We start from the raw sequence: 113,779 nt of genomic DNA on the forward strand, positions 1-113,779 counted from the left end.
CCTAAAAATAGGAGGTAATTTCCCTGAGTGCCGTGGTGTCTGGAGCAGTGCAACACAGTGTCTCTATTTCTCTCTGTTTCTATGTCTATTTTTCAAGGCTTCGCACTCTCTAAAGGGAAAAACAATAAGTCCTCAAAGGATATTGTTCTTTAATAAGGCTTATGATTATGGATTTTTTTCTTCCTCAGCCGGCAGAGAATCACCATTAATACACTCAAATAGAATGAGTCTCTTCTCTTTAATAGGTCATTTTAATCATATATTTAAAGTTTCACTTAGAGATAGAGGGGGAGAGGGGACACAGGAAGAAAAGGAACTTATTTGATCTGTTTGATGCTTTTCAATTAATCCTCCCTGTGTCTCCACCCGTGGTGTCCATGCCAAGTGGAGCAGTGGTTGTGCAGCTGGTTTCGATCCTTGCCAGGAGCTGTCCCCTCACCTCCTGGGATACCTGGGGTGTGGACTGTGTGGGACCTTGAAGCAGTCCCACGTCCAACAGGAACATCTTGGAAAACAATGCTGCATTCTGTCTCTGCTTCAAATCCTCCTTTCTTCCTCCACCAGCTGCACGTTGGGCTGAGTCTTCAGCCCCGTCCCCAAAATTACAGGACCCAGCCCTGCAGGCTTGTCCCTGCTCCCAGAAATCCCACTGGAGCTGGCATCTCTGCGGCTGGGCTCCCACTCCCCCAGCAGCCTCACATTTTTGATTGTATTTATGGCCACTTAATCTGTGCTAGCAGCCAGGATCAAATACATCTCCAGGTATTGATCAGCTTTAGGCTGATAGAAGTTCAAGCTCACAAGGTCTTGGTCTTTGACCCTCAAATAGGATATGAATCTCAATCCAATAGACTGATATTCACACGCAGTTGCTGCCCAGGGTTGCAGGCTGCAAGGGAAAAATCAATGAAGAGTGCTAATGATTCACAATTTATAGAGCAGCTGCCATTTTAATATTAGAATAAATGTTATATTGCAAAGGGATGGGAACATAGGTGGTGGCATGGAAGATATTTCTTTGGAGCCTTTTCTGTGAGGAAATGATGTGCACAGGATTTTATGAAGTGTAATTTATTGGCCTCATTTAGACTTATAATTTAAAACTCCTTATGAAAAAGGTATTTAACTAGAGTGGATTGGGTAAGGAAACAGCAAGGGCAGTGCTGGCTGGCTTCGAGTGCTCCAAGCATGTGCTGGTGGAGAAAAGGAACCAATATCCTAATACATGAGATTGGATGGAAGAATTCCCCTTCTGCCTAAGCATCCCCGCAGCATCTGGCAGCAAAGAGGCCTTGTTCTCTGTCCTGGCTTTTGAGAGCACACTTGTAAATGAAAATACACGTATTGAACATGCTGATGTATGGAACACATTAAATAATGGATCATGTCGGAGTGGAAGGGCAGGGCAGAAATTCTGCTGAATGAGGGTGTGAGGGCTGGAGAGTTACTGGGGGCAAAGAGAAGGGGCAGGTTGGAAGACAGATTTCAAACCATGGGAACACAGGAGTGCCCTGTCCAGATCACACAGGGTTTGTTGTATTCTCAAATAATTTGGGGGGTTTTGCAATGAATTATGGTTTCCTTTGAGATTTCTTTACAGTAGCTCATGGGGGTGGGTAATTGCCAGACTGGCAAGAAGGCAGGAATTAAAGGAATGCCAGAAAAAATGGAAGGTACTGTGCCCTCTTGCCTTTTCCTGGAGACAGGAGCTGGGAGAGAGCAAGCAGGAGGGAATGAAATGTCCTTGGGTACTTCAGTTCCCAGGGTGACCCAAGAGCTGTAAGTGCAGTAAGTCTTCACCTGTAAGTCCAGTTCACAGGACACTATTTCAGTGTAAAATAATGTCTTTCACTGCACAGATGCAAATGGTAAAAGGATTTTCAGCACAAAGAACCCAGGCTTTTTAGACCAGACAAGGAAAGATGGAAATCCTACATCAAACCCACAATTTATGGCATCTGTTTTGGCCATCTCTGTATTTATTTTTTTATAGAAGTGAAAAGAACTTAAATAATTCATCTGCCTGAGAGCTCATAACTCTCTGGGCTATGTAGAATATCTTTCATATATCTCCGAAGCTGGAGCCTATTGACAAACTGTATGAAAAATAACAGTCCTTTCACTTGCAAAAGCAAAATCCAATTTATTGATTGTGATAGTCTAAATAATGGAATTTCTATGGACCAAAAGGTATTGCCCAAACAGGTTAGAGTTTACTTAACTCAGGGCATGAGATGTCCCACGCATACCACCATAAACCCAGAATCTACTCGAGGCTTTTCCTCCCTTGGTTGTACAGCCACCGTGAGCAAACTACTGAACTTTTAATGAAATTAAACACAAGATCTCTGGGGGTGGGGGTGAGGGGAGGAACAGACCCAGGGTATGAACACATTTTTATAGTTTGACAAGATACAGCAAAGGCTTATCCACACAGCTGCTGGAGTAACCATTAGGGCTTCTGGATTGACCCACAGGGGGTTCCCAGCTCTCCTGCAGACAGACACAAGTCTTCAAGTTTGCACCCAGGTCTGATCCTAGAACTATCTGCAGTTCGGGGTGGATTTGTTCCAAGGTCCTAAATTTGCATTAAGTTTTGCTTTCTCCCCATCTTGACAGATTTCTGCTTTTCTTTGTGGGTGGTTTTTTTCCCCTCATTTTCTGTCAGATTCCCTCTAATTAGGCAGCAAAGAGTTTGTTACAGCCTCATAAAATACTGAGAACCCTTCCCCATCAATTCTGCCTGTTGGAAGATGTTGTTCTCCAATTCCAGTCTTGCATACATTCTGTTATTTAATTCATAAATGTTGAAATAGGGGCCTAAGAGATCCCAACTGTGTCTTTTTACATAATGAAATTACAAGGAGTAATACGTTACTACCATCCATAAACTTACTGTGCACTTTACATAAAATTCAGATGGCGTGGCTCTGCATGTATGCAGATTTGATATTTTCAACTTTATTAAAGAAATGACTGGAGTGCTGGAAAGGTTGCTGTGCTGTATGGTCAATTCAGATCCTGGGGGTCATAAATCTGAGGGGCTGTGATTTGTTGTTCTTTGCTCACAATAAATTAAGGCTTTCTTGATGGAAAGGTTGGCTCCATTTGTTGCAGTTTAGGTCACAGTGTTTGGACAAAGATGTGCCGGGAAGGGAGTGTGTGCTGGCTCCAGTGAGGCAGAGAGAATATCTTTATTTTATCCAGCTACTGGAGCTGGAACCCAGCACTGATTCTGCAGCACAGGTTTTCAAGTCAGGATAACCAAGTGAGATGATATTTGGCTGAGAGCTGATTGTATTTTAAAGGCTTTTGATGTGTTCCCTGGAGATTTTTTTCCTGAGTGAAGCAGTGGTTTAACCAACAGGGTGAAATCCAGGGCTGGCTGCAGGTGGGATTTGGGTGGCCCATCCAGCAGATGTGTCCTCACTTCCTGGTTGGAAAGAGGAGCAGTTCTCAGGAAAACAGAAAAAAGCAGGGCAGCACCATGTCCTGGGTAAAACCAGCCGTGGGTAGTGCACGTGACCTGATATGGCAGAGACATGTGGGCATTATACAACTAAAATAATGTAATTTTATCTCCACCTCTAGTAATAAATGTCCCAAATTGCTACTTAGTGGTGTCTCCGCTGGGTAAGAAATAGGATGATACACAGGGTCTGGAGAAGCAAAGAGTATTACTGCTTCAACCATGAAATCATAATATCATTTAAAAATCAATCATTTCAAAGTGCTTAAGTCTGTCATTTCTAGCATGAAGGATGATTTAGCTGATAGTTATAATTTTTCATTAAGAAAAAATAATCGCTATTCCTAGGTTTTCTTTTCCTCATTGAGATTTAAACCTTCTTTTAGCCAGGAAGGGAAAGGGTTCTTGCCATTGAACAAGACAAAGGGCTGCTGGTTAGAAACAATCTCAAAGCAATGCTGAAATAACTGGGTACTCTGGAAATACCCCAGAGTAATGACCCTTCCCTGTGACAAGTTGGCTCATTGTATGTTCTTTTCCTAGCACCACATTTTTTAATTAATAAGGGAGATGAGCTGCAAAAATGCAAAGGGGATGGTGCAATTACCAAAGTGGAAGGTTTTGCTTTTAAAGGAAAAAAATAATCCAAGGAGTAACTTCTCTTTTTCTCCAGCTGGGAGAAGATTAACACTGGGAAAGGTGGCACTGGGATAAATACAATATTCCCATCTTATTGTCTCAAAACCAATCAAACATAAGAAAATCCAGAATAACCACTGATAAATCAGCACTTCACCTTTTTCCTGGAGATGCTTTTGTTGAAAACAGAATTATTCCATTATCTGTATACTTGTGTGGGAGCTTAGAGCTGTTTAGGAATCCTGTAAACAGCTCAGGGATATTGGCATTAATTTTACCACATTGAAACATAAGGAATTTCATATTTTTTGTCATATTATTGTAATACAAGATGGGTAGGTGTGGTATGTTCCAAATCTGCTCTGAATAAATATTGGGTGAGGAAAATAAATTTTGTTCCAGAGAGGAATGTATTTCCAGATTATTGTTAAAGTGGCAAGGTCAGCCTGGAATTCCCTTTCCCAGAGAGGGAGTGCTGGCAATTGGATGTTAATCTGTGTTAGATCCCACATCTGCTCCTTATCATCACCTAAACTTTAATTCAGGAGAAGTTTAGCCTTGACTCTTTGGGGCAGTGCCTGGCTGGTCTGGGCATCCTGGGCCTGCTCAAGGTGCCTGGTGCAGGGGAGTGATTCCTGCTGAGGCTTTCCTGGGGCCATCAGTGCCAAAAATTCCCTGACTCTGTGCGAAGCTGAGCAGTGCCCAGCTGTGGCTGTGATGTTGTCTGCGACAAACCTGCTCTCCATTTCTGTGCTGGATGAATGCTTTACCCATTAATTGCCAGGTAGTTATTGCAGGCAGGTGCTGGCTGAGGGAGCAAAATTTGCCATTAACACCCCAGCAAGAATAGGGGGATTAATACACAAAACCAGAGAAAAATGGGAAATCTGAGCTGGTACCTATGAAATGCATGTGAACTTGAGTCCCCAGCATGCAGGGAAAGCTGCTGTGACCTCTGCAGTCTGCACTTTCCTCCAATGCTGACACAAAGCACCTGACAGGCTCTCCCAAACACCAGCCTGAACTTGAGGGGAATTGCTTTTGCTGAATAGCAATTATAATTCCTGCTGTATATCCAGATTTTGACAAGTAAATCTCATATTTTAAACACAGGATTAAAAATTTTTATTACTACAGCAGGGATTAAGTAGTAAAGCCTCAGAATGTAAGTCTGCAAAGTAGGAAACAGGAAAACAAAGTGAAATCTATTTTTCAAAATAACTTGGGCTTAACCCTCTGTCCCCTGCTGCAGACCCAGATTGCCATGAGCACAGCCCTGTAATAATTATCCACGGGTCTCCTGTAACATTTCACAGGACAGGTAGGGGATATGGAATTTCTTCCTGTTGTTTTCCAAATCCCTCCGTTTCCAGACTTGGCTGCACCATCGTGCTCAGAAATAACAGTGGCATTGAATAGCATCCGAATGAGAAACTCAAACCAGCCAGGTTCATTTGCTGCTTTGACTTGGCTGATTACAAAGCAGCTCATTTCCGTTCCTCCTTGCTTGTTTTTAGAGGAAAGTCTCTTTATTAAGAGTTTCATTGTAAAAGTGCAGTAAATAAAACAACTTCTCATCTGACAAGCTTTCAAGTCTTTGGGTGAAACCCTGACCAAGGCAAGCCAGTAGAAGTCTGGCCCTTGTCCTCAGTGAACCTGGGATTTTACCCAAAATGCTTAATTTTGAACCTGCCCCAGAAGGATGATCTTGGAATAAAGCAGAAGATAGGGAGCTGGAAAATGTGGGTTCTGCTTCCTCAAAAAACCTCCTTTCTTAAAACAATGGATACAATATTTCTGTACCTGCCAGGTGGAAGTTTAATCCATCTGCGGCTAGTAGGGGATTTGAAATCCTTGGCTGAAAATTGTTACAGAAGTAGAAATAATAATTCTTCCAGGATGCAGAAATTTAGAGGCTGCCACCTCACGCCTCCAGCTTCAGAAAGTGAACTCACAAAAGGCACTGATGTCAGATTTTCCCCAAATATCCCCATCCAGAACAATCAAATACACTCTGAGAGAACAGTGATCTTTACTGCAGGGCAAACAGTAGCTGAAACCGGTACCAGTAGCAGCCATCTCATAGAAAAAACATTCCATTTTTGGATGAATAAAAACACTGTTGACATTTCCCTGTGTCTTTTTTTCTTGCTGAGTTCACACAGTTGATAAATTGCATTTTCCACAGCAGTGTTGGGGATCAGCAGCTGCTGGGTTTAAGATCGCTGGAGAATTTGGATTTGATGTTGTGGTGTATTTTGCAAAACTGTCAAACCAACAGCTTCTGCTGTGCCCAGGATTCAGCTATTTCTACCAATGTTGCTTTTCTGAACAAATAATGAACTCCTAGTATCCAATTAGCTGTTCCTCTGGATACAGCTTAGGAACAGAATAAAAATCACAGAAACAATCCAAATTCTTACGAATCTGAAACCTTTACTTTTGGTTCTTCCAGACAGGGAGAATTCTGATGATTTTTTAATGACTTTCCCCATGAGTATTTCCATGTCTTTAGAACCTATGAGCTTTGGACTTTTTTAGAATTAAAAGTGAAATGGTTGATAATCACAAGCTTTCAGATGTTCCCCCTGCTTTGCTAAGGGGGTAAATCTATCTAATCACGAGTTAATTACCAGCTATTTTCACACTACCAAAACATTCTTAAAAAACAAATCAATGTGTAATAAATGATTTATGTGTGTCCAATAATTAAAACACGAATGCTCAGCACTCACCAGCTTTTACCACACTGGAATTGTCAGAAGACACTATTTCATTCTAGCAGTATCAGGTTTTATTTTACCTCCTGATTCTTGCACAAGGAGATAAAATCATTGAATGTACAATTATTTAAACTCTTTCCGTGCTAGGAGTTTTAACTCTGCATTCATTTATTATGCCAGCCACTGTTATTTTGCTTCCTGGCCCTCTCAGCTACATTCCTGATTCTCCAGGCAAGAAGCACACGGAGGTTTGGCTAAACTGAATACAAAGGGAGCTGCAGGCAGGAGTGGAGGTCATTCTGGGGCCAGAGAAATTTCAAGTTTTTCTTTCCATGTAATTTTAGCTGCCTTTTGATATGGTTCTTAATTAACTAGTAAACCTGCCTTTTCATTTCCAATGAAACGTATTGACAGTGCATTCTGACTTGGCTTCTAATCTATTTTCCCTTTGCTGTAATCAGTATGAAGATGCCACAGAGCTACAGGTGACATTAAAAAGATCTTTTCTTCATTCCATGAGATTAACTTGCTTCTCTATCTCCTTTCCATTATATAAGCAGTGTAACAAAGTAGCCCAGAAAGCTGCCTTGTAGGTAAGGTGGACTGGGTTTTTTGGGTAGTACTGATCATCCTTGCTTGAAGCAGAGCTGCAAACAAGTCCTGGAGTTGGGAAAAACTCTGATTGCCCTCAAGGAAGAGCTGCCTTGCAGTGTCAGAGCCCATTAGTGTGTGCTGCAGTTCATGTGATTACTTTCAGAGCTTCCATTACTTGGAGGAGCTCTGCAGTTCCAGGGAGAGGGGTTCCACATGTCTGCACACATGGCTGTGGGAGTGCAGGATTTGCTCTGCTCGGTCAAACTCTTGATTCATCCTTTCTGGAATCCTGCATTTGTTTCAGAAACTGGAACTCATTATCAGTTTGTGCCAACTTCCTGGGAAAAGGCACGGGTGGGAGCAGGAAGAGAGGGTGTAAAGCCTAAAGTAATTCTTTAATATAAAGGATTTAACTTTGTTTGCAATTCATTTTACCAGACATAGCAATCATAACCTAGAAACTGAAATCCAGAGGTGGTTGTGGATGCTATTGCTGGAACTGAAGCTCGGGTTAGCTGGGATTTGAAAGCGATTGGAAAAACTTCCAATTCAGACATCTTCAGGGGATGCCTGGGTCGTGCTCGCTGTGGGGACACAGTCACACAGTTACACAGCCCTTCAGAGCGCAAGGTGGGGCTGAATCAAGCTGTTCAACAGGTTGACTCCATAGTGCTTCTCTTGTCAACTCTAAAGTTCTTTGTGATAAATAATAGATAAATACTGGAGGATAATGTTGCTCCACTGTCGTAAATTGCACAGAGCTTTTATCATATAATGCAGACTGTGTTGTGGGGCTGTTGGGTAAAAGCTGTGGGATTTGGCACGACAGAAGTAAAGGACAAAAGATGACAGGAAAGGCAAATGAAGGTTACAGTTTTTGTTAATTAACTTCCTCCCCAGCCTTTACTTTCACTCCTGCCAGCAATCCCATTCCTGCTTTGTCCATAAAGCCCCGTAGTCACAGGTGACTGATCCTGGGGGGAGTTTATGTTACATTTAAGATAAACATAATGCCGCAGGTAAAGCCAGAGGTAATGAGTTTGGAACCACTCCCAGAGCAGCTGGGTAAGGGAAGACTGAGAGAATTGGGGTTGTTCAGCCTGGAGAAGGCTTGGAGTGAGCTAATTGTGACTTTCCGGTACGTGAAGGGAGCCTACAAGAAAGATGGAGAGAGATTGTTTTGTTTTTGTCTGGAGTGATGGGACAAGGGGGAATGGCTTCAAACTGAGAGTAGGCTTAGAGTGGGTATTAGGAAGAAAAAATTCTCTGTGAGGGTGGTGAGGCCCTGGCACAGGTTTCCCAGAGAATTTGGGGCTGCCCCATCCCTGGAAATGTCCAATACCAGGCTGGAAGGTGTCCCTTCCAATGGCAGAGGATGGCACTGGATGAGCTTTTTTAAAGTCCTTCCAACCCGAACCATTCCGTGACTCTATGATCACCACTATCTCGTGTCCCCAGCTGCCACATCCATATTTTTTTAACATTTCGGACGGTGACTCCACAGGCGGGAGCAGCGAGTGGCGGGAAGGCACCGCCCCCCCCCCCGCTTCCCTCAGCCCTCAGGGCCCCGCGCCAACCGTCCCGCAGCCTCTGGCGCCCCCTGTCGGCCCACGCCGCGCTCCCCTCACGGATCGATCCCGCTCCATTACCCGGGGCCAAACCTCGGGGTTTTAGAGCAGGTTCACCAAATTGTCAATTAAGTGCAAATCAATCCCCGGCCATTTATCACTGTGTTAATCCGCCCGCGCGCTGCGAGGCGAGAAATCGATCTGCTCGTGTCACCGGGGAGCAATCGCGGCGCGCTGGCAGCCCGGCAGCTGCCGGATCAGGGCAACCGCGGAAATTTATAATCCCGGAGAAAAATTGCGGCTTGCCAAGAGGCACATTAGGAACTTGGGGAAGTTGAGTGTGTGCAGGGGGAAGGGGCTGTGACAAAGAGGCTGTGTAGGGAGACCCGGCTCCGGAGGGGTCCTGCCGGGAGACTTGGGCCCGAGGAGCCGCTGATTTACCAAGGACATAAATAAAGATTATTGTTAACTCGGATCAATGCCTTAATACATGCGGGGCTGGGGCTTCGGGGGAATGGCTCATTCACGCTGTATGGTGGGTGCAGATACCCTGCAGCATTTGGCTCTCCTCCTGGGAATCCCAAAGGGGAGCAACAAAATCTCTTCTCCCAAGTAACAAGACCAGAGGAAATGGCCTCAGGTTGTGCCAGGGGAGGTTTAGGATGGATAGTAGGAACACGTTCTCCATGGAAAGGGTTGTCAAGCATTGGCACAGGGTGCCCAGGGAAGTAGTGGAGTCACCATCCCTGGAAGGGGCACCAACTGGGCCTTGGACACTTCCAGGGATCCTGGGGCATCCACAGCTTCTCTGGGCAACCTGTGCCAGGGCCTTGCCACCCTCATAGGGAAGAATTCCTTCCTAATATCGCATCTAAACCTGCTCTTTCAGTTTGAAGCTGTTCTCCCTTGTCCTGTCACTACATGCTCTTGTAAAAAGTCCCTCTCTATATTCCTTGTAGGCTTGCTTTGTGTGCATTTGGACTTGATGATTTTAGGGGTCTTTTACAATCCTAACAATTCCATGATTCTATGTCTATCACAGCTATTTTTAAAAATGCTCCCAGAAAATACCTCAACTCCATATTTGACAGGAAATAAAACATCTCAGTTACTCTTATGTGGAGCTCACAGGACTACTGGAAAGGGCGTCAAAATGCCTTCCCTGGAGGTTTGCCAAAGGTCAGTGTGGGTAGAGCCTGTTCTGGAAGAGCCCATCAAGGGAAGTGACTACTGGGGAGCTCATTTCTTGAGCTTTCTTTAGGGTCTTACTGAATGAAAAGCTTGAAATCATAAGCACAAGCCAAGAGCTGGGGAATTAAAATGGTGAAGTGATTATTAGCTTAAAGAGGTGAACAGTTATTTCCTCTGGAAAAGAAGGGCTGTGCTAGACAACAGCCTTTATCTCTGGGGATGCAGCATCCTGGGCTAACTCTGCCATAGGATTTTGGGGCAACGATTTCTCATTTCATAACTGAGGTGGAAAAAACTTCCTCTGGCTGCTTCACTTCTCACTGGGACAGTGGAGCAACAAAACTGTGCTCTCATCAGCTGGGTTCCCTCGGTGCAATACTGGGAATAAAAGAGCAACTCAGCTCATAAAGGGAAATTGAAGCAGACAAGAAAAAGTGTAGTGAACCCTTGAGGTTTTCATTCCTTTAGTCTGAGTGAAAAATCTACCCTCTTATTTTCTTGATGGCTGTGTGAAGGTCAAGAAGTTTGGTTCAAGACTCAGATAAATAACTAAAAACCAAAACTCTGGTTTAAAATTTTGCATCAGTTTTCACAGCTGTGTTTCAGTATGAACCAAACTGAAAACTGCCGTTATGTGTCTCAGTTGTTCCTTGCTGGGATCATAATTGAGTAGGCACAGTTTTCTTGCAGAAAGGAAATCTATGTCAAATCAGGATTTGTGTTTTTTTGGCAATGCCAGCCATCTGGTTATAGATATTTTAAAAACTCTATTGATTATGTTATTGAACTGTTTAGAAACTCCTATATTTCAGCTAAAGAAAAAGATATTTGCTGGCTTCTTCTGACATTCAGGTGCTCTTTATCCATAATGCTGTGTAGTTATTTGGGTTAATGGGAGGAAGGCAGTCATGTGGATCTTCTCACCTCCAGCAATTTTCATTAGAATAAAAAGATAATATTGAAAAGGCATCAACCCCTGCTAGCGTGTGTTACATTTTTCTTGTAAAATCTGCTAAAATATCAGTCAGAATCAGGTTGGTTGGTCTTGGTTCCCAGATTAAGGAATTAAAGATCTACTAAACTCCTCTCAAGTATTTAAGAAATGAACCATCTGTATAAGAATCTAGGACAGATTACACTTAACCTTATTCTGAAGCAAGAGATTAAGATGAGAACAGCTACTGTAATTAAGATGCTGCAGATGCTGTTCACTAAATATGCAGCAAAGGAGATCCTGGATGCTTGTGCTGCAAGAGAGTGAAAAATAACACAGGGTCTTTTCCAAAAGAGCCTCAATTATTTTGTGAAAACTGTCCCACTCCAGTAATTCTTGACTGAACCTGTTAATTTTTCTCAGGCAGTGCTGGGCTGGCGATTCACTGCTGGGCTCACTTCCCATGAGCTGTGGGGATGTCCCAAACCAGGCCAGGTGTCTGTTGGAAGGCTGTTCTCTTGCCCTGCCACTGCAAAAGCTTCTGGAAAAGGGTTTTATTCCTTTTGTGGGAGGCCAAAGGAAAAGGGCAGGCTGTGCCATCCCAGATTTACAGTTTATTTTGGGATTCCCATCTACAACGGGTCCTTATCTCACCTTTTTCTGAGCAAAATTTATAATTTATAATAGGGACTGTGACTCAGGAGTAAGGAGGTCTTGGAACTAGGACGGGAAGAGGGTTGGGTTGAGTTTTTTGTTTCTTTTAGATTTTTTTCTTAGTTTTTGGTTTTTAAAGGTTATCCTGAAACCTTTCTTGAAAGTAAAGTAAATAATCAAGTGACAGTATGAAATACTGTGTGCCCTGTACAGAATCTGTTTACCTTCTATTTTCCTGGGCAAAAGGATTCCTTGCTGATGCCTGCAAGAAGTCCAGGCTCCTCCTAACTGCACAGACTGCGAGCACACGGATATTGCCAAATCAGGGATTTTTCATGGATATCCACACAAGCCATTTCCTATGTGACCTTTGTGTCTGGTGGCTAATGAAAGAATTTTGGCTACTCTGACTCTTGGACAGAGCTGAAATACCAGAGCATCAATCTAACTGGCCTTGAGAAAACCACCAGCAGGGACGTGGCTCCTGTCGGGAAGCCCAGGCCTGGAAGTGAGCAGATCATTCCCAAGTGCTCATCTGTAAATCGTGTTGTAGCTCATCAGTCTGGTGCTTAATGAAGTGTTTATTGTACAGCAAGCTTCCAAATTGTGCTAGTAAGAGACAACTAAGTCCTGAGCAGTCTTCCAGCAACTGGGACTCCCAAACGAGCCAGGAAGTAGAAATAAAACCAGGATGTTTTTTCTAAACTTATTTGCCAGCAGAGATCTAACTATTAGCAGTAAAAATTTCCATTCACTGTCCAAGTGGGAGATTTTTATTAAAAAAGAGAAATGACACCGAGGTGTTCCCTGAAGGAACTGAAGTTATTTGGCCATCCTGCCTGTGTTTTGTGGACCTTTGCTCCAAATGCCTCACCTGAAAGGAGGGGGAAACATCCTCAGAATATTATCTGCACTTAATAGAAAGCAACACATTTGAAACTGCTCCAGAAATGAGTTGTGCATTATTTAAAAAGGGAGGAGTATTGCTGCCTTCCTTGGGTCTCACTCTTCTCGCCTATCAGATTATTATTTTTTTTTCCCTGGGATGGCAGGGAGTTGCTTAAAATGAAAAATTGATCCCGATGAACAGCTGAAAACTGGTTTGCATAAGTTACAGTTATTATTCAGATATTACAATGCAAGGCAGTGAGAACCATGAATACTCCCATGGAAGCATTTAAATATAAAAGCTTAGTACTTCCAACCCCAAACAATCCCTGCAGCCTGCCAACAAACGAGAATCTTACTGGAATACACATAAATCATCTTGTTTCTGACAAATCCTGAAGAAGCAGGGGGAGGGGGAACAGAATCCCTTGCTAATTCCCCCAAGCTGCTGTTTATTGAAATTAGGCAGCAAGGATAAACTATAGCTGGATCAATAATTATCTGTCTAATATAATCAAGTGCCTCCTATGAGAGTCTGTCGTTAAGCACAACTTCCTGCCAAAGCCTTGGACAATGTTTCATGCAAAGAGCTATCGGGCAGCTCAAATGACGGGAATGCCAACTAGGATGTGTCCTGCTGGATTGCTGCGGTTCAGGAGAGGGGAGCTCCCCTCAGCTTTGTGCTGCAGCTTCTACAGCTACTGCTCCTTGTTTGCCCTGTGCCAGCACGGTGTAGGTGCAGTACAAACAGGTAAAGTCTGATGAACTCACAGGCTGCAAATCGCCTTGATCGTGCAGCAGGCTTCCAACTGGAGGGAGGCAGGAGTGGACAATCCCATCATGTAACACAAAATGCCCGTTTTCAAATGTGTTTTTTGTGTTACAACCATTCCTGCCCCAAGTCTGGATTCTCCTGCCACCACCTAACTTGCATGTTCTTGGAGGGGTAAATTTGAGGACCTGTTCCCATGAGTGACTGGGTGCTCTGATGGAGACCAGTTCCATCTGTAGAGGAACAGGGAGTGCAGCTTAAATCCTGGAGCACAGCACAGTTAACCAGCATTTCTATTGAAACAAATGAACTGGGAGATAGAAATAAGCAGGAGACATTTCCTACTGTGGGACAATGAAGGGCAGAACCCATGTTGCCATATTCTGTCCACAAAGCCCTGTCACTTGAAACTCTCTTTACTCTTCAGATAATGGTTGCTAAGACTGCAGAAATTCCTGTGATTAGATACCTGTACAGACAGAGCTAATTGCAACTCTGTGATGAGGAGGAAAGCAGAAAAGTATTCTGGTCGTTTTCTCCTTCTCTAAACTGCTTTTAACATTCATCAAGAGGTTCCTTGCATTTTTCTGATTTTTAGGCTTCCTACTTGAAGTTTCACATCTGAGCATTATTTTGACAGACAACCCACTTACACAGTGAGTTAGGCATTTACAAGTGACTTTCTTCTGTTTCCACAGTTCAGCTGCAGAATATTAAAGGCTTGTAGGTGTTACTGATAGTCATATATTGCAGCAATAATGTGTCCTACTGCGATGAACGTCGCTGCAGAATTCATCAGATCCATGAAAAATAGTTCCACGTGCACGAGTGTGGAAGTTCACTGCAGTGCTTGTGCCTGGCCTGTGTCGGCAATAGCCATAGATCACTCCATGACACTGCTGAATGCTTCCCCACATCCGTATGAAAATGTCTCTCTGGAATGGAACTCACAATTTTGGACCCTCCCCAACACCCCCACAGGTACATATGTTCCTGGAGCAACTTAATGTCTGTTCTTGTGATAGGCACAGCCTTATCTTTATATCTTCATTTAACAAAATCCTTTCTGCCTGTTCTCAGCTTGGATTGGAGTGTGGTGCAGGGTGGGAAATATCCAGAAGTTTGGGGTAATTATAGGGATTCTTATTTCCTTTGAAAATTTGTGGTTCTTATAAATGAAAAATAATTACATAAAATAAAAAGAAATACACAGGCAAGTGGTTGGTGTTATCTGCAGATGTAGCCACTCACTAGGTCCAGTGACAACTATGTAATTAAAAGCTCTTATGACTAGTAACAGCAGCTATGAAGGGTCTCTCCTGTTGGAAAGGCCACTTTTAATGCAGATGTGCTTTCCCCAGAGAGCTTGCAGCAGACATTTAGACTTCACTAAAAGCAATAAGCAAATACATCTCTGGAACATGTCCTCTTTGGTATTTGTGTTTCAGCTAGCAAAATAAAACCTGGTATTCAGAAAAGGACTCCCTAAAAATCTGTCAAGAGTAGAGACTTTAATACCTGAGCAGATAAAATCAGCTCCCAGCTTGTGAAATCTGCTTCCTCAGAAACTGCCCACCAAGTAAGCATGAGAAACATTTAATATTTTGAAGCCTCATGGCTACTTTCTGATCTAATTTTACACTTAGATGAGCAAGTTGAGCTGCTTTGAATTTAGCCAAGTAATTTAAATAATTTTTTGTAGCCCCTTCTCTTCTGTACAGCTGGTGTTGGACAAAAGCTGGAATCCAGATCTGTGAGGGACAGGACAGGCACAACTGTGGCCTGAATGAATCAGTAGGGGAGGTGTTGATGTCACCTGTGCTTTTCCACACTTTTCTTTATCATTTAGCTTTACTTAACAAAAGCTCTAGCAATAAAGGGCTAAACAACTTTTGATAGGCACCTATGATTAAAAATTAATTCAAGTGTTCATTATTCCAGAGGGAGAAAAATTAACTTAGATCTGAGGAAACAGGAGTTTGCCTGCAGAGAAACCATGGAAATAGCCTCAAAACCGTTTGTAGTACTTAGACCTGGTGATTTGTGGTTCTGTTGTTCTGAGAGCTCTTATGCTCCAAGTGCTTTATGAAGCCAGAGGTCAATCCTGGCTGACTTAGAAGACTGTAAGTCAGCAGCAATAATATGTAACCTGAGAAAGATTTGACCTCTGGACTGTATTTAGGGATCTTCGACCGTACCTCAAAGTAGGAACGTGCAAATAATAACATACATTAAATTTAAGCCTGCCAGTCTTTCACTACTGGACCTTTATCCTGGCTTATAGTGGAAAACCTTTGCAAACAGAACTCCTGTGTAGCAATAAAGTGGCTGGGCTCAGTAGGAATATGTGTAAAGTCAAAGATGCACATGTATATTTAGAAGGTTGAAGCCCTCCCCAAACATCCTGCTCGGTGAATAGTTGAAGCCATGAATAAAAGATCTCCATTTGACTCAGTGGTCTCTCCAGGCTGGGTTCATTTCCACTTACAGATTATTACTCACCAAATGTATAGTCTATGGAAATCTAACTAATTTGTTGTTGTTTTCTGGTAGCTGCATCCTGCTGAGTTATTGATTGTCTGGACTCAAGGTATGCGTGTTATTGTAATAGGCTCCTGAGCTGTTAGCACACCATTGATTCAATATTTCTCTGGAGCAAAAGCCTACTGCCAAGGAATTTCCAGGCACTGAGAGGCTGTAACTATTCCTATAAATTTTATTCTGAGCACTTTGAACTCGGACAAAACTCTTCTAGCTGTTGCCAAAACATTTCTTGTTATTAGCAGTAGGAGCGGGAAGCTAAATAAAAAATGGGAGCAAAAGAAACTCCTCTGCTGAAGGGAAGCTTCTAAATGTGCTTTACTGACTGCCCCCACGTTCTTTCTTACATTCCCCTAAATTAGGGAGGCAGGACATCCTGGTGAGGGGCAGACACAGTAAATAAGCTCATGGAATTCTCTCCCTGCCTGCCAGGTGCTCCCAAAAATGTGCCTCCCATTTCACAGGCTCACACGCAGAGGTTTTCTCACTGAGCAAGGACTGAGTAGGGAGGCTGAGCAAGCCTTGTGCAATCTATTCCTAATTGTTAGTGAGGTACACAGGCAATCTGGAGACATTTAGAAAAGGAGTGTGTCTGTCACATTTGGCTGCAGGACTCTGCAGGATCACGGACATATTCTCTAACTTATATCAGATACACTCATGCCTAGCTCTGCACTCGGCTTTTCTTTTTTTGGTAGGCAGAGTGCTGTTTGCAGGGGATGTAACATCTCCCGTGGAATAAGTGACACTGGGTGGGGTGAGGGCTTTATAACCATAAGTAAGGATCAGCTCGTATTTGTCCATGGCTAATCCCTCGCCTGTTTCATCACTGATTCTCCCAGCTGAGCAACAAAGCCTGCAAGGAACCAACTTAAAAAAAAAAAAAAAGCTGCATGAAACTAAAGGAAATCAAAAGCAAATTATTTTCCAGATTATAGCCCTCCAGAGCTGCTGAGATATTGCCCATTTTTCACAGCAGACAAAAACATTTTCCTGGGGATCAATTTAGCTTCCAGAAGTCGGCTCCTTTCAACCCATAATCCATCATATTTCCCCATTTGCAATCTCTCTGTGTCTGAGTGTTTTAAGTTTCCTATGAATTATTTTATAAAGAGTATAAAGAGGCCTTTTTTCCTGCTGAAATGAGGGAGTTGCCTTTCTGCCCTATCAGGTCAGATACCATTAGACTGTTGTACAAGGGGGCCCTGCCATCCATACCTCCATATTGGCAACTACCTTAGTAGGCTCATCTGTCAAAGAGATCCAGTAATCAATCACTGCAGTGATCAATATGCAGCTTATGCATTCATCATTCCTTTGAGGAGACTATTAGGATGAAGTTGTCAGTGAAACAGGAACAAAGGGAGAAATATACTGAGATGGCTGAGGGGTGGGAATGTGTGTTGGGGCAAGAAAGAGGAGCTTAAAAGAAGGAAATACAGCTCTACTGAAAGAGGGAGAGAATTTTGCACCTTGAGGGAAGGAGAAGTTTGTGACAGATTTATCTGGATGCCCAGGAACGTGGTGCAGAAGGTGACTCATCTTTCAAGAGGCGGAGTGGTGTAAAAATTTCCAGATCTCTTGATTGGTGTGTCACTATGATTTGTGGCCTGCTCTGCCAAGGTAAAACAGGTACCACGAGAAGCTGGGCACAAGCAAGGCAAGGAGGAAGAGGCAGGAAAGCTTGCGAATGAATCCATGAGAAGCACGTTGAGGCAGGGAGAGGACTATTTATTTATTGCTCAGAACTCATGCCTTTATTCCATTTAATCTGAGCCCAGGAATTATTGCAAACATTGATGATCACTTCTGCCTTGAAAAACACACCAGGGTCCCTCCAAGTCTCAGCAGCACAGACACTTGGAGGCATTTGTGATGAGCATAAGCTCCCTGCCTGGGGCACTCTGGCCACAGACCCCCCCAAAGCCCACACTAAATCTGCCTCAGAGACAGGACTATGCTTCCATGTCTCCTTTTCCAAAGGCAAAGGAGTCAGGCTGGTACCCAATTCTCACACCAGGTCCAGTGGAGTCAGAGGAAAGGGTTAATACAGTTGGACCTTGGGACTTTTTATGATTATTCCCTTATCTGATGCAGAGCCATTATTTAGTCACTGTAATAATTTACATTAATTGGATGTAACGCATAACAAATTTATGAGACTGGGGCTAGGCTCAGCTTTTGCATGAAACTCATCTTTGTGATGTGCTGACCAAGCACAATGGGCTGGGATCTGCCAGTCAGAGGAGAAGTGGTGCTGGCCCACACTGCCCAGGGACAGGAGGAAATGTGCTCAGCCCCAGCTGGACACTGCTGAAAACCCTTCAGCTGTGGTTGCTGTGGGGCTCTTACAACCATTACGTGTTATGGGTATGTCTGTCCAGCAAACAGTTCTCACCCTTTGGAGAGAGGGATACAGTTGTGTTTGCCACGGATTGTCTCCTGTCTCCAAGATTGTCTCCTGTCTGGTTCCAAGATGAACTGAGAGAGGAAGAAACTTGGATGTTTCTTCAGCTGAGTGCCTGAGCCAAGCCATGGGTCTGTCAGCCACACAACTGGAGGCAAGTGGTGACTGGGAGGCTCTGACCAGAGGTCAGACAGGACTTGGAAACAAAGAGGAAAGGGAAAAGCCTGTGATGTGATCCCTGGCGCTAATTAGCTTGACCCCAGTGATTGTGTCTTAAAGTAACACAGATGATCTCTGACCGTGAAGTTCTTCAACTGTGATCCACTAAAAGTTGTGGGAATGAATTTTGCTTTGCATGTGGCCCCAGGGTATTTGCCTCTTAACTGATTTGTGAGAAACCTTGGAAAACATAGAATCCTTCCCTTAACCTTCATATTCTTACTTTACAAGACTTTCCTTCCCAGACCTAATGACCAATCATAAAAACGTTGGTCACCTCTAAACGCTGAAGTCCAGCATGTGCCAAGGGCCAAATTCTGCTGGTTGGTTCCATTTTGGTGCTTTCCTTCCCTCGTAATTCCACTCTTTTCCTTTTTGGGGTGAAGGAATTGGTCACATTGGCTGGTGACCCCAGTCTTGAGTCACTGGGGCTGGCAGGAGCAGGACTGGCTCTGCAGTCAGCTCTTCCTGGAGGTGCTATAGCTGTCAGTGTCGTACTTGCATGCAGTTTACCTTCCCCAGGCTCCGTTCTGCTCCATGATGGTCCAACCAGTGCCCAAGAATCTAAAGTCCTTCTCTCTTGACAGTCTCTTCCAGGGTGCAATGTATCTTAGTCATTTGTCCTAATAATTTATTACAGAATTAAGTGTATTGCCTAGGAAGCATGCCAGTAATGCTCTGCCAGTATATGTACAACACTTTGTTAATTAAAAGTATTAGGCGATATAGACTCTATTGTTGTGAATTAATCCGTTTAATTATGAAGAGGATCAAGTATCATAGTTAAAATAATAGCTTTTGTCATGCACCAAGGTGAACGCCTTGCATTTGGCAAATATTTTTTCTGTCTAAGTAGTAAATCATTGCCCATGTTCATGTTTCCCTTCCTCGCCATGCTGTGTGGTCACCAAGCTGCTGCCAAGGTGGAGTGACAGGGAATGGAATTCACTTTTTTCCAGTCTTTAGCCCACCAGGTGGGACTCTTCCGGCGCTGGGAAGTGCAAGTGCCACAGGCAGCACGGAGCTCTCCCTCCTTCCCGCACCCTCTCCAGACCTGCAGGTATTCATGTGGAGGGCTGGGAGCCGGTGTGACAATCTCACAGGGCTGCCGGAGGTATCGAAATCTATTTCCCTTATTTATTTGGGGGATTACTCTTTTCTCTCGGGCAGGAGTGGAGCGCAGGGGGTTGAAGGAGGCTTAATCCCCGAGACAAGAGGAAACCTTGGAAAAGGTTAATTGCTGGGCTTTGCGTGTTGTGTCGTGGGGCTGCTCAGGTTACAGCAGCGATGCCATCTGCTCAGCACCCCGCCCTGCATAATTCACCAGCCTCGCATGTCGCTGTTGGGATGAGCGTTCGGATGAGCGCTCCTGGGCTATTCATGAGGAAGTTACCTTTAGGCAGAGCTCAGGTAACCGGTTACACGACACCCCAGACTGACTTCTGCTCTCTTGTCCTTTTGCCCTTATTGTTCCTGTCCCCAGGTTGTGGGAGTTTAGAGCCAGTGGAGAGGAGCTGTCTGGGTGGTCTGTCCCCAACCTCCTCCTCCGAAGGCACAGGGCCCTGTCCTGTCCCCAGCCACTCCTCCAAAGGCTGAGGCCACTGTGCTGTCCCCAGACTTCTCCAAAAGCACAGGGCCCTGTCACAGCCAGCGATGCTCCCCACCTTGCCCTGCTCAAGCACCACCTCTTTGTGAGTCACTCTTTCAGACTGGCACAGCAAGTTTGATGCTATTCCCTACTCAACCCATCTCCTTTCCCTGTGTGTTTGGGCATGGACAAATGCCATGCAAGGACACTTCATTTTCCTTTTCCCATTAAAAGCTCAACCTGTTCAGAAGCTCCTTCTGGTTTCTCTAATGGCCACAAGCTCGTGCAGGGCTTCACCTGCCACCAGAGCTGTGCTTTAGGGCTTCAGCCTGCCCCGTGTGCCACTTTATGGGTGATATTTCAGCAGCACAGTGTGATTGGGATGTTTTCCTACCTCTCCATACCCAGGCCTTATGTGAGCTAAGCCATTTCCACAGGGTTTATAAACTTGATATGGAGTCAGTCTCCTCTGCCAGAGCACCCTTCTCATCTCTGCTGTGTAACCTGAGTTCAATAGCTCCCTCCCCATGAATATTTAACTGAGGATCTTAGCAGATGAGCTCCAGCTAACATGTGGCAAACAGATTTCCAGTACAATAGGGCCTGCTAAAATGATGATGCATAAAAGAAACCCTGGAAGGAAAGAGAAGGTTCACGTTCTGGAAAGGGAAGCACAGCTGAGCACAGTGAACTCCAACCAGCTGCTCCACTGAGCTGAGGAAGAGGAGCAAGGAGGGCAAAGAGACAAAACCAGCTCAGGCAGATAAACTGGAGCTCTTCTGGTTTGCCTATAAACCCTTATCTATGTGAGCTTGGAGTAGTTTAACTGATATTGCAGCCTTCAGCAACCTGCTGATGAGAGACTCCTGGGTTGAGTCCATATAATGGGTTGATGGACATATAATGCATGAATTTGCATAGCCTGTTTTAGGTCTTTCATAGGGATAACTTATACAGGTCCTCCAGCAGTGAGTTCTATTGGCCTGTAATGCTCTGGGGAAAAAAACAATCAGCCTGATGATTTTACTGTGCTCCACTTAATTCTTTCACAGAAAGGAACTGAGCAAAACTATGTTTTATTCCTTTCCTTGGATATTATCTTGATTATTTGCAGGTAACTACTGTGTACAATTTCTCAATATACTCTATCCAGGTAAATCTGTGGTTCTGAGGTTCATTAACCACAAAATAGAGGATTAATTTCAGATCCAATGAGAGATTAATTTGGCAATTTCCATTCACCAATGAGGTGAAAACCAGCAGTACTGTCAATACCAAAAGGTCTTTCTGCTCTATTGAACAGCCTCAATATTAACAGTAATCTCTGCTGCTCTCTTCAGCCAAAAAGAGATACTCTGACCCCCACCCCCCAAGGATTCATTAATGATAAAGGGCCCAGATTACCAAATTAAACTGAATTACTTTGACCCAACTAAGGGCAACAGGTTAATTTTTGCATAAACCATGACCGTGTTCGTGCCTGAATTGCTCTCCAGGCCCGTGCCTGGGTGTGGGGCTTGGGTACACTGAGAGGTGAAGGTCTCTGGGAGTCTGTGCTGCTGAAATATTGGCAGTTGCACCAGGTTTCCCTCCTGAGAGGGATGAGCAGGATTTACAAGGCAGGGCTGATTTGAACTGAAGCAGCCATTTGCACAGAACAATTTCCTTTTCAAGTCTTAAATTCAGGCTTTATGGCTTCCCCTGCTCCTTTTGGTCTGCTGTGTGTCCTCCCTCTGATCCCACTTGTCGTTCACACAGCTCAAAGCAGAGGCTGCCCTGCCAGGGCCAAGGAGAGGTGACAGTAACCTGAAAATTGGGACACTTGTTCCAGTTCGTAATCCCTGGATGTGCTTGTACACCAGAAAAGCCAGGTAGTGAGAAAGGGGCTGCACTGGACCCAGCTGTGGGGCTGGAAACCTTTAACAAAGCTGAGGCCTAGGGCTGTGAATAGAGGTGCAGCTTCTTGGGAGAAAATTCCAGCCACCAACGAGATGGAAGTTTGGCCACGTCTTAGCAAGTCCAGCCAGGAATGCTGGCACAGAGCCTGGGTTCACTCCCGTGCTTCTGGGACTAACAAGACTCTCCTTCCTAATCCATGTTTAGAATTTAAAATTAATCTGCTGCGAGAAGGGGTGAAGAAATCCCTTGGGGAAATGTGAGGCTTTGGAAAAGGACCCTCAGCAGTCAGGGCTCCAAAACAAGGAGCAGGGTCTGCCCTTACCCACCTGCTCCTTCCCACCTCCTCTCCCAGGGCCTCCTTGCTCCTTCCCAGTTGTTTGGGATCCCCAGACAAGAGATCCTACAGGGATAACTGGGATTCCTCTGTGGTGCAGAGCCTGGGGTGCTGCTGGAGGTGGCTCAAGGCAAGTGGGGTTCAGGCTTCTCCATGAGCAATCTCTGGCTTTGTGCTAAGCTCAGAATTTACTGGTGTTAGTCAGGTTAATGTATTATTACTTTGCATATTAATAATCTCTTATTACATTTGTTCTTAAGAGTGGTATCATGTTGAGGCAATGAGGATTAATGGCACCTCGGTAATATTTACATATTTACATTATTAAAAAGTGATACATCTTTTAGACAGCCCTGGGCATGGTGTAGAATTGCAGATGCTGCTCTGAGCCCACCACAGCCTTCAACCCATGACACCTGTCCTGCTCAGAGTCACCTTCCCCAGGTGTTTAGCAGGTTTAGCCAGGGTGAGGAGACTTGGGCACCCTCTGGGCAGAGCCTATGGCTCCAGACACCCTCCTGCTATCCCACTCATCCTCCTGGCCAACCTGTCCTGCTCCATGGACCCAGTGACCTCAGCTCTCCCAAAGGGTGCTCAAACCACCCCTCCCTCAGTGGCTGGGAGATGCTGAGGGGCTGCAGCAGGATGTTGGTTCCCTCCCTGGTGTGTCTAAGGACAATGGACAAGGGACCAAAGGTTTCTCCCCCACCACGTTGCATCCCCAGGGAAAGGCTCTGCGACTCGGCTGGAGGCTCCCAATCACTTCTGCAGTCCTAAACTTAATTAAAGCTGCCAGCTTCTAATTAAACTACTTAATTAAGTGCCACATTGTCAGTAGGTAAAGATGGAACAGACTTAATTATTTAACACAATGACACAGAAGAAAAAACCCACTTTAAAAGCATGACATCTCCTAGGCGGGCAGGAGCCCACCCTGCCCTGCCGTGTGCCACCCTGCAGTGCCAACGGCCCAACTGCTGTTCCCACCAGCAGCCTGGTGTGAGAAAAGCCTTTTAGAGCTGTTTCGAGTTTCTCCAGAAAGGAGGTATCTAAAATTTCCAATGACACCACCAGCCCTGCCTGGGACACTCTGAGTAGGGTCAGCACCCCTCTTCTCACTGCCTCTCTGCTTTCCTGACTTGTCCCCAGATGTGGATCATTAACCCCAGATCACAGGGTGGTCATCCTGACCCCGCTGAATCAATGAGCAGAGCCCAGCAGCCTGCCCAAGGTCAGGTCTTTGCCTTCACATGTTGGCAGAGGCTGCTGGGTGGGTGCTCTCCCTGCCCCAGGACCCCACAGAGGAGCACTTGTCTTCACCCACCACCTACTTCATCTCATTTCCATCTTCCTTTTAAAACTCTGGCTAAAGGCTCCTGTCTGCAGGGTGATGTAACCTGAGTGACTCCCAGGCTGGCGTTCTGCGGGTAAGATTAATGGCACTGTCTTGTCAATAAATCCATAAAGACCCCAAACCCAGTGATGAACGTGCAGAAGGTAAAGGCAATGGTTAATATCTTCCAAATAGGCCCCAGAGCCTTTGAGTGCAGGGAAAGAGGAAAGCACTGGTGACCCTTGTTAATCTTTTCACTGGCTCCAGCAACTATTGGCACCTTTCGCTGGCCAGAAATTTGCAAGTCTTTGGGGAGCAATGATTTCACAGTCGGGGTCTCTTTGAGAGAGAAAAAAAAAATCCTTTTGCTCCTAAAATGGGACCATTCTTCCAAATGAAAATTGACATTTTGGTTTGAACTTCATGACCTCCAGTAATCACACTAATGGCCTTAGCTGGCTGGCTGGGAGGGAGCTGGCTGTGGCCAGGACTGATGGGACCTGTATGGATCGCTGGAAATGGGCCGGGGGATGAGGACAGCACAGGCTGCTAACACTGGGCTCTAACTGGCCAAGGCACTGCAAGGGGTTTCTGACCTGCTCTGGAGACTTTGAACTGCATCAAGTTTGATCTTGGGTATTGACAGAGTGGTCACTGAGTGCTCTGAGCCATCCATCCATCCACACCCCTGTCCATCCATCCATGCCAAGCTGTCAAAGCTAAGGAGCACCCATGGAGCTGGCAGAGGGCAGTTCATGTGCTCTCCACAGCTCCCAGCCTTTCTCAGACACTGCCCCTGTGACTCAAGGACCAGCAGCACTGGAGAGGGGCTCCCTGCCAGCTCCTCAGGCTCTGAGTCCAGCTGTGCACACTTGTCCAGGAATAGCACCAGGATCCTGGTTCCCACCATTGCAGGGGCAGCCCCAGGCAGGGCCGAGCTGGAGGCAGGTTTCCCTTTGCCCCCTCTGCAGACACACAGTGAGCAAAGGTCCTCCCTCTCCCTTCTCCTCCTCAGATGAAAATTCCCATTTCCCACTTGTAATCCACCTGCACCGTGGTAGCCGTGGTCAGGAATTGGCTGTAACTAAGAATGCAGGAGGGTACTTTTATTTTATTTTTTTAATACCTCATTTAGTAGGTTAATATTCCATGTTATTTTAGGCTGTTTGTTCTATACATCTGCCACCCAAGCCTGTACAGATGTTTTAGGATTCTTTAATCCTGACAAAGGACTTAGCGTTAAGGAAAAATGGGTTACATAAAGATCCTTATCTCCTTAAGAAATAAAGCATGTTTTGGGCATATTGTGTACAAAACAAGACTAAAATAGAGACAGAACATTCTGGGGCCACTTACCAGATGTCCAGGTTGGAAGATGTGGGTCTGGTTTGCCTGCAGTTTTCCTGCCTGGCTCCTGAACCAGAGCCACAGCCTGGGATGGGCTCTGCTGAGGGAAGAGGGAGATGTTTCTGTGAGAGGCAAAAGTGCCAGCTCTGGTGTAGAACAGGAATTATTGAGCTCATGGAACTTCCCACTAACAGCAGCCTCCTGGATTAGATGGCAGGAGTTTTGCTTGGGAGAGGACTTTTCCCAGGACACCAGCTCAGACTGATGCTCTGCCCATGGCAGGAAAGGTGATCCCAAACTAAACGCCTCTCCCAGCCTGGAGCTGCTGGAGTTTCCAGGCTAATGTACAGTACTTTATCCCACAAAATTGACACAGTTCTCACATTTTTGTGACTCTGGTGATTGATCCAGCCCGTGTAAATTACAAAAAGAAGTCACAATCCTCTAGAGTCTGAAGCAGAATATCAAAAGAGCATGGGCTTATGCTGCCTTAATTAAAACTTCGTTTAATTAAAAACCTTGAGAGCTTTATTAGACTCAGTAATTGATTTAATTTTCTTGTGGAATTCTATTACAAAACACTTCCAGCACGTTGGCTTTGGGATCCTGGCTCCAGCACCATCCTCCTCCCTGAGCAGCACCTCTGCCCTCTCCAAGAGACAAATCCCAAGGTTCTTGGCCTGGCAGATCCCAGAGCCTCACAGGACATTCCCGCTCGGTGTGGGGCTGAGCTCCTGGCTGGAACACGCAGCACCTGAAAGGTCTCCCTTGTCAGAGAAGTGTCTCCCTGTCCCTCAGCTGGAAGAGCAGCCAAACCGATCTCCTCCTTCCAGAAGAAGTTGAGGAGTAGCTGCATGGGAGATTTGTGCTCTCAAACATGCTCTGATCTCTCTGAGGTGACACAAAATCCTCTGACTTCTCCCTAGGGCTGAGCCTGCTTTGGCACTCTGGGATTCACCATGGTTTTTGCAAAGAGACCATGTGCAGGGGGAATGCAGGAAGACCTAATCCCCACCATGACAGGTTTTGCAGCAATTCCCAAAGGTGAGGGTGCCCCACGCCTCGCTGTGCTGCCCAGACAGGCTGGCACTTGGCCTTCCTGAATTCCCTTTTTGCTCCCAGCTCTGCTCTTCACTTGCTGCCTCAAACCAAAGCGGGTGGCTCCGTGCTAGGAATCAGCTGCCACATTTCCCCCAACCCAGGCTGCATCTCTGTGCCAGGAAGGATTGGCAAGGGGCAGAGCTCTGGGAATTGCCCCAGCATCACCTCCCCAGCCAGCTGGCAGTGGATACTCTGGAGAGATGATGGGTGTTAAAGCCTTTCTGGTCAGGACACAGGGAATCAAACAGTAAAATAAGAATAATAAAAAAACCCTCACCACCACACAATGATTGTCTGATCTATATCTATTTCATAACATCCAGAATTAATAGGATACAGGAGTTAAAGCAACCATGGCAACTGAATGCAGAAAGGGCTGTCCTTGTAAATAAATGAATTCATAAATAACTCACAAGTGCTGATATAAAAAGTCATGGGAATCTAATGCAATGCTAATGCAATTCAAGCCTTCCCTTTTTTCCATGCAGAATTAGAATACTGGGTGCGCCTGGCTTTGCTCCGTGCTACAAGTGTCATTCTTAAGATAATAGAACTTGCTAATTGTACCAGGAGCCAGGCTGTGATTGATGAGGGCTTTGGGTTTTTGTCTCCTCTATGTTCTTCTGAGCAAAATGTTGCACCAGTAAGTTACAGGCTGGAAGTGAATTAGGGAAAGTTAGAGAGCAAGGAGCAGGATTCATCCTGGCAGAGACACTCCAGCAAAATACATCCATTTGGTGACCCTCAGTGGGGCATTTTTGGAAGCAATGTTCTCAGCTCCTATTCCTGTGCTTCCTGTGGTGATAAAATATATATTATATTATTGATGAAGGGCAAACTTTGCCATGGAGATCCACATTTCCCGATGTAAGGAGAGGGGCAGTGCTACGATCTACACCAAAATCAGCTTTATTTCCTTGCAGTGATTTCCCCTAGTTTGAAAATCATTGCTGATAAATGTTGATATATTTGAGGACAGTTTGGTCTTATAAACATTTTATTCCTTTTTCTTGATAGTTTTTATTGCTATGGATTTTGCTACTGTTTGATGCTGGAAAACCATTTTCTCGTTTGCACTACACAGTCTAAGCATAATAGATGTCAAAAAGATTCCCAAAAACTTTTGAGCACTGAAGTTTCTCTCAAACTGTCAGCAAAGCATTTTTCCAACTTGCAGCCAAACCCTTCCCCAGACCTTTTGGACTGCCAGTGCCGATTGCCCTGGGAACACAGGGACAAACTTCCCCCTAGCAAAAGAGACAAAGGGTGCAGTTTGCCCCTCAGAAATGTGAGAGTTCGGTTTATCCCCCAAAAACAGAGGTGAAGAAGGCTCAGGGGCCGGCAGTGCCACAGAGGATGCAGGGGGTTCCCACTGATGGTCCTTCCCGCAGGCACCGCTCCCATCCCGCAGCTTTGATGTATCAGGAGGGACGGGACAGGGCACGAGACGAGGGGGACATGCCCGCTTCACACCGAGAGAGCCTCGGGGAAGAGGTTTCGCCCTGAAGTCAAAGCTTCCAATGTTTTGGAGTTGATTTTCCCCCTCGCCGCCGCTCCCCGCCGGCTGCGGCGCGGCAGCCGCAGCATCCCTGGGGCAGGAGCACCGCCACGTGGGATGCGGCCGCAGGCACAGCCCCGCGCTCGCCCCCGCCGCGGCGACCCTCGGGGGCTGCCCACGCCCCGGCCACTCGGGGCTGACCCTCGCCCCGGACGGGAGGTGCTGCCCGGGGAGTTTGAGGTGCGGGGTTGCTCACCTGCTCCTCCCGATTGGTTTTGAAAATTAATAATAAAAAAAGAGCTCTTGCAGTAATGTACATTGAAATTACATTATTATGGACGTATTTAGAGCACCCCATCAAAAAGCATCTGGTGTTTTGGATTCCTGGCCCAGCGGACCCTCTCGGGCTGACGGCTAATCTTGGCCAGTGAGGACTTGACACCGACTGATGCTCTGGAACGATGCCTAAGAAACACGGGCAAATTCGGCTTTCCATTGATCCCACCGAACTGAATGCTGTCCCTAAATGTGGCACACAGCCAGTGCCCAGGGTAGGCGATTTCATCGATTCAGAGCTCAGGCACAAACCCCTTTGCCAAGCGAAGGTTTGTCTCTGCTCTCTCCTGTCACTCAAGCATGACATGGCCCAGCACTGTGGGTGGCACAAGAGCAGGTTGCTGTGGCTAAAGTGACCCCAGAGCAGACAGATCTCATCCACATTGGAGGATCCTGATGGATCTATGCAATGAGTTAATAGGACCTGCACATCTGCACATGATATGATTGAGATACAGTATTAATGAATGGAAAAGCAGGGAACTGAGATTCCCAGAGAAAAAGTGTTACTTTGACCTGAAATATCACCCTTAGAGAAGCACTTTGCAGAGCCAGAGGATTTGGGAGGCTTCCTGCTCCTGCCCACCAAAGCTCAGCTCCACGAGGCAGGGATGGATTGGGTTTTACTGCCTCCTGCTTAAATTAGACCCAGCCTACAAAGGAACAGAAGGCAGTAATGACACTTCTCCTCAAGAGTTTTCTGCATAATAGGCAGTTTCTGACATCAGCCAGATCGGGACTCGCCAACATGATGCAGCAACAAGCTTTGGCAGGAATTCTGTCCCTGGCAAAGCATCCCATTCTATTTTCATTTGTTTTAGAGACAGTTACTCACTCACCATATGTGTGCAGCTGGCTCCTGCTCCAGCCCCCACAGGTCAGCAGGAATCTTTCCATGACTCCAGCATCTTTAGAATAACTACCTTCCCATTTTCCAGAGGTGGAGGGAAGAGCCAGGCTAGTGAGGCTCTGTCTTTTGGGGTAGTTAAGTGTCCCTGCTATAGGACAACACACATTTTTTATGTGCATCAACCTTTTGTGGGTTCACTGGGATCCCACCCACACTGGCACTGGCATTGGACTTTCTCTCTCTGTCCTGATTCCTGCAGCACAGAGAGAGCAGTTTTCTGGGGCAGAGAGGAGACAGGCAGCCCCCAGCCTCCCTGAGCATCCCCTGGTTTGTTTTTAGAGCAGCAGAGGCTGGCAGCAGCAGATTATTATGCCCGAAAGCAGCCTGAGGTGTCACGTAGATGGAATACATCAAACATTACTGTCTCACCGAGCCTCACACCAATCATTTATTTCTTTAGAAACTGCAGACTGCTCTAGTTTTATATTTCGCAAGTCACCTGTAAAATATATATCCATAAAACTCTTCCAGGAGGAGGATTCCTGCAGGGATACGACAGCCTGGCCTCGCTGAGCTCCGCAACCCGACCATCTGCGTGGGCATTCAGCGTCTGAGCTGGCACTGCCGCTCCCCAGCCTCACAGGGTGTTCAGTGTGGGTTTGGGGGTCTGTACATCCTTCACTCCCTCGGGATCCAAAGCTGCCAAACCCCAAATAACTCCCCAAAACAAGGCTGCTGCTCTGCAGCCCTGGGGAAGTGGGAGAGCCAGGGGCTGGGAGCGCTGCTCTGAGAATGCAACCAGCGGTTGCAGGGCTGCAGGACTGGGAATTAGTTCCACTTTCTGCTACACATCTTTTCATTTGATTAGTCTAATAGACTGCATTATTATTTACCACATGCAAATCTCCTCAAACTGATTAAAGCTCACATTTCTAGCCACGAGATGAGATCTGGAAAGAAGTAATAAGGAAAAAATATTTCACAAGCTTTTGCACTTTAGATTTGCAGGGAGGATCGATTACATTTAAAATTTAAGGGCCAGACTCAATCCTAAATCTCCTTTAAGGAAAAGGAAAGAATTCCTTAAAGATTTCCTTAATTTGTTATATTTCTTGCTCAGCAAAACCCAAGGGAGTTAAGATGCTGCTGGTTTTGAATGGTGCTTTTGGATATGACTTGAAGGCAGCAGTGAATGCTTGAAAAATACCATGTTAACACTTTATTATCTTTAAGCCCTGAAGAATTATGGATGTCTATATGGCCTGGAATTGCCAGGGAAGTAATTGTTTCTGGGTCACCCAAGGCAACTTGTTAGCTATTTTTCTGGATATACTTTTCAGCCCATGGATTTTTATTTACTGATTTGTACTGGGTACCAGATAGTGCTGGATGCCAGACATTTATAAAGCACAATCCCAATTTCAAATAAAAAGTGACCAAAATGGTCAGTTAGACTGTGGAAAGTATATTTTGCAGAGATAGAGAGAAAGAGAAAGGAGGAGAGTCTTGCAAAGAGCTCATTCCCACAGCAGCTATGTGGACATTGTTATTTTTTGTAAAACAGGTGTGGAAAGGTTAAAGACCAAATATGGGTGTGATTTTTCTGAGCTTCAGGTATTTTATAGGGTTGAATACACCTTACAGCCTCCTTCACACGAACCTGTAAATGAGAACCTCTCCATAAAACCTTGCTTACGCCTGCAAAACGGTGATGTTTTAGCTCTCCACAAGTAATAGTATTGAAAGCTTTCCTAGGCAGGGGTCAGGCCCATTTTATTGTAAGTGCAGATCCATTCAAAGTGCAAAAGGACTGAGCTAAAGGACATCTCGATATTACAGGGCTGTTACTCCAGCTCCAGCCTAAATGACCTGAGCGAGGCTGAAGCATAACGCGGTGCCAGGCAGCAGGGCTGGAGGTCGCCGTTCCCAGGGAAAGATCACATTCACAAAATGGCTCCAAAATGGGGAGGAAATGTCTCTGCAGGTTTGACTCCTTTGCTCATCTCAGGCTGGCATGAGATTGACTCTGTGGGCTAACACTGGAGCCATCCATCCAGACAAGGTCTGTCCATGACGGGCATTTGCTGGTAAAAATTCCCCTCCAAATAGGAAGAAAAAGATGTTTCCATTATAAAATGATTGTGACGACTCAGCTGTGAGGTTTTTGCCCTCAACCTCGAAGGCATTTCTTGCATTCCTGTCTCAGCACACCACCTTAGCGGCCCTTCACGTGCAGCACCACAGCAATTCATCATTACCCAGTCTCCAAATTATTCTAGTGTTGATTAAATTAGTAAATGCAATCACAATCTGAAGCAAGTTAATTGAGAGAATTTATTTGGCCCTGACAGTTTTATGCATGTTTGATTAAGTATTATAAGGTTTGTTTTTGATTTTGCATAATTTAACTTTAAATCCTGCGCTGGGTGGGGGAGGGAGCATCAACTATTAATGACCAAAATAAACTCTTTTAAGATGCTTATATTTATGATTTATTTCTAAAGGCAATATCTTCCAGATTTTTTTTGTTCTGTTGCCAAAGTGACAAATATGTTTGAAGCAATATTTTGAGCCGTTCGCTTCTCGCTATAAATCTTGCGAAATGTGTACAATTCATTAAAAGTTTTGAAAGAAGTACAAGTTAGCATTTATATTGCAACAAGTGACATATAAATGTGTATGTTTGTCTTCAGAGCGGGCCATAAAATATCCGAGCCCTCGCCGGCCGCGCTGACGGGGACTAATGGCCCGCTCTCGGGGCTGATGATGAGTTTCATCACAAATCTTCAACGCTGTCAACACAAAACTGTTCAATCAACAGGAATATGAGTTGTGTCTTTAGTAAAATTAGCACAGGGAAGAAATACAGCCCCGAGGGCTGTGGGCGGGGCCCCTGCGGGCTCCACTCGGAGCCCTCCTTCAGGATCTGATCTCTTTGAATGTCAAAGCTTCGATTCATGCCTGACCCCAGGGCAGTTTATTGTTTATGGAGCCCCACGTGCATTTCAGCAGCAGAGAGGTCAAAATGTGCCAGGCAGAAAATTGAACGGGGCTGTCCTGCTTTTAGTCACAGAATCATGGAACGCTTTGGGTTGGAAGGGACCTCAAAACTCATCTCGTTCCACCCCCTGCCAGGGGCAGGGACGCCTTCCACCAGACCAGGCCAACCTGGCCTTGAGCTGAAGGTCACCCTGACCTGAGAAACTAAAAGAGTCAGCCTTGGCACTGGTGCACACACACGTTTGGGTTGTGGGGTCACTCGGTGGAGCTCCCTGGGGTTTCCTGGAGGGTAGGGAAGACCCTTTCCACCCAAGGGATTCCTGCAGGACGCCAGGGCCCCCTTTGCCGCACTTGCACTCAGCAGCATCCCCGTGATCCCCCACGGCAAAGCTGCAAAGACAAAGTGCCTTCATAATGTTGTTGCTAGGGCTGAAATTCCCATCTCTGGGTTATGGCTCGAGTCCCAAAGAATGGCAGAGGTGAATAAATGGAATGTGGGTGGCTCTCCTGCTTATCCAAGTCACCAAGCAGATGTTCCCAGTTCCACGCTACTGGGGGAGTTTATCAGCTCCGCACATCCCCTTCTCCCTCCCACCAGGAGGGGTGTGGGGATGTGGAGACGCCAACTTCCCAGGAGAACTCCCCTGGTGTTGCCTTATCCAGAATTCCCTCTTGTGTTTCAAGATCAAGCTGCTCTGCAGGGCAGGGGAAGGGGAAGGGGAGGAACCGACCAGGCAGGAGCTCCGGGGGGCACCGGGAAGCCGGGAGAGGTTTGGCTGTGCACAGCAGCAGCTCTCAGAGGTGACAGATGGCCCGAGTTATTATTATTTAATGTTTTTCCACCGTGGCACTGCCCAGACAGCAAGTGGGGCAGGGAGCCAATGTCGAAGTTGTGTATTCTTTCCACTATGGAGAGGAAATCCTAATTAAATCTAAGGGAAAACAGCAGGGAGGAAATTATTTGTTTTTCTTCCCTTTAGATCGTTTTGAATTTTTCTCCGCCTGTTTGGTTTTTAGGAACATTTTGGGTCTTTCTGGGATTCTCTGGACAACCTTTGGCTGCCGCTCCGGTTACGCTGGACACGGCCGCCTCCTCCGGCACCCTCAGCCCCGGTGTGACCCTCAGCCCCGGTGTGACCCCCCCGGTGTGACCGGGCCCGGCCGCCCCTCGCCCCCCCGTTGCCCGGGCAACGCGTCGCCGCCGCTTCCGGCCGGGGGGCGGCGCGGCGCGATGACGCCATCACCGCGCGCCGCCGCTCCCCGCCCGCCGCCGCCGCCGGAACCGGAGGAACCGGAGCCACCCCCGCACATGCGCAGAGCGGGCGCCCGGCGGCCCGGGCCTCGCTCCGCCCGGGCCCGGCGCGGCCATGGGCACCACGGTGAGTGCGAGGCACGGCCCGGCGGGCGGCGGGGCCCGGGCCTCGCCCTGCGGCGGCGGGAGCTCCGCCCCGGGGCCCGGCGGTGCGGCAGCGCTCGGTCACTGCCCGCCGGGGCCCGGGGGTCCCTGTCCCCGGGGTGAGTCGCGGCCGTGCGGGGCTCCCGGGGAAGGCCAGGCCGAGCTCCCTCCCGCAGCTCCTTCCCCGAGCGGCCGCGGTTCCGTTCGGGATCGGTGGGATGTAGGAGGAGTTGGCGCTTCCCCTCCTTCCGGCGCTCCCGGCGCTCATCCCTCGGCTCTAACCTTTATTTGTCATTGTCCCTAACCTTGTGCGGCTCCTCCTGGAGCACTCGGGTCCCGCCGGGGGGTCCCGTCAGTCCGGGACTGGGGAGTGCCCCGAGCCTGGGCAGATCCTGCCGGGAATGTCCGATGGATGCGGAGAGGCAGCGCGGCGTTTCCGTGCCTTTCTCACCGCACGCTCCCTTTTCAAAGGAGAGGCGGTGAAAGCTCGCCAAATCGAAGAGTTATTCACGTTCTTAACGTCCCGGTGAGGCCACCACGAATGAGGTGCCGGGGGTGACAGCGGCGTGGAGGACACGGAGGTGCCTTGAGCTGGAATCCTCTGAGCTGTGAGGTGATGGCCAGAAAAGGCCGAGTTGGCCCCCATAATTATGGAATGGGTGTCCAAAGCTGTTTATGGGCGTCACGTGCAAAATACAGACTGGGGGATAATCACAGAATCACGGAAGGGTTTGAGTTGGAAGGGACCTTACAGCTCATCCCATTCCACCCCCTGCCCTGGCAGGGACACCTTCCACTGTCCCAGGCTGCTCCAAGCCCCGTCCAGCCTGGCCTTGGACACTTCCAGGGATCCAGGGGCAGCCACAGCTTCTCTGGGCACCCTGAGCCAGGGCCTCACCATCCTCCCAGGGGAGGATCTGCTATTCCATATTCAGTTTGGAAAGTCTGTGCTCCCTGCATCGTGTTTCACATGCCCCAGAACAGTTTGTGACAGGAGAGGTGACCAGCACGAGCTCATTGTGATTTTCTGTCCTGGCATTGACTACCAGCTCACTGATTCCTCCCAGCATGGATCAGTAAGCTGGAATCCATATATTGCTAAGTGTTGGATTCTTTTTAGAGTCTTTATGGGCTTAAAAATTCATGCTTGAGGAGGGGCCTAGTAACTGTGAACATTTTAATGCACAAAATGAGCAAATTGAAAATTATTCTGTCATTTTGCCTTTTAGATCAACTCCTGTGCAGAGAGTTGTGAGTTTATGAAGCACCTCAGCAGTTTCTGTCACTCTTCCTAGAAGGTGTCACAGGAAAACTTCACTCTTTTGTTCCAAGAATTCAGTGGCATCCCGGAAGGGCAGCGGAGCCCCGACCTGCTGAGTGGATGGCAGCACCCCTAAAATGTAATAATTCAGAGTTTATTTTGTCCTCCCAATGTCCCCCTGCTTGTGCCTGTTCCAATGTTGATATTTGAGTTCATCCAAAGAGCATGAACCCACCAAAGGGTGTTTGTTCCCGTGGTGGGCACAGTAACTGTGCAAGAGGATGCTGGAAAACTTTGTGTCCTGCTGAAGGAAGTTGCAAGGAGAGGCTGCATCGTCAGGAATTGAATGCTCTGCATCCAGAGCATGTGATTTTTGACCTGTCTTGCTTTAGTCCTCCAAAAATATCTCTGAGAGCAAACGCTGAGCAGTTCATACCCATCATGTGGGAAGTGTGTCGGGTCACATGCTCCAGGCACAGAACTGGGTTGGTTTTAGGCAGCGTTGGTTCAGTGTCTGAGCAATTTCTGTGCCTTGCAAAAGCCACATTTCCGAGCTGCTTGGCATTTCCTGGCTACAGACAGGAAATAGGGCAAGAGGCACCTAAAATTATGAGGGTGCCTGTGGTAATTGAGGAGAACTGGAGAACCCTTGGTTTCCCAGATTCCCTAAATCATCATTTAGCCCCTACTCATTTTTTGGTAGTCCCTGATGCATGTAGAACCAATACTGCCTCACATTTCTGTAACAGCAAAAAGGAATTGGAAGCTGGGGCTGAGCAGGAGAGATCAGAACTGCAATTTCCATGGAATTTGAGGCAGGAAGCCGGGCAGAAACTTCCCCACTGATGCATGTTATATCAGAGAAGGATTTAGGTATCAAAAATACAGTTTCCTGCAGCTTTATCATTTGCTCTGTGGTTAGTTCTGTTAGTAAGGAAACGAAAGAATTAGTTTTACTTTTAAGAATAGCCAGATTTTTGGTTCAACAGAGGAAAGATCTGCCTGGATCTGAACACTTGGGTGTGCGAGGAGTCTGGGGAAGTCCCTGTTGTTTTCCAGCATTCTCTGATGAGTGCATTGTCATTTCATAATTCCCGGAATTTGGCACATCAGGAGCCTGGGGTGAAGCAGAGAGCAGCTAAGAGGCTCCTGCTCATCACTCACACAACAACAATGGGTGTGTGGAAGGATGTTAAGATTATAAATCCTAAACACTGCAGAAGATCAAGATAATTTCACTTATCTCTGCAGGTCCCAAGGGGAGAAATAAACTGGTGGATGCCTTTGAAAGGTTGCCTGGCCTTGCCTTGCAGTGACAGCAAGAGCACAAGGCTGGCCTGAGCCAGGGGAGGTACATCCTGTGGAGTGTGAAAAACATGATTGCCTCATTGTTCTTCCAAGACCTTCCATTATTTTCAGTTTGTTTATTTGGTGAAGCTTTGCCAAGTTTGGAAATGAGCACAAATCTAGAATCCACTTGCAAAAGTGCTTGGAGAACTCTTTTTTTTTTTTTTACTTTTAAAGGAAATAACGACCCGATGCAAACACATACATTAATATTACTGCTCTCACATTAATATTATTGCTCACATGGGTGGGCTCTTGCAGGGTGGCTGTTGGGTTAGGAAAGATCTGTGAATTAACCAGGATCATTTCAGACCAAACCTCTTTGCTGCGTTAACACTGGTTAAAGTTTACAACAGGCTACAACTGGTGCTGGCCAGGGAATTTATTTGGAATCTGGCGTGGAAATAGAATGCGTTTGTGTGGGGAGTAAGAAGCAAAGAGGAAAAACAAAGATGTTTTAAGGGAAGAAGTTGAGGTTTGGAAAGCAGTAGTAAGTGAGTGCTGATGCTGAAATCAGGCGGGATAAGTTGCTCTATTCAGCAGCTTCAGGAGAACTGAAACTTTCTATTGTGTGTGTTACTTAGAGAAAACTTCAATTGTCTGAGTTATTTGCCAGCACCAAGCCAGACTCTGCTCACTGTGCTTCCCTCCTGTGCCTTCCCGCAGGTGTCTCCGTTCGCGGACATCCAGCCCAGGGTTAGCTGTGCCAGGCTGCCGGCTCTGTCCCGCTGCCGTCTGATATGTGCCCTGCGGCTCGTGGCCTGGGGCCGGCTGCGCGGGGCGGGGCCCGATGCCGGTGATCCCCATTCCCCGGCGGGTGCGCTCGTTCCACGGCCCCCACACCACCTGCCTGCACTCGGCCTGCGGCCCCGTGCGCACCACGCACCTGGTGCGCACCAAGTACAACAACTTCGACATCTATCTCAAATCGCGATGGATGTACGGATTCATCCGCTTCCTGCTGTACTTCAGCTGCAGCCTCTTTACCTCCATCCTCTGGGTGGCTCTCTCGATCTTGTTTTGCCTTCAGTACCTTGGCATCCGCATCTTCCTGCGCTTCCAGTACAAACTCTCCATCATCCTGCTCTTGCTGGGGCGGAGGCGGGTGGACTTCAGCCTCATGAATGAACTGCTCATCTATGGAATTCATGTGACCATGCTGCTGGTGGGGGGGCTGGGGTGGTGTTTCATGGTCTTTGTGGATATGTAAATAAAACCAAGCGCATGTGGGATCAGGAGGTGACTTTTCTTCTACCCCTAAAATGTGTCAATATCCTCTTTTTTTTTTTTTTTTTTCTAATATAAATTAATTTATTTCTCAGTGCTAATTTTTGTGGATAAATTAACATGCTTGTCTCTGGAATTTGTATCTCTTTGAGGGTCGAGGTGCCATTTTGATTTTCAAAGTGCAACACTTGATTGGGTGTTTTATTCTTTGCACAGTGCAGGTTAATATAAGTCTCTTTTAATCCATAAGAGCCTATTTTGTTGGTGTTCCTGTACTCCTGTGGGCATGAAAAAGGCCGTGATTTATCTGGAGGACAGAAGCCAGATAATTTTGCACCCCACACTCTTAATCCATCTTCACCATTTTCCTAAAAATGTTCCTTAATGTCTCAGGCCTGTAATAAGTATCTTTCTTGTAGGTTTACATCTTACATATTCCCAATAAGAATCTGGGGCCAAAATTCAACAGACTGTAGAGCTTTGGGGGCTTTTTTCCCCTCTTTTATTTTTAGATTTGTGCAAGACATACATTTGCCCCACTCTACTGTTTCATCCACTTTAAGGTGATTATATAGCTTTGAGTGGCTTTGTCCTTTTCAGGCAGTTAGTGCTGAGTAATTGAGTCTTTCCCTAATAGCACAAATCCACGGGAGGGATGGGAGCAGGGCTTGCTATCATGTGCTCCTGAAATTCCCAGTCACGGCAAATATGTTCTCATTTTGCAGTGATTAAGGGGGACCCATTGCAATGATCCTCAGTGTTCAGATCTTGGCATTTGGTTCTACTTTCCCCTGAATTGATTAGTTCCAGCTTTCTCACAGAGATTCTTCTGTCTCACGGAGTACAATGAGGTGAGACTGTCTTACCTAGGAGAGATTGGTAGCAGAGTGCAGTCTGAACTGGCAATAATTGTTCCCTGAAATGACACGAATTGTTCTACCTCTGCAGCAGGGAGAGGGGGGGTCACTGCAGAGCGTTACCAACGGCTCAAAAAGGCAGTTGAATTTTAAGCTCAGTTCTACTGGTCTTGATCTAAGTTGTCACTATGCAGTCAGTCAAGTAACTCTATTTATGGAGCCCAGAAGCTGGCCTAAAGTTTATTTTTATATTGCTTTTGTTTGTTTGTTTTGCCTCATAATGGAATATTGCCTTTTTCCCTGCATTCTTTAAAGAAATGTTTGAAAACAAGTTGGTAAAAATGATGGAGAACCTTTTTCCCTCCCTCCACAAAGTCTTTGGGGTCAATCATAGGGAAATAAGCAAGAGTGGAATTACATGACTGTGTTTTTTTTCTCCTTGGTCAAAGCTGTGAGTGCCGTTTGCACACGGGGAAAGATCCTTCACATTTCAGCTTGTGAGCGGTGCAGCCTTTTGCTGACATACTTTGGTTTGGAGGCTTATGGATAGAAAATAGAGAAGCTTCTGTGTGAAGCCCAAAGCTAAAGCACCCCCCGAAATTCTGTCATTATGGAGTGTTACAGATAACGCAGCTGAACAGCAGAGCTGAATAAATAATGGCCACGGTGGTGTGAACTTTAGATTAGCCCCAAGAGAGCCAAAGGCTCTTTCTGCAGCAGAGATGTAGCATCAGCATCTGTCACAAACTGGTGTCTGGAACTTTCCTCCCAACAGAGATCTCCCCAGAGCCTTCTCTGGGATTGTTCTCCAGACCCCAGATCCTGAGTGTCCTGTAGGTCTGAGCTCCAGCTTGTTCTGTGTGCAGGGAGAGCTCCCAGTAATCCCCAGCCCGGTGCTTTCCTGCCCGGCACAGCCAGCCCGGAGCGCTGCGGACTGGGGGAGGCTCTCAGGGTGGCTGTGCTCCAGAATTCCTGCAGAAAACCTGTCACAGCCGGCCAGCAAACAGCCCTGGGAGAGCAGCCGGGATCCTCCTTGGGTGGTGGGACCTTGTTTCACCTGGGAGTGGCTGAACTTCAGCACTCCTTGGGTGAAAGGGTGATTTGTGGTCCCGTGCCTGCCAGGCCCGCTGTGATGGACACACTCAACTGCTTGGCCAAACCTGCGGTGGTTTGGTTCCGGATCCGAAGGAAACAAAGGTTTGGGCCGTCCCCAGGTCGTGAACTTCTCTGGTTTCACGGTGTTCTTTGAAAACCCCCACAGGAACAGGGTGACACAGCCGGCTTTGATGTGTGTGAGCCTGTAAAGCAGAGCAGCGATCATGCGATTAACACATGAATAGCAGGTGGTTCTTCCAGCGCTAATTTGGTCAAGGAACAAAGGAGCTTGTGGGTACAAGGAGTCTCACAACCTTTTTCATCACTTGTAATTTGACTGCGAGCCAACTGCTTTATTCCATAAATATGACAGCCTGAGTGAGCCTTTTTTGAGCTGTCCCTGCTGAGCAGCTGCCGGGCTGGGGGGACCTGCCCTGGAGCTGGAGCCTCACAAGGTCACTGCTGGAGGCTGAGACCCCTTGCCAACTGCAGATGTGGGCAAGTGACTGATGCTGAGCATAACCTCGTTATCACAGAGCATTCACATCTCATCTGGGGAGCTTTGGCTCATTGTCACGTCCTTGGTGCAGGGAGCGGGAGATGGAGCCTCACTTTTGTGCCTTCCTTCGACAAACCCGCTTTGGCCGCTCGGACTTCCATTGGCCCTGTGTCCTGAGGAAGAAGGACGTGTCCTTGTTAAATCACAACAAATAACCTTCGCCAAATGCCCAGATGTTTCTCAAGAGAGACCCTGGGGCTGAGCTGCTTTAGCTCAGTGACTCCCCAGTATCTTCTACAAAGGTGGCCAAGTACCTGCACTCAGAATGGCCTGAAGCTCAGGTCTCCTGTGGCACACAGACGCCCCAAAATTAGGTGATTGAGGCAGCCTCAAAGGCACCATGACGTTCAAAAATCTCTGATTTTTGGTCATTACCAGCACTTGGACACCTTGGTGATGTGATCCTACCAGCACAGTGGGGAAAGTGAGGTCCCTGTGAAGTCATGCTGGCAAGGAAGAGGAATTAATTTTCAAATTATTTGTTTTATGATGTAATAATTTAGACATTTTAGCTCTACCTGAGTGGAGCAATATTTGGCACTTTTCCTCGTCAAAGCGTTTTCCAACTGGAGCTAATTAAACCTCACAACATCCCCAGGAGGTTGCAGAATAAGTAAGATCTTGGGAATGGTTCAGAATGTAAATTCATTGGTTTTAATTTTTTTAAAAAAGCTTTTAGGATTATTTTGCCAAAGTATTTCTTTCTTGCAGAATTGAGGTTCTAAACTTTCTTAGAAGTTGAAAGGGAGCCAAGCCACAACTGAGGGAGGGAGAAAGAGGCAGATTGAATGTTGTATTAAGGTTATGCAAAGCTAAGTTGAGGTCTTTTCCCCCATTTAGTTTAATTGAAAACCTGGCATTTTTGATAAAGGGACACACAAAACATTGTAGAATACAAGTAAGGAAATAGGGGAAGTTGAACTTTCTGCTGTTCAAGAGTGGTTTATAATGATATTTGCCAGAAAAATTTCATGTTGAGCAGGTTCTTGCAGACTGTGCCTCGTTGGGGAAGTTTGTGTTCTTTTGAGTATTTCACTCTTTTCAAATTCAGTGTTGGGAAGGATGGATCCAAAATATTTTAAGTCTATTAAAGCTATATAGATGGATTTAACTCTAAAATTATTGCAATTTTCATTTCAGCATTCCTTCATGCCAATCCCATCCTGAACAGTGAGAGCAGATGGTTTGTTGGGATTTTTCCTTTCTTTCCCCGTTTGGTCTTTAAACATTTCTATTCCACATGGTGGGTTAAAAATGTCCTTAAGACTAATCAGGAAAAATATTAGAAATACTGATCTGGGAGAGTGTATCCTTTGCAGACCTACTCCAAACCCTCTGGAGAAGGAGTCCTGCTCGCTCCAGAGCTTTTGGGGTGTTTGTGTGGCAGGGGGATCCCGGCTGAGGAGCCGTGCGGTGGCGAAGCCGCCTTGGGCCTGTTGTTCAGCCTGGGAGTGTTTGAACGAGACTGAAGTGTTGGAGTTTCACCTCGTTAACTCTTCAGAACATGGCACCAGCTGGTGTTTTGGGTGCCTGTAAAATTCTGTATGAAACATGCCACCTACATTAAACTTGGGTGTTTAACATGTTGGTGGATGGGTTGGGAAGAAAAAGGAAGGATTTCCTCTTCTCGTGGTGGCATCGCTGTGATGTGGGGATGTCCTGCTGGTGGGATGGCAGGGTGGGGGCACAGTGTGGGTTGAAGGTTGAACTTGATCTTGGAGGTCTTTTCCAAAATTAATGACTTTGTGGTTCTCTGAAACCGGGCAATGCAGGGTAGAGGAGACAGAAGGAGCTGTCACTTCCCACTGAGGGGCACAGCAATTAATTCCTAGAAGGTCCTGTCTTTCCTCCTTTCCCTGCTGGAGCTGAGCTTGCTGTGCAGAGCTGTAGTTTCGGGACACAGTTGTGATGCTTCCTATGGGAATAGGGGAGTATTCCTGCCGTGGTGGACTTTGGCATTCCTATTATTTTTGTGTGGAAAGTACTACAGTGATGTGCAGCAGCATGAAACCCTAAAATAGATGCTGGACAGGACGTGCTCTCCAGTGACTGGCAAGTTGGAGTCCATGGAGCACAGGTTTTGGAGATCCAGTATGGGCAGGACCATTACAGACCAAACTGGAGACGTATTTGTGTGGATAGAGCAGCCCACAAACCCCATGTGTGCAGGAGATGCTCCTTTCTGGTATCCCAAGAGCTGAAGAGTCACAGTGGAGAACTTGAAGGGGAAGGAGGTTTGTAAGAGAGAGAAGGACTTGGGCAAGGATGGATGTGTTTTCACTTACAGTAATATGTGGTTATCGAGCCTTTGCCATCTCCTGGGGAAGAACTTGTTTGCCCAGTTCCTAGAGGGAGCTTTGGGAGTTTTGTCCCAGTTTATAGCTGTAACTCTCAAAAAGTCACTGGGAGCAGACTGGAGAAGAAACCAGCCCCTCACCTGCCTGAAGGCTCACTGCAATTCTTCCTAGGGTTCTCTTACGTCACTGACTTGATCTCCCTCCTGGAGGGAGTAAATTCTTTACTTTCAAGTAAATTCTTTACTTCCAGTTGTGGAAAACAGCACGGCACGTTTCCCTTCAGGAACAGCTTTGGCTGTTCTGGAGCCTCCAGCACACACAGATAGAACACTGTTCCAGCAAACACGTTGCTGGAAAATATGAAGCCTTGTTATCTTTCTGCGTTTTTATTTAGCCAAACAAGGTTTCCATAGCTCCTGGACAGCTCTGCTGCTGGGGGAAAGAAAAAAAACACCCTGTCATTTCTTCACCTGCCAACTCTCTGCACTAATTTTGTCTCCCTGCTTCAAAGCTCTCGTCGTGCCCAGAAAATGTCAGTTCAAAGCGAAGTTTTGTCCAGTAATGAGCCAGTGAAAATTGTTCAGTGTAAGATCTCCTTGTGCAGCTCTCAGAGCTGTGCTGAGGTGGGAGCAGGCCGGGCGGTGGGGTCTGCTCCGAGCTCCGTGCTCGGGAGGCTGCAGTCAAGGCTGATGTTCCATAGGAGTAGCTTTAAGGTAACAGATAAAAGGAGCATCCCTGCCCTTCCTGCATCTTCCCATGTGATAAATTCATCTGCTGAGGGGGAAAAAGAACCCCATCCCTTGCACAAGAGCTGTAGGAACAGGACACTTTTCTGTGCTGATGCGTGTTAGGCTCTGCAGAGCCTCTTCCCCCGCTGACCTCCACCCCACACTGCCCTGGCTGTGAGAGCGTGCTCCAAGAACGTGGGATGTTCCCTGGGCTGGGGAAGTGTGTGAAAGGGAGCTGCTCCTGCCAGGGCTCAGCCTTGTGACTGCAAGACTGTGGCCTGCAAGGGCCACATCCTGGCCTTGGATGCACAAGACTGTAGTAAATCAGAGCCTCTAATGCAGCCAAAAGCCAACTTTTCCCTGCAAGGAAAGCACTGTGTGTAACACCAAGAGACAAATACCAAAGTCCTTAGCTGGTTCTTGAATAAAAAAAAATAAATCTCCCGTTGGCCCTGGTGAGAGTTTTGCCTGAGTAAGGACATCCAGATTATGCATGCTAATTAAATGAACGACCCATCCCTTCAGAGTCTGCTCTCTGCTGGGAATTCCCCTCTGAGTAACTTGCTCCCAGTGAGGAAAGGAGTTGCATGAAAAATTTCCCAGATGGTGAATCTGTTAGAGAAAATCACAATCTGTTTGTGGCTTTTTCAAACAAAAAAGAGCACAGGAGACGCTGTGGAATAAATTTGTTGTTGCAAACCATTTGCTCGGTAATGGGGAGAATTTAGATGGGCAAAGATCTTTTTTTTTTTTCTTTTTTTTCCAGAGGAGTCTTATCTCCTTGCCTCGAAAACCGAGCAACGGTTTAAAAAATAAATCACAGCGATGTATATTTGAAAAGCCCAGCGCGGTTACTTTAACGCTGCCTGTTCGTTTATTCTGCCATCGAGGGTGTCTGAAGCTGCCGGGGGACAGCGGCCTCGTCCATGCAAAGCTCCCGAGGAACAATTGCTGCTGTGTGCGGCACAAAGGGGCCGTTTCACACAGCGCCGTGTCCCGCTGGCTGCCCTGCCAGCATCCCTGGGCACAGGGACCCACGCAGCCCCGGGCCCCCGGCCAGCCCCGCCGGCTCCGGGCTCCGGGGCCAAAACCAACCCCAGACAGTGCGAGGGGGCTGGGGAGCGCTGGGGTGATGGAGCAGGGAGGCAGCCGGGCAGTGGGGCCAGGCAGGAGCAGCAGAGGGGAGCCTGTGGGGTGCCAGGCTGTGCCCCGGGGGCTGCGGTCACCGCTCCTTCCTGCAGCCCCTCTGCAGGCAGGGAAGGGACCGGCACCGAGGAGGGCTCGCATCTGTCAGAGCCCGAGACAGCGCATCCCTGCCTGCACTCTGCCGGTGCTGCACCACCGGTGTTGCCTGGCCACGTTTCGCTTCAAATCTGAATTTCATAAAAAGCTCCGAGCCAAGAAAAATCCTTCCAAGTTTGTCTCTTTTTTTTCTTTCTTTTTTTTTTTTTTTTTATTTTAACTTCAAATGAGCACTGCTTAATAGTTTCTTGGAAAGGCGTTTGCTTGCAGTTCTGTGCAATGTAGGCACTGTTACTTCCTTCTTTTCCATGTGAGGCTGACTGCAAACTGTCTGGTGGCAAACATGAAACCAGCGTTGTGCAACGGGGACGGGGATGAGAGGAGGGGGGAGCAGCACAGGCGGCTAAAAGGGCCGGAATTTTCAATGTGGAGCTTTCCTAGCAGAACTGATAGGGAATTCTTGTGCATACATTGCTTTAATCAGCCCTTTTAATAACATCAGAAGTGCTAGGAATTACATAACCACGCGCTGTCTGGGTTTTGCTGGGTTGTTGAGGAGAGATTTATGTGCCTTCAGGACTTGCTGAACCTCAAGGACTGAGGGTCCAGCACGAGGCACGACAGGGACTTGCCCAGAGTTCTGTGCTCCAGCCTTTCCTTGCAAACCGAGCTGGTAGTGCTGATTTGCCAACAAATTTCCTATTTACTGTTCACCAGAGCATCAGTTGTGACAAATAGACAGAAGAAGGCAGCATTTCACTGAAAGCATTTTATGTACTGATTAAGACACCGTACAAAGAGCTCCTCTGGGTGCATGGGGAGTCTGGGTTGCAGAGTCGCTATTGCAGCGTTTGGGGGGCTGCTGTCGGAGCTTTGCAGGTCAAAAATCACCAAAATTGATGTATTTCTGCACTCTGGCTGTCCAAACCAGGGGAGTGCACTGACTGCTCTTTGCAAGAGCAGGGGGGTGGTTTCCACAGAGATTGATTGTTCGAGTTGTGCCCGTGCTCACTCATTGTGAACGCCTTCGGAAGGGGCTGGATGCAGAGAAAACACAGGATAATTTTTCTGATCAGTAACAACATGATAGCAATGTGCTACAATAAGGACAAGAAAATTTCATGCTTCAAGGACTGTAGCTGCTTCCAGAGAGGGCAGGAGGGGGCTGGTGCTGCTGGGAATGGTGGGCATGCAGGGAAGGGCTGGAGGATTTTTGGTCTCTTCCTTTAAAGCATCAAGCACCAAAGAAGCAAGACCTGAACCCCTGGTTATAACTCTGTGTAAATGTCTAATTCTGCTGCAATCAGTGGCAAACTCTCAGCGCTTTCAGCAAGGTCAGGGTTTCACCTTGTTTCCTCTCCAACAAACCTGCCTCTTCTTGGGGAAATAAATAAACCAGTTGAAAGCGAAGCCCAGAAGGTCAAGTTGCAACACTCAAACCTACAGAAGATGTACATTGTTTGTGTCCTGTGTCACACAAGAAATATGAGGCCAAACCCTGAATTCCCTCATTTCAGGCCACTGCTGTGGGATTTTTCCCAGGCTGACTCTGCTGTAATTCCTGGGTTGCTGCTCCTTTCTGGCTGGTGCAAGGGAGCAGCCCACGGATGGGAAGAAGATGGGTTTGCTTCTCCAGTGTGAAGGGCAGGCACAGGGGGTTGAATTCAGCCCAGGTGTAGAAGCTGCACCTCCCTGGGGGTCCAAAAGCCCCCAGCATGGTAAGAGAGTGGTTTGGAGAAACCACCCCACTCCTGCAGGTCCTGCTGGGCCAAGGCACCCATCACTCATGGCTTGAGCTCCACATTGGTGACAGAGCGCTGTGAGATCACCGAGGACAGAGGTGGGCAATGAGCAGATTTGTTCAGGAAGAATTTCTTCACAGAAAGGGTGGTGAAACTTTGGAAGGGGCTGCCCAGGGAGGGGGTGGTGTCCCCACCCTTGGAAGTGTCCAAGAAATGCCTGGACGTGGCACTCAGTGCCCTGGGCTGGCTGACAAGGTGGGGATTGGTCACAGGTTGGACTCGAAGGGCTGGGAGGGCTTCTCCAGCTTCAGTGGTTCTGGGATTCTGTCATTCTGCTCACAGCACGCCCATGACCTTGAACATCTTTTCCATCCTTCCAGCACATGATTCGGGGGAGAAAGCAGGGACGGGGGCGGCGGCACAAGTATCGAAACGTTTGTTCAGCAATTGCTGCAAAAAAGAAAAACTTGCTTCAATCTGCAGAGATGCCAACTGAATTTTGTTTTGTTTTGGTGCTTTGGAGGCGAGCCAAAAGCGGGATGTTGTGAAGTCTTCGGCAGCTACTGCCTGCTTGTTCCATACCAAGCATAACTCTGGCTGTATTTTTATCGGCAAACTCGGTCCCACGCACGAGGATGTGCAAACGGGAGCCGTGGCTGCAGGGCTGCGCTGCCGGGGCACCGCGGAGCAGAGCCCAGCCCCGCCTGCAGCCAGGAGATGCCCTCCGAAGGTTATCCCTCTTCCCTGCCAGCTCCAGGCGGAACAGCGAGCGGTTTTGATTGGAGAGGGGGGGCAAAGCAGCTCTGTTCCCATTCGGGTCGCCGTTCCTCGGTCTCAGGGCAGGTTCTAGAGAAGTCCTGGCTGCGGCTCCGCGAGCTTGCAGGGAATTTCGGGGATTGCTTTTTGCATTTCACGTGGGGCCGAGGCGGTTTGTGCTGTGTCAGCAGAAGAGCCTGTGCTCTGCCTTGCACAATAGATCGCCGCTGGGTATAAATAGCCTTTCGTGCCTGTCACCTCGGTGACTTTAATGGCGATGCCCTGATTTATCCCTGCTTCCAGAGGATGCTTCAGGTGTGTGCTCTCCCCCCGGGACCGAAGGCGCATTTAAATTAAACGCCTGTTTAAGAGGCTCTGAGCAGCGGCACTCCAAGCCCGGGGTTTTAGCGTTTTCCAAAGCTGGGATGGCACGAGGGGGGAGAAGCGAGCCTGTTGTCGCTGTTTAAGCACTACAACTGTTGCCTTCACAAAGGATCAGTGCTCAGAACAGGGAGACATCTTAAGAATGCCTGACAAATATATGTACATTCGGGGACCACGAGCCTCGCAGCCGGAATAGGATGAAGGGAATTGAACATGACAGAGCTCCACGGGGGGATTGAGCCGATGCTTCACCTGCCTCCAACCAGCCCCCGGGATCCTGGGGTGGGACAGAGGGGCAGAGGAGGAAATGGGGGCTCTCTCCTGTCCCTTCTGTCTCTTTGTCCAGCTTCACATCTCGCTCTCATCACTGTTTTCCACGTCACAGCCCCGGTATCAGCTGGGGTCAGCAAGTGTTATCAATTCGTGATTTATCTCGGAGCGTTACAGAATCCCAACCCGAGTGACGGGAGATCCGTGGTGAGATCTGGCCCAGTCCATCCCTCACCCCGTTTGCCCTGCCTGCACCCTGCTTGCCCCTTTGTTCCCAAGAAAAGCCCCCGAGGTGACTATGGATGCCTTTTTAAATGCTCATCGTCACATTATCCATCAGATACATATTTACAATCATTCATTAAATTAGGATGTACGTTTCATTCTTCTTTCTTAGAATATTAATGCCTACTCCTGGCTGAAATGCCATATGAATATTCATTAAAAAATCAATCAATTCCTTTGCCAGGAATGATGTCATTTGAGCAATAACTGAAGCAGTAATCGAGCATGCTATGAAAAAACGATGAATGCCATCAGATCTAATGTTTATTGAACTCCGTGTGGGTAAATCACAGCAGGTTTTTTCCCATGCTTTTGTGTGCATTCACTGGTGCTCCAGTTTCTCCTGGTGCCAGGAGCCCAGCCCAGCCCCAGCAGGAGCGGGAGCACCTCGGAACAGGTGGGAGACATCCCACAGGGATGGATGGGTCTGGGGGCTGGGCAGGACATCCCATCCCTGCCGAGCTCCTTGTGAAGAGTGGATTAAAAATTTGTCTTATAACAATGGGAGACAAAAGCTCTCAAAATAGTTGTGGGAAACCTGGAAAATGAATCAGCTGAAGGCTTCTTTCCAATAGATCTTTGGCTGGTAAAGCTCTCTCCCCTTGCTTGGAGCATTGTCCTGAGTGGGCTGATGTGGTGGCTTTTCTTGGGGTGCCCTCTCTGCTTTAATGGTGCAGCTACCAGGGCAAACACGGAATAAAGAGTAACAATGTGCTTCAGGAGGGATCATTATTACTCTAAATTTTCTCAGACCAAGACTTTCTCAACAATAGCAAAGGAGCTGTGCCAACGCACGGGCCCTGCTGCAGCTCCTGTGATAAGATCACACTCGAGTTCTGTGGGAAATTCGAAGAGGTTTGGCTTAACTTTAGCACCAAGGGACACTTGATCCCTCACAATAAAAATCCAGACCTTCTCGTGGCCAGCAGCAATATTTCAGGAGATGTCTGGGCTGCTCCATGCCCCTGCCTGGTCCGTTGTCAGTGACCAAGACAGGAGCCCAGGGTTGCTGGTTTAGCTGTCCATGTGCTGCCATGACCAGGGAAAACCCTCCCTGTGGGTGTCAGCCCATTTCCAGCGGGGACAGAGCCGCTCCCAGCAGCACCTGCCGGTGACACCGGATCCCGGGCTCCCGGGGAGGAGGAGGAGCAGGAGCAGGAGCCAAGGTTACCCGCTCCCACCCCCAGCACTGCAGCACCGACTCGTGAATCAGGCTCTGACAGCGCTGACTTGCTGCATCAGTCACATCACAGACACTTCAACCCAAAATATTCCTCTACAGAAAGGAAGGGGAAACACAGACCGATTATGCCAGTCTCATTTACATGCTTAGCTTAGAAAAATCAAATGCCTGACTCTGTCTCTGGCAGTTTCATGCTCTCATCGAGGGTATCATCATCTCCTGCAGAGCCGACACGTGGCCACCTCCTTCCCTTTCCACCTGGCCAGAGTTATTTGGCCTCTAAGGGTGACCTGAGCATCATGATTTAAAGGCATCTTGCTTGTGTTTCTGAGCACCTACATCAGAAATAATGAGGGGTGTAAGAGGATCTGTAGGGAGAGCCTGAGCACCATTTATTGGCTCAGCAGTCAACTGAGTGGTCAGCTTTAAATGAATTAAAATTATGAACCAAGAAAGACTTCGAAAAAGTGATGGTTGTATCAAAGAAATGAGCCACACTCTGTGAGAGGCCTGAGGGACTCTGCAGGGACTTTTGGGTTGAGATACATCACCAGGTGTTGCTTGGTGTCCCCAAATCCCCCAGGCTGGCCACAGACACCCCTCCATTTTACAGGGGTGCACAGGGTGCAGCTTCGCCTCCTCTGCCAGACCCAAAAGAGAAGCTCCTTTCCAATTTTAAAACTCTTTAAAGCAAACACTGACTCCAATGCAAGAGCTGCAGCAGGAGCGAGTCCCTTGGAGAGCTGCCGCAGTCACCCAGGGCTCTTGGACCCGGCACTAACGGGACGTCTGCTCCCCCAGCCAAGTGTCAGATGGTTCATCTGGGGAGCAGAAATCATGGGCAGAGCTCAGAGAGAGAGCAGCCAGCCAGAGCAAGGCTTGTGGTGTCCTGTGCATTGCGCCAGCCCGACTTAAATACCATTTCTGAGCTTTAGAGGCAATTAAATATCAGGATCATTTACCAGACGAGGTTCTATCCACCAACACGTTGAGTCTTTAAGATGAAAGCAGATATTTTTATGGAAATTTATTTTAATGCCGCTCCTGGGAAAACAGTCTGCAGGCTGTGTCCAGGGAGGTCGGAGGCTCCCAGGCTGGCAGCCTCAGCCGAGCCAGGCTGTGAGTACCTGCCACGAGTTAACACAGCCAGAAAATGCCTCCCAGGGCTGGGCTTTCTCTTCTCCCTCTTGCACAGGCACCACACCATTATATAATAAATAATTACTAAAACAGGCCAATGATACATGATTTTCTGTTGTTGTCCTGCTCTCACCTCGGGGGACCCAGCTGGAAACAAGCAGTGCCTTGCGCTTCTGGAGCAATTCTCCCAGCAGGATCTGAAGGATTTCTCTATTTACTAACAAGTAAAGCCTTTTTACACACAGCCTTGTGCCAGTTTAGTCAGGACAAGGCAGCTGCCTTGGAGACATCTCATTTCTGTTTGTTTTAACTTATTCCTAATCATTTTAATGTAAATCAAATAAGCCTGGTTGGAGTCAAAATAATCCACATCTGCACCGTGTCAGCTGCGTGGCACGGGGTGATGCTCGAGCCTTGTGCAGAGGCTTCATGTAAAGAACTCAGAGCTTTATTTACATTATTCATCAAAAATAACAGCTTTAACTTCACCCCGTTCCTGGAAGTGTCCAAGGCCAGGTTGGACAACGCTTGGAGCAACCTGGGATAGTGGAAGGTGTCACTGCCCATGACAGGGGCTTGGATCAAAATGGTCTTCAAGGTCCCTTCCAAACCATTCTGGGATTCCATGAATATCTGATTCCATCCCAAGGGCTCCCTTGTCTTATCCCATGAGTGACTTCATGGGCTGATGTGGGGAAGCCCTGCCCAGAGCAGTGAGGTGGCAGAGGCTGCCAGCAGCGCTTCCCTTTCCTGGCTGACGTCACGGGAACTGGAGTGGATGGAGGGTTGGGAGAGCTGGAGCCATCACACCCCTTCCAAAGCTGGGAAGGAGAAAACCCCATGGAGAAAAAATGTCAGAGCTGAACAGCCACCAAAGACAACAAACAAAAGCCTTTCTTGGGTAAGAAATCATCTCCCCGGGTGCTGTGGCTTTGGCTGAGCAAAGATTTCAGGGGCTAGTCCCAAGATGTGGTGTTAACACCCCGTCTCTCCTCCCGTGTACGGCCCTGGAGGCTGTGGGGGATGTTCTCCATCCCAGCTGCAGTGGCGACTGCTCTTGTCACAAGAGCCCTGCATGGCAGAGACCTCGCAGGGTCACGGCCGCGTTCGGAGAGCTCAGACACCATCAAAATGCCAATTCTGAGCCCTGGGCCTCCCAGGGGAGCTCTGGGGGCTGACATGAAAACATTGCTGGGCTGGAATGAGACCCCCCGTGACCCAGGAGAGATTTACTGCAGCAGGGTTAGAGCTTTCCCAGTGAAATCCACGCCAGCGAGGCTCCCTGATGGGAGCAGAGAGAAATCCTGGAAGGGAGATGGAGACACCACAACACGGGAGGCAGGGCCGGCAGATGAAGTCCCGGGATGGCCACACGTTGTCATCAAACCTCTTTATCTCCATTTTCCAAGGGGAAAGGCAATGTAAGAGCTGCCTTCAGTCCTGACTTGAGCTTCGTGGCTGAGAGGGGTGTACCTGGAGAGTCGCTGCTCTCTCTGGCCAGAGCCCCTGCCCAGCTGATTGCCACAAATCCCCCACGGGACCGGTTCCCCCCTCGCTCACAGTGTCGTCGTTTTGTACAAGGACATTAAAGATTGTCTATTCCTGCAGGAGGGAGCACGACAAGCAGAACTCATCACCTGGCCAAGTTCACTCGGCTGCTGTGAAGGGGAGAGGAAAAGGCAGATCCCTCTGGCATAAATAAATAAAGCACATAAACGAGGGGTTCTGATACATTTTGTTTTGTTATTTGCCGCCATTCACGGTGTTATGCTAATCCCAGTGAACTCTGCTCGGCTGTACCAGAGCTGCCGTGTCCTCTCCTCCCTCCATGAATACCAATCGTGCTGAAGTGGTGCCGAAATGGGCCATCAAAGGGAAGGTTTCTGGGGATTTTCTCCACCTACCACGTGGCCTTGTAGTTCACAGCCCAGCACAAGTATCGGTCACGCGTCGGGCTGGGGAGATAAAACTTATTCTACCTACAAAGCAAACTACAAACATCCTTCCTAATGCGACAATTGATGCGCTTTGCAAAGCCCTCTGAAGGATTGCTGCAGGAAAAGGAGTCTTCCGGCCGACTCCTGGATTTTTGCATGTCTTCCAGCATCCCTTCCAGCCCGGAGCTGCCCCGATGGGTGCTCAGGGTGATCCCCACCACCACCAAGTGCTGGGAATCAGCGCATGGCACACCTCAGCCATGTCCAGGGGCATCCCCACAGCAGCATCTCTGGAGGCAGGAAGGTTACAAAGACCTCGAAGGTCTTGCTCCTTACCAAATTCGCTGGAAAGTCACGTCCCCTCACAAAATAAATCAGATTGGTGCAGAGATTGATGCTTTGCCATGGGCTGGTCCCCAGCCAGGCTGGCTCCCTCACCCAGGCATCCAGAAATACACCTGGAAATCAAGCTGCAAGGTGTATTTTAACCACCTTCAGTGGCCTTAGAGCCCAGAATTTGGAGAAGGAACAAAATCCCTGAAGCTCTGCAGTGAGTGAACAGAGAAAGTTCAGCTGAAGAGCCTCAGCCAGAAAGGGTTAAAGGGACGTGGGATGCTGCAGGATTGTTTCTTCTGCTTCACTAAACCACTGTTCGGATGGGAAAAAAAAAAAAGTTAGCTTTTCTCCTGCAAGAATGTAAATGTTGGGTATTTTATCAAGTGATTTCTTCAGCCCTCAAGCCATTCTTCAATTTGAAATGCTAGATTGAAAAAAACGCCGGCAAGAGAGAGAGAGAGAGAAAGAAAGAAAATATTTCCGCAGCCCAAGAACACTTTGCAGACATTATGGAAAATGTTGCCTGGTTTGTTTCCTCCACTCACTGAACCAATCTTTCGCATTAAAATCAGCAGAGTAGTAAATAAACATGTTTTCTCTAGCCCCGGAGCCATTCCGAGACATCAAATGGTACTTAAGAAATGTTTCTTTCTCCATCACAGAACATTTTTAAAATGTCCATGGCTGAAGGGAGGGAAGATGCTCCTGGACTGGAGCATTAACAGGCTCTGCTGTCTCTCAGAGCTGGGGAGGCCCTGGGCGAGTCACAGAGCTCAGATTTTCTCTCCTGTTGGAGCACTGGAGGAGGAACAGAGGTTTTCCAGCTCTGCAGCCTCTCGCAGCTCCCCGTGGACGTGGCTGGATTTCCTGAGACCCTCGGAGAGGCGCTGGGGGCTTCCAAACCCCACATCCCTGTGCTGAGCCGGAGCTCGGAGCCGCTCGGTGAGGCACCTTGGGACAGCACGAGAGGTGTCCCCACGTCCTCTGTGACACGGGGGTGCTCTGGCATGGGCTGTGGAGCTCAGGGAGGGGCAGGGGGACAGTGCTGGTCATCCCACAGGGATGTTTGCTCCCGAGGAGCAGTGCTGCAGCCCCAGGAGTGGTTTGGGTACATTTGGGGCACCTCCCGTGCCAGGGAAGCTCTTGCAAGAGATATTTCTCGTATTTCACCTTTCCCTATCCCAGGTTGCTCCAAGACTCTGTCCAGCCTGGCCTTGGACACTTCCAGGGATCCAGGGGCAGCCACAGCTTCTCTGGGCACCCTGTGCCAGGGCCTGCCCACCCTCACAGGGAAGGATTTCTTCCCCAAATCCCATCTAACCCTGCCCTCTCTGAGCTGGAAGCCATTCCCCCTTTTCCTATCACTACTTCCTGATGAACTGATGTTGAGGTGCTTCAATGAAAACCAAGGAAGGGGAGCTGGGATTGTCACACTGGAAGGGTTGTACAACTGCTCTGCCTCAGAATGCAGTTTGGGGACATATTTCTCAAGCATCATTTCTAAAAAAAACCCCGAATTTATCTTGAGCAGAAAAGCAAATGTGTTTGTCCTGACCTGACACTGTTTTTTAAAGTGTCAAGTGCTAATGAAATTCCTCAGCCTTGAGCAGTTCTAGGCATTCAATGCTGATTTTTAAAATATGGGGATATTTTGCTGCAGATTTTAAGGCAGCCTCGAAATGATGAATGTTCTCGAGTGTGAGAGGAAAGAAACTTCCAGATTCAAAGAAGTTCTGACATAATCTCGCATGCAAAGCAGACAGCAAGAGGCTCCTGCTTTAAAGAGGTTTTTTGTTACTCCTTTGAAATTCCTTTAGCAGACCAACGCCGCACACTTTCATCATGCAAATTTGCTGATTTTAATATTTTGGGCTTAGAGAGGCAACAAAGCAAAAGGACTTTTTTATTTTTTTTTAGGCTATAGGATCAAATTTGGAATGGAAATGTGCCCACAAGGCTCGAGCAGTCCCAGCTCAGAGAACTCTGCTTTTTGTGATGCTTTGAAGGCTTTTTCTGCAGGAGAAGGGTACGGAAGAGGGGCAGCCCTGGAGCTGTGGGTCAGCATAGGGCATCTCCCTCTGATATTAAATCTGGGCTGGGAGACCATCAAAGGCCAAAACTCCAGTGGGTTTTCCTGGGGATGGGAGCTCATTATATAATGAAATAACTGAGATAATACACGTAAATAAAAATAAATAACATGAATGAGATTAAATGAAAAAAAACCGATTAAATGAAGTGAAAAAATAAAAGAAAAAATAAATTATCAGGTAAAAAAGAAATGAAAATGAAATTAAGAAGGAAATAATAAAATGAAATTAAAAAATGAAATAAAATGAAGTAAAATATAAACAGACAAAATAAATGAAATTAAAAAATGAAAGAACAAAAGGAAATAAAATATAAGCAGAAAAAAATAAATAAAATTAAAAAGAGAGGACAGAATGAGATAAAAGATAAAGCGATAATAAAATGAAATAAAAATAAAAATTAAGAATTAAAAAAATAGACCAAAATAGACTAAAATTAAAAACTGCAATAAAATAAAAATTTTTTTTAAATGAAATAAAATAAAGTACAAATAAAATAAAATAAAGTAAAATAAAATAAAGTAAAAATAAAATAAAATAAAGTAAAATAAAAATAAAATAAAATAAAGTAAAATAAAAATAAAATAAAATAAAATAAAGTACAAATAAAATAAAATAAAGTAAAATAAAAATAAAATAAAATAAAATAAAATAAAATAAAATAAAATAAAATAAAATAAAATAAAATAAAATAAGCTGAGTAGAACACATTCCCGGCCGAAGGGACGAGCTCAAGCCCCGCGGTTCCCGCCCCGCTCCGGGCCGTGCCCGCCCCTCCCGCGGCCCGGGGCTGGGGGGGAGCGGGCCCGGGGGGGGTTCGGGGTGTCCGCGGCCGGTCCCGCCCCCCGCGGCTCCTCCCGCGGCTCCCCCGGGCCGGTGCCGCCCCCCGCGCCCGCCCCCGCCCCGCGGGCGGCCCTGGCGCGGAGCCGCTGCCGGTGCCGGTCCCGCCGGGCCGGTCTGTGCGGCGGCTGCCGGCGCTGCTGGGCGAGGTCAGGGAAAGTCCATGTGAGGAGCGGCTGGAATCACTTCCTGCCGCCGCCCGGCCCCGCCGCGTCAGGCCCAGGGCAGCCTCGGGGGCCGGCGCCCCGCAGGTGAGCGCAGCCCCGGGACCCCGGCCCGGCCCCGACCCCCGCCCCGCGCCCCGGCCCGGCCCCGGCCCCGCCACGGCAGCGCCCGGGGCAGCGCCGAGCCCGCATCGCCCCCGGGCTGGGCTGGGCTGGGCTGGGCTGGGGGGGGACGCGCACATCGCGCCCTTCACCCGCAGCCCCGGGGGTCCCGGGGGTCCCGGCCGGGCCGGGGGGCGCGGGGGGTGCGGGGAGGGGAAGGGGAAAGGGGGACCCGCCGGGGCTGTGACCCCCCCCTCCCCCGGTACCCCCCGTGGGAAGCGGGGTTTGGGGGGGTCGGGGAGCTGCTGCCGGTCCTGCGGCAGGGTGGGAACTGGGGGTTCGTGGGAACCCCCCCTCGGAGGGGGCTGCGGGGCTGGAGGTCGCGTTTGGGGGATAAATGCAGGCGCGGGCTCGGACTTTTCGCTCCCAGGGGAGGGAAACGCTGCGAAAAGGGAGAGATTGAAATCCAAAACCCGGCCGAACCCTGAAACTGGGATTTGGGGATGGACCCCCGAGCCCTGGGGTGGCGGGGGCTCCCCTAGCACGGTCAGATGCGCCCCCGTCCCAGCGGGGACCCCTCTGCCGCGGGGGGCTTGGGCAGCCTCGGTGGTGCAGAAATTGGGGGTAGGAGTTGGGTTTGGCTGGGGGAGCGCCGGCGCTCCCCTGCCCGCCGCAGCCTGCTGTAGTTACAGCGCTCAAGGACTTCTCCAAACATCTTCCCTGCCGTAGGAAAATCCAACGCCAGCGGTACATCGCGTGCTGCTCCGCCGGCCCGGCCGACGGCGAAGTGCAGGATCACTTCCAGCCAAGTCTCCATTACCCGCCGGCTCATTAATTTGAATATTCCCTTTTTTTTTTTTTTTCTCCCCTCTCCTCTTCCCCCTCCTCCTTTCCGGAGGCATTTGCGAGGCTTGTGGGCAGCTTGATGTGCTCACTGCCTGCCAAGTGTTTGCCTCTCGCCCTGCGTAATTGAGGGGCTGGCGTGCCGGCTCACCTTCTCCAGCTGAAATATTAAACAGCAGGAGAAGCTGGGATCGGTAAACAAACCGGGATGATTGCTGCTGCTCCGTGGGGACACTGGCGGTGGGGTCCTCGGGAGAACCGGTGCTGCTCCAAAGTGCAGCATCCCAGCACGGCTCACCCCCAATTTCCTGCCAGATTCACAGCCTGCTCTGAAATTCTGAAAGCTTTTAACTAAAAAGAGCAAAGCTGAGCTGTTCCTTATGAGCTGAATTGCTGTGGTTTGCCCAGCTGAGGACAGTAAGGCTGTGACCCCAAGGTGTGGATGATGGAGGTGATAATGCTTGGATTTGAAGTAAGTGGCAAATATGAAAAAATTAGAGGTCTCACCCTCTCCATCCTGAGAGTAAATGCCCTTCTGTGGCTGTAACTGCTCTGTTTTAGGGTTTTTCCTCCTGCAGAGGCCTTTTAATTAAGGCTTCAAAGGGGAAAAGCTGTCGTATTGGGATGCTGGAGGATGGGGATGGATTTCGGAAACTTAAAATTTGTCGAAAAAACCTCCCAAGGCGGCCGGAATTACAGAGAGTGGGGTAAAGCCTGGCATCAATCAGGACAGGAGCAGGGGGGTCCCACTGGGGCCAGAGATGTGGTTTGTGTGTTGGTTGTGCTGTGGTTGTGCAGGTCAGCGTTCACAAAACATTGTCCAGGGCTCCCCAAGCTTTTCCCAGAGCCCCTCTTTGTTCTGAGAGATGGATGCCATTAGCCAGGATGCGTGTGTTGATGCTGGATCACTTTGGACATGGTATTTTTGGAGCCCTCTGGCAATATAAAAGCCTTTTAGCTCCCCCAGCCATGACTGTGCTTTCCTGAGGGAGCCTGCTGGAATTGGAGGCAGATTTTGGCTCCTCTCAGCCGCTGCTGGTGACAGGGCAGCATCCCCACGCTCGGCGGGAACACAGAGCATCCTCACTGCGAGTAAGTCCAGTAAAGAAAAAGCCTTTCTCCTTGAGCTTGAGCCTGGCTGGAGCGTCCAGGTGAGTCCCTCTGGACTGGGCTTTGGCTCAGATCCCAGTTGGAGGCGTCAGGAGGAGCGAGGCCGCTTTGCGGCATCGCTGGCTGGGGAAGAAACACCAACAAAGCTCCTGCCAGAGCCTGATCCACCCGGGGAGCTCTGAAAAACCTCCAGACTGTGCTTTCCTGGCTGGGGACACAACCCAGCTCACCTTGGAATGGAAATATTTGTTTCAGGCTGTCTTGTTCCACAGCCTGTGGTCCCTGCCTGCCCTCCTGGACGGCTCATGCCAGGCTGTGGGACCAGCAGGGATGGGATCAGAGCTGGCTCTGCTGGCACACCAGCACTGGGGTGCCATGGATTGGGGACAAACATCATGGAACAACCTGGGAAAGGGTGCTGAGACTCGGCTCCTGCTCTCCTCTGTGTTTAAAAATACTCGAGCCTGACAAAATGGGGTTAGAAGGAGGATTCAGCCATGGCTTTGAATTTTTCCAGGTTTTCTGAGCCAGCAGCTTTTCAGGTGGGGAAATAGGGTGGGATGTGCTGGGCCGAAGGGAACTGCTCTGGGACAGCTCCAGGGATGCTGAGGAGCAGGGGGCCTGCACTTGAGTATCTTTCCCCCCCTTTTTCTAACCTGTCTGAGTTTACTTGAATGTAATGAAATAAATAAAACCCAGGCATTCAGCTGGAGGAAATTAAAGGGAATTGTGAGTTCACTGCCATACCTAATGGCCAGAGCGAGCATCGGATCTTGCTGCAATTAGGCTTCAAATCGAGCTGAGCCTGTGTTTGGCATCCAAAGAGCAGCTTCCCAGCCCATTTATTCCTCATCCAGGGAAGTGGCAGCAGATCCGAGAGCCCTCAGCACCCACTGCGATGGGCACACCTACAGGAGGGTGTGTAGGGTTTTTTTTATTTTATTAAATCAAGCCTGTAGAGCAATTGAGAAATAGGTGAAGCGTGCTTAAAGGAGGGTGAGGCTGTTGGTTTTCTCTACCTGACTTTATTTGCGAAGTGACAGGAATTTTGACAGGCTTTGTGTCTTTTTTAGCAAATCAAGTGTCATGCCAGGTTTGCCTGTGGATGAGATCATTTGCAAAATATGTTTCCCAGCTTGCTTCAGGCATAATTCATTGTGTCAACTGCAATTGCTCATTTGCTAGGAACTGTGATTCATTAGCGGTTTATTTTTTGTTGGGGTTTTTGTTGTTTTTTTTTTTTTTTTTTAAGTTCAACTTGTTTTTAAGCAAATGTTTGGAGGCAGAACTGGAATCTGAAAAAAAAACCACCAAAAAAAAAAAGTTAAATCTTACATTCTTTGTAGCCACAAATTCTGCTGTGAAGGGAAAACTTGCTAAAATGTCGTGTTCCCGGGGAGGGAGAGGCAATCCCAGGCGAGCTCCCCGGGCAGGATTGCGCTCGGGTTTGTCATGTGGTTACTCCTAAATGGGGACGGAGGTAATAAAAATCGGACTGCTGGGACAGAGCCTGCCACGGAGGGGATGGAAGCAGCGTGTGGAGCTTCCTCCTTCTCGCTGCTGGGGGGGTTCAGCCCGGAGAAGGATCCCACTCCTGCAGGCTGGGCTGGACAGGAGGGATGGGGGATGCTGGTGCTGGCAGCCCGTGCGCTGTTGGGGCAGTGGCGACGGGAGCAGCTCTTCGGTGCGGTGACCAAGACCCCCCGAAAGCTCCCGGCTCAATGGGATCGAATGAAGATAAATAGCCCTTGGCACAGGTTTTGTGCTGTGTGTGTTCCCGGGGCTGCTCGCAGCCGGCGTGGTTTGGCCTCAGGCTTTTCAGAGGTCCTCGCGTCAGACTTTTTACAGAATTTTGCGTGTCAAGTACATTTTTTGGTGTTGCGTTTCCTATGAAGACAAATATTTCAGTGCATTTTTTTTCCCCTAGGTGGGTGGATGGGGGGGGGGGGGGGCGGGTGGGCAGGAATCGCAGCTACAAACTACTCTGCCCTAACAAACCAGCCTGTGTGGGCTGAATAAATTGATACACTTTTCACCAAAAGATTGATTTTATTTTTTTTTTCATGCAACTCCTAAGTGATTATGAAATGTACATTTAAGCAGAAGTAACTTGACAGGTTGGTTTTCTTTTCCCCCGTGCAACAATTCTCTATAAAGCACTCTTTAAAATGTTTTAGAGTTTTTGGTTTTGTTGTTTGTTTTTTTTTTTTTTTCCTTGAGTATTTGCACATTTTATTTTTTAAAACTGATAAAAGATTTTTTACAGGCCGAAAAAAAAATTGGGAAAGGGGGAGAGAGAGCACAGGAACGTGGGGAGTCTGCTGACTTCTGGCGCGCCGGCGCCGTGCCCAGGCCCTGCCAGTTTGCTGCGGAGCCCAGTGCCAGGAGCCAAGGGCAGCAGAGCGTGAGCAGAGGGAGGTGGTTCCATCAGAGTGACCATATATAGTCACTGGGACGAGATTAAACCCTTCACCTCCCCGGTGGCACCCCCACGGCCGCAGAGCCAATATCGGGGTCTATTCATCATTTGTTAAAACAGCAGGAGAAAATTCCTCTCTTCCCCCCAGCAGCATCTTGGTGGGAGCAATCGGGGCTCCCCTGGTCTATGGGCTGGTGTTTGTCATCCCTGGGTGGTGTCTGGGGGCTGGATTCCAGCAGCACAGCCTGTGCAAGGAGCGGGGAGTTCAGCGGGGCCGAGGTGGTGGTGGAGAAGGGTCCTGCATGCGGGTGCCAGCGCTGGCGCCGCTCCACACGCGCGTTCCTGCCGTGGTATCCACTGGGAAGCGTATGGCAGCCTGGGATATATATACATTTTGTGTGGGGGGACATGTTTTACATGCCAGTTCTCCCTGTCATAGGACAAACATTTACGCTCCAGTTACGTGAAGCATTAGGGAAGCAGGGATTAGGTTTGGAGAGAACATCAATCCTTGCAGGGAGGCTGTAGGAGACGCTGGCCAGTGATGACAGGGCAGAGGGGTGATAATGTTTTGGCCCTCCTGAGCTCTGATGGGATTATGCTGCACAGAGGTGTAACATAAATAAAGGGTTGCTGTTTCAAGGTGTGCCCAAAGGAGATGGGGAGTGAGGGTTTATGCATTTGAAGGTGGATAAAAGGACTTGTTTTCCAAGGGAAGAGGCAGATGGGGCTTGCTGGGAGACTTCCAGTGGGATGCATGAGCCTGGCTGCCCTGTGGGACTACAGACCCCTCCTGGCAGAGGCAGTGATCCGTGGCTGAGATGCTGTGGGATGAAATTCCCACAAGCAGGAGTAACCTCTCTCCATAGGTGCCCCTTCACTGGAAACCTCCCTCAGCACTGCACCGCCCGCATCGACCTTAAAGGACTAAGCCTGAGCAGGATGATGTGCATTTTGTTTGTTCTGTTGTGGCTGGAATCACATCCTCATGGCAGAAATAAGGGACTATGATTTCCTGATGGGCATAAGGAGGCTTTGTATCCCTCTGACTGGATCTTCTCCCTTCTAAGAAGTTCTGATGGACTGTGAGGGAAAACTCTGGGGTTTTTGCATCACCCCTGTAGCTGCAGCCCGGCCTCAGGGCAGGTGACAGAACCGTATCTCTCACTCATTTCTACAAACCAAAGTTGTTTGAAACTTCATCTGTCTGCTCCCCAATTATCTGCTCCTTCTGTGCCTCTGTTTATCCATGCTAACATCATCAATACATGCCCATGCTTAATGAAACATTATTGCTTAGGTTTAATTGTCTCCTAATTAAGTAAAATAAAATTTTGCACGGCGGTTGCAACAGCATCTTTCCTGTCTGGGAATTCTGCTGTGCTTGAGGTACCTGAGCCCTGGGAGTGGTGACAGCCACAGCAGTGCCATTCCATGGAGAAAAGGATGGACAACAGCAGCAGGCACCTCCCCTGAACCTGCTGCTCCTCTCTGTCACCCTGGTTAAATTAGATTAATTGCCAGCACCCTTTTTTTTTTTGGGATAAATCTCTGTGTTTGGTAAACCTGCTGGGATTGTTGCTTCAGCACATCCCCACTAAAAGACAGGACCTGGGGCCGTGCTGAACACCTGCAAAAGGTGCCCCTGTTCAAAGTCAGGGCATGCAAGTATAGGGCTGAATTTTTGACTCTTGTCTGAGCACAGTTCCTACTCTTAATGCATCATTAACATGGTTTTCTGCATTTCATTCAGCTCCCATTACAGCACTCAGTTCCGTCTGTTAATTTTGGTGTGTTGATATTTTTGTTGTCAGCAGTTTTTTTCTTTTTTGAAGCATATAAAAACCATTAGTGTGAAAGAAGATTAAAAAGATACATTACAATTAAAATGTTAATGAAATCGGCATCATACAACTTTTGAAACCATTTAGGCATTAATCTTTCTTGGTCTCATGTCCATTAACTCGGGCGATTCTTATTCCACACTGACCCCTGCTGAGAGAGTCGTGCTATAATTGGATTTTAAGAACTGGGGGGAAGAAAAGGAGGGAGAGAGAAAAGCCTTGAAAAAAAGTGGAAGTTGGGAAGGTTGCCTTCGCTTTCTGCGTGGTGTCCATGGAAATGAACCCGACAAAACCCAGCCCTGCTGCTCCATCACTCCTGAGTTCTGTGTTCCCCCCACAGGGCAGGTCTTGCCTGGAAATGCTGGGGGTCAGAGGTTGGGCAGAGCCCTGGGAAGCTCCAGGCTGGCTCCTCCTGGGCACTGGCTGTCACCGTGACCTTGGGCAGGACACGAGCACCAGGCTCGGCTTTGGTTGATCCCGGTGTAACGTGAGCAGGGCCGGAGCGGGATGGTGCGAAGGCTTTTTAAGGCTCTGGGAGGAAGGGAATGGGAGAGCAGCAAGGAATCGTTTGTCATTATTGCTTCAGCTTTCCCCAGTTCCTCCACAATAGTATTTCTGCATTTTATCTGTTTGGGTTTGTGTTTTTTAAATGGCTCTTTTTCAGCTTACACAATATTTGAATTGGGACCAGCCCCCCTCCCCAGGCGAAAGAGGAGGATTGACTAATTCACAGGCTGTGTCGTGAATCCAGCATCAGGGCTTCTTGACTCATCACACAGCTCCCAGGATCTGTGCCATGGCCCCATCAGGGCTGTGCTCAGCCTCTCCAGCCTCGCCAAGGCTCCATCCCATCCAGAACACTCTGTGCTGGTCAGTCTGAGCCTTACACACTCCTGGACACCTTCTCCAGAGCTTTGCCTGTGCTGTCCAAGAACTTCACACATCCTGTGGGATGCTGGATAAATTGGGAAGGGCAGATCCTTTAGGGAAGAACACAACTGTCCTTGCCAGCATGGGGACGGGGTTTGGGGTTTTTGGGAGGGTGGGTGTGCTGCTCTCCAGGCAGTGATGCACCTCGGGGCTGGCTGAGCTGGAAGTCAAGGGATGAGCGCATCCCCGCTGAGGGAGGAGTGGGGTACCAGCCCAGCTTGTGTTTATGCTGCAAGCACGAATTTTTATTTATTTATTTATTTATTTATTTATTTTAAAGCAAAAAGCTGAATGGGTCCGTGGAAGGCGCAGAGCTGCCGTCTCCCAGCGCTCCGCTCTCCCCGCTCGCGGCGCCGTCGCTCCCCGCGTTACCAGGCGGGCAGGAGAGGAGGGATGGATGGTGGGGGGCTGGCCAGGGAGCCCACGGGAGCTGAGGCATCTGCAGGGCTCGGGAGAACACGCTGGCAGTTTCTCGGGGCTGGGTTCATGCTGTGGGAAGTGAGCCGTGAAGCACAGAGCGTGCTGCTGGCACCGCATCACAGGGACGCGGGCGTTGGGCAACGCTGGGCCGTGGAAGTGCTTCCTTGGAGCTCTGGAGTGCCTCTGCACACGCAGCAGAGCCTGGGGTTTAATTGTTTTCCTCCCTTTTTATGTGGGTAAAAAAAATAATAATAATTTATGGTGGTGTTGTTTTGTGTCGAGGCATTGCATGAATTTATAACCTGAGAGAATTTGGGATGAGGATCCAAAATTGTCACATAATGGCAGGAATGGGGAAGGCCTTGCCAGAGTGTGACCCATCCTTGTCCCAGCTCAGCTGGTCAGATGAACTGGGGGTGTGTTCTGGCACAGGAGCATCCCAGAGGGGTGGTTTGTGCCTTTGGGTGAAACCAGCAGCATGGGTGCCAGTCAAGTTAAATGTCCTTAGGGGAAGGAAAATTGTAGGCCCAGGAAGAGGGAGCAAGGAAAAGCAACCCTGTACACTCACATTGAGTGTTTCTGGCTCGGCACACAGGTGGGAATGATTTCTAGCAGGATGAATTTCTGTGCTGCAGGCTGAGCAAGAAGCACACCAGAATCAATATCTCAGTAGCCCAATAAAACCTGTGGGAATTTCATTTCAACTCATTTCAGGTGATCTAATAACTGGCCTTTCAGGTGACTGCTGGGTGTTTGGTTTCTTTGTGCAGCTGTAAAAATGTAGATTGAGCCCAGTGCAGTGCTTTGGTTTGGCAGTGGGAGCCTCCATCCCAAGGTTTGCTCTGCGGTCAGGCAGTGAGGGCTGGGACTGTTTGGGAGCTTGGGGCTTTGGCTCTGGGTGGTTTTCAGATCCACTGGTGGATTGTACTTCCAGCTTGCAGCACTGATTTAGTGTCCATCACAACTCTGCATTCCATTGGGAGCCAGTGGGAGCTTCAGCAGAGCAGCTGGAGGTACCCGAGCCACATGGTACCCTCATGAATATTTTTGCAATCAAGTTTAAGAAGTTTCCTCATTTACCTTCCCTTTAAGATCCCAAACTGGCTGTTGCTTTGTCTGTGAGTGCCTTAGGAGAGGTGTATCCTACAGTAGTTGCTGACTAATCTGAATTTGGCAGGAGAAACGATGCAGGAGGGAGGACTTAACTTTTTGCAGGGGGACAGGAGGGCAGCACAACTTGGAGGGGGTGGAGAAACCAAGGGAACCTGCAGCCTGTGTGTGTCTGGTCCAGGCTGTCACCCCTGCACAGCTTGGCAGACCATGGAGCTTAATTTTTTTGCTTGACCATCATCAAAACACAGAGAACTCCAGTGGTACATTGGTGATGTCCACAGTGCGAGTGATTTTAAACAAAAATAACCCAGTGGCCTTTACTACTCTTTCAGAAGGTTTTAGAAAGTGAAAGTCATGACTTGTTGGTTCTTTTTCACACCTCCCAACCGGTATTTCCCCCCAGAATCCCTGAAGCACTGTGGATGCAGTTCAGTTGCAATGTATTTATGGGGCATCACAAGTCACGCCAAGTGCCAGCCCCACCACCAGAGCCGTGCTCCTGCAGCCTCCCCTGGCTGTGCCTCAGGGATTTGTGCTGTTTGGGTGGTTTGGTGTCCACTCCCCACCCTGCAGCCTGCCCCTGACCTGTCCTGCATGCCTCAGGGTTGTTGTCCAAAGCCCAAGGTGCAGCATTAGCAATGGAAATACTGGGTTCAGGCAGTTCTCACACCCTGCTGCCCGCCCAGTGCACGTGCCAGTGCTGCGGTGTTTGCTGGGACCTGGGAGAGGTTTTCCCTCCTGGTGTCTGGGTGATGGCTGTCCAGGTGACAGGAGGTGGGTTGGGAGCTTAGGAATTGTGTCTGGTGGTACCACCCACCAGCATGGATGGATGTGTCAGTTCAGGAGAGATTTGCTGGCAGTATTTGGGAAAAAGCCCAACTTCCCAATGCTTGCAAGCCCATTTGAGGGAGTCTGGGGTGAGGTGTAGCAAGGAGCTGCTTGGAACTTGTTTCGAAAGGTATGAAAAGGAGAGATGGGATGGGGTGAAGGATTGTTCTCCTGCCCATCACTGGATGTGGTTGGAGAAACTCTCCAAGTTACCAAAAGTTATTGAGGGGAGGAATGATCTCATGTGTCTGGGATGGTTTCATGCCCAAGGCAGGGGTTGAGCTGCCTCAGTGAGCTCGGACTGACATCCCAGAGGCTCTTTTCTCCTTGCCTTGGCTGCTCAGATCTGGTATTTGAATTTTAGTCTTCATTTTGTAGGTGGGACAAGAACCACCCACCGTGCAGGCTGAATGATGCCCTGTTGTGCGTGTCACAGGCGTGGGTGGCACTGGCTGCACTGTACGTGCTTCCCACTGTGGTCCTGAGGGTGCCATGGGCAGAGGCTGGGGACAGTGGCTCTGTGGGACACACGCTGGTGTTGGCACTGCATGGCAATGCCCTTGGGAGCACAGCCCACACCATGGATCCTGCTCCGTGCTTTCCCCAGATCTGAGTTACATCATTTGTATGATTGGTCCCAAAGTGCCTTTCCTTGCTTCTCGCACCACTCCTGATTTCATCTCCTCGTGCAAGGGCTGCCCCGGGAACCACCCTCTGCTCCTTGTAGCTCAGGGGAGGTTAGCTCAGGTTTAAACCACCTGGCTGTGGCTGTTAAGTCTTGGTGACGTATTAAGTATTTAATATCCAAGTGCATTCGCTTCCCACCCACATCCCCTGTTGGAGATGGGCTGAGGAAATCGCCGGTGCCCACATCTAAGAGGCTGCTGCCCGGCAGAGTTGTATAAATGGCTTCCTCCTGGACCTCTGCTTTTATGTTTAGTTCCTGACCTAATTAGCCATGAGTGATGGTGTGAGCGGAGATCTCGTGGCTGCATCCAGCACCTCATCCCTCGCAGAGATTTCGGGAAGATCCCCGGCTGCCCGAGGGGACACCTGGCCCGGTGGGGACGTGGCAGCAGCGTCAGTGTCTTAATTCCCAGCGCTGCATCCGTGAGCCAGCTGGGCCAAAGCAGGAATCACCGGTGTCCCCTGCACCTGGTGGCAGGCAGGGCATGCCCTGGTGCTGCCACCTCTGCCTGGTGGCAGCGAGAGATGGGAGGATCTGCCTTCATCACCGCGGGTCCGTCTGGTTGTGTTGCAGCTTCATTTCTGGGCCCTTGCTTAACTCGTGCAGTACATCAGAGGCTCTTGTGAAATGTAATGTGCTGGAGCAGCAGCACAGGAAAAAGCTCTGCCTTCTGTGAAGCCAGACTGTTGCAGAGTAATTTGTTTTGTAAGATTTTGAAAGGCAGTGTTGCAATCTGTAACAGTAGAATAGTGGGAAGATGGTCAGGTGGTTCTTGGGACTTCAACAGACAGATTTCATGTCTGTGTGTTTTTGCAACACCTTTCTATAAAGGGAAACATAATTTAAAATATGATTACTTAGTGTTGTAACAGTCTTCTCAAACGTTTTTGCATTATGCAGAGATCATTATCAGAGGCTGATATTAACTTGCAAAGAATATTATGCAAATCATTCTCCTGTTCTTCTAAAAAGAAATTTCCTTCATAATGCAAAGCGTGACAAAAAAAATTGTGCAGAGGCTTTTGGCAAAATTACATTCAGAAGATGTAACAGTTTTTCTGCTTACTAGCACAATCCGTTTCTGCCTTTTGACTGGATTTGCTCAACTCAAGCTGATAAAGGCTGAATTTTAAAACCAGGGCTGGGGCTGGGGGGAGTGTGTTGTACCTCGTGGGTTCAGGGATGGTCAGGGAGGGTTTTCATGCTTAGATGGTTGTTTCAAATCCATCCTGATGGTGATTACAGGCTCTGATATTCTCAGCTGTTCCGTGCTGTCTGAAATTACGTGGTGGTGCCTCGTATTCCGTGGGGTGGGGATGCTCTGCATCACCCTCAGCGTGAGCAGCAGTTCCAGGGAACAGGACTGGGGTAGATTTCATAGGGACAGACTCCCCAGGTGTCCAGGATCACCAGTTTCAGCCTCTGCATCACTGGGACCAGTAAGACCACCCTGAATGGGGGGCACTGCAGGAGTGGTGGCAGGTTGGACCCCAGACGCCGGCGGTGGGATGGGTGGTCCTGCCCCATCCAGCCTTCACAGAGTCACAGGATCATGTGGGAAAAGACCTCTGGGATCATCAGGTCCAACCTGTGGCCCATCCCCACCTTGTCCCCAGCCCAGAGCACTGAGTGCCACATCCAGGCCTTCCTTGGACACCTCCAGGGACAGAGGCCCCCTGGGTAGCTCCTTCCCATGCCTGACCACCCTTTCCATGGAGAAATTCCTCCTGATGTCCAACCTGACCGTCCCCTGGCACAGCTTGACGCTGTGTCCTCTTGTCCTGTCAGTTGTTACCTGGGAGCAGAGCCTGACCCATCCTGGCTGCCCCCTCCTGTCAGGTGGTTGTAGAGAGCAATAAGATCTTCCCTGAGCCTCCTTTTCTCCAGCCTTGGCATCTTCCCGGTGTTTCTCCAAGCATCAGCACATTCCTGGAGGTAATCCTGGCCCAGCTGAAGCCATTGAGGATTTTGCCACTGACTTCATCCCTCCTCCATATATTTTTTGTGTGTGTTGCAAACTGGTTGGATCAGTTCAGAGCTGCCCCTTCCTCACATGGAAACCAGACTGTACTGAAATGGAGCGGATTGTTTTACAGGTATTGGCTGTTCTGCTTTTGTTATAGATTGATTGACAAAAATAGACCCTGATAAATATTGTAAATGACTAAAAGACTTGCAGGCATCACAGTCAGCTTTGGAGAGGCTCATTTGCTATAGAACCCCATTTTTCAGGCACTTAACACCATTTTGAGAAAACCGAGTCCTGAATTTTTTTAGGCATTTCTCAATACAAATGTGATTGAGAAAAGTCAGTAATATTCAGACATGTAGATTGAATTACAGCAGCAGGGAGAGTTTTCACTAACACAGGAAATTTTCAGGCTCTCTTTTTGTGTCTGGTTAGATAACTCAATATTTAAAAATCAACCCAAATTAGATAAATAAGCTGGAAGTCATAGTTAGCATTCGTCAAGCAACTTAGGCTGGATGTTCCAGCACAGCCTGACTCCACCTCTAGCTGCAGGGTTTCCCTGTTATGAACGGGTGAATACTAATCCTTGTTTATTCTCTGCTGCAGAGAAATGGATTTATCCGGAGTTTTCTGCCTTGAAAAGGAGCCCTGGGTGCGAGCGGGGTTGGAGCGCCCTGGGGCGGGTGCGATGTGCGTGGTGAATTCCACCCTTCACACCTTCCACCAACACCAAATCCTTTATTTGGGTGACACAGAGAACTTTTAACACCCCAAAAGCGGCCCCAGGGTGTGGCTGTGACGTGAAAATCAGAGCAGTGAGGGGTTACATGGGTTGGCTCTGCCCTCTGCTTCCCTGGCATCTGCTGGGGTCGCGCTCGCTCCCGATGGGAGCTGCTGCTTGACCCTGGAGATCCGTGCTGGAACCCACTGGGTGAATTACAGGGAGAGGCTGGCTTTTTCTTTTTTAAAGATTGCAAGGCAGGCCGAATCAAAGTAGGGAGGTGTTTTATTCTAAACAGTGTGGCGGAAAGGAATCTTTTTATCTTCTGGGTTTCTTTGTTTCCGGAATGTTTCGTAGCACGCACTTGTAGCAGAGCGGTGTTAAGCACATTCCTGCAAATCTCTTTCTGGTATCCTCTGGAAAAGGGTGATGCTGCCAAAATCAAATCAAATATTTAGCTCTAAACTTTCTTTTTTGTTTTGCTTCAAAGGATGCCTCCTTTTGACTGTATTTCTTTGGGTTTTATAGTATTTCTTAGAAGAGCATTTGCAGTGTTCATCAAGCTCCTTCCAGAGAAGCTGTGGCTGCCCCATTCCTGGAAATGTTCAAGGTGAGGTTGGACAGGGCTTGGAACAACCTGGGATAGTGGAAGTTGTCCTTGTCCACAGCAGGGGGTGGGACTGGATGGGCTTTAAGGTCCCTTCCAACCCAAACTACTTTGGGATTCAGTGATTCCCTTTGTTTTCCCCCCTTTTCCCAATTAACCTCATTTTAGGCTGTGAGTATCAGCAGTGGCTTTTATCCTCTGCTGCCCTTCTGCAGGTGTTACATCCCTACCTGCCTCACTCCAGCTGTGTTCTTACCACCAGGCATTAATAAAACCAAAACCGAGGCCAGCGTGATCATCTCCTGCCTCTGTCTGCTGCAGGGAAACTCTTCCCAACAGAGTGAAAATCGCAAGTGGTTATGGAAATTATGGGGCAGGGAAGCAATAGCATTCCAACCTGGTTTAATTTGTGAGTGGATATCCTGGAAATAAGTTATAGCAGTGCTTAGCACAGGTTCTTCTAATGTGAATGACGGGCTCGCCCTTGTGCGAGCGTGATGCTGCCTCATGATGTGGGAGCAGATATTATAACCTTGAAGAATCTTGTAGGACATAAAAGTTTTAATTAAAAATCCAGCTTGGTTGAGGGTATTTTGGTTTAGTATGAATGTCTTCATTTCTTTTGAAAAAGAATTAAATGAAACCCTTAGTATTCCTTTTTTTTTTTTTTTTTTTTTATTTCTGCATATTTATTCTTGAAGTTGAAGCATTAGAAAATAATTGAGTAAAACAAAATCCACAAGGCTTCAAATTACCTCTAGCTTAATGTTTTATTTAAAAGGTTTGCTAACTGACATTCTTTATAATGAATTAGGTCACGCGGCTCCGAAGAGTGTTGTCGGTTTTCTTTTTTACATTTAAATTTGAGGCTGCTTCCCTTGGAACTTGGGCTCTGCTGCCAGAGAGCCGTGCACGGTTGTGACTCCCCGGCTCAGGGAATCTCACTCTAATTATTCTCAATCACACCAGTGCAAATGAATCTATCCATGTTTGGAGGATCGAAGCGGTGTTGTCATGGCAATCTCCGTAAGGTCATGAGAAACTCATGGATATTGTTCACTGCCTCTCCTGGGAGGCTTCTCCTACCTTTGCAAGGCTCTGGATTTGGGGAGTTTGGGTAATAACTTTGAAACACGATTGTGTGGGGGTTTGCTTGAAAGCATTTGCTGTTTCCTGCTGGGGGTTTAAGTGAAGGTGGTGAAGGATTGGTGGCTCACTGCTCGCCCTCCTCTGGGCACCACATCCCAAGCCGGGACGTGGAGCCAGGCTTGCTCTGGAGTCCGGGATCCTTCTAAATCTCAGGGGTGGCAGAAGGGTCCTTTGGTTGGTGCTGGTTAATGGGGCTCAGTGTGCTGGGATGAGCTTTGGCTTGGGTTTTGTTGGGAGAGCTTTGCTTGTATGCAACTTGAAAAAAGCCCCAAATAATAACAAAAGAAAGCCCCAAAACAACAACAAAATACCCAACCAAACGAAGCCAACTTTCTTTTCTTTAAGGCTACGTTGGATGAAGCAACCTGGTCTAGTGGAATGTTGCCTGCCCACGGCACCTCTGGTGACTTTATAAATGTCTGGTGTGGAAGGACAAAGGAATTCACTGAAATTGGAATTCACTAAAACTGGAATTCACTAAAATTGGTGTTTTGCAAGTCTTGGCTGAGGCGATCCATGTAGCTGTGGTTTTATGGTTTTGTGTTTCTAAATTCTTTTTGTTAAAAAAAAAACAACAAAAGAAAACACAACCAAAAGTAAATGTTATTGATAGAGAGCCATCAAAGCATTTTAAATTGCCACTAAATGCACATTAAAACTGTAATTCTTTTGCTAACCCAAGACATGCATACATGTATATATATATATACATACACACCCATACCTCTTTGAGCCTTCAGACAGCTCTAGCACATCCCTGTGCTAGTTTTTTACATGCCAGGTGGCTTGGTTTGGAAGATCTGCCCTTACTTAATGATTGATATCGATATTCGACAAAAATACTGAAAACTGAAAGAAAATCTTGCACTTTATTGGCTGTGGAGGAGCCGTGGCTGTGCCTGCAGGGTGTCAGCTGAGTCTCTTGCATTATTTTTGTTATCTGCACTTAATTGCTTCTGGTTGCTGAGTCTTTGGAGATGTTGAGCCTCTCTGATCTTGTCCTCTCACACCCAGCGTGTTCTCACGCAGCAGGGGAAGAAAACAGGTTTTCACAGGGTTTTTCACCTGGCAGGTGTGCCCTGTTGGCCCATCCCTGCAAGGCCTGGCTTGCAGAGCCCCTGCCCTGCCCCAGTGTGCCCCTGTCCACACAGGACACCCCACGCTGGCACCTCTGTCCTGCCACTTGTCTGCCCACCGTGGGTCTGTTTTGACCTGGCTTTTTCCAGAACTTGACACACAGGTTGGATTAAAGGGTTTTAAATCAGAGTTTTAGGTAGGCAGAGTCAAGGTGTAGAGAGGAGTTGGTGTTAAAACCCTCAACAAAACACTAAGCAAGTGGAATTTATAATTAAAGACCTATTTGCATTTAAACATCATTTCAGTTTACCTTCTGGCCAACGGGCTTTCTCGTTGACTGTGGTATTTCCATCAACACTTCCAGGTCTCCAGGACTTGCCAAAAGCCCTAAGAGCAACTTACTCTGATCCATTCTACCTTGTCCACCCAACACCTGGAGGAGTGGCCAGTGAGCTGTGAGGGGCAAAATTCATCTGATGAGGTTGAAAAAGGCACAGGGGAGCCTTTAATGCTGGGAAAGCCATTAACTGCAGCTTCTGCAGTATTTAACAGGGCTTCAAACCCCTCTGATTATCCCTCCCGTTGGCTTTTGTCAATCATTTTGTTGACTAACATGTCCCTTTCAGCTTTGTTGACAATAAAATGTGAGTAAGCAGAAAACTCAAATTTCTGAATGATGGCTCGTGGCAATTTCCTAATTTCCTGAGTGAGCACAGGCTTCTTGGCGTTTCATTCCTGTGCCAGAAAGACTATTTGCTCATACAAAGTTCTTCATTGTAACAGGAAAAAATCAATTTGATTACTTTCATGTCAGCATGCATGTCTAATGGCTTAGAAGTTATTGCAGCCATAAAATATACAGTATCATTTCTCTCTCACTCTGAAATTTGACAGGATTAATATAGTCAGCATGAAATCTTAGTCATAAAGTCGACCATAAGTGATGGTAAAATTAGCTGCTGAAATCGTCTGCTTATGGAAAGCATCTTCTGTTTTTCCTTCAGGGAAAAAATACCGAGGGGCTGGCGTGCGGATGGGAAGGGAGTGTTTGCTCTGATGGGAAGATGTCCATTTTATTTCCTGCTCTTCTGACGAGGGGGATCTTTGATGTCCCCGACAGCCCCGAGTGTGGTGTCACCGCCTGGGCTTTGTGTCCAGCACAGCCCTGCAGGTCATTCCCTGTGTGGGATGCACTGCAGGGCCTGAAGAGCATCATCCCCCGCAGAGGCTGGACTTTGGGCTGGGAAGCAGGGCTTGTGGCGTGTCCAGTGGTGCTGTGTGTTCCCCAGCAGGGAGTGTGGGCTGTGCTGCTGATTTACCTCGTGCAGAGCAAGCCTCGTCGTGGTTGGAAGCTGTTTCTTCCCTTGGGTCAGTGAGGTTGGAGGGAGGAGAGGTCCAGGTGAGGTGGGTTTCACCCATGGATGTTAAGTGGATGCTCTTCCTCCTGGTGCTACGTGCTGCCACCTCTGTGGTCACCCGCTGTCCTCCTCGCCCTGTCCCCTTGGGAAGTGGCTGAGCACCTTCAGGGGGGCTCTGCAGGAAGCTCTGAGCTGAGATTGAGAAAGCTGTGCTTGAAGCTGAGTTTCCTTCTGCGTGACTGCCCTGGGAGGCAGCGGATGGCCAGGACAGCCGTTCCTTCCTGCTCACCCAGCTCCAAACCTGCCCTTGGAAGTGGAGAGGAAGTGCTGGCTTAGGCAGACGTGTGATCCTGCACCAGCCCAGCCTCCAAACTCCTTGTTCATGGTTTTGTTTCATGATGTCTCATTTCAGCTGCATTGGGTAAGGTGCCCGTGCTGTTTTTTCTGCTTATGAGTCTGATTACGGTAAGAATTAAAGAGCTTGGTATCTTTAATAGCAATGAGCTGCTATCTTTAATATCAACTTTAAAATTAAACCAAGGGAAGGCATCATCTTGCTTGTGGACATTAATTGCCCATTCCAGAAGGTCCCAGAGCAGGTTTTGTTGCCGGCCCTTGGCATGCTTGGCTTTGCCAGGGGAAATTTCTCCTGTTCCTTGAGCAAAGACACAAAGTTTTACTCCTCTGGGGGGAATCAGGGGTCCCTCACGTTGTATCCGGATGTTCCAGCTTGGCTGGAAGCTGTGTCCTGCTGGTTTCACATGTTCTGCCTGCCTTGGCAGCCTGTGGTGAAAAGTTAATATCTGGTCATTGGTTTTGGCTGCATCTCCAAGGCAACTTCATTCATAGGCAGCTCCCGGTTCATACCGATCCGGACATGCCTGGGTGACTAACTCCAGCTCCTGTTACATCCCAGAGGAGCTGTTAACTCCTTCAGCCCAGCAGGGAATACAGCAGGGAATGGGCACAGAGCAGGTGGGTGCCATAAACACCCAGCAAATCAGACCTGCTCTGCTTTGGTTTCCTTCCCAGTGCCTTGTTCAGTGTGGAGAGCAAAGAGCTCGTCGCTGTTCAAGATCCTTCTCAGTGCAGGAAGGTCTCAGACTAAGTTTGTTTCTCCTGGAATTATTATGCTTCATTATCCTCTGGTTTGGGCAGAACGTTGCCTGTGGGATCTGCACTTACTGCAGAATTTCATTTGGGGAAAAGGAGCTTGGCTGTGCTCTGCAACGTGCCCCGAAACGCAGGGAAAATGTGATTTTGTATTTCATGCGAAACCAAGGGAGGATTTTCCTCCAAGGGGCAGGTGATGAGGTGAGACCACCACGTTCCCAGGTGTGTTCAGGGTCCACGAGCCCTGAGGTGGAGCTGTACAGGTTAAACATGGAGATGTCCTGGTCCCTCACTGATGTGCCTATTTCTGTGTGAGTTCTCCAAATCCAGCTTTACAGCCTCCAGAGACTGCTTCGATTCTCACCAAAAGATGTAGGAAGGAGGAAAATGAGCCAAACTCTGGGCTGTTTGCTGTTTGTTTCTCTCACAGCAGTGCTGAGAGGTGCTGTTTCAGGGGCTGATGATTTGTCCTTAAAATCCACAGCGCTTGCTGGGATGGATCCTGAAGCACCAGTCCCCAGGAAAGCATCTGTCTCCAGGAAGGAATGGGGCTGGGAGAGAGGCAGAACAAATCTAGCTCAAACCAGCAGCAAGCAAAGTTTGGCTTGAACTTGCTGAGCGTGGTAAAATCATGGAATGGTTTGGGTTGGAAGAGACCTTAAAGCCCATCTTGTTCCAACCCTGTTCCATGGGCAGGGAACCTTCCCCAGGCCCCAGGGCTGGGATGTGCCCTCTTCCATTGTGCATTTGAGTACTGGTGTGGTCCATGTACCCACCCTGGATGTGGTGGTGCTCTTTTGAGGCCCTGGAAGTGATTTGGCAGGAGGGGACAGGTAGGAAAAGCTCGCTGGGTTTCACTGGACACATCCCTGCCCTCCGTGCAGCCCAAGTGGGGCATCACAGCAGGAATCAAGGGTCAGGGTGGCTCTGGGGATGGCTGAGATGTGCAAACCTGAGACCCTGTTAATTTTTTAATGCATTTTGGGAGATCTGTTACGCTGAAACGTCAGGCAGAGAATGAAACACGCTGGGAATATGAACCTGCTGTGACTCGGGGTGGTACCTAATGAGGGAGACATGGGACAGATTATCCCAAGGACCTGGGATGCAGCTTGGTTCCCCTAAAACCTGTCTGGCCAACATCCCTGCTCCAGATGCTGCTTTCCCTTCCTAGAGAGGAAAACCTGCTCTTGGACTCTTGTGGAGCTGCCATAACTCTCAAATTTTAATAATAGATTACCATTAGTATCAGCCTTATATAATGCACAGCTCATTATTGCTTACTCAGAATAATTTTGCAGCCTCCTTATAGAACCTTGGAACTTTATTTGCTGAGTATAAAATATGCAGAAATGCATGAATAGTTTTAAGACTTGGTACCCTAAACTAATACAGTGTGCTGCTTTTTTTTTTTTTTCCCTGCACCATGATTGAAGTCAAATTAACATATTTACCTTCAGTGCTCCCAGGAGTAGCATTAAAAAATTCAAGAGGTGATTCAGAATAGTCTCCGATTTACTGTGTTTAAAGCTGGATTTCATTTCTCAGTAAAACCATGCGAACACTTGACTCCCTTGCAGCTTTCCAGCCTCTTTCCTCCCTGTGCAGGTCCTCGGACTTACCAACAGATGGGAGCAGTATTATTACCACTGCGTTCCCAAAAGGAAGCTTTTTATTTTATTTTGTTGGTTTTTCGGGATGGTGGAGAAAGCAGGAGCAGAGGGGAAGGGAGGAAATGAGTTCTAACAAACGGCACAGAAGTGTGGCTGCTGTTTTAATCTGGAGTAAGGAGAAGGATGCAGTGTGGTTTCTGTCTTTCCCAGGGCAAATCATGGAGCCTCATTTTGGCTCTATGTTCCCATCTTCCCAGGAAAAAAAGCTGTGTAAAGGCCAGGGTAGGAAGTGGAAACTTATTTTATTGCCCAGTGGTTTCTTTATTCTTACAAATGACACCTGTGCCCTCCTGCTGTGCTTTGATTTATCCCTACAGCTATAGGGTGCAGCTCATATAGCTCCAAGGATTTCAGACCCTGCAACAGTCGGGTTCAGGGATGCAAATCCTGCTCCAAAGCCCCCAGGCTGCTCCAGCATCTCCTCTGTCTTTACAGCATGGAGCTGCTGCAGGGAAACCTTTGACCTTGTCACTTTTCCTGCCCCAGGGAATAAATATCCCAGGGAGAGGGTCTGTGAGAGGAGCCTGGGTGCAGTCAGTATCCTCTGAGCAGGACAAATCCACCTGCTAATTCTCTTTACCATGCACTAGAGAGACTGCAGTGGGTTTTTTCCATGCCTGCTGCTAGATTAGGAAGTTGTTTGAGCAGATGTTGTTTCCTAAGAAAATGGGTTAATGCTTGGTGGTTAGAACGGTGTGGCAAAAAAGCTTATTTGTGTGAGGTTTTGGCTAATTGCCTTGCAAGAGTTACAGAGCGTTGCAGCAAATTTCCTGCATTTCGCAATTGCCATGGTTCTGGTTTAACTGGCCAGAAAGATTTGCAAAAATACACAAATAAATGGAAAAAAATAGGCAAATCACTGGCTGGCTTGCTGCAAAAAGCTGGAGGGCCTTGTGAAGAGTCTCCAGGTCTGAGCAAGTGGTTGAGGCTTGGGACTGAGTGGATCTCGGGGTTTTGTAGAATTCCAGAATGGCTTGTGTTGGAAGGGAACTTAAAGCTCATCCCATTCCACCCCCTGCCATGGGCAGGGACACCTTCTACTGTCCCAGGCTGCTCCAAGCCCTGTCCAGCCTGAACTGAACATTCCCAGGGATGGGACAGGACTACTGCCCACTGCTGCCTCGGCTCGTGGGACTGGTCCCACCAGCAGAGATGGAGCTGGGTGCTGCTCTGTGCTGGGAGCATGGGGAGGAGTTTCCATCTGAAGGCAGGGATTTGGTAAAATGGGCCAGGAAAATGCAAATCAGGTGTTGCTGTTTCTAAGAGCATCACCGTGAGAAGACTTTTACTGCGTCGAAAAGCGCGGCGGCGATGAGCTGGTGGGGCTGGAAGGGACCTGGGGAGCTCTCCTGGGAGCCTTGGGGTGCTCCAGGGAAGGGTGGCCATCCTTCAGCCACTCCTGCCATCCTGTGCCATGGATAAAGCTCTGTCTGGGCCAGAATTCCCAGAGCCACGTGCCGGCAGAGCTCTGGGCCGGGGGCTCGGGCATCGGCCAGCACCGCATCCCCCACTGCTGCTTAAATCACTAATTAGATTCTGTCTGAGCAGCAGCAGAAACCAGGAATAAATGGACTTGGCTCCATAAACTTAGCACTTAAATATTTTCCCAGGCAGGGGAAAAAAAAAAAAAACCAACATTTGCTTTCCATGCAAAACATATAAATCTTGGAAAAGTTCCCGAAGTTGTGTGTTTAACTGTTCATATCTAGTGTTTGTAGGAGAGAAGTGGTTATTCCCTGCATAATTATTTTCCTTTCTAAAAGGAAGCTGGAATGTTTGTGAGGAAGACATTTGAAGCCAGTGGTGGGGATGAAGGAGAGTGAGGGGAGAGTCAGGTTGGATGGTGAAAGGAAGCACCTTCCCCTCATTCCCTCCCTGCCAGGACTAAGCACAAATGCTGCTTTGACTTGCTGTGTTTTGGGGCCGTTCCTGCTTGTCTGATGAGCTTTAGTGGAACATGGATCTGGTTTCTTTTTAATCCTACCCCAGTACAAGAGCTGTTACGGGAGTTTTTTTAAAATCTTTGTGTAGTTAAAATCGTGGATGCTGCATAAAACACAGCTCTTCCCTCCTTCCCAATGCCCCGCTGCAGGTGGATGCTCCTTTATTTCCTGCACTCCCCCTTCCTCGTGCTCACCCCGTGAGAGACCCCACTGTAATCATTCAAATAGGGATGCAGAGATAGATTTATTTTTGTATAAAATCACCGTTTCTCAGAAAATCCCCGAGGAGATGCTGTGGAGACCCATCACTGGGGCTGGGGTGATGCACAGCTCACACTGGCACCCCCCTGCCCCCTTTCTGGTCTGGCACTGGGATGCAGCTGGGAATGGGGACTGGAGGTGGAGGAGAGGGTCTGTGCTGACTGTCCTGCCTGGAGCAGGGCAGGTTGGAAGTTTTCCATCACACTGACCCTTCATGAGCGCTGTGATCCCACAGTTTGAAAGAATCTGAGAGATAAACCCACCCAAATCTCCTCTGCAGGGGGGGAAAAACCCGATAACCATCCTCCAGCTTCTCCCCACAGCACTCTGTGCCTTGCTGCCATTGCAGCCCCGTTCCAGAGCTGGAGATGTTTAATTTATTTGTGTTCTCCTAACACCTTTCTGTTTCATAACAGGAATCACTGCCGGGTTTGGCCGGGAGGCAGCGGAGCTGCCGCGCTCCCTGTAATCCAGGAGTGAATCAAAGCAACTTTTTACAAAACAAGATTCTCTCTCACTGTTGCAAAAGAGCTTTGGGGAAATCTGGTTTTTGTGGTTAAGGATCTTACTCTTGATGCACAAGGAAAATTATGTGTAGCTTTTATTTGGCCCAAAGGATTCTTACAACATTATCCGTATTTCCTTTAATTTGTGGGATTTCTAGTAAATGGGCTTAAAAATAGGTCCGGGCAAGATGCCAGGGTACATACGAGGAGCAGAAAAGCTTTGCAGGCTGTGAGCTGCTCGCTTTCACTTCTCCCTGGGCGCGGGCTGGGGGCACAGGGCGGTTGCTCACCTTTTGGGGTTAAATTTAATGACATCTCTGGAATTCTTTGGAAGTCGATATTGCAGAAAGGATCGTTTAACTCTTTCTTAGAGCTGATGTGATGTTGTTGCTGAGCTGGACACGAGTCTGGAAAGGGGCAGGATGAGCTGCAGCAGCACCAGGGGAGGGCAAGAATGGGGGGGACACAGAGGGAACTCTGGACCTGCTCCCTAGAGGGATTTAGGGACCATGGAAAACCAGCATACAAGTAGGAGCAGGATATGGCAGTGATAATATGGTGGTTTTTTTCTTCTTTCCACTTCTCATTCTCAGAAGACTTTAAGCCTTTTATTAAATGGGAGAAATCTCAAGAGGGAGAGGCAATGGCTCAGAGCCGGGGCGGCCACTGGGTGCCCAGCTCCCTTTGGTGGCATTTAACTGATTTCTTCAAAATTAGTCCGGGTTCAAGTGACTTAAAAATGCCTTTTTCCCTGGGGAGAGCCACCCAGCAAAGCCTTCCATTAAGAGCTGTGAAAGCCCCGACCTCCAGCCACCCCAATGCTGTAGCACAAGTTCACATTCGAGCTGATGCTTCAAATTTGCCTCCTTTGCTGGAGATCAGCTTTCCCAGCCACCCCGGAGGGAAAGGCTCCTGTTGTTCCTCCAAAGACCAAGGTTAAATGGGCAGCTGCAGCCCAGCCCCGTGGGAAAGGCAGGGTTTTAGGGGTGGTTTGGGGGAGATGAGCTGGTGCTGGTATTCCCAGGGGGTCACATCTGGGAATGCTGCTGGGTCCATCACCGGGGCTGGGGCTGGGATGTGTCCGCTCCTCTCTTAAAACAGACAATGTGAGCCCCTTTGATTTTTCTTTTTAAAAATAATTGGGTTTGTGAGCATGGTTTGGGGGGGTGGGGAGGTGTTGTTTAAAGATTTTTAACTGAGAGCCAGCGAATTTAATATTTTCTGTGTCTTGGATGTGTTGTGATTTACATTTGATTTTAGGCATAATTAGAAATGCAAGTGGAGCGCTTTGTGTTTTACCTCTGCTTCAACTATTTATGGCATGATATGCAAATGAAGCAAGCTATGAATATTAAAGATTAGAGTATGTTACAAAGTATCACTGTCTTTAATGAGTTCGGTAATGGGCACAGCCTTTGGAATATGGAGGTATTTGCTGTTGTGTGCCGGCTCGGCGCTCCGCAGCTCCGGCTTTGGTTACATCCCAGGAGAGCAGGGCTGGGATTTAAAGCCTCTCCAGCCCCTGCTCGGCTGCAATAGGTAGGTGAGATTCCCAAGCGTTCCCATGACAAAGGCGGCTGCGGCTGGCGAGGGGTGGTGATGGATTATTTCACAGAGACTGTTGCAGTTCTTGTCTAGGTCAATCCGTTTCATCTGCGGCAGTGTTGGAGATGGATCTGAGAATATGAAAGCGCTCGTCGACCTTTCAAGGTGCTTTGCAGCACTGGGAGGGAATCTTAAACACGCTCCTGCCAAAATGGAGCTGCTGCTCCACCGGCACAGGCACCCCAAGAAATTCCTTTAGCTGCTCCTCAAGGATTAGGCTCGGTGGCAGGGAATTATTTGGGGGGTTATTGGCACGTCTGAAGGTGTTTGAAGGAGCATCTTATCCACTGGAGAGCAGAGGGGTGGGAATGGGGCTCCTTGGATTAACCCTTTCTCGATGTAGGAGTCAGGGCAGCCTGGTTTTAGCTCTGAATCACTGACTGGTTTTAACTCTAAATCACTGACTGGTTTTAGCTTTAAATCAGTGACTGGTTTTAGCTCTAAATCAGTGATTGGTTTTAGCCCTAAATCAGTGACTAGTTTTAACTCTAAATCAGTGACTGATTTTATCTCTAAACCAGTGACTGATCTTATCTCTAAACCAGTGGCTGGTTTTATCTCTAAACCAGCCTCAGGAGCTCCAAAAGAGGAAGGTGGCTGTGTTTTGGGGTGCACACAGAGGTTCCATCCATGGCTGCCCAGCAGAACCAGCTCTGCTCCAGCCCTGGCATCCCTGCGGGATCTGGGGGGCTGCAGGAGGGGGGGAAAACCCAGCCAGATACGGAAAGCAAGGGATTTTATTCCAAATGGGGCTTGGGGAGGGTGGGTGGTGGGGAGGGAGAATGAAGCATGCCCCAGGGAGCGTGCTTTTCAGATTTGAGGTATTTAAATTACAAATTTTGATGAGGAAGATTGTCAGCAGTATTCAAAACAGTGCTTAAATTCTTTTGAAACACTGTCGAGCTGTGCTGTGGCAGTTGAAAAGTTTGGCACACAAGAACTTGGCCCAGAAGTTGCTGCTTGGGTTTTTTTCCTTAAAACTCAATTCATCTGTATTCAAGTATCCCACATGCTTAAGGAAAAATAACCCCACCAGGCTCGTACTGGTTTGAGACAGACCCTTGCCTGCAGGAGAGGCTGCAGAAGTGATTGGTCTCTAATATTAGGGGGGTTCTGTGCTGGTTAACCAGCAATAATAAGTATTTATACTTGGAAAAAAAGGAAGTTTTACAGTGATTGTGTCGACTCATGAAAACAACCAGCAAACTAAACTGGGGTTTGGCATTTCTTGTGATCCACTGGATTGTGAATCCATATGAATTAGATAAACCTATTTATATTTCTGAGCGTTGGTCATTGTTTGTTGGTGTGGGACCAGCTCAGTGTTTGCAGCATGTCCTGAGCACTGGGGAGACTTTTTCACTCCAACCTCTGACCCTTCTCTGCTGCAGAGATTAAAAAGCCCCCAGATTTAAGGCATTTCTGTGCTGGGCACCAGCAGGGCTCTCCCAGCAGCTCAGAACTTGTCAGATGTTGGTGGTAGTTTAGCATATAATATATTTTACCAATATACAATATATTGGTAATGTATAATCTATATTATAATATTTCAGATATAGAATCATAGAATCAGCAGCAGCATATATAGAATACAATATTCTGGGCTGCAGTGTTGTCTGGGGGTGTTTTAGGGTGTGATACAGAAATAGTCACATTCCGAAGCTTTGGGCACAATTTGTTGCCCCAGTGAAGGGTTTTGTTGCAGGAGCAGAGGAGGCAGAAATGAAAAGTCAGTGTTGAGGTAATGTACTCTGCTCCTGGGAGCAGGGATCAGTCTGGAAGGGTTTTCCCCCCCGGTAGAGGGGAGACAGGGAATTGTGTGCTGGAGTACAAGCAGTAAATACAATATATAAGAAATGCAGGTTTTCAGCTTTGCCTCCATCTACCTGGGCAGAGTGGGGTGGCCACCTCATGTCCCCAATTTTAGGTTTCTCAGGGTTTTTGCTGAATGGCCAAGCCCCTCATTTTAGAGGAACCTGCTGTGCAGTCTCGTATTTGCCTGTCTGAGCCCAGAAGTGCAGAGTTAAATTTCTGCAGTCTCTAACTTCCCTTGTCTGCAAGCTTCTGTTTCCATTAAGGATCAAGCTCAGATCCAATTGTAGCTTTGTTTTATAGACTATTAAAAGTTTAATGTATAAATGTCTCCCTTCACCAGAACTTTTTGGCCGCCCTGAAATTCCTACAAAACCACCAAGATCCCGATTGCTGCATGGGCAGAGCTGCCCTTGAAGGGTTAATTATATTATGTCTTTTTTTTTTTTTTTTCTGTAAAGCAGGGAGAATAAGCTGTAGCCAAAAGTAAAAGTCATTAATTTTAAGACAGAGATGTAAGCAAAGTTTCCTTCCCCTCTGCAGGTTGGTCAGGGTAGGCTATGCAGTAATTGAAAAGTAAAGGCAATTGAATTACAGGCTCCTGTCCAAACCGAGTGCGATTTCTTCTTCTTCTTCTTCTTCTTCTTTTTTTTTTTTTACAACCTCCATTGCATCAGAACTAGGCAGTATTCCTGATGTTCTCATGTGTGTTAATGCTGACTCACAGACTAACTTGCACAAGAAAAAAAAACACACAGGCAGCTCCACCATACTAGGTAATGAGCTCTAGCAAGAAGCAGCGTCTGATGTTTTGTAAGCTTTTTTTAATTGACCTTTTAAGATATTTACTTTATTTTAAAGCTTTCTGTTCCGTCGTGGCACGGTGCTAGGACTGAGTCATGCATGTTATATATTGCTAGCTCTGCTGTTGTGTACTAGGAGTGAGGAGAACAGGATTCAGCATGGCACTTGTCTTTTTGATGTGTTACGGATGGGAATTAGTGCTTGTGATGGGATGCTGCAGGCAGGGTGATGGGGTGCTCTGTGCTTTCCTGTGGCCGTAACTTACTCGGGGTCTTGAGTTTTTATTAGATGGCAAAATACTCCGTTCTGCAGAATAATTGTATTTTCTAGCCATGTCTCTCCCTTCTCCCTTCCCCTTGCAGCAATCTGAAAGAAAAAAAAAAAAAATTTAAAATGTTGCATTTTCTATTTTTACTTCTCCTTGCTTTGAGAGCTCTTAAGATCAGTGTTAGGGAAGGGGGAAAGAAAAAACAAAAACAAAAACAAAAAACCTAATTAAATAATAATGGCAATAACACGCTTCGCCTTGGCTGAATGACGGCACTTTTTGGAGCTGCCGGGTGGGTGACCTCGAGGAGCCGCGGTGCACCCGGGCTGCCGGTGACTCACCTTGCAGCAGGACAGAGCCCGGGCTGAGCCGGGGGGACCCGGGGGCTGTGCCGAGGTCCCCACAAAGAGACCCCTCGGGGCCGTGCAGGGGGATCAGGGAGAGACCCCTTGGGCAGTGCAGGGTTCCCTGGGAGAGACCCCTTGGGCAGTGCAGGGTTCCCTGGGAGAGACCCCTTGGGACTGTGCCAGGGACTTGGGGAGAGACCCCTCGGGGCTGTGCTGGGGTCCCCACAAAGAGACCCCTCGGGGTTGTGCTGGGGGATCAGGGAGAGACCCCTCGGGGCTGTGCTGGGGGATCAGGGAGAGACCCCTTGGGGCTGTGCCGGGGTCCCCACAAAGTGACCCCTTGGGGCTGTGCCAGGGTCCCCACAAAGAGACCCCTTGGGGCTGTGCCAGGGGATTGGGGTGAGACCCCTCAGGGCTGTGCAAGCAGATCAGGAGGGACCACAGGGCTGTGCCAGGGTCTCCAGGGAGAGAGCCCTCGGAGCTGTGCCAGGGGTCCTCACAAAGAGACCCCTCGGGGCTTTGCTGGGGTCCCTGGAGCTGTGCCAGGGTCTCCTGGGAGACCCCTCAGGGTTGTTCTGGGGTCTCCAGGAAGAGGTGCCAGGACTGCTCCAGGATTCCCAAGGAGAGACCCCTCGGGGCTGTCCCAGATCCCCACGGAGAGACTCCGGGGCTGTGCCAGGGTCCCAAGCCGAGCACCCAGCACCCCATCCCCAGGCTGCCCTGGCAGTGGGGCTGCACACACCTCCTGAGCTGCACCATCAGCATGATTTCACTTTTCCATCCTTTCCCCCCCCATCCCCTGCCCCAGCCTCCGGGGGTCTGTACTTTCCGTGCGAACTTTGAGGATTCTGAAGCCGCGGCGGCTCCGTGCTGCATGTCTGCTGCGTGTGGGCTGCCCGTGTGTTACTGAGTAATATTTGCAAATTCACTTTCTGCTCTTAATAAGGCAGAAATAATCTTCTTTCACCCATTGCCACTGGCTGCTACACTAAAAATAGGGTCCGTCCGCGCCGCTTGCCACTTGCAGCATTTCAAAAATAAATACTTTGGAGCTGCAGATACCAGTGCTGCAGGAGAGGAGTCTCACTGTCATTCGATTACTGAACTTAACCTTGTTTTCTTCCCCCTGCCAAACACTGTGCAGGAATCCAAAGCTGTGCCCCAATCCCTCTGCCTTCCCCTCCTGGATTTTCACACCCCAGAAGAGGGGATGCTCAGTTTTTGGGGTGGGGGTGCACAAAGACTTTGCATTTTGGCTTCTTGGCTCCCTGACACAGCCTGCGATGCAGGGAGGGGAATATGGTCAGCCTGGACCTGAAGTGCATTTTATTTGCCTTTATTTAGCTATTTATTTTATTTAACTCTTTGGTTTACTTAACTCTGTTTTATTTAACTCTTTATTTTAATTAAGGCATTACAGCCTCTCTGGGCTCAGGGAATGGTACTTGGCCACCGAGTTTGCAGTGAGCTGTTGCATATTTTCCCCTGGATTTATGCATCTCCTTTGCATTAAAAAGTGGAGAAATAACCCCAAAGTGAGAGCAGGGTGCCAGCCCTGTGCCTGGGGTGGCTTTGGGGACCCCCTGCCCAATTAGGTGACATCCCCCTGCAGCCTCAAATCCAAGGGTGGGATTTTCCCCACCTCTCCCCTCATTTACAGAAGAAAGGGAAGTTTCCTTTGACCCTTTGGGGCCTTCAAGGGCAGGACTTTTCAGCTCTTTTCTTTCCAGGGGCTTTGGCTGGGGGGGTGGAAGCCTTTGGCTGCTTTGTCTCCCACCCCCGGAGGGTCCCTGTCCCTTTGTCCCTGTCCCAGCTGCTGCCCAGCTCACCTTCCTGGGGAACTGGGGGACTTGGGGGATATTTAGGGGGTTTTGGGGGAATGATTCTCCACCAAGTCTCTCTGTTGTTTGGCTAAGAAAAAAGACAATTTAAATACATTATCTAATTATTTCTGATTACTCCTGGGGGAGCTCTGATGGCAGCATCTTATTCTAGGTCGATGCTTTTTTCCTTTGTTGCCATCGCCTCGCCCTGACCTTTCAGGCCTCGGAGCAGGGAATTAGTTTGGAAAAGAGCAAACCCACTTTTTTCTTTCCCCCGAAGCAGATGAATGCAGAAACTGAGAATTCCCAAACTCTCCTGGAAGTTGTCTCAAATAACAGCTGCATTTTTTATGAACATCTTGTGACAAAGGCTATGACTTTACAAAAATCAGGCAGAGATGTACAAATTATCCTCCTGTATCCACAAGCTGGAAAAAGAGGCTGCCATCAGAAAACAAAATGATGTTTTGCTTGAATGGTCACATATGTAAAATGATCAAGGCTGGGGCATTTGTCTGGTTTTAATCCAGTTTTATCCAAGTTTTCCTGTTTGGAGGTTTCCAGTTGATGGTCTGTCACCTGTAGGACACTCCAGCCCAAAGGGGACTGGATGTTTTTTGGGTGCTGGTGGTGCTGGGGGGCTCCTCCTGCACCTTGGGACACAGCTCAGCTTGGGAGATGAGATTGGAAAAGTACAGTTTTACATCTGTAATTGCAAAGGTCATTTCTCCTGCAGCGCAGCTCTTGCCATGTCAGATGGGCTGAAGCCATTTCAAACCCTTCAAAAGTCACTTGGTGCTCAATTTAAAAGAAAAATAACCATAATAGAGGAATTTTAAAGTTAGACATTATCAAGCTTTATTGCATTTGCTGTCTAATCACAGTAGTTTTTTGTTGCTGTTGTTTGTAGGGAATGTGAGGTTTGGTGGTGAGCAGTTTCTCCTGGGCTTTCAAGACTGTTCTGTTTTCTTTCTTTGTGATTTGGGGTTGGATTTTTGGGGGGCTTTTAAAATTTATTTTGGTTATGAAAAGACAGGGGCAGAGGGAGGAAGGAGAAACAAAATTCCAGCAGTCCTGGCTGATGGTTTATTGGGGTGGTTTGGGCTTTTGCAGCTTCCTTGTGTGGCTTTGCTTGTGTTCCTTGTTGCTCTTTCTAGACCAAACAGCGTTACATTTTCCCCCATTTCCCTGAGAGCTGTATTTTGGGAGGGACCAGTTGTGTGCAGCATCTTGGTTCAAACTCTGACCTCTCCTGGGAGGTTGTACATGAGATCTGCCAAGGATTTGGGGTGCTGAAGCACTTCGGTGCTTCTCACTGACTTAAACACATCCTAAAACAGCACATTTTTGGTGTTTTTAGGGAGAGACAGGGGTTGCTCCTGACAAGCCTGTTTGTTTATAGAGTAAATTCTAAGTAATATTAATAATTGATATTTATTTTAAGTTTGGCTTCTTCTGCACTACCGAGCTGTCCTTGGCTGGTCCCACATATCCTGCACTGCTGGGTCCAAGAAGGTCCATCCAGGGACTCCCTGGTCTCTCCTCCAGCTCTAAGGGAGTCCTTCCTGGAAGAAAGGAGGAGGAAATCCTTCTCCACCCATGTTCTTCCCATCACCGTGAATGAGGCTTCCTTAGGTGCCTGAGTGGTGACATTTTTTCTGTAACTCAGGTTTTTCTCAGTAATTTTCACAGATCCAGAGTGGATCTGTGTTTGACAGGGCAGATTTCATCCCTTCTCCAGCAGAGATGGGTGGTGTCATAGCTGGGAGAGGTTTTTGGCTCTCAGGCTTGGTTGTTGTGGTGTCACCTCTGACCTCCTCATGGGATGTCACCTTGGTCCCCTCTTGGCGCCTTCGCCTCCTCACCAGCACCAGGCAGAGATCCCAGTGACCTCCTGTGGGGTTTGGATGAGCGTGTTGAGCATTCCCAAGGCAGGGAAGCCCTGGTGTGGGAGCAGTGTGGCTCTCCAGGCTCTGTGAGGCTGCAGGTGCTGTGGGATTCGGGGCAGCCGTGTCAGAGGGGTTTGCTGGGAGCGCAGCTGGCCCCGGAGCGCTCCAGGGCACAGCACTTCCCTGCCCTGGACTTGAACTTAATGCACCAAACATCCCTTTGGATGTGAAAGTGGCGTTGTGAGCAGGATCAGAAGGGAAGGGTCAGGCTGGAGCATCACCAGCCCTGTGCTCCCTGCAGTTATCCTGCACTAGGGATGGCCTCACCTCTCATCCCTGGAATTTTAACTGTGTGTGACCGTCCGAGCGCAGCAGGTGAACCAAATCCGTGACCGATGGCACAAGGAAAAACGCTCTGGCCAAGGGAGAAATAAGCAAAGGGAGGCCCCACCCTCTTTCCCAGAAAAAAGCACCAAACATGCTCAATAAATGCGAAGGTAATTTAAAATCTGAATCCAGGAGACAATGTGACTGGGATTTCATTACTTAAGCAAATGGATTTGCTTTTAGTGGATTCAGCCACAGACTGAAAGAAGCTTTCCCCAAGGGGTAAACATTTTTCCTGCATTTGAAAGGCTTTCTTGTATTGGGGAGGGGAGCTGGGGGGGCAGGAAGCAGGACTGTGGCTGCCCAAGGAGCGCCTTTATTTTGGGCAGATTTGGGCATTCCCAAAGCTGTGCTTTCGGGCAGGTGGTTTTGGGGAGCTCTTGGGGTGGGATGCTGGGCCAGGTGGGAGGATGCTGGGGGGGATGCAGGGGATGTTGGGGCGGATGCAGGAGGATGCAGGGGATGCTAAGGATGCTGGAGGGATGCAGAAGGATGCTGGGGGCATGTGGGGGGTAATGCAGGAGAATGTTGAGAGCATGCAGGGGTGATGCAGGAGGATGCTGGGGGGATGCTCGGGGATGCAGGAGGATGCTCAGGGTGAAGGGGAGATGCATGAGGATGCTGAGGGGATACAGGGGATGCTGGGGGTACAGGAGGATGCTGGGGGGATGCAGGGGATGCTCACCACCCCTGCTCCGTGCCTTCCCCTGGCCGCAGGAGTTAACCAGCAGCAGTGCCAGCTCTGCAGACTGTTTGGAATAGTTTAAATGCTTTGACACTCTGGATGTACTAGATGGCAGGGGAGGCAGTTTACAGCGTAATTCATATGCAAAACTGCACTATAAATTTAAAACCTGTCTCAGTTGCCGTGGCACCACTAAGCATTTCATCAGCATACAGTACAGTATTTCTGCCATCTTTGTTTGCATTGCAGTGACTCATCAAAAGTCTGTCTTGTACCAACACTGAGAGCATTCCTCTGGCACTGATATTTCTCTGTTTTTAAAGCTTCGGTTTGAAACTGGCATTTACTTCAGGTCCCTAATCAAAGGGCTCTATTCATTGCAGAGAGCAGCCTGAATGTTAATCTGCATCCGGCCTATTCATTTAGATGCTGTGCGCTGCCGGGGAGATTTGACTTGGTAAAAGCTTGAGCTCCAGCAGATACAAACCCAGGGCTCGATACTATATTTTATTTTCCCCCTCCCCTGAGCTCTCGGCGGTCGGGGGACGGGAGCCCCTCGGCAGCGGCCGCTCTGGGGACGCTGCTCAAGGTACGTTCGCTCCCGGCCGGGTGAAGGCACCGGGAACTTCCTCGCTTGGAAGAATTTTTTTTTTTTTTAACCATGCAGATACAATTAAATTGGCTCCGAGTGTGTTCCCTTTTCTTCCTGTTACCCCGTGGCCTTGCAGATAGGACTTTTTTTTTTTTTTTTTTTTTTTTTTTTCCCTTCAGCAATGGGAACAGAGCAGCTCTTTGTGGGTTATTATTTTCTTTCCAGAGATTTTTTTTTTTAATCTTTCTCAGATAAACTTCTATTTTTTTTTTCCTCTTTTTAAAAAAAAATATATCGTTCTTCTGAGCTTTCAGTATTAGTTAACCGTAGTTTTTCTTCAGTAGTATTAAAGGCAAGCAGGATTTTAAATCTCCTGGACTCTTTGGGGAGGGAGCACGGGGGGGTCTGGGCTCGGTGCATCCGCAGTGCTTTGCTCCGCTGGAGTTTCAGTGCCCAGGCTGCACCAGTGCTACCTGCTCCGGCTTTGCGCACGAGGTCCCTTCCAACGCCAGGCTCTTTTTTCGGGAGGTGGAAGCAGGAATTCTGCCCATGGCCAAAAGGTACAGCTGGCCCTGAAGAGCGGCCGTGGCGGGATGCGGAGCCGGAGCCGTCGCCTCCAGCCTGGGGTCACTCGGAGGGTCCTCGCTGCCGGTACCCGGGGGCACCGGGCTGGGGGCCGGGGGGCTCTGCCTGCACCAGGGGCTGGGCTGGGGCTCCCTCTGCCCCGCTCGGGATCTGGGGGAGGAAAATAAGAAGACAACTTGGTAGGCGGCTCGCTGCGGCAGGCACGTTGGTTTGTTTTATTGGGGTTCAAATATCTGGCTTAATTTGGAGATAAGCCTCGTTTTGTTGGAGGATAAATCTGTTGAGAAGGGGTTTAACTGTTGAAATGCTCCCTCTTTCTGGTGCAAATGGGAAGATTGCTTTTCAAAGTGCTTTTTCCTGGGAGCTCTCGCTCCGGCAGAATCCTGTATTTATTTCGGGCAGAATGGCACATTGTTTTATAAATATCTTTTCTGTAGTTTCAACATAGCTGCTGGTTGTTGTGTTTCTTATATAATGCTACCGAGATCTGTCTGACTGTCTTTCGTTTGCTTTACTGTTCTCCCCCATTATCGTTCAGATTTTCCTGCATAAAGTAAAAACCCCCAGGGGAATAAATCAGTGGTGCTTATTTAAACAGACCACAACTCGAAGGAAATACTTGCATTTTTGGAATATCCTTTGCCATCCACCAATAGCATTCCCAACGTTGCTCGAAACCATCGATAAGTAATTTTTATAAGCAATTGCTTTTCCGTGTTGGCTCTCAGAGCTCGGCTTGGAGCCTTTGATGTTGGGTGAGGTGGGTTCCTGTGCTCCTGCCTGCTTTGGTGAACTGTCTAAAAACGTTGTTCCTCTCTCCCTGCCTTCTCCGTTTTTCAGATGTGCCCTACTTTGGATATTCCTGCATTGAATGTCTGAGGAGCTCCAGCCGATCCTGAGCCATGTCGCAGATGTTGCACATAGAGATTCCCAACTTTGGGAACACCGTTCTGGGCTGCCTGAACGAGCAGCGGCTGCTGGGGCTGTACTGCGATGTCTCCATCGTGGTGAAGGGCCAAGCCTTCAAGGCTCACCGGGCAGTCCTGGCGGCCAGCAGCCTCTACTTCCGAGACTTGTTCAGTGGGAACAGCAAAAACGCCTTTGAGCTGCCGGGGACCGTCCCCCCCGCTTGCTTCCAGCAGATCCTGTCCTTCTGCTACACCGGCAAGCTGACCATGGCGGCGAGCGAGCAGCTGGTGGTGATGTACACGGCGGGCTTCCTGCAGATCCAGCACATCGTGGAGAAAGGGACAGACTTGATGTTCAAGGTCAGCTCTCCCCACTGTGACTCTCAGACCACCATGATCGAAGACCCCAGCTCGGAGCCGCAGAGCCCCTGCAACCAGCTGCAGTCGGCCTCGGCGCCCTACGTCATGTCCCCCTCCATGCCCATCCCGCTCCTCACGCGCGTCAAACACGAGAACCTGGAGCTGCAGGCCCTGCCCGGCCTGCCCGGCAAGCGGCCCCTCGAGCCCGGCGCCCGGGACGGGCCCGGCGGCGCCGGCGGCACCAGCGCGGGGCCCCTGAAGCTGTCGCGCGTCTCCTACTACGGGATGCCCAACCTGGCCACCCTGATCCCCAACGTGCAGCAGGTGCAGTACTCGCAGGGGGAGCGCACCAGCCCCGGCGCCAGCAGCATCCCCACCACCGACAGCCCCACCTCCTACCACAACGAGGAGGACGAGGAGGACGACGAGGCCTACGACACCATGGTGGAGGAGCAGTACGGGCAGATGTACATCAAGTCCTCGGGAGGCTACTCTGGTAATGGATGTCTCTCTCCTTGGGTTTTCTGCTCCCTCTCAGTGGTTCTCGTCCGGCCACTGTGGGCAGTTTTGGGTTGTTCACCAGGCTTTTGTCTTTGGGGGTTTCAGTTGTTGGTTTTTGCCCACGTGGTGGGCTCAGTGCTGGTGTCCAGGTGTGGCATGGGCAGGTGCCCCCGTGCCATCGCTCCCCAACCGGGAGATTCTTTAGGTGAGAGGCTGCATCATCCGCCAGGGTCAGCTCAGCCCTTCACTTTTTGGCTGAGGCTGCCAGTGAGGAGCCTGGTGGTTGCATGAGCCCTGTGGTGGTGACATCCCTCCCACGGTGATGGCTGAGCTCACCAGCCATGGGTCATCCAACAGCAGTGGTCATCCATGGCAAGGGAAGCACCAGCCCTTCTGGCCTGGTGAGGGCGAGGTGGTCAGTTTGGGAGTTAGTCTTCTGTCCTGGCTTTTTAGGATAAGATTTTCTAAAAAGTGTTGAAGGTGTGGCATTTGGAGAAAGGAGAACACCAACTAAATCATTTTCATAGGTGTTAATTGGGAATATCTGCAAAAGGAAGGAAAGAAGGACTTTTCTCCCCACTGCCTGAAGTGCCCCCCTCTCCTTTGCCAGCCTTGTCCCACACATCACTGTCAGAAAGGGAAAAGCAGTTTGAGGGCTTGATGTTCTTTTATTTCCCCATTAGAAACACAGTGCTCAGAACTAAGTAAAGTCCTTCTCCTGGCCTTCCAGAATCTGGGGTTAAGGGATGAGTGCCAATCCCTCGATGGGCCTCAGACAGAGGAGGCAGCTTCACTTTGGTGGTGGCTTCACTTTGGCTGCTGCTCAGCCCCAAGGTGGGCACAGGGACACGAGAGGTCCCTTCCCTCTCACTTCCTTGGACACGCAGCCCCTTTCCCTGGGCACCTTGCAGGGCTCAGACCCTCCTGAGGAGCCAGGACAGATGAGGTACAGATCCAGGGGCTCAGTTCCAGAGGGGAGATGCCCGCAGGGTGCTGGGGTGTCTGCATCCCGCATGGAAGCAGCTCCCAGCACCCCGCACACATGGAGCTGGCAGCATCCCCCATGGAAGCTCAGCCTCGCAGTGGCCTCCCCGTGGGAGCTGCAGGTGTTTGTGGCAGCAGCTTTGATCCACAGGAGCTCCCCAGGGAGGGACATCTTCCCGCCGGCTCCGGCCGCACGCAGGATCCCCTCGCTGGAGCTGCTTTCCCTGCTCTGGCTCCTGGAATTGCTGCACTCATGTTGCAAATGTTTTAACTCTGGTTCGTTGATGAGCTTTCCTCAAAGCCATTTGATTTTAGTCTTCACCAAGGGAACAAGATTTGGCAAATAGGACAATTTTTGTTGCCTAAAGCCAGGCTTCCTTAGTACTGAGAACAGGCTCGCCCCCACACACTGTCCCATCCCATCCCATCCCATCCCATCCCATCCCATCCCATCCCATCCCATCCCATCCCATCCCATCCCAAGGAACAGGAGCTCAGCATCCTCTTGGCATGTCCCCCGCCAGACAGCAAGCAGATAAGCAGTATTTTCCAATTTTTCACTAAAGCATGTGAAAAAGAGGGGGAAACATAGAAAAGTTGCTATTTTAATATTAGAAATATTTGCTAGGAAAAGTGGACAAGCAGTTGTAGAAAATGAGCCTCAAAAGCCTGAGTGTTCTCCCTGCGCTGCTTCAGGTCCCAGTGGTGGGAATGGGGCAGGAGAGGAGTGGGGTCAGGGATGGGGACAAGGTCATGGTTTCCTCCATGGCTGCTGTTAGAGCCAGACTGAACAGGAATTGTGCTGTTCCTCAGTTGTTTTGGGTTAATTTTGCTTTTCCCCACTGTAGAGCCTGTGGTGAGTAATGTGGGTTTGCCTCCGGCGTTATTCCTCGGAGCAGTGGGATTATGCCCTTGGACAGTGTTTTCCATCCCTGTCACGGGGCCAGTTCTTGCAGAAACAGAACAAAACCAATTCAGAAGGCGAGGGCAGGACCAGCCCCGGGACAGTGCAGGCAGCAGCTCTGTCCCTAATCCTTGTGGGGCAGGAGTCATCCCAGTTGGAAAAGTGAAAATCCGAGCAGCTTTCTCGGGTGTCACTGGAGATGCTGCAGCCCTTGTGCCAGAGCTGGGCATGCCACAGCCAAGTTTTCCTGCTTGTTTTCCTTAGGGAGAACCAGGCTGTGGTGCCGAGGCCATGCAGGGAAGGGGCAGGTTGCAAGGCTCTAAATATCCCACATTTCTGCTAAAATTCCTCTTCCACAGCCACAGAATTAGAGGGAGTTTCCTGTTTGAAACAAGTCAGCTATAGGTACCAGGCTTCCTGGAAAAGAGGGCACACAAAAAAGAGATTACAAAAAGTAAAACCTAAGCTGTTCCATTATGGTTTGGACTTGCAGAGCTAACTGTGTTTTAATTACTCGGGATAAACTGTACCCTCAAAAGGTGCGGAATAATGAAACCGTAAGATGGAAGAGAGAAGGCAGCTAATCCTGCTCCTGGCATGGAGATCCCGACAGCCTCACAAAGGCCTGGGGGAGGGGGCAGCCCTTTAAAATAGGGATTGCCAAGGTTTCCAAGAGCCTTGTTTGTGAAAACAAAAACAAAGCCAAAGAGGAGCAGAGCAGACGAAGCTCTGAATTTCAGAGAGGGTTGTTGGTTTTTTTTCCTTCTTTTTCTCTGCTTTTTCATTCCCCATCTGAAGCGTTGGTACTGGTGAGGGTGTGGTGGGACACTGGTGGCTGATGCTCTTCACCTGCCTTCAGCCTCACCCACCACCCTTGGAGGGGTCACCAATCCTCTTCTTGCCCCAAGGCTGGGGGGTTTTAATTTATTTTCTTCACCCCTTTTTGTAGTCAGAACCATTCCAAATCTCCAAAGCTGGATCAGAGCCACATCTCCAAATCAGAAAATCCTTAAGGTTGGAAAAAGCCTTCACGATCAAACTTTGACCAAACACCACCAAGAGCACTGAGTGCCACATCCAGTCATTCCTTGGGCACCTCCAGGGATGGGGACTCCAAACCTCCCTGGGCAGCCCCTTCCAATGCCTGAACACCTTTTCCATGAAGAAATTCCTCCTGGTGTCCAGTCTGACCCTCCCCTGCACATCTTGAGGCCGTTTCCTCTTGGAGGAAACCTGGGAGAAGAGGCTGATCCCAGCAGTGGCGCTGGTGTGAGGGACCAGGACAATTGTTGGACCTGCAAAAGGAACAGCAGGATGAGGCCAGGATTAAACACAGCAGGGTCGGGCTTAGGTGTTGGCAGACAGAGGCAGAGGGGTGTAGCAAAAGGTGCCTCAGTTTCCCCCCAGCCTCTGGCCACGTTTGGTGGCCGTGGTGTCACCGGTGCCGTGCCAGGCTGGGAGCACTGCGGTAAAATGGCTCCTCACTCCATAACTAGGTCTGGTTGTGGAGAACATGTGGGCCTTGAGGACACGAGCGAGACTTAATGAGGTTTCCAGCATCTGATCTGAGGAACGCACAACTCCAGAAAATATTAAACAAAAGCAAAGTATTTTTATCCCTGTTAATTACAGCGTCGTGGGCCTGAGCTGAAGTGGGTTTCAGCAGGACTTGCAGATGCTCGGCGCTTTTCTGCACTGAGCCACGTTCTTGTCAGTCAGCTCTCTGCTGAGCAGATGCAGTTAATTTAATTTTGACAGGCACCAGCAAAGTTGTGCGAGGGTCCGTCCTCCTCCCCTGCTCCTGCTGCACCCGTTTGCAGGGAAAAGGGAAAATCTTTATGCAGCAAATGGCTGGAATGTAAAGGCTGGACTTGAAAGTTATGAAATCCTGAACTGACAAGAGCACACTTCATTAAAAATTCATCTAAAATAGCCATTATAGAGTAGTTGTGGTAATTAGCTGAGAGAATAGTTTTCTCTCCTGGCCTCTGATTCCTGACAGTAAGGAAAGAGGGCAAGGAACAGCCCAGAATCCCGAGTGATGCAGCCCGTGCAGCATCCCGAGCGCAGCCCGGGCACGACGCGCTGCAGCGACGTAAATCACGGCTGCGACGCCGGGCTATTGCAGGGGATGGAGCAGCTGCCTGTGACTGCAGGGCCACTGACCTGATCCTGCAAGGTCCCACGTGTCCCTGTCCATCCTGCCACGGCCAGGCTGACGCTGGGCTGCACACGGGGGGGATGCTCGGCAGCAAAGAGCTCGTGGATTTTTAGGAAACGAAGCGGTCATGGGATGCCCTGATATCCACCAGAGCACTCTGGCTTTTTGCAGGGGGATTCCAACACCTGGATGCTGCTGGAAGCCACGCTGTGTGGCTTTAGGTGACAAGGTGGGGGTCTTGGAGGTCTTTTCCAACCTGAGTGGCTCCGTGGTTCCGTGTGTGGTGCTGGCACTGCCCCATCCTGACCCCAGCTCCATTGGAGCTGAGCTGGGGGAAGGCTGAGCCCCACACCAGGGGCACTCAGCCTCTGGCCTTTTTTGGCATTAAACTTCCAGCCCCGTTTTCCTCACTCTGAACCACAGATGTTTAATTTTAGGCTGGCAGATGTTTCACTCCTGGCTGAGATCTGAGGCGAAGGCAAGATAGGGGTATTTATAAACCAGTAATATTTTTCCTATACTAATTCCAGATTACTTCCCTGTATAAATAGGTCACAAATTAAATGGCTACATTTCAGTACGTTGGTATAAATGTACTATTTGGGAAATGTAAACTCCCCCCGTTGGGACTCTGTGATGGATCTATCCCGTGGTGCTTGCGTGTGTCCTCTGGTACAGGTTTACATCTGCAGCAGATGCTGGTGATGCTGAGGCTGTGGAGGGAAGATATTTTTGGGATGGTCCCACTGCCAGCAGAAAACAGGCTGATGGGAGAGAAATGTTGTTAAAATATTGCTGCTTGAAAAGAGACTTCTCGCCATGTAGGGGACAGGGGAGAATCGTCCTTGTGTTTGCATCTGTGGTGGAGCAGGTGGATTCTCAAGCCTTTTCTTCAGGGCTTGAGATGTGTGGTTTCATGTTGGGAATCTGTAAACATCGATTTTTGGGTGAGGCTCCATCACTCTGATCTTTCTGTGTCTCCAAATCCCATTCCTGAACCAGAAACAGTTGTTTCTTACCCACAGGAGCATCTTGAAATTTACGTGCAGTTTGGAGAACCCAGACTGGTGGGAGCTGGGTGTTCATGACTCATTTTGAAGCCCTGGTGTTTGGATTTTCAGGAACTAAGGAGATAAGTGAGTGCTGGGGCCAGGTGCATGTCCAGCAATTCCCAGGCACTCACCTGAGCAGCCCATCCCCAGTGTGGGCCCGGCAAATCTGGCCCCAAACACCTCAGGTGGGATGTGCAACCATGCCAATGTCACCAAACCATCGTGGGCTCAGCACTAAGGTGCTGTAAGGGACCTCTGGGGTGGGCAGTGTGTTTTAGGGATAAGGAGGACATGTGCCACAGCATCATGCACATCCTGGAGCCATGAAGCATGGACCAGTGAGTTAGTTTGAGGCAGAAAATCCAGGAAAATGGGTATTTCCCATTCTATACCACCTGTTGCAGCTGCAGCATCCAGCTCAGTTTGGGGTGAAAGCATGTATCCAAACAAATAAAATATTCCAGTGTTTGGCTGGCAGCTCTCATGGCTTCCTCTGTAATGATTTCCTGCCCCTCTCTGCTGGCTGGGAGCTCCTTTCTTGCTCAGGAACAAAACTGTATTTAACAATACTTCCCATTGTTTGCCCTTCCATTCAAAGGGAAGGAGCCGCTGCCCTCTGAAGATACAAATTAATTAGAAGCGAATACTCTCCTGTTCTGTGGAGCAGAAAGGCCAAACAGAGTGGCTTTCTTCGGAAACATGGGACCAAAGTGGCTCTTGTGTCCTGCTCCTTTACATAACCCATTGCTATCTGCTCGATTGAGGTGCCACTGAGAGCCCTGAACCTCTTTTTGTTTGCTTTCGTTGGATTTGTGCTGATGCTTGAATGGAAACTAAGTCCCCCAAAATGATTCGTGGCTGTGTTTAATAAGAGGTTTATAGACAGAGAGCCAGCAGGACAGATGTAACCAAAATCCAGCAGTGGGTTGAGTTGCACTTGGTCTTTTTAGCTGAATTTCAGTTTGGTTTATGAAGTGTTTGATTTCATTGGAAGAAATAGGAACTTCTCCGTTTCTCCTTGTGTGGAAAGTGAAATGTCGTCAGAGGCAGAGAATCCCTTGAAGGCAGGACTGATCCCAACCTGTCCTGAAAAGCTGCTGTTCTTTCAGGAAAGAAGTTTGGCACCAACTCCTTCAAAATTTCTTCAGGGAGGGAGAACGAACACAGTGCTCGTGCCGATCTCTCTCTTCCCTGCCTCGTTAGTGCTACTGTAGGATCCCTTTGGCCCCCAAATCTGGGGTTTCATGGAATGCTTGCCTGTGGAAGGTGGTAGAGCAGGTGGGTTTGTCCTTGTCCACTGCAGCTGTTTCCACTTGGATGTTGTAGGTGACAAGGCTTGAGGAAGACTCTTCCTGGAAAAGGGAGGAGGGTTCAAGGCTGAGGTTTCCTCCTCCCTTCACAGCAATTACTGGGTCACAGGCTGCTCTGAACTCTGTCTCATTTGGTTGCAACTACATTCCCTGGAAACCTACAGCCCTTATATCACTCAAAAAATACCTGGAGGCCTCTAATCCGAGAGTCCATGCAGGATTCAGCTTCCCTTCAGCAGCTCCACTGGTTTTTGGGTGGTGATGGATACTGTGGGTGCTTTTGACCTGGGTCACTGGTTAAAGTAAAAATGAAATATTAAACATTCAGTTTTAATAATGGCAGAGCCCTGTGCTGGGGTGGGACTGTGTGGTCACATACACAGCTCCTAAGGGGTGTGTATTTAATTTTACCTCTGAGTAAAATTTTACCTCTGGGAGCTGACTGAGGTGTCCCTTCCTCCCCACAAGCTGCCCTGCCTTGCCCTGCAGAGCCAAAAAGCTGGGGACAGACAGCAGAGTAGGCCTGGTTCCTCCATACCCACTGTCCCTCTGCCTTTGGTTTCTTTAAGCTGGTAAATATCCGTATTTAATTGAATATACTTTGCTTAGCACTCTTTGAAAGCCTCAAAATACAGCTGGTCTTTGAGATCCTCCCTCAGTGGGAGCTGACCCCCATCTCCAATGGGATCTTGGATCTGGGTGCTTGGGAGTGCTGGGAATATTGCACTTGGGAAGGTCAGTGGCACAGGTTTTGCACAGATAACGGGGCTGTGATGGCACGAGGAGTTTAAAAACACCCAGGGGGTTGTTCTGCTGCTGTTGGGTCCTTACTCAGTGAAAGAAACGCTGCTCTCCCTGAGCAAGGGGCATCCTCCTGCTATTCCAGAGTCCCTCCTGGCATTCCTCAGGGCAAGAGGGAGCCGTGAGGGTGGGGATGCTCCCGCAGGCTGCGATAGGATGCCACGGCCCAGCACGGCACCGCGGGCATGTCCTACTTAGAACACTGCTCCCTTTGTCCCCGAGCCATCGCCCTCGGTTACTGCAGCAACAAGTCTGCAAAACTTGTTATTTTATCTGCAGAGAGGAAAAGTGGCCCCCAGAACTCCGGAATAATCGCAGGAAAAGACACCTCTGGAGCAGGAGACATTTGGAGTTCAGAAACGCTCATTGCTGGGGTTTCTGCTTCTCTCAGTGTTCACAGATACTGAAGCACAGAGCTGGGTTTGGGTTTGTACGTGGCACTTACCACGTTATCAAACAGTTTTGGGGAAAAAAGGTGGATCATGGTAGAGCTGGGCTGCAGTTCAGCCCTGGAACTGCTCCCACCATATCCTCAAGTTGGTGTGCACAGTCAGCCCTCATTGCTGTCAGAAATTGTCGTTTTAAGCAATCCGGTGGTCTTGGACTGTAAATGTGCTTTAGAAACGAATCCTCGGCGTGCCCACAAGACCCAGATTTGGAGGTGCTGGCAGGACAGCCCAGTATTTCCAGCTTTTGCATGTTACTGGTTGCTGCTGGGGCAGTGGTGGACTCTGGGGATGGTGCATTGGGGTGTTTTGGTTTTGAAGCCACATCTTAATAATATTTTTTGGCTTGTTGGTTGGGGTGTCTCCTGTTACTGAGAGGAAAAGCTGTGCTGCAGAAGGCAGAGGAAGAGAAGGTGGGCTGGAGGTGGCTGGTGGGTGCAGCCTCAGGAGAGGCTCTGGTGATCTTTCTCAGAGCAGAGGCATCTGCAGGATCTGGATTTTAACTTCAGCAGGAAAAACCATTAAGAGAAGTAGTGATGGGACTGCTGCAGGTGTTCATCAAACTGGGGCAATTTACTGCCAGTTTAGAACCCCCTGCTGAAGTTCCTGCCCTTGTCCTGGGGGTGTTTGGGGCAGCAGCTCCGTGTGCTGCGCTTGCAGAGCGATGCCAGCTGGGCAGAGATGTCCATTTTCACAAATGATTAACTTAGGGGAACTTAAAGCATAATTAGATTCTAAGAATCCCTCTTGCAGAACCTGAGACTGCTGTGGTGGGGGAGACCAGGGGATTTTTCCAGGCTTTCAGGTGGCACCTGCCCTGCGGCCGGACGTGGCTGGACGTCTGGAGGGGGGAAATATTTCCAACTGCTGCATGAAAAAGTCCAGGTCTGACCTTCTGTCAGTGTTGTGCCTGAAAATCAGTTGTTTTAATGGTTTTCCCTTTTAATTTTGAAGTTGCCCAAGAGAAGCCAGAGCAGATCCCGCTGGAGAACCGCTCCTGTGTCCTGATCCGACGGGATCTGGTCGCTCTCCCAGCCAGTCTCATCAGTCAGATCGGGTACCGCTGCCACCCAAAACTCTACTCGGAGGGAGATCCTGGAGAAAAACTCGAGCTGGTTGCAGGTAAGTTTTCTTTAGAATCCCTTTGGATTGCTGCTGGTTTCCTCCTGGAATTGTGTTCTCCATCTTGCTGGAGTCGTGCATCTTGTGTGACCTTGCTGTGTCTTTCTGCATTATTCGTCACCAATCATCTTTTGAAAAGTTCTGAGTTTCCTTTAATTTGCTGATAGAAAAATGTGTCATTAACAGGATTTATTCAATTGAATTAATTTAGCATTTTAATTGAATTCTGCAGCTTGTGTTCTTCCTGCTCGGTGTGGCTGCAGCGAGTGTGTTTTCATTTAGAATCACAGATCTAAAAACTCAGCAAGCCCCCCCCCAAAAAAAATTACCACATTATAGGACTTACAAAGCAAAGGAGATAAAATTTGTGTCAGTGAACAAGCTCTGAAAAACCTGTAAAAGTTCCTTTAGCACTTTACTAAGCAGTCAAAGGCTGCAGCAGGAAGAGAAGGAATTGTGTTTGGTCGTTTCTTCTGTCTTTTTGGGGGGAATTTACAATACTGAGAGAATTTACTCCTTCTCTGTGAAGGATTTCTGGCCAGTGGGAAGTGGAAGATGGTGCTTTTTAGCTTCTGATCACAGTGTAGAGCTTGATGAAGAGTAAAATCAGGTGGCTGTGCCAGCCCAGGCACCCCCAGCACTGCACAGAAAGTGTTTAACTGGAGTGACCAGGTCAAATTCCAGTGGAAATAATCATATTCTGGTTTTAGAAGTTCCCCCAGCTTGGGTTTTTTCCCTTGGTTGTGGCTGTGTGGAGATGACTGGGCAGGACATCGCAGACCTGCCCCCAGGTGGGGAGGTTTAATTAATCCCTGCAAAGCCCTGGGTCCAAAAAGGACATGTGGCAGCACAGTCCATCCAAATCAGTTCTTCCCTTCCAGTCATTTCTCTCTCGGTGAGGAGCATGATTTCATTTTCAGTCTGTAGAAGGAATCAGGATTTCAGGGGATGCCCACAAAGGCTTCCAGCTGATGGAGGACAGGACTCTGACGGAAGGCAAAGCACAGCATACATCCACAAGTATTTATTTTGTATCTGGAATATTAATTTTGTACCAATTTCCATTTAATGTGAGACTTCTTAAAGCCATCAAGTGGCACAGGTTATTTTCACAGTGAGAGCTGCAAATTGGCTTGAGGCAACTCTGCTTGATTTACATTTTTCAATCTGGAAAAAGAGTAGATTAATATCACTAACTGATAGCAGCTGCCTGGTTATCTTTCATTTATTGAAGTGAAGTACCCCTCGGTGGTGGCTGCTGTTCGCTCTGATGCCTTATCTCTTAAAATACAAAATAAACTCCCCTAATTCCTGTCTCAAACCTGGGGAGACCTGGAGGGGGAGCTTGATCCTGTGGGGAAAGTTTTCCTCAACTCTCCAAGTGGGAGTGTTTTCCTTTTGTCTCTGCTTTTTCATGCCACAATTGATTCAGCAAACTTGAGCAGCCCTCTCTGAAAGGGTCTTGAACAAGGCTTGTGGTCACCACAGCACATCTGAGGGAGGGACTGAGGCTGTTAGTCAAAAAAAAAAAACTCATTCCATGGAAGAGAATGCAAGGAAAATTCCTGGTGAGACGTGGCCCAGCTCAGAGATCCGGAGTGATGCTGAATCCTGGGGCAGGATGAGCTTCCTGGGCCGCCCCTGTTGCCAGGGAAGGTGCAGAGGGTCAGGCTCAGAGGCTGCCCTGAGCTCCAGCTCCATCCTGAGGTTCAGGTACCATCATCTTCCCTGGAAATTTGGGAGGAGATACTATTTCTCCAGTAGATGTTTTTGTATCTTGAGAACAGAGTGTGTTCTGGATCCAGATATGACCCATTATTTAATCTTAATTAAAAGCAAATACAGAAACTCTCTCATGTAACAGAATGCCTGAGAAATTGGATAACCTCTCCCTGGAAGCGATGCCAAGGCAGGAGCTGTTTGGTCTATGAGCAGAGTAAAAAGGTTTGATATAAAAACTGCTGTAAAGCACTGCCAGACCCCTGGACGTGTGTCCAGCTGCTTTGCAGGGGCTCCCTTTTCTTCCAGAAAACATCCTTAAAGGCAGCATGTTCAAAGGCAGCACTTCCTGTGCATGAGAAGGAAAATTCCCTGCTCACCAGAGGTATCTAGAGGTGATGGGCTGGGGTTTTGGAAGCAATTAGATCTGTAACCAAGTGCCTCTTCTGTGCTAGATGAGCTTTTTCTTTCATATCCAGCTCTGTGTTCTACAGTCTTGCACCGGAAAAAAAAAAAGAAAGGCCAAATGGATTGGGGTTTTCTCCCTTCAGAAAGGATAAATAATCTGAGCTGTACATATAAAATCACAGTGCAAGCCTTGCACTGCATGCATTGGTGAGAAAATAAGAATCCTTTCATTTGATTCCCACAGACTTCCTTTCTGTACAGATAAAATTATGAGTTGGTATTGCCTGGGACTTGCCAAGGCCCCAAGGATTCGTTAGGATTTTCCAGAAATCCCACTCCCCTTGTTGCAGCAGGGGAAGAACAGGTTCCCACTGCATCAGGACCGGCCAGTGAGGAGGAGCTGTTGGTGGCTCAGGGGTGGCTCTGTGGGTGTGTCAGGGGTTAATTTTGGATTCTCCCTCTCCACCCTTGCAGGCTCAGGCGTTTACATCACGCGGGGGCAGCTGATGAATTGCCATTTATGTGCTGGTGTCAAACACAAGGTGCTGCTGAGACGTCTCCTGGCCACCTTCTTCGATCGGTACGTCCGGTCCTGCTGCTCCTCGTGCTCTCCCCAGGGATTCATTCCCTTCATTTCCCGGGGATTTAACCCTGTGCCACGAGTGCTTCATCCTCTGCACTCACTTCTGTGCATTTTCTTAATGATGCTTGAACACTTTATTCCATTTCCATGCACATTTCCCATTCTTTGCCTTAAAATCCTGGTGATCCCTCTGCCAGAACCTGAAGGGAGGAGGGCAGGGCAGTGGCTGTCCCCTGGGTCCCCTCTCCAAGGACCTTCCTCTGCCTTCCCCACAGGAACACCCTTGCCAACAGCTGTGGAACTGGAATCCGGTCCTCCACGAGTGATCCCAGCAGGAAGCCCTTGGACAGCAGGGTCCTGAATGCAGTCAAATGTAAGGAGAGGGATGTTCTGCTGCTGGGGTGGAACAGCAGGGCCCAGACCCATCTCTGTTGTGTGATAATGGTGGGATTAGGTTGTAGGAAAATCAATTTGGTTTTTAGTTTGCATCGTTTTTTGATTGCCCACAGAAGCTGTGGGTGGGCTCTGCTCTCCATCAGCCACTGCCCCTGCACTCACTGTGGGTACCTGGGGTGTTTTGGGACAGGAGGTGCTGGAGAGGGAGGAGCTGAGGGTTGGAGGAAACTCTGAGGGGTGCAGAAAGTCTGTTTGCTGTGGGCTTCATATGCAGTGGAAATCACTGTGTTCTCTCACCCTGGCTGAATTCTGGGGAGAAAATCTTTTGTGTAAATATTACTGGGCTGGAAAACAAAACTAAGGAACTTTTAAAATTTAGTTTTAAGATTTGGAAGAGAAGTCTTTCCCCTCCCTAATTGTTAACTCCAGGGGCCTTCCAGCTTCCCTGGGAGATCTGTGGCATCTGGGGAAAAGGGATAAGAGGGCAGACATTCAGTAACGTGGTTGAACGTGGTGAAGTCAGCTCCCTGTTAGCAGTTTCATCCTGGAGAGTCCCAAGTCTGGACCTTCCAGCCGTGGTCCTTCCTGAGGGGGGCTGGAAAGGCATGGCTGTCATGTGCCAGGATACAGGGGGTGGGTTCCTGCTGCCTGGATTTCTCCCTGTGCACAAGCTTTAGCTGACAGTTATTCACCGTGGCAGTTCCTTGGATGCTGCTCCATAACATCAGGTGCTTAGCTCCCACAGAGGAGCAGGGCACGAGGGATTGCAGGGCTCCTGCAGCTCCCAGCTCCTGCTGGATCCCGGTGGATGTGCCAGCACAGGGGTGTTGGAGCAGCCAGGCTGCTGGGCCGTGCAGGGGTGGCACGAGGAGAGGAACAGGGAGAGGACAATCCCTCAGGCATCCCCTCAGCTCCGACATTTCCCACAGCACTGTGGGTTTAGGAGCCATCAATGCTGCTGAGGAGTTTGGGGGACCTTTTCTGTGTCCACCTCTGGTTTGGCCATTCCCACATGCTGTGGTTGTGGGTGCCAGCTCTGGGGCTCCCCATGGAGTGAGGGGCCCTTCTCCAGCCCCCTTCCTCTGCCACCTGGGATGTTCATGCCTTCTGCTTTTATCCCTTCCTGGCTTGTGTCTGCAGCTGAGGAGCCTTGTCTGTGTGTGTCTCCTCGGAGAGCTCAGGCCCGTGGGTGAAGCTCCGCTCCCACCTGGGAGGCCGGGATCACTCTGTGCCACCTTTGTGCCGCTCCCTCTGAAGCCTCAGCTCTGTGTCTCCCTGTCTTTGCAGTGTATTGTCAGAATTTTGCCCCGAGCTTTAAGGAGAGCGAGATGAACGTGATCGCGGCCGACATGTGCACCAACGCGCGGCGCGTCCGCAAGCGCTGGCTGCCCAAGATCAAATCCATGCTGCCCGAGGGGATGGAGATGTACCGCACCGTCATGGGCTCCTCCACAAACACTGTCCCCCTGGAGCCCGAGTTCCAGCCCAACACTGCTCAGGTCTTCGAGCAGCGGATCTATGCAGAGAGGAGGAGCGACTCGGGGACTATAGTAGCCTTGAGAACTAACACAGTGAATGTAGAGCTGAGCAATGGATCCAACCAGTCCTTCGAGCAGAGCGAGGATGCCGAAGGCGCCGGCTCCGTGATCCAGGAGGCAGCTGCCACAGATGCCATGGCATCGGAAACCCAAAGCACTCCGCAACCTTTTGAACAAGGTTCGGGCTCCTCCAGCCGGCCCGAAACCCCCGTGAGAAGACAAGATGGTACTTATGGAGGGACTTTATAAAGAGAGCAAACATTTCATGACCTATAAGGGATCTGTAATACTAAAGCTGCTTGCATGCATTACTAATACAAAACAAAAAATGTGATCAAGCCACTTACCTACTGAACTGCTACTGTTGCCTGAAAAAAATGTGATTTTTATTCTGCTTGTATTTAAAATTTATGAAGGAAATAATCGCATTCGTTATACTGTAAACGACTAGGTCTGTGGCGACCTACTTAAAAAAATATTGGGCTCCTTTTTTGATATTCCTGAGGTTAGTCTATAAGATTGTAGCTTTTTCTTTTTTTTTTTTCTTCCTTTCCTTTTTTCTTTTGTTTTTTTTTTGTTTGTTTGTTTGTTTTAAGAAGGGGAGGAGAAAAGCTAGCCACCCCCCACCCACCACCACCCCGTCATCACCCCATCCATCACTCAGCTCAGAAGTAAAGCCATCGTTAACCTTGTCCTCTAAGGAGAGTTTTGTCACTGAACAGGAAAGCGAGGTGTGTTCGGGTGCAGGTGCTGTGACTGGCCGTGTTTGTCTCGGGAAGGGCTCGAGCCAAGTGGGATGGGCTGGGGGAAATCGTGACAGTGATCGTGACCAGATCCCCCTGGTGTCAGGGGGAGCCCTGGCTGTGGGTGCCCGGCGCTGGCGGGGACTCGGTGCTGTTGTCCCGGGGAGTTTCCTCTGGCTCCCGGGAGCAGGGATGGGTCTGCTGGAGTTGAGGCTGGCACGTGTCGGGAGGACTGTGTGGGATGCAGGTGGAGAGCCTGGCCGCTGTCGTGGCTGTGGTCTGGTTTTTGCCCAATACAGCTGGGTTTGGGTTTGGTTTCTCTCTCCCTTCCCCTCTCCCTCCCAGCGACTCCTTTCCCTTTGCTTCTCCGTGTTGGCACCTTCACATCCCCGCTCCTGGGCGGCCGGGCTCTGTCACCCCTCTGCACCCCAGGGCGTGCAGGTCCTGGGGCACCTCCTGGGAGGGGAGGACCCTCCCCTCAGTGCCTGTGAGGGGATTTAGGGAGGAATCTCAGCATGGAGAGTTGTTCTTGCTCCAAAGGACACGGAGCTGGGAGCTCTTGGTGTTGGCTCCTGGCAGCATCTGCACCGGAGGCAGAGCTCAGTGCATGCAGAGCTTACCCTCTGTCCCCTCCCTCCTCCCCAGGCCAACCAGGCTCTTGCTTTTTAATAATGTGGAGTGCATTGGACGCAAAAATTAAAAGAAAAAATGAGCTTTGTGCCCTTCTGTGAAGAGGTTTTGGGCAGGAGGAAGCGCTTTGCCTCCTGCTCACCCTCCCGCAGCCCCTTCTGGGGAAAACCCAATGTGGAGTTATTTGTCTTTATTTTTGTTGTTGCAGGCTGATGTCCCCAGGCTGTGGTGGCTTTGGTGGCCTCGGGATGGGACTGGTAGGTGTCCCTGGAGCCTGATGGGCAGCAGGTACCTGCTGTGTCCCTCGCCTTTACAAACCCCAAAGTGACGGGAATCTGTCCCGCAGACCCGGCTCCAGTGGGACTCTGCAGCTTCCCCCGGAGTGCTGGGGCCAGGCTGGGGGTCCCACGGGGGTGGCACTGCTGAAGTGCCCCCAAGGGATGGGGACAGTGATGTGAAAGCCACGTTTGGCTTTTTCCTTTTTTTTCTTTCCTTTTTTAATGATGATTATTTTTACTGTGACTTAACAACCTGCTTTAATGACACTTGCAGCTTGTTCTTTAACACGTTTGGAACTAGGAACAAGGTGCACAAAGAGTCACTTTTTGGCTGCTGTGGCTGTGCTCCTCTTTTCTTTCCTGCTTTGGTTCCCTAATCCAGACAGCGCTTTGCTCAGGGTTTTCTTCCTTCTTTGTATTTCCATTGGGAAAGGGGGAGTGGGGAGAGGATAACCCAACTTTTGGCCATTTGTTTTGTTTTCTTTGATACTTGAAGCAGTTTTTTGCATCGTAAATAACGAGGCTGCCCAGCCTGTGCCACTGCTCCTGACACAACAAATCAGCGATGGGGGGTCCTGCCCCACGTCGGGGTTTGGCACAGCTTTTTGGGGGGGACTGTGATGCCCCAGACCAGGTGTTGGGGGCTGGTGCAGGTGCAGAGGTGTGGGATGCTTCGGAGAAGTGGGAATGAGCACGGCTCTATTTGCACTTTACCCACATCACTGAACAAACCCGGGGACCACGGGCTGAGCTCGGGGGGGGCTTTGTCCCCAGCCATCCCCAGGGACATGGAGCAATCCGGTTCCTTGGCCCTGGGGTGTCCCCATGCCCCCAGGAGCAGCTGCTGGAAGGCAGCTCAGCCAGCTCAGTGGGGCTCAGGTTTGGCTGAGGACCCTCCTGATCCCCGAAACTTTGGGTTTGCCAAAAGTTTGAGGCAAGCTGGGAGCGGCTCCGGGTGTCGGAGATCAAAAGTCGTCCCTTGTGTGTGTGTCTGTGTGCATATATATATATAAATATAGAGAGAAAAGATATTGCAGAGGATTCCTCCTGCTCCTTTTTGGCACTTGCTGGGGGTGGGGAGCAGGCTGAGCCCCCCAGCTGGGGCTGCACTTGGCTGTGGGATTAATTCTGGACCAAACCTGTTCCCAGACAGCCGGCGGGGCCACCAGGGGGGCAGCAGCAAAGTACTTGAATGGCTTAGGACAGAGAGTCTGGAGAGAGTCAAGTTGCACAGTGAAAATATATATTTTTATACCTAGCACAACTTCCTGTATATTTTGGGGGTTTTTTCTTTCTTTTTTTTTTTCTTTCCTTTTTTTTTTTTTTTCCTGATTTGGGTTTGTTTTATTGATTATTATTATTATTATTATTATTAGGAAGGCAAACTTCTAAAATGTGAAGGGCGTTGGGTTTTTCCTTATCTGGTAGATGAGGGCAAGCATTTTGCACTAATGTTTCCTGTGTGTGGAGGATTAATGATATGTTTGAAAATGTTATATGGTAATGATTGTATTCTTCCGAGAAAAAAAAAAACAACAAAAAAAGCAAAAAAAAAAAAAATAACCCCTTAAAACTGAATGTAAGGTGAGAACAGAGCAGTCCATCGATTGTATGCGGCTTTCCTGAGTGCCTTAGAATTTTTTGATCATTTTTTTTCCAAGGAAAACAGATTAAGAAGATCAGATCATAACCGACTCCTTCCTCCTCTTTGTTTACGACACTATTTTAAATTCTAGAATTTGGGGCTGCTTTATAATGTGAATAGGAAACTGCATTCATCTAGGTCTGACAGTGTAAAATCAGAGCATCAGTATTTATGGTATGTCTGCACCTTTATTCTTATGCTTGACTATTAGCAATATTACCTGTATATTCTATATCTAAAGTTATACCAAGCACCTTTAACGAGCGCAGAGTGTAAAAGCACCCGAGTTCCCCGCAGCTGCCATAGTGTAGGACCAGCTCCTCTCCTCCTCGTTAGCGCTAATTAAACACCGCTTTGCCGAGGGGCTGCATGACCCTCTGCCCCCCCGGGCTGGCGGTGACCCCCGCTGTCCCACGGGCCGATGACATTCCCGACCTTTCCCGGCGGTGAGGGCAGAGGGATGTCCCCAGCAGGAGCTGGCAGCGGCTCCTTGGGGCCACCTCCATGGTCGAATCCTTGGAACTGTGATTTCCCTCTCGAAATTCCCCGGAGGACGCGGGGCCGGCGGTGGGAACCGAGGCCACCGTGCTCCGGGGCTCCGAGGGGTCCGAGCCCACCCAGCGCCCCAAAACTGGAACTGCCCCCAGGGTTTGGGGAGCAGAGACCCCTCCGTGGTGGCACCAGGGGCTGCCCCCAGCCCTTGTCCCCCGGGGTTGTGCTCAGATCCCTCGTTTTTCTGGAAGTGGCTCGCTGCGAGTGGAGAAGGAGCCGTGGGAGGCCGGGATGAGCCCCGGAGTGTCCCCAGCTGTCCCCCCAGCCCCCATGGCCAGCCCGCAGCCATCCCGGGATCCACCTGCTGTTCCAAGTGTTCCTGCTCTCCAAACCATGCTGGGAGCGAGCGAGGGGGCGAGTGGGACACACTCACATTGGAAACCCCTGCAGTCCTCCTTGAGTTTCTTCCACTGTTAAAAAAGCGTTTTGCACACACACAAAAAAACAAAAAAACAACAAAAAAAAAATTGTGATTTTTATGTCAAGGTTAAAAAGAAAAAAAAAAAAAAAGCCAAAACTTGCAATACTATTTTTAGCAGACAAGAATAAAGAAAAAAAAATAATTAATAAATAATAATTAAAAAAAAACAACTGAGTATAAATGTATAAATATTTTTGACTTGAACATTTGGATGGCACTTGATTCAAATAGAACATTAATCCTTTGGACAGAATGTTTGGGGAAAAAAAAGGACTTAAAGTACAAGGTTGTTTTTAAAGCGTCTTCATAGGGTATTAAGTAGTACTGTAATTCATGACTGTTAAAAATACTTTCTGTGCTGTAAGGAAATCTCACAGTACCACTGAATTATGTTCCTCAACTGTCTCAGCCACGAACGATGCTAGCTTCTTTTTTTTTTTTTTAATTTTATTTTTATTTTATTTTATTTTTTATCGTGCATTATTCACTAGTATTTATGTGCTCTTACTCTGTATAGTTCAGACTGTTATTTTGTAGCCATGGCTGACACGATATATCAGTAACTAAAAAAAAAAAAAGAGAGAAAAGATGAAGACCCCCGAGCTGGAACTGTGCTCATAGCTGTTTTCATATGACGAAAAAAATCCATTTAAAAAAAAAAAAAAGAAAAAAACCAAACAAAAAAAAAAACCAACCCAATGTGATCATTAATTGTAAAACGCTTTGTAAAATTCACATTTACAAAATAATAAAGTAAATTACAATTAAAAGGTTTCCTTTGCTCTGTTTTCTGTCTTTCTGGGTGGTTAAGCAGGGGGTTGTTAATAGGTGCTGAAGGGGCTCTGATGGCTCAGGCTCCACTTCAAGGTATGAAAGAACCCCCAGATTTGGCCAGTTGAAGGGTTTTGCACAAATCTGGGGGGTTTTGAGTTCCCTGCACTGCCCTGGGCTCTCCCCCCACCTCACCTGATGTGGTTTGGGCATCTTTTGGCTTTTTTCCCCGGACACGTCGCACCCTCCCTCCATCCACCCTTGCTGCTTATAAAAGCTAATGTTTATTGTTATCATTATTTAAAATTGAATGTGCAGCTTCCCCAAATCGACACTCAGGGCTTTGCCAGAGAGTGGGGCTGAGACTGGAGGATGCACCAGCAGCCAAAATCCATCGCTTTCCCACTCTGCTGGGAGCTTCCCACCTCTTCATGTGGAAAAAGCTCACCCAGGCTCCGAAAACGGGCAGGAGGGCTCCTGCCACCCACCCATGGACACGTGTGATGAGTTTGCCGGGTCTCAGAGGGCGTCTCGAGGCCCTGGTGCAGAGTCAGGAGGCTCAGGGAGATGCAGCATCGGTGGCTGCGTCGCCATCCCTGCTCTGGGGTGAGGGACCGGCACCAACAGGGAAGATGCTCCGGAGCACCGGGAGGTCCAAGCGGTGCCCCAGGGCTCCTGGCTCTGCCCAGGATGGGGCTGTCGTGGGGGTTGACGTTGTCTTTAGGATGGGGAGGGGGGAAAAGGTTCCAAAGCCAGAGAGGCTGAGCTGGAGCGGGGTCCCAGGGAGGGCTGGGGGTGTCGGAGCAGGGTGGGCTGTGACGAGGGTGGTAATTCTCCTCTCTCTAATTTTTGCCTTTTTTTTTTTCTCCAACCCAATTGGCCATAAAATTGCTGAGAAGCTGCATTTCCTCAGCTTAGCAAAATAGAAGTGCCCAAAACCACTTGCATTTGGGGTTTCATTTAATCTCATCTCACTGAAAAGGAAAAACACAGAAACTTGGATGCTTGCGTACGGCGCATTCCGCCGCGTTATATAAACCATTTCAAACTGATTTATTCTAAATGAGTTGTTATAATCAGAATTTTCCTTATGAGCAGCTTTCTTGCAAACGTCAGTATTTCAGGGGGGAAGAAAGAAAAAAAACAAAACCCCAACCCCATTGTACGCCCGCTCCAATATTTCAAACTGATTACTTCTAAACACCAGCGCTAAAATTAGGTCTTTGGTGTGCGGTATTGTCAGAGTGGGTGTATTATGATCTGCAGAGAGTATAAAAAGATAAATGAGTTATTTAACCAAGTAAACGACGTTGCTGTAGAAATGTGCTGAGGGAAAATGTGCAGGGGGGGGTTGGCTCACGCCATCCAGGGCCCGGGATTGCGGCAGCGACGCGAGGGGGAACCGCTGGAGCAGGCATAGAGGGGGATGGAAAGGGGTTTTTCTTTGCATTAATGTTATTATTTTTCATTGCTATTGTTATAAAACAGGCGGTTTCCCTCCTTCCTGGGGTGGGGCTGTGATTTTGGCTGTGTCAAATGAGAGGGAGGTGGCTGAGAGAAGCGATGGGGCACCCATGCGTGTGCTCTTCCCCAGTCGTTGAAAATGACTGGCTATGGATGTATTCTTAGGACTTACCCTGTGTTAATTTCCTTGGGATCTGCTCCAGAGGGAGAGAGGCTGGAGCACCGCACCTGCTCAAACTCTCTGAACCTGGCTCTTCATTTCCACCCACACAGTTGGGTGTTGCAGGAGCAGGTTGTCCCCAGTGTGGGCCCCTGGGGACACAGTTGGTACTGGGATCAGGGACCACCAGCCCAGGGACAGAAGATGCTGGGCATTGCAGGGGTTGGTCATCGCAGAAGGCATTGACCATTGCAGATGTTGCTGACCATTGCAGTGTTGGCCATTGCAGTGTTGGCCATTGCAGTGTTGGCCATTGCAGTGTTGGTCATTTCATGTGGTGGCCATTGCAGTGTTGGTCATTTCAGTTGGCGCTGGCCATTGCAGAAGTTGTTGGCCATTGCTGAAGGTGTTGGCCATTGCAGGAGTTGGTCACTGCAGGCCTTGGCCACTGCAGGAAATGTTGGTCCTTGCCCTTGCAGCCGGGGATTGCCGGCAAAGGGAACAAGAGCTGAGCCCCCGGCGAGGGTGGCTCGTCCCCCTTCCTGCGCGGAGGGCAGCGAGGGCGGGGACGGCAGGAGGCTGCGAGCCCGGGGGTGCCGGGGGTGCCGGGGGTGCCACCGCTCCCCCTCCTGCCCCGTAGGTGCGAGGGAAGTGCGAGATTGATGCCAGCCAGGCCCCTGGAGCAGCTGCCATAAATCACAGCCCCGCACCGGCGGCTCCGGAGCACTCCAGGGCTGCTCTTATTTATATGCATCTTTTGCACCGAGCCATTTTATAATCGACTGCGGAGCGGCACTCCAGCGCCGGCGACGGCTCAGATGGATCGTGCAGGACACAAAATACAAATAAAGGGTGAGGAGTAGGGACTGCATCATTCCTGGCGTGCGCCACCGTGCCCGCCGCGCTCCGGGGCCACTCCGGAGGATTCACGGTGCCACCGGCACATCCATCAGCTCCGGGCCGGGCTGCGGGGGGGCCTTTGGGGTGTGATTGTAGGGTGGCTTAAGGGTAATAAAAATGATAGGAATGATAATTCCGTGGTGAAGGGATGGCAGGGATGGGTTGGAGTACCACGGCCACGTCCTTGGGGTGGTGACAGCAGTGGCACGGTGACAATTCAGACACTCGGACAGGAAAGCTGCCGAGCATGGGGGGTAATGAGGGGCTGCTCAGGAACTTGAGTTTTGGCCCAGGCGGTGCTGTCTGTGCTGGGGCTGGGATGAGGCAGGGATGGTGTTCTGGTACCCAAATCCCTCGTGGGGGGTCTGGTCCTTGCCAGGTTGGGGCAAGGTCCTGTGGGACCAACCCTCATCCCTGTGGGGCTCTGGGAGAGGAATTAGATCAGTCCAATTCAGTGACAGGACAAAAAGGGGAGGGAAAAAAAAGGCAGAAATGCCGAGCCACAAACCAAGGCAGATAAATCCAGGAGGGCAATGTAATCTCACTCACTGGGCCTCAGCAGAAGTTACAATACATAACTTACTGCACCTAAAAGCATCTCTAATTTCAGTGCTGTGTGATTCAGCAGGACGCACCAGGCTGCCCTCTGCATCTCCCCATTTGATTAGACATTTGTACCAAGACAGAGCTCACGCTTAAAATAACATTACTGGAATGGAGACGGACAAGAGAATTCATTTGAATGGAAATCAATGTGATTAGAAAAGTAAATTACCCACAGTCTATGAGCAGCACGTTGTGGTTCGGAGGAATAATAATAATAATAATAATAATAATAATAATAATAATAATAATAATAATAATAATAATCAGTGACAGCAAAGGACCTTAAATGTTTTCATGGAATGGAGTTGACCTGGCAGTGACTGAGCTGTGATCACTTCCCACATGGAAACAGGGCTGGATCCCCCACTCCTTGTGCTGGGACACTGCCAGGCAGAGCTGTCCCATGTCCCCAGGGATCCCTGTGCCACCAGGAGCCTCTGGAGGGGACGAGCCCATTCCTGTGCCCTGAAGTGACAGTGTGGGCATTGGGCTGCAGGAACTGGGCACAGCCAAAGGGCTGTGAATGGGTTTGTGTGGCTGGAGGTGCCCTCAGGGCTGTGATTTAATTTACCCCGGGGTGATGCTGGTCTGAACCAACCACTGGAACCAGACTGAGTGTCACTGCTCCCATTTGGGTGACTCTGGGATCCCAGCACGCCAGGGCGCTGGCCTGGCTGGGGCAGGACAGCAGTGTCCCTCCCTTCGTGTCCACCCTCCACTGCCAAGTGCCACCACTGAGGTGACAAAGAGCCAGGGAGGCCATGGGTGCCTGGCAGGAGCCAGGGCAGGACCCCTCCAGGTCCCTCCTCCGTGCCAGCTGCGGTGCCAGGACCCGGCTGAGCTGCACACTTTGCTGAGCTGTGGTGCCTTCTAAATAATCAATTGGTATTTAATTCCCATGTGATAACTGTCTTATTAAATCTAAATTTAATGTGTATTTGGGAAACCCTAATTTAAAGTGTTACTGCATGCACCATCTGGTGCGCTCTCTAAATACAAATGCAATAACATAATTCAGAATTACATCATAAAAGTAAGTTATAAGAGATTAAAATGCACAACTCTGTTCTTCAGTCAAGGCAGCTTTTATGCTTTTACTCCTGACTTAGACACAAATCACAACCAAAACATCCCTACCCTGATTAAGTGATTTTCTGTGGGGATTTTGGATTTAATGGGGAGCAGGAGAGACAGGAGGGAGGTTGGAAGATCAGGAGCACTGGAGATGTGGAAATGTTGCCCAGAGAAGCTGTAGCTGCCCCTGGAACTGTCCAAGGCCAGGCTGGACGGGGCTTGGAGCACCCTGGGGTAGTGGAAGGTGTCCCTGCCCATGGCAGGGGTGACACTGGATGACCTTGAAGGTCCCTTCCAACCCAAACCATTTTGGGTTTCCTTTAAACCCTCTGCTCCCTTATGCCAGGGAGGTTCAGGGCTGGGCACAGGGAGACTCAGTGACCCACTGAGCTGCCTTTTGTTGAAAAATCAGTCCAATATAGCCCAGAGTTGGGTGCATCAATGATCTTTTATAGTGGCAGTAAATCTAATATCTTTGCAAAACCCCCTATTTTCTCTCTACATTGAATGAAACATGAGATCCCTTAATAGAGAGGGAAATTAAAATCTAGTTTTATTGCAGTTCCTGTAACTGGTATCTAAGCTATTAATAATCAATCCATTCTTGCTTAAAAGCCAACATTTATCACCCCAGCTGAGCTGACGGGCACTGGGGGGAAAGTACAATTGACTGCAATTACACTTTGAAAAATGTTATCTGTGCCACTGACCGCTGGGGATGAAGGATGAGGTTCCAGCTGTTTCTTCCCTCCTCAGGTTCATTCCCCCAACTTTTATTGTTGGGTGTTTTCACTTTTCCTTGATGCCTTGAGGAAGGAGCTGAGGGGAGGGATCTGTGCTGTCCCAA

At 48.8% G+C, this 113,779-nt stretch overlaps 2 protein-coding genes across 5 annotated transcripts; both read left to right on the forward strand.

Annotated features, from left to right (window-relative positions):
- Window positions 1-33,145: 33,145 nt before the first annotated feature.
- Window positions 33,146-37,124, forward strand: TMEM250 (transmembrane protein 250). 4 transcript variants are annotated; one of them, XM_069031945.1, is made up of 4 exons: window positions 33,146-33,264; window positions 33,753-33,894; window positions 34,511-34,681; window positions 36,556-37,124. In XM_069031945.1, exon 4 carries the CDS (start codon window positions 36,680-36,682, stop codon window positions 37,097-37,099), a length of 420 nt encoding a protein of 139 aa, XP_068888046.1. In that variant the 5' UTR covers window positions 33,146-33,264; window positions 33,753-33,894; window positions 34,511-34,681; window positions 36,556-36,679; the 3' UTR covers window positions 37,100-37,124. The 4 variants fall into 4 exon arrangements, with proteins under 4 accessions (XP_068888046.1, XP_068888048.1, XP_068888049.1 ...); XM_069031947.1 differs by having other exon boundaries at window positions 33,753-33,889; XM_069031948.1 differs by having other exon boundaries at window positions 33,753-33,862.
- A 17,843-nt stretch (window positions 37,125-54,967) lies between these two features.
- Window positions 54,968-108,673, forward strand: NACC2 (NACC family member 2). The gene is made up of 6 exons (XM_069031786.1): window positions 54,968-55,108; window positions 89,336-90,259; window positions 98,877-99,044; window positions 101,646-101,751; window positions 102,030-102,127; window positions 103,438-108,673. Exons 2-6 carry the CDS (start codon window positions 89,398-89,400, stop codon window positions 103,935-103,937), a joined length of 1,734 nt encoding a protein of 577 aa, XP_068887887.1. The 5' UTR covers window positions 54,968-55,108; window positions 89,336-89,397; the 3' UTR covers window positions 103,938-108,673.
- The last annotated feature ends 5,106 nt before the right edge of the window (window positions 108,674-113,779 follow it).

Source organism: Aphelocoma coerulescens, chromosome 17, assembly GCF_041296385.1.
Source record: "Aphelocoma coerulescens isolate FSJ_1873_10779 chromosome 17, UR_Acoe_1.0, whole genome shotgun sequence".
Classification (NCBI taxonomy): Eukaryota; Metazoa; Chordata; class Aves; order Passeriformes; family Corvidae; genus Aphelocoma; species Aphelocoma coerulescens.

Bases quoted from the DNA above. Each gene is read 5' to 3' on its own strand.
- TMEM250 (XM_069031945.1), top strand. From the start codon at position 36,680: ATGCCGGTGATCCCCATTCCCCGGCGGGTGCGCTCGTTCCACGGCCCC.
- NACC2 (XM_069031786.1), top strand. From the start codon at position 89,398: ATGTCGCAGATGTTGCACATAGAGATTCCCAACTTTGGGAACACCGTT. The intron at 90,260-98,876 runs GTAATGGATGTC...TTAATTTTGAAG, and splicing joins GTCCTCGGGAGGCTACTCTG to TTGCCCAAGAGAAGCCAGAG. The intron at 101,752-102,029 runs GTACGTCCGGTC...CCTTCCCCACAG, and splicing joins CTGGCCACCTTCTTCGATCG to GAACACCCTTGCCAACAGCT.